Source organism: Coenobita brevimanus, chromosome 28 (assembly GCF_032717465.1).
Source record: "Coenobita brevimanus isolate Jiangsu-jjx chromosome 28, ASM3271746v2, whole genome shotgun sequence".
NCBI lineage: Eukaryota > Metazoa > Arthropoda > Malacostraca > Decapoda > Coenobitidae > Coenobita > Coenobita brevimanus.
Window position 1 is genome coordinate 6525851 of NC_136981.1, and position 144179 is coordinate 6670029.

A 144179-nucleotide genomic window follows, 5' to 3' on the forward strand; every position below is an offset into this window, starting at 1 on the left:
TGTGTTGAGCAGATTATTTTGGGCAGTATGCGGTATTATGTTAGGCAGACTTTGTTGTTTAAAAATGTAAGTTTTCTAGCATCACAGCCAATAGTTCATACATTTTAAGAAATATCATCATGGTAATAAGTTACAGAGTAAGATTCCAAGGCTTTTCATTGCATATGCTGTTGATATTCCTAACACTTTGATGTTTTCTGTTTATTTATGGATCTTTTTAGTTGATGGTGATGGCAATTATTATGCTTATAAGGTGTAGTCAGGATTTCTTAGGCTATTCTTAGGCTGTGCTGTTAATATTTCTCCCACTTTGATGTTTTTTATTTGTCTATGGATCTTTTTAGGTGTTTATGATGGTGCTGGTGTCTATCAGGGTAGGCTGTAGTGGTTTGTGATTCTGTAGGGATACGAGAGAGAGAGAGAGAGAGAGAGAGAGAGAGAGAGAGAGAGAGAGAGAGAGAGAAATGAATACCAGTTAAGGGTATTAGAGAAGTTAGCGTCGGAATTTTAAGCAGATGAACTGAAAAAATTATGGTACGCAATGTATGAGAGAGAGAGAGAGAGAGAATCTAAATAACACTGGTTTAATATCAGTGTTGGAGTAAGAAAGGATTATGTGTGTGTGTGTGTGTGTGTGTGTGTGTAATTCACCGGGTCGGTCAGGATCACTTGATGGTCGTAATCGTCAGCTTTTTACCCTCCCGGAAGGGAGCTGAGAGCTCATATAGTCCGATCTAAGGGCAAGGCTGTGACCTTCACACACGCACACACCCGTCCCCTTGCTCAAGGGGGACAGTAACCACCCACTTCGTCAGTGAAACTTTTCGTAACCTGAGCGAGGCGCGAACTCCCGTCCACCAGTTGGCAAGCGGGAACGTTACCACTGCACCAGCGAGCGGTGTGTGTGTGTGTGTGTGTGTGTGTGTGTGTGTGTGTGTGTGTGCGTGCGTGCGTGCGTGCGTGCGTGCGTGCGCGTGCGTGCGTGTGCGCGCGCGTGCGCGCGCGCTCTATGAAGATTCTGGGATTTGAATGGTAAGTGAATAAGTGTATGAACCATTTTAGTGGGCTTGCAGTTGGTTTATTCCTTGTGTGTCAGTAGTTGATAAACCTAATAGATCAAGATTATATTCAGTTTTGAAAATATCTGCTACATATTAATAAACCTTGGCTTGGTTTGTGGGTCCCCTCTGGGCTCAGGCTCTGGTGTTTGTCACCAGTAATATCCCCCTCTCCCAGGCCCTGGATAAAATAGATATAAATTGGTTGATGGTAGTGGTTGCGACTCCAGGGTCATCTAGGCACCCAGTGGACTGACTACAGAAATCCTGGCAGCCCCAGAGATATTCGTATATGTTGAAGGATTGTCTGTTGTGATAGTGTGGTAAATGTGGTGTGTTGTGGGAGGATGCATTGCACTGTGGTACATATGGTGTGCTATGGTATGGGAGGCATTGCAGTGTGGTACATATGGTGAGTGTGGTGTGGTATAGGTGGAGGCATTACACTGTGGTGCGTGTGGTGAGTGAGGTATGGTGTGGGAGGATGCATTACACCGTGGGCATGGTGGATGGTTTGTGAGTTTTATTTCGTGTTAGCACTGAAGCTAAGAAAGGTGATGGATGTGTTGTAGTCTGGTTATACTCATTTAACACAAACTTGGCGCCGATTTTCATGTTTTGGCTTTTTTTTTTCACATTGCTCAGTGGCAGAAAAAAATATTACAGAGCTGTATTCTTTCCATAGCATTTTTTCTTGACAAGCATCATATTTTAGTGCTTATGTACTCTATTTTTACAACTCGGCATTCATTAGAGAGCGCAAAAGGCATTTTTAGACAAAGTTAGAAAGAGAGACAGACAGACAGACAGACAGACAGACAGACAGACAGACAGACAGAGACAGTCAGACAGAGCATAGGTGAACTCACGTTTCTCTAGGCAGGGTTGTTTCTGAAAGGTGGACGTCTGGTGATTGTTTTTGAAGGCTCCTACTAGGCTGGAAATTTTTTGATGGCTGTAGTGGCCTTGTCTGGGTAGGTAATGGAAATGTAGAGTCTAAAATAAAATAATGAAAAACAAATGGTTGCTGACCACAGTCGATGACGGATGGTCAGAGGCAATGGCCTGTATTGTGAAGTATCATATGCTCTTCAAAGCACAGTTCGTTTTGAATGGGGATCATTTAAGTAGAGTTGTTTATTAGGGGTGACTGTCTGGTGATAAGTTTTTATGGATATTGCTCAGCTGGAAATTTTGGATGGCTTTTATTGGCCATGTACAGGTTATGTCTAGGTAGTGTCTATGTGCAGTCTGAAATAGTAGAAATAAAGTATTAAAAAAAGAAAAAAGAAAAAAAAAGAGAAAAATAGATGGATGATGACCACAGTCATTGGCGGAATGCGGATGGTCGAAGGCAATGACATGTACTGTGAAACATCACATTCTTTTCACAGCACAGTTCCTTTTGAATGGGAGTCGTTTGGGGGGAGGGGAGAAACAAAAATATGTATCTTTGTGAAATTTAGTATTGGGAGCAGGCTGAGGACAGATCTTTTGGAAGTGCTGTGTTGTGTAGGTTTTGAATGGCTGTAGTTGTTGGGTAGTGACTGTACACAGTAACTAAAATAAGTATCTGTGCAGGAGGGTGTCAGTGTTCCCAAAATTCTAATTATAAAAAGTGATACCTCAAGAGGGTAGTAGTAGTTGTTGTTCCCTAGGCAGTCTGGCCAAACAGCCCCTAGTCCGTAAGGAAGGCCAAGGCCGAGACCGGGCTTTCCCACAGAGCTCTCAAAGGTGTATGTTGAGTTGTTGGCGTAGTTGGTTGTGTGCAATGCAGTCTTCCATAATGTGCTTAATAGTATGGGGTGCTGTGTTACATCCTGGACAGGCATCAGGGACGGAGTCATCCAGCCTCTTCTGGTAGCTTAAGAGGGCTGGATGATGCCCACCTCTCAGCCTGGCCAGGTGGACCCTGACCTCACGAGGGAGGTAGGATTCAGAAGGGTGGATATCAGGAGGCCGTGCATGCAGCTGTGTGTTGTCTTTAAGTGACTGAATGAAGCGGCGAGTGATTTGAGTATGGATATGCTTCTAGAAGCTGGTCTGAGGCGGGCGAGGGGGGAGAGATAACAGCATTTGTGTATGATATCGTGTGCTCGGTGTTGTTTTCATGTTCCTTGGTGTGTGTGGATGCGCTGCCATGTAGTGTAGTGGATGGTGTGGGTTTGTGGAGGCTGCAGCAAGAATTTGGGTGCTTCTCATGTCTAGGTGATCCTTGACTTTGAGGACTTTGGTTTCTTGATGTAGGTGGTCTGTGGGTGTAGTAGCTGTGCAGCCTGTGATTATTATTAGCGCCATGTTCTGTATGGTCTGTATAGTGTTGTAGTGTGTTATAGTACGGTTAGAGTCCAAGCATGGCTTGCATAATTCGTCACAACGTATATATTGTTTGTATACTGTGGTGGTGGTTTTTGTTGTGTCCAAATGTTGTATGAGCAAGTGACCTCAAGGCATTATGTCTTGGTGTTATTTTATTTTTAATGTTTGTGATGTGATGTTAAAATGACATTGCTCTATTGTATGTAACACCAAGGATTTTTTTTGTGTTTGTATGTGGTAGGGGAGTGTTGTTTATGGTGAGGTGTGGAATGTGACTGTGTTCTCCTGTCCAGTTTGTGAGAAGTGTCACTGTAGATTTGGCTTGGGCTATTTTGAGCCTGTTTGTAGTGAACCATTCGTGTAGTGTGTTGAGGTAAGGTTGGAGGATTTGTGTAGCTGTGTTTCCGTTTTGGTTTGTGCTATCATCTGCATAGGAAGTGCATAGTGTTATATCATCTGCATAGGAAGCTATGTGTATCAGTGGTGTGTTGGGTGTGGGTATGTCGTGCATGTATAGGTTACAGAATGTAGGGGACAAAACAGATCCTTGGGGGACGCCATTTGTGAAGTTTCTGATGTTCGATGACTGACCGGCAAATGTTACATGTGCACATCTACATGCTAAGTACGAGTAGTTTGCCAACCATCTTTTTGTGTTATTGTGTATGTTTGTGTTGAATATTTTGTTTGTGAGGTTGTGGCGGGGGATGGCATCAAAAGCTTTGCTAATTTCTAGTGTGACAAGGAGTGTTCTGTGTGGTGGCCTAGCTGAATTCATGCCATCAAAAACTGTCTGTGTAAGGTCTGTAAAGTCCCGTCCAGACGATCGAGCAATGCCCGCGGGCACAAGCGAGCAGTTTGCCTGTTGACGGGCTCACCGCTTGTGCCCGCGGGCAAATGCGTAAATTGCCCGTGGCAATTTACACATTTGCCCGCGGGCACAAGCGGTGAGCCCGTCAACAGGCAAACTGCTCGCTTGTGCCCGCGGGCATTGCTCGATCGTCTGGACGGGCCTTAAGAAGAGTGTTTGTGGACTGTAGTGACCTAAAGCCATGTTGTGATTGGGCTAGAGGGGTGTGAGGTGTAACTAGTTGTAGTACCAGTCGTTCAGTGACTTCAGGGGGGGTGCAGAGGAGTGTGATGAGGGTAACGTGGGGTCTTTGTTGTGTTTAGGGATAGTGATGATAATGCCATGAAACCACATGTTGGGTATTATGTTGTGTGAGTAGCTGTAGTTTGATATGTTGGTGAGTGCTTGTTTGCCTTGTGGTCCAAGGTGTTTAAGGTAAATGTTGCTTATGTTGTCTGGTCCACAGGCAGATGAGTGCTTAAGGTTGCTACTGATGTGCTTCATCTGGCTGTAAGTGAAAGGTGCGTAGTCTGGGTCTGTGGGGAACTGTCTTTTACGTCGGATGATAAGTCGGTCGTCGCGATGGGGGTTTAGATGGCTGACATGTGAAAAGTGATTGATGAGAGTGTTTGCTTGTTGTTTGTTTGAAGGTATGGTGTCTTGTTGTTGTGAAGGCAGCATGTGATTGTGTAGTGTTGCTGTTGGAGAGTGTGGTGCTGTTTAGTGTTTTGTAGAGTTTGCTGTTGTTTGTTTTGGAGATTATTCCAGTTTAGTGTTTGCTGTTCTGATATTTTACTTTTTGAGTGTTGAGTTCTTGTATTTGTTGTACTGTGTCTTGTGTATGGGGTGTTGTGGAGTGTCGCAGTGTGTCCCGTTGATTGATGGGACCTTGAATTTCTGGTGTTAAGTTGGGGTTCTCTCTCTTTCTGTTGCCTCTAGGGAGGGTTGATATGCATGATCTCACCCACCTCCGTTTAGTGTTGCCACCTAAGAATAATGCTACACTGTGTGTGATAACTGTCCCTCAGTATAAGGAGATAGTTGTTACCACAGCTGTTATTTGGCTTGTACAGTATAGTAATGGATTTGTGTAGCCATGGATTTAATGCATACATACTGCCATGACACTGAGTGCCACGTAATACTTGAAACATAAGACTAAGTTTGTTATTCAAGAACCTGATTCACAAAACATCCCACTGCAGGTTATGAGCTCTGCCAGGGCTGGTTTGTGGCAGTGTCACATTTGACAGTATTAACAGTTACTTAGGATGCCATATCAGAGACTTATCAATACAAGGAGAAATTATATGCCTGTACTGTTTAATGAGAGTGGTTACCATTTACTGGAAGATATAAGCCACTACTGAAATGGAAGGTCATGCCTGCACGAGTTATTGTCATCATAAAATATATTAGTGTGAATAATATAATACAGCTGTTTACAATAATACAAACTTGATCCTCCAGAAATTATCACCATAAATCTCGTCTTAAACGCAGTGTGTCTAGGCATCTCGAAATGAACGAAACTGAAAATGGCTTCCTGTTTTGCTTTTATTGTTTCTTGGAAGGAACAGTCTTGTGAGCTTCTCATATTTCTTCTCATTTAGTATGCACAGATACTTGTTTTAGCTACTGCACAGTATGAACTACGATTAAAAAAAAAAAATGACAACCGCAGTCAATGGCGATGGTTGGAGCCGATGACCTATGCTGCGAACATCAAATGCTTTTCACAGCACAGTTCCTTTTGGATGGCGGTTGTTTATGTAGTGCTGTTTATGGGAGGTGAATGTCTGGTGATTAATTCTGATGGATATAGTTGGCTGAAACTTTTGGATGGTTGTAGTGGCCATGTATGTCTAGGTCATGGCTATATACTGTCTGAAATAGCAGAAATATGGTAAAAAGAAAAAAAAAAAGAAAGAAAAAGGTTGAAGACCATAGTCACTGGCGGATGGTCGGGGCCCGGGACCTGTGCTGTGAAATAATATCATGTGCTTTTCACAACTTTGTCTCTTTTGAATGGAGGTCATTTAGGTAAGGGGAAAAAATTGTGTGAGATATTGTGTTGGGTACACAAGGAAGCAGAAGGTTTAGTGTTGGGTAGAAGAGGAAGAGGGAAGTGTAGTGTAGGGTAAAGGGGGAAGTGAGAAGTGAAGTGCAGGGTAGAGAAGGAAGTGGGAAGTGTAGTTCATGGTAGGGGAGGAAGAGGGAAAGGTAGTGTTGGGTAGAGGAGGAGGAGGGATGTTGTTGAGGCACTTCATGTTGTGCTGTAGGTTTTGAATGGCTGTAGTGGCTCGGTAGTGAATATGTACAGGATTAAATATTTATAGAAAAGGAAAGGGGAAGGGGCCCAAAAAAAAAAAAAGGACATGATAATTATATGCATTTCATAACGCAGTTCCATTCACATTTCATATGGATGGAGATTGCTTGTTAATTATTTGGGACAGTGGTCAGTGAAAGATCTAGCACTACTTCCATTGTGGTTTGAATGGCCATAATGCATTTATTTTCCTGTGACAAAGTAGATTTAGACTGGTGGGTCAGTTTGATTAGTAACCAAGGAGACTCATTCCTTTCTTGTAACTAAGGTTCACTAAGTTTCCTGCGGGTAGTGGGATTGGTTTAGCTTAGTCATTAAAAAAAAAAATTGAAATAACTTATAGTGAAGAGATACATATTGAGGCTGACGAGCCTGCAGCCTTCTAGGTCTGTGTGGAGGTCTTGTTGGGATGTGGTGGTTGTCTTCCATGTTTACGTGTTCATGTTTTACTAGACTGATGGTCCCTTGGTTGTTCCATGTCTGTGTGTTTAGCCATAAAGGAACTTTTGCATTGACAACACTAGCTGTTGTTGCATTGGTGTTGGTCTTGAATGGGAAAGTCTTGGAGCAGATAATTACGAAGCAGAGTAGAGAAAAAGATGTGCAGATAGTTAGACCTGTGATGTAGTCAGGATTCCAGAGGCTTAAATGTTCAGTGATTGAGTATCTGGCCCTTTTCACTGGACATGGCCTGGTTATATCAGTGCCACCACATGAGGGTGTCTCCCCAGCACCACATTTTTATATCGATTGGGTGTGAGAGGCGAGAAGTGTGATCATCGAGGATAGGGTTGCTAGAGGCAGACCGTAATATACCTGGGGCGAGGTCATAGAGTGGCTGCCAGAGATCGAGCAGCATGGAGAGCCTGGGTGACCAAGGCTGACGCATGCATGTTGGAGCCCTTATAAATGATACGATACGAACAGTATGAAAATACCAAACCGTTTGGAAAGTCCCATGGTCACTCAAAATTTCAAGCTATTGCAGCACCTCAGTATACTGTACAGTATGTGTACATAGGACTGAAATATATTTAAACACATTTATCTGAGATATAATGGCACATTTTCCACACTATTACAATATATTTAAAATTGTGAATTTGATTTGTGTGTAATACCAGCAAACAGTAATTCCTCATTTATTAATTGATAGATATTCCTGTAAATTGTTGATAGGTAAACATTGCTTGAAGTTAGAGTTAGGTCCCAGCAAGAGGGATTTTTTCTCAAGTATTGAAGGATCATATTCAAGACAGCAACTACAGTAGTATAAAGCTATGTATTAATGCTAGATTTAAATAACAGTAGTAATATTTCTAGATTAGATAATCTTCATCTTTCACAGCATGCACTTGAGATTGAAATTACAGTAGTAATATTTTTAGATCAATTAATCTTCATACTTCACGGCACGCACCTGAGATTAAGAAGTATTTTATGTGAAAAGTGATTGTGTTTTGACTGACAGATTAAGAGAAACTGTTTAGTGAACGTATCTTAAATGAGGAATTACTGATACGGGTTTCGCAGTGAGTTGTTGTGGTTCTTATTATTATTAATATTATTATTATTATTTAATTTATTTTACTCTAACAATCAATTTTTGAAGCTAAAACTGATTATACTGCTTGTTGGCATTACACTATATTGAAAATATGTTCTATGTATTTTAGTATTTCATATGTTTATAGTTATGTATTGTCTTAGGCTTCCTCCCTCCTTCCACTTCCTCTTCCTCACCATCCAACCTCCCTACCACCACCACTCTTCCCATCCCTGCCCAGTCTTCTACCCTACCCTGCCATGCATCCCTATCTTGCCATGATCTCCCCGCACTGCCACCCTGCGCCCTGTCCTGCTCTTGTCTGCTCTATTCTTCCCTACCTTGTCGTGCCTTTTGTGTAATTTGTTTTGTTTTACTATATATGTTTCCATCATTATTTTCATAGCTCTTACTGTATAATTATCAAACCACAAGCAGAATTGTATTTTTTCTGTATATATGTGCATACTCAGCTTCTGTATGTTCATAAGTCCTGTTTCATGTGTTCTGAATGCCGATATTTTACGTAGTCCATAAATCGTGTTGCCGATATTATATAAGTTCACAAGTCATGTTTTATGTAAAGTTCAAAAAAAGTTTCTAAGTAATTTTTTCTAAGTCCAAAAAATTTTCTAAGTTCCTAGTAATCCTCCCTCATGTCCATCCATAATCGGCTTCTCTATATGTGGTACGAAGTGATGTCTCCTTTGTACCATTCATATGTCTGTTGGTATTTTTCTTCTAATATTTTCAAAGTCCACATTGAAATATGTAATATGTACAAAAAAGGTATATAATAAAGACATTGTAATATAAGACATGCTTTTATTTCCAGTGTATATACAAGAGTGGCGGAGTTCAAAATGTAATATAAGACATGGTTTTATTTCCACAGTGTACTGTATATACAAGAGTGGCGGAGTTCAAAAAATAACCTATCTCGATAAATCGGCCAAAGAAAGACGGACTGGTAACCCAAGGGGTGAGGGTTGCCAGTCCGTATTTTCGTGGCCGATTTATCGAGATAGGTTCGGTGCCCTACCCCAAGATGCTTCCAAGAGCGTGCCCTTCAAATCACTTTGTAGATGCCATGTCTTGTATTGCTCTGCCCAGCTAATGCCAGGCAGAGCTATACAAGAACACATGGCATACAACACAGTGATCAAAAGGGCTACTTAACGTGCATTGCTAAACACTGTGTGCACCACGCAACGTGTGTTTGCTAATGCATGTTAAACATCAATACAACATAGTTTCGTACACAAACAAAAAAAATCGCACCCTACTCATATGACATGTCACAGTTTCAATACTAAATCCCATATCAAAGTACTGAGTAGGGACAGTAAACCCATTCAGTACTAAGACTTCATTAATGATGACTCCACACAATTTTATTCAGCTTAAGGGGGTGACATACTGGAAGGGTAGGCAAGCCATGGCTGGGTATAGCTAGGGGGGTTACTTATCATACTATAGGGGTAGGCCAGAGCATAGCAGACATGGGAGGGCATGGTTGAGTATAGCAAGCTCGCATGGTAGGTCAAATACACGAGAGGATGGCAGGACAAGGTAGGGATCGTACTAGAAATCATAAGCTGAATAAAACTGTATGGCAGCAGCAACAGTGAACTGGGAAGACATCATGGTACTGAAGAGGGTTAAAAGATACTAACATGCTCTGGTTGTGATGCATGTTAAATAACCAGCAAAATCAATGCACTGAACATCATTTTATACTCTTCACTGTAACTTGGCCCAATTTTTCAGTAGTTTCCAGCTGTGTCACATAATTCGAGGCAGAGAAACGCAATGCTATAGCTCAAAATCCTTTTCAGATTATATTTGTGATTAGCATCATGTTATAAGAATCTACTGTTACAGCTCGTAATTCAAGCTGGAAAGATGAAAATTTTACGCCAAGTTAATGTTCAGAGTACAATAGCAAACCAATTCATCTTCAAATATATAACTCATGCCCATATTAATGTAACAATGCTAAGGTGTGGACACGCTATCTACATCTATAGCCAGACGCCTTAATCTTGTAAGGGGTGACCACAAATAAATCACCTCCATGCTGCCCTGTCCTCTGCCATTTCACTGCCCTCCCCTACTCCTTCCCTCCTCCTCACTCACATGCGTTCTTAGTCTCTCACTCTCCATCCCCCTCCCTCATAGACCTCTCTATTCTATCCCTCCATCTCATCCTCGGTGTCCACCTCACTCACATACACCCTCCTAGTTAGTCACTCCACTCCCCAAACTAACACACCCCTCCCTCATACTGTATACCTCTCCATTCCCTCCCTCCGCTTCGCTCTCACTCTCCTAGTTAATCTCCTGCTCTACATTCCCCCAACATACACCCCTCTCTCTATCATACCTCTCCACTCCATCCCTCCGTCGCATCCTCAGTCTCATTCTTCCCCTGTCTTGCCCCCCCCCCCCACCTCCGCCTCACTCACTCACACTTCTATTTTTTTATAGTTAGTCTCATTCTATCATCCCTCAGCCTAACTTACACCATCGTCTCTCGCATACTGTACCTCTCCATCCCATTCTGTCTCCCCCTTCACCTCCCGCACATACTCTCTCCTAGTTAATTCTCTCATTCTCCATCCTCTCCACTCTCTCTCCATCTCATTCTCGGTCTCCCAGTCCTAATTTTTGGAGCAAAAGGCAACAGAATGACCTATCATTTCTGACTAGACTCATGTGGAATGCTAGCATAACGTATCTAACATTAACAAAGCGTCCTGAAAAAAAAATATGTATATCATTCCAGCGCTAAATAAACAAGGCCACAAGTTATATATTTAAAAAATAACATTTCTTGCCTTTAAGACTTTGTTTCATTGAAAATCCTTGGATAAAAAATTCAGGGTTAGCTATGCCTCTATGGACAGCCTCCCAGTTTACATCAATATGCTCTTCCTGGCCTACCCAGCCATTTCATACCCATGCAACTGGTCTAAGTCAAACAAAATAGATGAACACTAGAGCAACTAATTTTTAGGCAGTATTCCCAGAAATTTAAATTTAAAATGTATATTTTTTATGCAAAGGAAAACAAACCAAATGCTAGAAAGCATGAAAGACTGTTCCCTTAAAAAAAATTAAAAAAAAAATCTAAGAGCCAGTTTCAAGATAAGTTAAATTCAAGACGCCTGGACACCTCGTTTCAAAGACTGGAGGGTCATAGGCAGTGAGATATAATGAGGAAGTTCCAGCGTTGACCTCATGCATACACGAAGGACTGAGTAACGGTTAACTCTTACGTTACAGAGTTTGACAGGAGAGGGACGAGAGTTTGCTGCTAGACGGGTCCTACGCACCCCCCAGAGTGGAGGAAGGATTCAAGCAGACAGTGCAGAGTAGCAGTAACCATTGACGTAGCGATAGAAATGAGATAAGGATGCAACAATTGTAGTCACAGGGAATAAAAACTGGCACATTGCATCGCTATGTGCCACTAAACAAACTGTCGAGAAGTTTCAAACAATTTTTGGTCCGCACCAGGAGCATGGATTTTTTTTTTTTTTTTTTTTAGCTGCAGTCCTTGGGGCTACGTGTTTTGTATTTTGATTATAAGTAAAAAATACTTCACTCATCGGCAAAACAACTAATGTAACATATAAAAAAAAAAAACAGTTAACTTTACTACCTCCAAAATATCGGAAATTCTACTACTGCCTTGTCAGAAAAAAAAAATTTCATATTTCAAAAGGTCTTAAAGGCAAAAAAAATTGTGTACTCCACAAGATAAAATATTAAAACATTTATATAAAACAATCATTTATTGGAATAAAGAAAATATTTCATGGTCAGCACATATAAAAAAAATATATAATGGATGTGGGATCATGAGGGCCGCAATATACTAATATCTACACAAATGAAGAACTGCTGAAAATTCTTGGGGCCTGACTGAATGGCCAAGAGATGCTCCCACATCCACAAATACATACATGGTACATATACAGATGTCCTCATTTAAAGTCAAGTATGGCTTAATATATTCCTTCCATCCAACTGATAATGAAAATTTTGTATTCTGCTTAATAAGCTTTATAGGTACACCTTTCAAGCGACATAACTGGCCAAAAAATAAATAAATAAATGTAACGTTCTTAGTTATTAGATACTAATTAGTTTCACTGGTAACTTATTTTCGTTTTGCTTTTATAGGTCGACGCCTGCTTGCTTCGGCCAAGGTCACCTAATAGCAACTCTCCATGCTACTCGATCTCTATCAGCCTCCCTGTTCAGACTCTTCTCCCTGAGGTCTCACTCTTGACTTTATCTCAAGTCTTTTTTTGGGTCTGCCTCTCAACTCGATCAACATCACACTTCTCACCCTCCACACCCAACTGCCATCTTCCATCCTCTCCACAAGCCCAAACCATCTCGATCTACTTCTCCCCATCACTAAAATACTCTTCAATCGCAATTCTACCCCTTCCCCCCCCCAAAGCCTGTCATTCAAGGATGCACTACACACAAATCTCATCTTTTTCATTTCTATTTGAGCACACGAATATCCTCTTCCTTCATTACCCACTTCTCACTACCATGCAGCATTACACTTCAGACATATGCCACGTACAAAGATCCCTTAGTACGAAGGGAGAGCCCTCCCAGTGTCAGGAGAAGCGAGGCAACAGCTTCCTCCAACCACATACCCTATCCCCATCCCAGCCTAACCTTCAGCACATATGTCCCCCAAGTCACAATCTTCCACACACTCGAGACTCACCAGCAGGATCAGTCCACTCACACCTGCCAGTCTCTACATGCTCTCCCTGACACTGCACACATGAAATAAACATTTTCTCGCAGCCTACCTCTAATACCACAACATCTCTCATGCACCCACTTATCACAAACACTGCACAAGATGAGTTAATTCCAACACCCTTGTGGCAAACTGCACATGGCCACTTTCCCTTTGCTTGGACAGTACCGCCACCAGCCCTAGATATCATCACTTTTGTTAACTAGTCATATCAACTCTCCAGTCTGACTACACACTGCCCTCAACTGAGACAAAATGGAATAGGAATCTGTCAGGTTTGAAAACATGCTATAACAATGAAACTTTATAGGCAATGGAGAGGGTTGCCTTCATGAGGTAGCACAGTCTCCTTAGTTACTAGTCACATCAACGTGGTATAGCACAGGAGAGGGTTGTCTTCTCGAGTCTCCTCTGTTACTAGTCCCTCATGTGTTAAGTGGTGGCAACCATCATCCACTCGATGTAATACTGTCTACTTCTTCCTTGACTAATATTAATTTGTATCTGTCCTCCCTTTCCTTTATCTCGCTTTATTCCTCCTCTTTCCACTTCGGGTGGTTTTACACTAAGTGCCAAGCCTAATATTTTCCTGCAACCCAGTAAACTATTTACAGTGCTGGGTGGTAACCATATAACCAGACACCGGGGTGATGTGGAACCTACTATGGTGCCCCTGTTAACTTGGTGGAGAGATACAAATGCAGCATCCATCCAGGAACCAAACCCCACATTTCTCCGCACCCCACTGTTGCAGGGGACTGTCAGCCACAGGGGAACATTGGTGCACTGCGTGGGGTGGCTTTGCAAAGGGCTCATTTGTCTGTGGTTGATGGGTCTACTTGGCCAAGGAGACTGAGGTTGCTCAACATTTAATGCTTCAATTCGTCAATTCGCAATCCCATTAAACAAAGCATTCCTCAGTTCCTTCCCTATGCTCCATGTTGATAATGGTGGATTACAGGAGTCTCCTTGGTTACTAGTCATTAACCCACTATTCCTCTGAGTCTCCTTGGTTGATAGTCATACCTCCCTATCCTCCCTAAGGATAATGATGCACACAACAGTCTCCTTGGTTACAAGTCATATAAACCCACTTTCTAGGCACTGCAAAAGGTTGCCTTGACGAGTTTCTTTGGTTACTAGTTATATACTCCCCAAACTTCCCTAAGGCTAATGGTGGACTACAGGTTAAGGACAACTTCGGCCTACAGACCACCATGTTCAGGTGCAGATAAGCCAGGGGAAAAAATATTTCAGCACTTCACGAGAAGCATAAAAATGAGTCTGGGGACAATGAGTAAACTACCTGGAATAAAAAAAAAAAGTAGGTAAAATGGGACTTTCTCTATATACAATTATCGTTCTCTCATTGTAACTACACAGCACTTTTTCATGACTAGCACAAACGAGGACTTCTGTATATACAACTATAGGTCTTTCACCTTAACGTGGCCAAGATTTATCCTTTGGCAGCTTACTTCTTAGTAGCAAAAAGACAGCAACAGTTCAACTTGGTGACTAGCACCACTAATTTTAATCTACTGTTATAGCCAAACATTTAAAAATCAAAGATGGTAAGTTTAGGCCAAGTTAAAGCAAAATGGGCTGCAATTTTAACACATTACCAATCTTCTTGGAACATAAGGCCTTTTCTTTTATACATCTGGGGTCATCTCCAACCATCTTGATAAAACTCAACTCGCCTCCTGCAAATATATATTAAAAAAAAAAAGGAAAAAACACATTAGAAAGTTTGTTTTCATCTGATGGAACTGGACCACTCCAAAAACAAATACCAAGCTATGATAGCTGAGGCACCAAGCATCCTAATCCACTAGACCACTAGGCACTCTACCCCACTGGACCACCAAGCACCCCAACCTACTGACCAGGCACCCCAACCCACTGGACCACCAGGTACCCTAACCCACTGGACCACCAGGCACCCTAACCCACTGGACCACCAGGCACCCTAACCCACTGGGCCACCAGGCACCCTAACACACTGGCCCACCAAGCACCTCAATCCATGGAACACGAGGCATCCAATAACTATGTCAGTGCACCCTAAGCCTCTACGTCACCAGGCACCTCAGCCCACTAAACCACAGGACACCTAAACATACTGTCCTAAATACACACTAACACACCTGACATTGAAACACCTGCCAACTGGAGCCCCTAAAGATCAGAAGTTTAAATTCTGTACCTAGAGGAAAAATGACAATATTCCATAGCAGCTCTAGCTGGAGCAAAAATACAGTACCAAACACCCACTTAAATTCCAAATCTCAGCCATGGGAGCACCTTAACCCACTAAATAACGACGACTACGACGATGACCAAATTAAAGGTTGGTTTCATCCTTATAAATTAAGCTCGTCAGAACATTTTCCTTATTGATGTAAAAAACTGCAAACATTGTTAAAACACCTCCAGATAATCCCCTATACTCCGGGTGCTTTATATCTATCAATATCTGCCTATATCTACACTAACTATTGCACTTTATACTTCTAGATGTGTTTAAATACTTCAAAGAAAAAGTAGTCCTTGAGACTGTTTTAATGTCTATTACATGAAGAAAGCTGTAACAGTAAAAAAAAAAAAAAAAAATTGCCAAACAAAAACTGAGCAAAGTCAAGATCCGTTCACTGAAAAATGCCTGGACACTCATTTAAAAGACTGCCATTGGCAGAAGGAAACAATTATTTACAGTCACTGGCAGAAGAAAAAGTATTCAGTCACTGGCAGAGGGGATCAGTTATTGTCACTGGTAAAAGGAAACAGTCAAAAGTACCCTTCCACTCTGACTGCATTTTGCCATCAAGTTACTGAAATGGGGCTGGTGATTGTCAGGTGAGAAACTCACTATACCAAATGATTTTTTGCATATAACGTTGAAAGTTAATATGTCTAACCCCATTAGAAAAGCCTCTCAAGCTATATAAACCCTAATAGATAGTAAAAAAAAAAAAATCGGACAAATGTTCATGGCATACTCACCAAATCTGAAATGCACCGTTTAACGATAACAGTGGCAAAGGGATGGATGAGTATGGTTGTGCAAGGTGAGATTGTAGTAGGCTGGTAGCTGTGATGGTGGAAGCCCTCTTCAGCCTTGAAACCAAAGAGGGCGGCTCCCATGTCATTCTCCTCCTCGTCATCATGCAGCCCTCCAACTCACACCCATGAAAGAAAATCCTTGTAAGTAAATGCAAAAACAAAAACAAAAATCCATAATAATAATGAAAATAAATTCCACACCCAAAACTTGAGCTCTACACCAACCCCAAAATCCACACACACACACACCTCCCGAAACTTTACACTAGGACCCCACCCCAAACTGCACATACGGACCTCTTACCAAACTCCACACACACATCGAAGCACGCACGCACACACACACACACACACACGCACACACACGCACACACACGCACACACACGCACGCACACACGCACACACACGCACACACACGCACGCACACACGCACACACACACACTCTCTCCACACACGTACACCCCAGTCACACATACACCCCAATTTCCACACACACACACCCCAATCTCCACACATACACCCCAATCACACACACACTTCAATCTCCACACACCTACACCCCAATCTCCACACACCTACACCCCGAATTCCACACACCCCAATCACACCCCCGAATTCCACACACATACACCCCGAATTCCACACACACACCCCGAATTCCACACACACACACCCCAATCTCCACGCACACACACCCCAATCTCCACACACACACACCCCAATCTCCACACACACACACCCCAATCACACACACACCCCAATCTCCACACACACACACCCCAATCTCCACACACACACACACCCCAATCTCCACACACACACACACCCCAATCTCCACACACACACACACCCCAATCTCCACACACACACACACCCCAATCACACATTATCCCCAATCTCCACACACATACACCCCGAATTCCACACACACACACACACACACACACCGAATTCCACACACATACACCCCAATCTCCACACACACCCCAATCTTCACCCCCCCCCCCAATCTCCACACATTCACCCCAATCTCCACACACATACACCCCAATCTCCACATACATACACCCCAATCTCCACATACATACACCCACACACACCTCAATCACACACATACACCCCGATCTCCACACATATACACCCCAATCTTCACACACATACATCCCAATCACACACATACACTCCAGTCACACACATACACCCCAATCTCCACACACATACACCTCAGTCTCCACACACACCCCAATCTCCACACACATACACCTCAGTCTCCACACACACCCCAATCTCCACAAACACACACCCCGATCTCCACAAGCACACGGCTGTTATCTTTCTATTTGCAGTTATTACCATTTCAAATATCTGAGCAAGCTTTAGAAATACTTAGGAGTGTTTCTGTTACAAACTAAAATCGGTAACATCATAAAAGCAAGTAGAGAGAGGAAACAGGAAAAACAGCTTACCAAAAGAGCAGACATCCTTCTCCAGGCACAGCTCAAGCCAGTCTGCCTAAAGCCGGAGAATTCCCCCTCCCCTCCAAATTCCTTCCTGCCACTTGTTCACTCCCCCTCCCTCCCTCCATCCATCCATCCTCTCACTAGTTTCCTCCCCCTCCACTAACTTGCCTGTTTCCTCTCCCTTCACATCCCTTCTTCCTCCCCCCCTCCTTTTCTCCATCCTCCCCTCTCTTTCGCCTTTCTTCCCTTTCTTCTTTTCCTTTCCCACTTTGTTTTCCTCCTGTTGTCATCCTTCCCTCCACCTCTTCCTTCTCCCTGAAAATCTCGCTTCCATCCTCCCCCCCCCACCATTCCCCCCTCCCCTTCACCTCGTCCTTGCTCCTCCCCCCCCCCTCTCTTTTGTCTCTCTCCCCTTTCTACCTTTTCCTCCTTTACTTTCGTTCCTCTCTCTCCTTGTCTTACCACCTCATGTCATCATTCTTCCCTCCACCTCTTCCTCCTCCCTAAAAATCTCGTTTCCTCCATCCCCCTCCATCCCCCTCTCCCTCATTACCTCCTTCCTCCCTTCCAACCTCTCCTTTCATCTCTCTCCCCTCCTTTTTCCTCCCTCCCCTCTACCCCCTCCTTCTTTTTACCCTTCAATCCCTCCTTCCCCCCCCCCCTCCATGGCTGGGGGTAAATATATCAACCCAGAAATTAAATAATATTTCTGAAATATTTACTAAATAAGTAAACTGGTTGAGACACTGCAGCAGCAGTGTTTCTGCTTTTAGTGTTTCTGGCTTTTTTTTTTTTTTTCATTCTGACTGACATGAGTGAAAGGTATTTTTTATTCCTTTATCAGAACTATTTTTTCTACAGTACCGTGATTCGTTTTCGTTTTCGTTTTTGAAGGCTCCAACATGCTTGCATGCGTCGGTCTTGATCCCCTAATGGAGGCGCTCCATGCTGCTCGATCTCTGGTAGCTTCCCTATTTAATTCCTTAACCTTGAGGTCATGCTCAGTGACCTTGTCCCAGGTCTAATTCGGTCTACCTCTTGCAACACTACCCCCAACATTAACACTTCTCACTTTCTGCACCCACTCATCATCCCCCGTCCTGTCCACATGTCCAAGCCATCTCAATATTCCTCTCTTCAACACAACACCAATACACTCCAGTCCCATCCTATCTCTCAACTCTTCCATAGTAAACCTAGCCCACCCAGGCCTTGCACACGGGGAAGCACTGCACATATCAGAGGTGTATATTGTCTTCGTATTTTATGCCATTATGCACTTTATTGTGTGGGGGTACGTGGAAGGGAGGGGGGTAAAAAGCTGGTTATATCAAGCCTTGACGGTAATTGACAGAAATAAGGCTGAGAATCACTGCTCTACAACTTTCGAAATTTTAGGGCCATATATAATTACACACACACACACACACACACACACACACACACACACAATGTGCTAGGCCATAAAAATAAGGCAAAAATAATATTACACACACACACACACACACACACACACACACACACACACACACACACACACACTCCTCTATGTAATCTTATTGGACATTTCTGTTTCCATAAAACTGCCACTCTACCCACGTTTGCTTGGTCCAGTTTTTCCTTTTTGCAGCTTATTCCACATAGCTCAATGGCAATAAGATAATACAGTACTATGGCTCTACATCCTTTCCATAACACCTCTTTGTGACTAGCACCATATCCTAATGCTAATCTACTGCTACAGCTCAGAACAGAAGACGGAGAGATGCAATTTTTGGCCAAGTTAAAGTAAAATGAGTATAGATCCAGGCTTTGATGCATATACAAATTAAACAGACTAGAATGGAGACACATGGATACCACAATCACCTCACTCCTTCAGCCTTCCCCAATTTGTCATTTTGATTGGAGAGAAAATGTGTGCTCCTCCTCCTAGTTGGTGTGTTTCTTCTCAAGATTAGACATCCCTTAACTGTGTAAGATCACAAGACCATGGAGGAGGATTTTGACTCAACTGCTACCAGCTAATTTAGAGACTTATCTGATATCCAATCAAAAGCCTTCATTGCATGAATCCCCACCAACCCTTCCCCTTACGATGCTTCACACACAGTCCTTGTCACCTCTTCCTCCATGATTTATTTTGTTCCATTCTCTGCATTATCTTTCATTCTTACCTCCTCCATTCCTACCAGACCCTTACGCCACCCCTAAGCTCTCAGATTAACCCAGTCTTGCAGTTTTTACTCCAGTACTTCTTACCCTACCAACCACTCCCCCCCTATCATGCTTCAATCTATCACTGGCTGTCACCACCTTCTACAACAACCCTCAACCCCCTCAATGTACATCAAAGTGAAGTGCTACTTTGGTACGTGGTGAGATCAAAATCCTCGCAGTTGTATTAGTTCCATAGACTTTTAGAAGCTGATGGGTACCACCTGGAGATCATTAAAAATGCAGATACCCAACCTTTCACCGTGAGTATCAGTGTCAGTGACATTAATGTCATATTACTGTTAGGCACTGGAACTATCAGATATTGCCACACAGCACTAGCAAATTTCTGCTTCATCCAAACCAGTTCCATTTCTACACATCTCATTCTTAAGTTCTCACAACCATGCCACACTAAAGTCTCATACCCACACATTAGTGTGGGCACCAACATATCTTCATGACTCAGTCCTCTGTTTTGTATCAAAGGCTTCATCTAGCACACATAACTTACCTTTCTTGAGCCACTTGTTTTTTTTTTTACTTCTTTTGTACATTTAAGTGTTTTCTGTTATTACACCAAGGTAGTTAGACTCTTCCAAGAATTCAAGTCTCCATTCGCCAGCACATCAACTGTGAATCATCTCTCTCAACAATCATCAATTTTTACTTTTATCTACAATTACAGTATCATCCATTCAAACCACATTGCTTAAAGGCTACACAGAAATAACAGACATAAATGTACCATAGGCAAAGCTAAATAAGTAAGGAAGAGGTGCTACAGAGGCTCTTAAGCTGATAACAAAATGGCTCTATCTCACACTAATCATGGAGAATGAAACAAACCATCACACAGTTTTGAATTTATTGACTGAAAATGTTACTGCCAGGTACTGTAAGTTACCCTGTACAGTACATTTCTTAATATTTACACTGGCTATTCTCTCCTCATAATTAAATTCCCAAGTATCTGTAATGGAAATAGGAATAGATATCTTTTTATACAAAACTGTACAGTACTAAATAGGGAATAACATTCTTTAAGTTCATTTTTTCTCACTGGCACCTGGAAATATTCTGGTCATAATCATAGTGAAAGATAAAAAAGACATATTTAATACTACCAGTAGAAAATTCAGAACAGCACAGAATTCATCATATAAGGGTAAAATCATGGAACTCAAGACATGCCTGAATTAACAGAAAATCTTACTTAATGGAATGGCTCCTTATGCATTATCCCACTGTAAAAATAATATACTGTAAGATATAAAAATCATTCTCAAAAAGCATAAACTCTGATAGCTTCTCAACAATAGACTGGCTGTGGGTCACAGTACAGTACATCATAATATTTTACCTTCATAAATTCTGATAGGCTATGAACAATAAACTCTGAATACAGATCACATAACAAAGCATTTCAGTTCATAAACTACTGTATAACCTCAACAAAATTCATATGATACACCAAGTGTTAATCAGACACATGCAATGAATTGGTCTGAAGTAATACAGCTTCACTTCATATGTTAAAAAATATGGAAGTACAATACAGTATGTACTTCTCCAAGTTTTTTTCATTTATTTATTTCTTGATGAATTTACTCCTATTTACCTTCAAAGTTCCCCAGACTCATAATGTTGCTTTAAAAGCAGAAGCATGGTCAGAAATTCAACAATAAGTTGTTCATTTAAAACAGAGGTTCACCAGTGCACATCCTACACACTGAGGAATGCCTGTAGATTCATACGTGTATACATCCACACCAAACATTCCCGAAGAACATCATAATCAGTGCTACACTGCATCTGTAAAAGATATGGATTATATAATGAAACAGATTTAAGTGATACACATGCTTTTCATACTCTGTTTAGGGGTCCGAAAAATGTAACACTCCTGTCTGAATTCATAACAACATTTTAAAGTATTGCGAGCAAAATCAAATGTGAAATTAAGGAGTGAATTCATTAACAATTTTATAAAGAAACAACTTTGACTAGGTAACACCCTTGTCACTATATTTTCAATCATACCAAACTGTTCCTTAGAATTTTTATATGGTAAAAAAAAATAGAAAAAAAAAAAAAAATTGTAAACATGAGAACAAGAAGCAAGACAGATACAAATGCTTTAGCATGAACTGGAAAAAATAAAATGCATCAAACTAAGAATAGTTGTCAACATCCGAAACAAACTTACTAAAACTGGATGTACAAGAAAAAGACAGGGGTAAATGGTCAGAACCTGTTGGCATGTAGTCTCCTCAGTTCAAGAGGCTTTCTGTCACTTCCTACCTTAACAGTTTATTTTGTTATCTATCTATCCATCTAGCAATCTATCTACCTGCCTACATGTAGTCTGTTGCCCTAATCCTGGAAAGGGTAGCCACAAATGAACTACAGTACCTCCGTGGTACTCTTTCCTCTGCCATAAGCCTGCTCTCTCTCCAGCTCACACCACCCTCACTCATATACCTCTCCATACCATTCCTCCATCTCATCCTTGGTCTCCCCCTTCCCTCTCTCTCATTTCACCTCATTTACACACCAGTAACATTGCAGCACACTCTCACAGCCAGTCACTCATTCTCCACCTTGGCACAGGTATTCTCTCGTACGGCATTCATGTCTTTTTAATATTAACATGGGTAGCATTAGTAACATACAAGAAAATACAGAACAGAAAGGTGCCATATGCAGAAATATGCTTACTCCATGTTAATGGTACATTCCAGAAAAAGTGTAAATAAACTGAAATAGTCCCAAAATACTATAATGAATTAAAAAATATGCATACTTCTACAGTTTCCCTATGTGTCAACAAGTGAACTGACAGATGGTTAGTGCCCCTCCTCATAAAATAACTAACTCAAAGTCAAACTGCCACCCCTTACATGATTATGGCATCTGGCTATAGATAGATAGATAGACTTTTACAGTAGCTAACAGGAATTAAATAATACTGTGCTATACTGACACCCCAACTCAATTTCTATTCAGATAATAAGGTTTGTTACTTCTCAATCATGTAAGGTGATTAAAACTTCTCAGAGACCTACAGAAGGGGCCATGACAAACTAATGTGAATGCCACAATAATAAAACCAAACTATGCTGTATGTATGGTAAAAGATAGCAAGTACAGACACACTTCAATACACCATATCAATAATATCATAATCGCAGTTCATAAATAAAATCAAGCACTTCACCCTCCAAACTTTCATCTTTACTCATCACACTACGCAAGTACTTAAACGTACTCATATTTTCCATTCCCTCACCATCCAACCTCACTGTACATTTACTGACTTCACCTCTCTCAAAGACCATCACTTTACTCTTCCTTACATTCATCTTTAGATTCCATTTCTTACACACTCTCCCAAACTCATCCACCAAGCCTTGCAGCTCCCCTTCATCTTCACTCAACAACACCGTATCATCTGCAAACAACAGTACAGGGAGTTTCCAAACACCACCCTCTCACACCAGGGCCACTCCAACATCCACTGCCCTACCTTGTACCTCTTTTATTACCCCATCCATGTACAGATTGAACAACCATGGAGACATGACACATCCCTGTTTCAACCCAACCTTCAAAGAGAAAAATTCACTCAGTTCACCATCCACACACACTGCAGCCTTAGGCCATCATACATAATTTTCACAACATTCAACAACTTTCCATCTACTCCATATATTCTTAATACTTTCCACAATCCTTGTCTATCCACCCTGTCATATGCTTTCTTCCATTAAATTAAAAAGCAAAGTTATTTTTTCTTGCCTATACTTTTGGTAAAATAAGCACTTAGGGCAACAAAACAACTACAGAAATGTACAGTAATGACTTTATTATGATGATACTATTTTCATTTCATTCTGGCTGTTTCTAAAAAGTTGTATCTGTTGCAAGGAGGACCTGTGCACCTAAATAATTGTATGCATCACATGAGACAGCTAGCAATCAAACAGCTAAGTTAGGATGCAACTGGCATTTCTGCATCAAAGCAGCAGTAACTGACCCCATGCTCATGTGGACAAGAACCCAGTGAACCACAGGAGACTAGCATCCCCTCTGCACTGTAGAGAATACTGAGAAAGCAGTATGGAGTTGTTTATTGCACTGAATGATACTATACAGTATGTAAAAGGTAGGGTATATCTGATACTGTATATAAGAGGTAAGGTATATCTTTGTTTAAGCTGTCATGAAAAACAGAGGTAAACATAGATGAAATTTAGAGAAGCCTCTCATGCCAGACACACCATCTACTGGTAAGTAATAATTATACACACTGGTAGCTTAAATAATTGGTAACTATCGAAACAGAGTTGTGGGATGGTGATGTCAATGTCACCTCACCCTAAGATACTTGTGACTGAGCTGGATGAAGTGATCATGTAGTCATGTTACAAGTGACTGACTCAACCAACTGAAGTGACAGGGGTCTTGAAACTCAGGGGTAATTCAAGATTGCATTCTCAAATTTTATAGTCATAACATAATAAATTTTACCAGAGAACATTTTACCACACAAAATAATTGTCAAACAAAATTTTCTCCTAGTATGGAAAGGTATGTATGTTCTTGTACATACTCAGAAAAAACATGGAATTGTAAGACAATACTTGGGTGGATAAAAGACTTCCTTAAAACTTCACTGGGAGTGTCATGCTTCCATACGATATTCTGGACAATGCCTAATAAAATCTAACTTAGCAATGGGAAATCCCGGTCATTCAAGTGTAAAAGAATGAGCCTCAAAACTTACTGTCACACACAATGAATCAACAATTTCACTACTAAAATTTGGTGACTAAGGGCCATTTGTTTAAAACTGAGAGTGCAAAAGTGTTGAAGCCCCCAATAACAGATGGTCATTAAGGGAATACCTTTGGTAATAAGATTTCACCAGCCTGCATGTCACATTAAAGAGTGTAATAAGCAACAATAAAGAGAGGCCAGAATTTGTACCAAGTGCTTCAGAAAATCCAGCACTGTATCATCGAACGCTAGGGAAATGCCTTCCACTTTACCAAATAGTGTTTGAGCATACAGCTGTGAGTTCCTAAACCTTATGTCACCATCCAATGTGTGTGGGCTGGGCATGGTGTGGTAGTGAAAGTATCCCTGGCCTCAGCACATCTGCCCTCGTTATGATGAAACAAGCTCAGCAGGTGCCACAGCTGCAATACGAGGGACAACTCCGAGGTCCAGTGGGATTCCTCGCTTTGGAAGGTATGGACCATCTCGATCCACCATTCTAGAGGCAAGGAAATAGTATGGATGAGTTAAATGTGATTCTTAATATAAGACCTCTGATTCTTAATATAAGACCTTAAAACTATTCTTACCATATGATCCAAATGTAATATGTATTTTTGAATGTAAAACAGAAATACAATATACTTCCTAGGCCAATATAAACACTGGCAGTTTTCAAATAAGAAAATCTAGCTACCGTTAGCTTAACAGTAAGACATGTCAATCAATAAACTAGCTACTGACTCCACCAACAGTAAGAGCTAGTCCCAGTTAATCCCTTTTGAGGTTTCACTGGTATAGCTTTATTCATACAAGCTCTCTGGTATATCTGCAACAAACATTTAATTCTGTTCTATTAGCTGCATCATTTTATACTTGTGTAATCCCCATTCGTGGTAGGTGGAGGAGCTCACCATCCATTCATTCGATGTACTGCTGCTCTTGGGTGCTTGCCATTTCCTCTCCTCCTTCCTTCTTTCCATCCTTCCTCTTCTGTCTTTCTATCCTTCATTCTTCCCATCCTTCCTCTTCTGTCTTTCTCTCCTTCATTCTTTCCATCCTTCCCTTTTCTGTTTTTCTCTCCCTCATTCTCTCCTCTTCCTTCTGTCTACAGGTGACTCTACACTGAGTGACAGGCCAAATGGTTTCCTGTACTCCAGGAAACCATTTACTATGCTGGGTGGTAACCATATACTGTAACCGAATTATGGCAACTAGTGGTTTATGGGTAATTAAGGTGTTCCAATCAGACTGAGCCGGTGCAAGTTTATATCCAAGGGGCAACTGGGGTTTATTGCTCACATTATGCCACTCAGGGATGAGTGAAGCTGGTCACTCTCATCTTAAATGTCAAGACCAACTTGCCTTGCCCCAGGCTCTTATGCACCTCATGGGGCAACACGGGATTAGATAACAAATGAATGAATGAATGCAATCCTCATCATCTCTTCCCTTCCCACTCTTCATCCTCATCATTAACAAATCTTCGCTTCTGGTCCATTCCTTTTCAGTACACACCAATGTCAAACCTGTTTATGACTGCTGCACTCATTACTTCCATTCATCACTGTTTCAAAATAATGTAGTCTTTTCATCTGCTCTTAGGAGTATTCTTCCATTCTCATCCCTTACGTTTTCACACTATTTTTCCCATTTTCATTCTATCTTCTAGCACCTCTTTCTGTAGTTTCTTTTCTTCAGAGTACAGAAGTTAGCAATTATATTCTTCCAAGAACAACATCAAGAAGAGAGGCAAGATAAGGCAGTGAATGGAGCAGGAAAGACACACCTGATACAGTCAATGATGGGACAGACAGAGACACACAGAGTACAGCCAGTGCAGTCATCAGATACATGGGGCAAGTGTGTCTCTGGATCAAAGGTAATGGCCTGGTACCCGGAATCATTACACGTCATGTAGCACTTGCCACAGTTGATGCACATTGCCTGCAAGATGATAATACATTAGTTTTTGTCATAAGTTGACTTTGACATTCTTTTTGGCTACTAAGCCCATAGTAAACCATGGAATTTTTACAGTACTACAAATAAGAGAAACACAACATTAACACTCTGTAAGCTGCCTGACCTAACAACAGAGAAAGACAAATGTCTCCACTCACCTCATCAATAAGTGCCACTTTTTGCTGCTTGTTGTCAAGCTCACCATATGTGCCGACCATGGGCAAGGCTCGGCCAATCACTTCACTCAGTGATGGAACACCAAACCTGGGGCTTTCGGCTGCCTTGCTCTCCTCTGCAGTCCACCCAGCTAAAAGGTCTGCTTCTTGCTTGTGTGATGTGATGAGTGCTTCCTTCTCAGCCTTGTAAGGTCCAAAGTTGGGCAGTGTCTGTGATGGCCAAGGTGAGGGTGGAGAAACAGATGGAATAAGAGCTTGGGAGAGGCAGAGTGTTAAAAATAAAAAGTTTACTTTATAATAGACAATCACATATTACTTGTACTGGGACACAGAGGGGGCCTGAGACTTGGCTACCATGTCTAAATCATTTAAGAGTAGGAAACCTGTCTCACCCTGCCCAGCCCTGTCTCATCATACTCTGTTCTGTCTTGTGACACTCTGACCTGCCCTACTTCTCCCACTCCATCCTACCTACTTTTCCCTAGTATGCCCTCCAGCTCGTCTCACACTGTCCTACCCCTGTCCTATCCATAGTGCTGTCATGCAATATATGTGACAAAAGTCCTATTGTGTCTCTTGCTTTTCCCCTCCCCAAGCTCTGAAATCATTCTGGCGAATCTGCAGCAACTGACATTCATGACTTTATCTGGCCAGTGACCAGTCATCAGTGTGAGCTGCTTTGAATCATGAGCCTGACTTTCAAAGACCCAAGGAGGGGGCAGCACAGTGGTGATGTGATTTTGTTTGTTGATACTTCAAGGCAGCTAGGGACATTGGTGCAAGGCAAGGAAGGCAGGGTATGTGGGGTATGGATGTAAAGCATGCCGGGAAAGGTGGGTAGAAAGGAGTGGGAGAGGTATAGTAGGATATAATGTTATAGGGAAAGATGGGAAAGGGCCAGGCAAGGTCAGACAGGGCAGGACTGGGAATGAGGTGGTGTGGGCAGGATTAAGTAAGGTGGGGTGAAGCAAGGCTGTACAGAGCAGGATAGAGTAAAGCTGGACATGGCAGAGGAGACTAAGGTGGAAAAAGGCAGAGTAGGCCATAAATGGGTGAGACAGGGTATGGCAGGGCAAGGCACAATAGGGCAGGGCAGTACAGAGCAGAGCAAGGCACAGAAGTACCTAACAAAGTGAGAAAGGGTTGTGTAGGGATGGTATAACAGGGTAAGACATGGCTGGTCAGGGAATGGAGTGCAGTGAAGCAGTGTGGCTCAGGGTGGGGTGTGGCAGGGTGGTGTAGGACAGTGCTCACCTTGCCACTGATGTCACGGGGCAGTGTGACGGGCTTGCCCAACTGGTGCACTGGTGTCGGGGGGGATTGTCCTTCCCAGTTCTTGGTAGTCTCCCGTGCCCCCAGGTACAGAAGCGCCTTCAGACCCATCAGGTAGTCCTCGATTACTGTGAAGTCCTGGTTCTGGATGGAGCTGCATACCTAACAAACCAATGAAAAAAGGAAATGTGAAAGTGTGTGGCATAGAAGACTGCTGGGCTGTAGGGAACAGACTATCAAATCTATGCCCAACATCAAGAAATCCTGGTTCTGGACAAAGTTACACACCCAATAAACTGGAAAAAGGACATAGGAATGAGTGTGGCCATAGATGGACTGTTAAGCCTCAGGGAATGAAATGCCAAGTCCATGCCCAGAGCTGCATATAGAGTAATATATATATTGTTTATATACTGTAGTTAAATACATAAATATATTAACAGTGTGAAAATACTAGTGAAAACTGTTCCTCCCTTTCACATTGATCAGGCAGGTAACAGCATCATTTATGCATGTTTTGTGACTTCTAGATCAAAGAATGCTTGTAGAATATTTGAGAAGAGCACATCATATATAGAGATGCATGATTATTTATGTGGAAGATCTATATTAAGTAAAGAAAAGTAAATGTGGGAAAAAAGGTTTACCTGACTCAGGAGGCCAGAACCATTACAGAGTATGGCTATTCACAATTATCGATATAGTGTGACATCCATAATTTACCACTTTCACAGGTGGCAAGTGATGGCACTAATCATCCATTCACTTGATGCATTGCTGCCTACTTCTTCCTTCACTTTTATCATTTCATTTCTTTGTCTGCCCTCCTTGCTTCCTATTTCTACTTTTCCCTCCTTCAGAATTCTAAACATAAGCAAAAGACCCAATCCTACCGCACCTGGAGTGCAGATGCACCACCCATGAGGAACTGAAGACCTGCATCTGCTGAATCTATTCCCCCTGTGGCGAGGATTGGAAAGTCTGGCAGGGCACGAGCAATGGCAGTAACGGCACGCAGGGCAATTGGTCGGATGGCATTGCCTGTGGCCATTAAATTGCAGGGTATGAATGGGGAATACAACAGGCACTGTAGAATGGAAGAAACTAGCATATCAGCTTTTCAGTTAACAACAGAGTTTTTATAGAGGTGGTCCTAATTTAAAACTGTTTCATTTAGTCATTGCAAAATTAAACTGGTCATAAATCAATACCTATTTTTCATTCAAAGCTTTGTATGGCTCATTAAAAAAATAAGTTGATGTTTGACATGAATGTTTCTGTGCCCTTGACCCTTCAAAGCAATTGTGTGCAGTAATTTTAATGGTGTTCTTGCTATGTTCAGATTATTTTATTTTATCTGAGGGACACATCAAGATATGAGGAGGAAAAATGATGCTATTGTATCTAACCCTCTTATTTCAGCAAGTCACTCTTAAGCTAAATAAAACTATCTGTAAAGTAGTATGGATAAAAAACATGTAACGTCATACAGCTGAAAGGGATAACTCTCTGTCTAGATCCAGAGGTATATACTGTATCACTTAAAGTACTGTGATTGCACTTAAAGTAGAATTTTGCCTGTACATATCCTAGACTTTAAGAAATGACTGACAATAGGTAGTTTTCTGTAATTTATGACAGACTTAACACTTTGGATGAAAATTACCTACAAGTATTCTCCTTTTTTTTACCTAATGTCAGACAAACTTAATATGCTCAAGAACATAGGAAACTGAAACTAGTAAAAGCTATCATGAATAAGTCCTTATCAGATAATAAAGAACTTCTTATAGAGTTCAAGGTTATGACACATGAGAATATTCAGCTCATACAAACTCACTACAGCCAAAGGGCTAATGATAAAACAACCAAATGACTTACAGTAAGGGAGGACTGTACAGTAAATATATGCACAGTAATTCAACATGCCCCCAGATGTGGTTCACTTCTCCTTGCCAACAAAATGTTATAGCAATAACAAAGCAAATGTCAAAAACAGATGATTTATAACAGAGATTATCTATTATGCATGCGAACCTAACATGACCCTCTATGTGTTCTCTTTTTCTTGCTTACAGTGGATTAATAGCAATGCAAATGTCAAAGACAGACACATACAACAAGGACTATCTACACTTGCACACTAACCTGACACGCCCCCATACGTGGTCCTCTTTTCCTTGCCAACTGAAGGCCAGGCTGACCCATCTAGACGGAGTCCCATCAGCCCTGACACAGTGTTTGTGGCAGTCACACCATCAGCACCACCTGCAGGTCACATAACATCACAGTGCATCCCACTTGGTCACATAACATCACAGTGCATCATACTAGGTCACATAACATCACAATATTCATATGGTTACATTGCATCACATTAGGTCACACAACAGCACAGAATTCTTCCTCCACTATCCCTCCAGTCATACATGATCACAAGGTTTCACGTAAGGTCACATAACATCACAGAATTCATATGGTCAGGATGGTTAACAGTAAGTCAAATAACCATCCATCCATCCATCATCCAATCCCACATTGCCCCATGAGGAGCATAGGAGCCCGGAGCTAGGCAGTTGGTCTCGATATTTAAGATGAGAGTGACTAGCCTCACTCATCCCTGTGTGGCATTACATGAGCAATCAACCCCAACCACCCCTTGGATATAAATCTTCACCAGCTCAATCCAACTGGAGCACAATAATTACCCACTAAACCACCGGTTGCCAAAATGTGGCTATATGGTTACCACCCAGCAAGTCAAATAACATTAAAGAATTTGCAAAATGACAAAGAAAAATCACACTAGGTCATGTAACATCAAAGGATTACTACAGACACAATGGATCAAATTAGGCTGCATAATATTACAAAAACTATATGAACAAAATCCCTCACACTAGGTTCCTTAACATTACAGAACTCTTCATCCACTATCCTGTACCTTAATCTCGTTTAGCCAGTTAATCAAATTGGACATCATCTTAATTCAGTCATCATCATCATCATCATCATCATCATCATCACCACCATCATCATCATCATCATCATCATCATCATCATCATCATCATCATCATCATCATCATCATCATCATCATCATCATCATCATCATCATCATCATCATCATCATCATCATCTCATGATCCTTATTTTCACAGATGGGGTGAAACAGAATGTTGGAACTAAGAAAGAGAAAAGAGTGGGGGAACTAAGAGCAACATACCTATTGATATTACCCACAGAATCATTCACACATCATTCAATCCTCAGGAATCCAGATTCTGCCTTATAGTCATGACCATATACATTATGTGCTCCACATACCCTTCCTGGATGGTCATTTCTTGAAATACAGTATAAAGTTAAAATAGGAGCATCAAACCCTTGTGTGTGTTTCTCCATATATTTTTCATCTAACAAGCTCAGTTCCATGTTGGTTCCCTCCTCTCAACATCTTTCTGCCTTCTTACACACTCATATACCAAATTCATCCATCTTGGCCTACTGTGCCTCCTCCAACCTTCAAATTCACAGGCTCACATACCCATTTAACAACCCTGTCTCCATCCAGTCTCCCATATGACTACATCACCTAAGTGCTCTCTCCTCTCTATTATCAACATATTTTCTTACTATACTTACATTTCTTATCCTATCCACTCTAAACACTTCACACACATTCATCAACAGCACCATTTCCACATCTCTTACTCTTGATTATTTACACTCATGCCCTACCAATCTCTTACCATACCCATACATTAATGTGGACACTAACACATCATGGAATCTTCTTACAGCTTCTATAACCTAATGATATATATCGTACTTAACCTAATGAAAGCAGACCTTAATAAATCAGGCATTTCCCACCTCAACCCATTCCACTTTACCCTACCCAACCTTAACCTGACCTAGGTTAACCTTCTACCCTACCCAGTCTTCCTTTACCCTGCTCTGACCTATGGTATCATAACTCACCCTCATAAGCAGCTCTAGCAATAGCAACAATATTGGTGACATTGGGTGTAAGTTTGGCAAAGAATGGGATTTTGATAGCTGCGCGAACCCACCGGCAGATGTTGCGTACTAATTCAGGGTCCTGAAATGAAGAGATGAATCAGTGTTGTTAGCAATATGGTACGAAGTGGATGGTTACCAATGTCCCTCAGAAGTCCTATGAATGGAGTGATGCAGAGCTAACAGCCTAGGAACTGGATTTACTAAACAATCCCACGTAAGACATTCAGCCATATTTACACAAAGCTTGGGCTAAGACTACTACATCCACATATTTCTTCTACACAACTACAGTCTATTTCCTGGAGTAAGCTGGGCCAGTTAGCCCTGTATGTCAACTGGGCTAGGAGAAAAAAAACTCTGATTTCAAATTCAAGGTCACCAGTAAGAGCTGGCAACAGTAAAGGCATTAACAAAGGCCATTAACAAAGATTTTCCCAAGCAACTTGCTGAAGATACAGTGGCAATACTGGAGCTAAATGACACCCAATATTCCTATTAATTTCCATCAACACACCTAATACTGCTGTTAATTTCCATCAACAGGTGAAGAAAGGTATATGCACTGCATGAATGGCTAAGAACTTAAAAAACTGTAATCTGTAAACCTAGTTTATAGAAAGTATCCAAAGGCTTTAAATCATTTCACTCAGCTGACATATTACTAATTTTAACCTTGTTAATTTCAAACAATTTAACAGAGTACACCATTTTAAATGTTTCATGACCCACTTGTGAAAATGGAACAGCCTTTAATCATGGCTATTTCTTTATAGTTATGTGAGAAGCTTTAATGCATTAATGTTGTTACAGTATATCCAAGGAACTCTCCTCAGGCTGTATTTCACTTCCTACTGAACTTCCCTTATTTTTAATCCTTTTTGTATGATGGCATTTTTCATATTTAATGCCTGTTACCGCCAGGCAATTCTATTTAACTTGGGAAGCATCACTATCAACAAGGGGGCTAATGAAGGCTATACTCACTTCTTTCTGACCACCAACTCTCTCCAAAACAGAACAGTAGCACACAGTAGTAAAAAGAATAAAATAAACTACATATCATCAGACTGAAGGGGTTAAAGAACCTAAGAAAACACGATAACTGTTGGACAAACACTGGCTTGAAGGCTTTGGAGAATTTCTAGCAACTTTCTAGCACCTTTTTTTTTTTTCCAGTTTATTTTTACATATGGCACAATGATATTCCCTCTTCTTGTACATCATCTATGTGCTCTTAGTTGGTAAAAAAAAAGGATATGAATAACATCAAAGAGAATATTTTGTTGAATTGCTAAGAAAGATGTTTTAGAAATCTTCCTAAGTACTGTATATGGGAATACAGGTTAGACACACACCTGTCCACACGCCAGTCCCATGCCACGCTCCCCCATGCCATGAGGACAGGACAGGTTGAGCTCCAATGCATCAGAACCAGCAGCCTCTGCCTTCTTAGCCAGTTCTGTCCAGTCCTCAGCATTGTAGCTACACATGATACTGCCAATCAACACCTGTCACCCATCACATGAAAGAAATACAAGTTAATGGAAGACAGTTACAGTTCATGTAGGGAACCTCAGTTTTACTTGTGAGATAATAACCAGCATATAGTGGAACATAATACAGTACTGTATATATATCTACACAAATGGTCTTGAGAGTACACTCTATAATGCAGTACATGTACAGTAATACAGGGCAACTTCCCCCATTATGATATGGTGTGATATAACATGATTTATATGGATAGTTTAAAGTACATGATGTGCTGGAGAAGGATGTCTTAACATGGTGGTACCAAAACAACTGGACAGCTCTGCTGTCTGATTATAAAAATATCCCTCATTCCTTCACTACTGTATTCCCTGACAGGCAAGCAGTGGATTGTAGGAGAAAGGCAACTTCAGTCTACAGTCCACTGAATTCACATTCTGATGAGCCTGGGCCCACACCAACAATGACAGAAATAATACACATAATGTCTTATTAATGCCTGGGATCAGTCACCCAACTTATCAAAACAACATTAAGCTAACAGAGTTTACAAGGGCCAAGCAGGTAACATAAGAACCAACACAGCTGAAGTAGCCTAGTCTCCTTATCCAAAGGGGTGAATTCTTTTTTCTAAATACCTTGACTCTTAAAAAATCATACACTACATGACAATTTTAATCATTACAGAACATTGTATACTCTTACCTAAGAGTTAAAGTGAGCTACAGTTGTTGTTGTTGTTGTTGTTGCTCAGCCCCAGCCCATTTAATCAAGCAGACCTGTCAACCAAAGGTAAGCAACTGCTCCTATGAACTTGTCCCATGGGCTCCCTACACCACTGAGCAACAATATATCAAAGGAATGGAAAAACTGACTTGTTTCAAACTAAAGCTGAAAACTGGAGAATGTTTGCGGGTCATCAGATCATGAATAAACCTTTATGACCACTCCAAATCTATGATGAGTAAAAGACTAATGTTATAAAGAGACTTTGCATGCTGTTCTGGCTCATAGCTGAGAGATTAAAGCTTGAACAACACCATTTGCTACTGTATATTCATAAATCTAAGCCATCAAACAGATGCCTGAGTACAGTACTGTAAATGTATAGAGTGCAGGAAACTAATTTCCTATGTGTCAACAAGTGGGTTGGTCGAGGGTTAATGCCCTTCTCCATAAAACAGCTAACTCAAAGACAAACAGCCACCCTTTATGGGATTCTGGCATCTGACTATGATTGATAAATAGGAAACTTTTACTTATGTCCGAAAGCATGCTATCCAATATTCTGCCATATTTGATAAGCTGACATACCCCTGGCCCTTGGGTGCCTGATGATAAGACTCACTGTAAAGAATACTGAATTCTGCACAACCCCTTCCCCCCCCCAGTCACCCCACATGTATGCACCCATCCACCCCTTCACCCCACAAAAGTACTGTACCTTGTCCGGAAAATCTCGTTTGAGTTCAGTGATGCTCTGGAGCCAGTAGGCACAGGTCTTTTCAGAAATGAGCTCAATGTTGAGGAAGGAGCCCTGGCCAGGTCCATACAGGTGGCCTGAAGTGGTGCCACGTACGATGCGAGGGGACACATTTGTCACTATGTCCTGTGGGATCACATAAACAATAACATGGGAATAAAGATCTATCACTTTTCATTTAAATGTATTTACAACTCATATATTTATAGATAATACTATTAACTCAGGTCAAGATATATCAACATCCCATTGACATAAATTCATTTGTCAGCTGTTCAAATGGTGGCAACCTTATCAAGAGCAAAGGTCTTGGTGACACAGAAGCCCCATCCAGCCTCATATGCTCGCCTCATCATGGGTGCTGCAGTGGTGGGTGGAGCTGAAGCCAAACCAAATGGATTGGGGAACCTGCAACACAACACAGTCCCATATTCTAGGTGACACAGGAGGCTTTGTACCATTTCATCCCCAGCAAACTATAGTCCATCTTGCACTTTGCTTTCTCCTGCATATTACAGTCCCAGAATTAAAAACATGGGTGAGGAATAAACAAGTCTCCATAACACCTTATTTCATCCAAAGATCATTTTATTACCATATTTTGCATTTCATTATTAATTCTAATATGAGAGTTATTAAGTGTTTCAAGTTTGTATGAGTGGAGATAAATGTTTCCAATTCAATGTTGAACATAATATGGGTGTACATGAGCTTATGAAATATGACTCCTTCAGAGAACCTACTTGATGCCGCAGATGGTGAGAGAAAGATCCACCTGGTCTATGGCAGTGTAGAAGCGAGGCAACTGAGGAGTCTCCGGTACATACAATCCATGCAAGGACTAAGAAGAGGGGAGGAGGGAAAGAAGTTTGAGGTCACTGAGAGGATACACACACTCCTAATATCTATCTACAGCCAGACTCCATAAGCCCAGGAAGTGATGGCCACAAATAAATACCCTCTGTGTCACCCTTCCTCCATTATAAAGCTGCCCTCCTCCAGCTCACACCACCCTCACTCATAAATCTCTCCACTCAAACCTTCCAGTTCATTACCTAGTTCATCAGGTGTAAAAAAATAAAGCAAGAATAAAAAATTAGTCCCCCCAAAAAAAAGAAGAGAACTTACACCATACATCTATATTCTGTCATTATTTTCTGATTCATCTGCTATATCTTCTTGATTATACCTTTCCTCTAACCACCAATAAAAAATGAAGGAAAATACATGCAGTTGTCTTACTTTGAAATGCATCCCAGGCTTATAATGAGGACAGCCTGTATTCCTCATGTAACATATCATTTTGCAATTCCCCCATATACTGTTCTTCCTCAGCTTATCCCCTGAACTTGCTCTTGGAAATCCTTGTGAATCCCCCTCCCATGACAAACCACCCTCCTTCATATGCTCCCATTACCTTCATTTTCATCTTTGCTCTCAAAAACTCAAGATGGATTCATAAAGAGGACAACCAAGATGACACATAATAAATCACACAACTCTCTCTCTCTCTCTCTCTCTCTCTCTCCTACCTGCAGATATTTATGTATACTCCAAGCAGCTGTCTTTCCATCATTGACACTCTCCACAGTCGTCTCGGCAACACCCGCAATGTCACCGCCACAGAACACTCCCTCCTCACTGCTGGCCATGGTAGTTTTGTCAACCTCAGGCTGACCCCATCGGTTGAGTTTGACGGGAGAGAGGGCTGCCTGGACTGTAGGAGGAGTAGGCAGGGTAAAGAGAAAGACCGGAAGATGTTTGGACTGATGAAGAAATATACAGATTTAGATAGGCTAAACAGATGGAGATACTGACAGGCAGATAAATGAGAGAGGCAGGTTTCTTAGACTATAGGTGAATGAAAAAAAGATGAGTGGATACATGGATAGCCAAAGAGTCAAAAAAGAAAGACAGAGGAGGTTGTATGTACTAAAGGATGAGGTAAACTGAGGAAAAATAAGGGCAAATGGATGGATAAATATAATTAGCTGTGCCTACATCAGGAACCATAAGCATATTATTAATGATATTTATTTCCTATCTAGGCTATAGTCTTTGCCAATCTACCCAAACCATATGTGATCAAGAGGATGCAATCACATCTGAATATGTCAACATGTGTACTGTACTAATATGTTAAGAAATTTTTTAAGTACTGTACCATGCATTCACTGTGTCAGAAAATGTCAGTGAAAATGGAATCCCATTCACAAGTTCAATAAAATACACAAAAATGCATTCATGAAGATACACACACACACACACACACACACACACACACACACACATGATTGCCGTGTTCAGGACCATGATGGGAGTAGATAAAATTGACAAAGAAGATCTGTTTTTATGGGATAAGAGAGTAACAAGAGGACACGGAATGAAACTGAAGAAGCCAAGCTGCTTGAAGGATATCAAGACATATAGTTTTCCTTATAGATGTATAGTCCTGTGGAATAGCCTAGACAAAGAGATCGTCCAGTCCAAAAACTTAAATGAGTTTAAAGCTAAATTTGACTTATTAAGAAACAGAGACGGGACCCAACGAGCGTAGCTCATTTCCTGTATATCACAATTAGGTAAAGACACACACACACACACACACACACACACACACCGCTTGCTGGCTCAGTGGTAGCGTTCTCGCTTGCCATTTGGCAGACGGGAGTTCGCGCCCCGCTCAGGTTGCGAAAAGTTTCACTGACGAAGTGGGTGGTTACTGTCCCCCTTGAGCAAGGGGACGGGTGTGTGCATGTGTGAAGGTCACAGCCTTGCCCTTAGATCGGACTATATGAGCTCTCAGCTCCCTTCCGGGAGGGTAAAAGCTGACGATCACGACCATCAAGTGATCCTGACCGACCCGGTGAATTACACACACACGCGCGCACGTGCACACACACACACACACACACACACACACACACACACACACTCACACACACACACACACACACATGCCACCACCTTCTTACCCTCTTCCCATCAACATACCATCCTCATCTGACAGTCCAGAGCCAAAGGCAGAAATGATGTAGTCGCATTTGAGCTTGACAGTCTGCTCCTCATCCTCAGCCCAGCTCCCATCCTCCTGCTGGAAGGTCCTTGCAAATTCCATCCCTTTCACCCGCCCCTCTTGCACCATCACCTTACGAGGACTCAGGAATGGCAGGAACTCACACATCTCCTCTCGTGCCAGTTCCATCTGTGAGTATGATTTGGAGTGAGAGGATGTTACTGTTGTTATTATTGCTGTTGTTTTTATGGTCATTGACTCATCTGGACTTGAACCCTGTAAAATGCAGGCTGAAGGCATGTATCTAGTATAACTTACTATGTAGAAACCACAGCCAGCAGATCAAGCATTTTGTAAAAAGGGGAATTCCATTATTTTTTTGCCCACTGAAGGCAATCATAAATTTGATAATTATAGTAAAACACTGTACAAATATTCAGCAACATTAAACTACAAAACCTCACTGATAGGATCAAATCCATCTGAAAAAAATTTTTTTGTTGAATATTCCTTTCAATTATTCTGCATATAGTACTTACAGTATTCTGGGATGAGTGTTAGCAGTATATATCTATTAAGAGAAGACAGATTTGTTTACTCTTCTGATGGTCTTGAAAATATAATGGCACAGCTGAAAAAAGGGAGGTTTGCATCCCAGGGACCCCCTCTGGATATAGCAGTGATAAGGATGAGGTAGTAACATAACTTGAGATCATATGTGAGGAATATACATAACTAAAGGAGTGCAGTGATTAGGCAGGAACATAGCCGGTGACAAAGAGTAAGAATGAGGCAGGAAAGTAACTGACATAGAGTGAGAAGAGGAAGCAGAAACATAGCAAAAGATGGAATGTGAAGACAATCCAAGCCATAAACAAAATATCAAGTGTGACACTGAAGATGACACACACCCATATGAAGAAACTTTGCAAGTGGAAGCCAAGAAACCAGTATACATATGAAGTAAACAGACAGATCAATTGGAGCGAGAGAAGAAAGGACTGAGTAGTGACCCAGAGATGGAGTATGAGGATGATGCTACATGTGAAAGTAAAGAGAGATCTGATTTCAATTCACAGTGCTAATTATTCTATCAAGGATGATTATCTGAATTAACAGAAAGGTTGTTTGTTGTTACTGAAAGGATACAGAGGGCACATTGTTTCGGTAGTAGTTCTCATGCTATTAGGCTTCCGTTTTCCCATTCAAGATCCTACCCACCCCATTAATTTTTTTTTTTTTTTTTCATTCATTGCCAGACGCCATGTATCCCAAATGGGGTGGTCAAGGGCTTAGAGTTAATTGTTTTACAGGGAGGGGCACTAATCCTCCACCAACCCCACTTGACACGTAGGGATGCCAACAGCATCTGGTGTTCCCAGGCGGTCACCCATCCAAGTACTAACCAGACCCAACACCCCATTCATAAATGAGTAAATAGGGTTAACATGATAATGATGATGATAATGATTATGATGATAATGATGATGATAATGATTATGATGATGATGATGATGACAATGATGTTTATTATCATCATAATACTGAAAATGATAATGATAACAACACTTATTATGAACATGATGATGAGTGACAAGTAAAATGATAATGATAACATCAGTAGTCATGAATACTAGCACTCCAAGTGCAGCATGCATCTCACCTCCTCTGGCACGGCTCGGATGTTGGTGAAGCCCTTGCGAAAGACAACAAATACCCGGCGCGCGCCACAACGGAGAGCAGACGTGGCACAGTCAAACGCAGTGTCGCCTGCCCCAAGCACCAACACCACACCCCCGTGCAAGTTCGGCAGCTCAGGCTTATGGCACCCGCACATCCCTGAAGTCAAGAGGGAACTAAGGATAGACAATGAGGTGCCAGTATCAAGGCTATCACATTCAGCATCTCTTCATCACCATCTGGGAGGATGGTGAAAGTGAAGAAAGTTGGGTGAAAGGGAATATGAAACAGGCTGTGTTGGTGGTAGAGATGGAGGAGGTGTTGGCAGTGGGGGATATATAAACATGCATATATATATAAATATATATATATATATATATATATATATATATATATATATATATATATATATATATATATACAGTATATAGAGACAGACAGACTGACAGACAGATCAGCAGTCAAAGCCTGCATATGCATATGTGTGTGTGTGTGTGTGTAGCATTACCTGGCTTGCTAGCTGCTGAGACAAGGGGAAGGAAATCTTTGCTGGTATAGAAGCCCATGTCCAGTGTCAGGTCAGCAAATATTCCTATCTTCTTTGGCTGTGGGAGTCCGATGCCAACAAAAATTGCCTCAAATCCATCTTCCTTCAAGCCCTGGTGAGGTGAGAAAAGTATAGATGATTTTAGAAGCTTTTGGTAGAGAAGCTTCAGCTATCAGGTTTTGTAGATGCAGATGGAATGCTTAACTTACACCATTATCTCATCACCGATGGACATTGTTTATGGTCATTGAACTAAATGTCTGAATGACTTTGCTATGGAAACTCATTACTGTTGTCATATTGTAATAGCTGAAATGAAACCTAACAAATTAATCGCTGGTTTGGTTGGGTTTTGAACACAGGCCCTCGCGCCTCATCTGCTTGCACGTTACCACTGAGCCAAAGAGAGGATCCCCACATTGCCTCTAAGCAACGCGGGCTTTTATACACCCCATTACATCTCTCTTTTCTCCCCTTGGTGATTAATTTGGTGAGTTTCGAACACACAAGGTAGTGTAAGCATCGGAGGCCACCATGAGGAGGCTGTGGACCACACGGAAACAGCCTATCCCTGGGATGTACGGACAGGGACGCTGTCAGCTAACCAAGGACCAACATCAAATTGCCAACCAAGCCCCGCCTCACATCCCACACCGCTGCCAACCAGTGTAATAGCCGAAATGAAACTTAACAAATTACGGTAATCACTGGTCTGGTCGGGCTCTGAACCCAGGCCCTCATGCATCATACGTGCGCATGTTACCACTGAGCCAAAGAGAGGATCCCCACATTGCCTCTAAGCAATGCGGGCTTTTATACCCCCCATTAGAATATCCTACATAAAATCCCACTACAGTACTGTACCATACACTTGTACATGGTGGAGGGAGGCTTGTACTGGCAGGAGATAGGAGAAATAGCTTGCAGATTTTATTTTTTCTATATGGAAGAATGCCTGAGGAAGGGAGGAAGACCTGATGTACAGCAGGAGGAGGAAGAAGAGAGAGGACTTACTCCAACACTTTTCTTTAAGGGAGAGAGGATGGAGAAAACAGGAAATCAGTTCTAATACCTTTTCTTGAGGGGGAGGCTTGGAATAGCAGAAGTATGAAGAGACTAATTCTACATATATATATATATATATATATATATATATATATATATATACAGTACCATATATATATATATATACAGTACCATATATATATATATATATATATATATTTTTAACGTGGTAGGAGTGGGTTAAAAAGGAACTAATTCTAATACTCTTCCTTGAGGGATGGAGAAGGGCTTGATGTGCCAGGAGAAAGAAAAGAGGAACTAATTCTGATGCTCTTCCTTGGGAGGTGGAGGGAAGCTTGCAGTGGCAGGAGGTGGGAAGAGAAAGAACTAATTTTAATCATTTTCTTAGAGGGATGGAGAAAGAAGACTTGGAGTTTTCTCAGAGGGAAGGAAGCTTGCAGTGGCAGGAGGGAGAAGAGAGATTTCTAATCCTACTGACTTTAAATGAGGGAGGGAGAACTGGAGTGTCAGCAGACTTGGAGTGAGAGAACTGATTCTAAATCTTTTCTACGAGGGAGGGAAAGAAACTTTGAAATGGTAGAAAGGGAAAGCAAGATGACTAGAGTAATGCTGATCCTTTTTCCTGAGGAATATAAGGAGACTTGGCATGGCAGGAGAGAGGGATGAGAGGATTAATTCTAGAATTTTTCCTTTCCAGCCACCAACCTTAACAGTGAGATCAGACATGGAGAGTTTGCGGCCATGGTGAACCTGCACCCCAAGGTCCTTCATTTGCTGGACCTCAAAGTGTACCACCTCAAAGGGAAGGCGGTACTGTGGGATCTCCGAGCTGCTAAGGCCGCCTACGTACCCATTCTTCTCATACACGTGGATGTTGGTATAGCCCAACCTAGCTAGGAAGGTCCCGCATGATATGGATGCAGGACCACACCCTGGGGACACAATAAAGTATCATATAATGACTTGTGGGGCCATAATATTGTTCCCTTATGCTTTAGCCCTTCAGTCTAAAGAGGTGATTAATGTTTTATTGTTAATTTTTCCAAAAGATATTATTCAGCTTCAGGGAGACATCTCATGGTCAAGGGACTACCAATTTTGTATCTAACCTTTCTAATTCAAAATGTCACTCCTAAGCTCAATACAACTGTCCTAAGATGGGAAAAATAACATTAATAATAAGTAACTGGACTGTAGGAGTTAAGAAACTGCTTACAAACATATCTATCTATCTATAGCCCGACGCCCTAATCCCGCAAAGGGTGGCTGCAGACAAAACGCCTCAGTTGCTCTGTCACCCACCATTTGACTACCCTCCCTCCAACTCACCTCCCCCTCCCTCATATACCTCTCAACTCCATCCCTCCACCTCATCCTCGGTCTACCTCTCCCTTTCCCTCCCTCCACCTCCCCTACATACACCCTCTTAGTCAGTCTTTCATTCTCCATTCTCTTCACATGTCCAAACCACCTCAGTGTATTTCTCTTAATCTTCTCAACCACATCCACATCCACCCCACAGCGTTCCTTCTCTTCTTCATTCGTCAACCTGTCCCTCCAAGTCACTCCACATGCTCCTCTCAAGTAACTCATTTCCACTGCTCTCACTCTTGACTTGTTCCCCTCTTGCAAGGTCCATGCTATTCATGTTACTACTTAATTTTTTAAAATATTTTAATCAGTTTTTCATCATAACACCAGGAACTGTGGTCAGTCTTTTGTGGAAACCCAGTGAATCTTTTCCTATAAAAATAACAAGGAAACGTGCCATAAACAGAATTAAACTGTCACAGAGGAGGTGTTAATGAGACTCCTAAGCCAATCAGAACACAGCCCATGGTAGTGTATTATGAAAGTTAGGTAGCAATAAAAAGGGTCACAGCAGCAAGACAATGGGTAATGCAACTCTCTCTCTCTCTCTCTCTCTCTCTCTCTCTCTCAGTACCTACCTAAGAGAGCAATCTTGGCTTGGAAGCTCTCGGGTAGATCAGTAGGCAGATTTGGGTCGCGAATCTGTGGCACCTTCATTTGCCGGAATACCTGAGGGTGGTAGGAAACTCTCAGTAAACTATTTGGCAGAGATTTTTGTCATTTTGTTGTTAATTTCTGCAGCTCAGTGGTACATCCTTTCCACAACACGTTTTCAATACAAGTACCTTATTCTAGACTCAAGTCTTGTAGTTACAACTTGGCATTCAGGATGGAGAGATGACAATTTTAGGTCTTGGTATGGAAAGATAGCAATTTTAGATCTTCACAATGAACAGGACATAGGGACCAACAGTTAAGTTGGTCAGAATAAAGAAAGCAGTCCCTCAAAATCTTGACATCAGGAAAATGCCAAAATGAGAGCTGTCACCGTCACTGTACATGTGATGTCTACTCAAATGTCACCTTACCCAGACCTAATGTCAATGACCTGTGGAATACTTCAGTGGTTGTTGGTGGACCATCTCAGTGCCATGATCGCTTGATATTCTTCAAGGAGAGTGATGACAATCTTCCCTCATATTTCTGGGTGCAGCATGATACAGTGCTTCAATATATGTAAATGTGGATCACAAAATTCTCAAAAGAAGTAAAGGATGTACTTTTCAAAATTTTCAACACACAGTTTTTCTTTTTGTTTTTTCAATGATTAGTTATGAAATCTGAAGAGTTTGGGAAAAAATTCAATGCCAAAATAAATTATCATTATAAAACTGTTCTGTAGTTACTCTGAACTAAAATAAAGACACTATTAATAAAAAGATATTACTGTACCATTATCTACCCAACAATGAATCTAACTTCATTATCATTCACATGTCCATGGTAAAAGGAAAGAAATATCAATACACATGTTTGGTAAGTCCTCAGACAATAATGTAACCTTCTTACGTTTTTTTTTTTTTTTTTATATCTAGAAGAAATACCAATTAATGATTCAGTGATATCTGAAAACAGATCCCCCAATTTACAGCACCAAATGTATGGAAAACTGTAATATTTTGGAAACATCCTTGATATGTAACGAGGACTTGGTGCATTACATGATTTATTTGACAATGAAAAGGAGTGTGAGTAGAGATCTCGCACTCCCTGTCTTATTTATATCTCTATTAAAGGTCTACCAGTGTATGTGAAATGCATTTAAAAGCAAAAATGGAGTTCGCTAAAGTTGATGAGTCGCTCCTCACTAGCCTGGACGTTGGGATGATGATGATTATGATGTGCGATAATAATATACCAAGAAATTTCAAATTTTCAAAACCACTTTATAGGAAGTGTGTCTTTCTCCTCCGATTTACATCCCACACACAGACCTCGGTGGCAAAGTGCTGGAGCCCTCCAATGTTGATGGGTCCCTCTTCACTGGCGTAGAGGTTGCAGCCACCCATACAGAGGTCACTTGTCGGGCACACCATTCCGCAAGAGAGGCCAAGGGGGTTGTCCGAGAAGATCATTTTAGCTGCACCATAGTAGTTCTGGCAGGGAAAGGATGGCTGTTAGTTGTGTGATAGCCTGACAGACAGATAGATAGATAGATAGAGAGAGAGATAGACTGATTGATTGGTTGATAGACAGAGATAGATAGATAGATAGAATGATTGACTGACTGGTACAGATTGATAGGCTGAGACAAAGACAGACAGACTGACAGAAAGGTTGCAGCCGCCCATACAGAGGTCACTCGTCAGGCGCACCATTCTGGAAGAGAGGCCATGGGGGTTGTCTGAGAATATCATCTCGGCCACAACATAATACTGTAGTTCTGTCGGGGAGGAGATGTGGTTAATTCTGTCATATCTATCTATTCGTCTATTGAGCTCCATCTATTTGTCCATACAGATAGTACAGGCCCACAATTTTCAACAGATCTGGGGGGGGGGGGCGGGGCTAGACAAAACGTATATGCCTCCATACTACAAACTTAAAATTAAATCGAAAAGCTTAAGTTTGCAGACCATCAGGTATTTTTCAGTTTGATTTTACCCAAAAGTTTATGTTTAATGATGCATGTAAGTTTAGTGATGGAATTGGGTGTTTAAATAAAAGGCTTCACTTTCTGCCAGTGTGAATTTTCACCTCAGACTAAGACTAACAATTTGGCAATTTAACATTTTTGTTGCACAATGCTGCACCCTTATCGAGATTGTTCCTACACCCCTGCGGTAGGATTCAGGTTAGTTGAAGTTTTGGCAAATTAATATGCAGAAAACACTGGGGGAGGGGGGGGATATAGCCCCCTAACTCCTCTCAGAAATTACCAAGTCTGATCAGCTAGTCAGGTCAGGTGCGGGTAAGGGGATGGGTCTGTTATGATGTGGCAGGGGTAAACCAGTTCTGCTGTCGGGCCCTGCTGTGGATGTCACTGCTTGCATTGCGCAGTTGACCCTTGTGCGGTGTGATGCAGTGAGGATCTGTCCGTTCTCCCCTTTGGGGCTAAGATGAGAATGAATGTGTTTGAATGGATGAGTAAATGGAGAGTGAGTCGTCCTGTCTCGGCTACCTCCCTTTCCTTGGGGGAAGCAGCCTTGGTATATAGATAGATATATATAGATACATGGACAGATATGTAGATAGAGAGGCAAACAGAGAATCCCAGCAGGCTGACAGAGGATATCATCTTGGTCGCACCGTAGCAGTTCTGTTGAGGAGGTGAAGGGGGTTGGTTCTGTGAGAGAGAGAAAGATACACAAAACATACCGATATGTACTGACAGACAAACAGCTATACAGGCAGTCAGGCAAGAAGAGGAGCTCTAGTGGTTTGTTAGAAAATATAACCTCGGGCCGCGCAATATTAATGTAGTTCTGCTGGTGGAGAAGTGAACGTTATGTGATAGAAAGATGAACAAACAGAGATATAGTTAAGTAGACAGATAGACAGAGACAGGTATGCAGCTAGTTAGGTAGCAGGTAGGTAGAGACAGTGACATATATAGACAGATACGATAGACAGACAGGTAGGCTTCTCTGGACCTTGGGCAGATAGATATACACAAGTAGGTAGGTAGGTAGGTCAACAGACAAAAATAGATAGACAGATACATAGACAATACGACTGACATACACAGATAGCGATATAGATAGACAGATACAGACACAGACACAGATAGATAAACAGATAGATAGAGACAGATAGACAGAAAGAGAGAGGGTGTAGCCGCCCACTCGCACGACAGGCCAAGCGGGTTGCATGAGGTATAATTTTGGAGGCAACGTAGTGGTTCTGTGTGCGTGAGAGAGAGAGAGAGAGAGAGAGAGGGGGGGGGGGACTGATAAGATTAACACAAACCAGCTAATCTCTGTCTCACGGCCCTGACACATGAGTACAAAATAACATCCAGGAAAATGCTGACGACATTTCACCTTTTTCACCTTATATGGAGTATTTTCTGTTTTACCTTTTTTTTTATCATTTTTTCCTGCTATATTCTATCTCAGCTATGGCAAGACGATTTTATTTAGCTACATCCCATCACAGCTAATGCAAGACGATTTTGTTCAGCTGAGAGTGAGTCATGGGAACCAGCAAGAGCTAATTCTATAAATATAACTCCTTTCATAACTCGAATTTCTCTTCAGGTGGATCCATTTTCTTTCCCACCTTACACATTTTAACTCAGCAGAATTTTGGACCTGGATGTAAACGGACTGCTGCAGATTGTGTTTTAAGGGAAGGTTGTAAACTAACTCTTTTATAATTTTCCTCTTCTTCTTCCTCCTCCTCTTCTGATTTTTCTTCCTCCGTTTCTTCTTGTTCTTCCTCTTCTTCTCCTCCTCATATTCTTCTTCTTCCTCCTCCTCCTTCTCCTCCTCTTCCTCCTGTCATTGGTAAATCTCACTGACTGGATCAATCACCTAATCTTGAAGGATATAACCGTGATTAAAAGCTGTGCCAGACATTCAGTGACTCGTGTGTGTGTGTGTGTGTGTGTGTGTGTGTGTGTGTGTGTGTGTGTGTGTGTGTGTGTGTGTGTGTAAATTTTTTCGCACCAACACATTAAATAATCATGAACTGCATTATAAATTCATAAGTACGCCTATTTACTAACCCAGACTACCAACCAACACCTTTCTGTCTACGAGTAAGCAGTCCCAAGGCACGTATTCTCGTTGGTTAAGGAAGTTCCCTAACACTTTTCTCTATGCGATTTATTTTGCCTCTTACACCCTGCCGTCCTCTGCTGTGTTACATAAATCCTTGTAATATCACCATACTCTACATAAATAACGTAAACACTAACCACACTAACCCGCTATGTCCAAAAATAAATCACTAAGGTAGAGGTGTTAGGGATCTTCCTTAACCATCTCATGCAATTAATCATCTCTCATCACGTCATCACTCTCTTCTCGACATCGCAATCCCCACTACCTTGTTGGCGATGCACGAGATGAACTGCTTAATGTCGATCTGGGTAGGGCATGACTTTTGGCAGGGGGCGTCCGCACACTTGAGGCATCGGGCGGCCTCTCTCAACGCTCCTCGCTCACTCAGGGTCGTGTGTTTGATGTCGTCGAAGTTGCGTTCCAGACTGCAGTGGCTCTGGGGACGAATGTGGGTATTAGAGAGGTGATATATAACGTACTGTCATCGCTATTATTCATTAACTTACTTCACCTATCCATTCATCCACCCACCCAACCATCCATTATTCAGTAGTAACTTACTCCATCCATCCATCCATCAGTCCTTCATTCAGTCCTTTATTGCACCAGCGGAAGCATATGTACCCGGGGATAAGCTGCTTAGTCTAAAATGCTACGATAAAGGTGACCTGTTTCTTACTTCTAAGTAGCATTTTGAGATCAGTAAACCCCAACTAACCTTCGCACTTATATCCTTTGAAGCCACATCCAGTTGGAGAGCCAACCTTCTAGATTACCAGGTGTCCATTTGTAGTACATAAGAATAAACCAATCCCATTTTATCCCTTTTGGAAAGTAGTGGAGACTTAAGCTAGTCTACTGTACTCAATATCGGTTCAGGGATGAAGCCAAACCTACTTCCCTGGTATGTTTTACATGACAGACAAACCCACAATTGCCATCTCAGGGATTGAATCAATGAGCATATGAAACGGCCTTCACCTCAGTGTGAATGCCCTGCCATTGGACAACCAGATATCTGCTTAAAGAGAATTACACAATCCTGAATAAATAAGATATAGGTACAGCAAGCGTAAAAAAGGCCCATCCTTGAAGTGCAGTCGTCCATCTACGACACACCAACAGAGGGCGGATCCCACGCAGCCCTCACACGTAACCTTACCCTTTAGCTCAAATGTCCACCAGCTGCACTGTAATGTGCTAGGGATACCACAGTCACATCTGACACTGAATCTCTTGAAGCAGGCGACGTACTACATATCCAGACGATTTCATTCACTTCAGATGAGACAGCGTAAAACGAATGAGTCGCTGAAACCTGTATCTAACCATCTCTAGTCCCATAAGTATTTCCCAAACTGAATTTAATAGTGTCAAAGTAAACTGAATGAAATTAAGAATACGTCATCTGATGGAAGAAGGTAATAAAAAAATGTCACTGCACGGAGGGGTTACTGAAATAAGAAATAGGTGTTTTGCACTGGACAGAACTAGGGCATGAAATAAAAACAACAGTAGCTCATAGGTGCTTCCTGTCTCTGTCTCTGTCTCTGTCTCTGTCTCTCTCTCTCTCTCTCTCTCTCTCTCAGACGCCAGATGGGGGCCTAGGTAACGTACTATGAGATAAGAGTAACCCATTCTGTCTTTATCTTATCTATCTCACCGTCCCTCATCCTTTTTCTCTCTCTGTCTGTCTGTCTGTCTGTCTCTCTCTCTCTCTCTCTCTCTCTCAGAACAGTCACCAGAGCCAGGACAGAGCCACACAAGCAAGGGCAGACCAAAGAGCCAACTGACCCAAGATAGAGCCATTAGAACCAACACAGAGCCATAAGAACCAAGATGGAGCCATAAGAGCCGATACAGAGCAAAGGTAGAGCCCTAAGAACCAAGACAGAGCCAAGGTAGTGCCATAAGAACCAAGACAGAGCCAAGGTAGAGCCATAAGAACCAAGACAGAGCCAAGCTAGAGCCATAAGAACCAAGACAGAGCCAAGCTAGAGCCATAAGAACCAAGACAGAGCCAAGCTAGAGCCATAATAACCAAGACAGAGCCAAGCTAGAGCCATAAGAACCAAGACAGAGCCAAGCTAGAGCCATAAGAACCAAGACAGAGCCAAGGTAGAGCCATAAGAACCAAGATAGGGCCAAGGTAGAGCCATAAGAACCAAGACAGAGCCAAGGTAGAGCCATAAGAACCAAGACAGAGCAAAAGTAGAGCCATAAGAACCAAGACAGAGCCAAGGTAGAGCCATAAGAATCAAGATAGAGCCATAAGAACCAAGACAGAGCCAAGGTAGAGCCGTAAGAACCAAGACAGAGCCAAGGTAGAGCCCTAAGAACCAAGACAGAGCCAAGGTAGAGCCTAAGAACCAAGATAGAGCCGTAAGAACCAAGATAGAGCCGTAAGAACCAAGATACAGCCATAAGAACCAAGGCAGATTGAAGATAGAGCCAGGGTATAAACACACAATAACTACTCACGGAACAGTTCTTGGCCTTGTTCCTCTTCCAATGGGCCTTATTGACCTTCGTGGCGGCGGAGGGCATGTGCGTGGCCGTGGTGCGTATTCGGGGGTTCAGCGCCAGGATGTTCTGTAAAGGAAGAGGTTCAGTTAGGTTCAGTCCGGTTATATTCAGTTTATTTGGGTTAGGTTCAGTTTGGCTTGGCTTGTTTTGATCAGGTTAAGCCCGGGTTCAGTTAGGTTCAGTTCACTTTTGCGCCAGGATGTTGTGGGAAGAAAGGTTCAATTCAGTTCAAATTTAGAGTTCACTTCAGGCTGGTTCAGTCTAAGGATGCCAAGTAGGGTTCAGCTCAGCTTGTTATGTTCAGTAGACAGGATTTCAGCTCATGGTTATTAAGGTGAGCAAGTGAGAGGGATGCACGCACGCACCTCTCTCTCTCTCTCTCTCTCTCTCTCTCTCTCTCTCTCTCTCTCACACACACACACACACACACACACACACACACACACACACACACACACACACACACACACACACACAAGCTTCCTTATAATGCTCCACTCACTAATCCCAGAGTTCGTCTCGTAGACACACACACACACACACACACACACACACACACACACACACAGTGGTACAGTGGTAACGTTCTCGCTTGCCAACTGGTAGACGGGAGTTCGCGCCTCGCTCAGGTTGCGAAAAGTTTCACTGACTAAGTGGGTGGTTACTGTCCCCCTTGAGCAAGGGGACGGGTGTGTGCGTGTGTGAAGGTCACAGCCTTGCCCTTAGATCGGACTATATGAGCTCTCAGCTCCCTTCCGGGAGGGTAAAAGCTGACGATCACGACCATCAAGTGATCCTGACCGACCCGGTGAACACACACACACACACATCCTTCAACTCGACCTCTCAGTACCAATCTCAGGCTACAAAATAATTATATGACTGAATAACGTGATGATATATTAAATTTGACATTATTATTATTCATCACACACGCACACCATCTCCTCCCCTCATTCCTTCCCCATCACTCGCCTACCCACCCTCAACTCGGCCTTCCACCCCACACCCACACCCCCACCACCCACGCCCCCTTCAACTCGGCCCCCTAACCCACACCCCCACTCCTCTTACACTTCCCAAGAGGGACATGAGTAGGATTAGAAATGAATAAAATCAGACAACTAGCCGACCAGATTTGGCTCGTATTCTCGCCGGTTAACGAAGCTCCCTAACACCTCTTCGTCGGCGAATTATTTTTGTATAGGGCTGGTTGATATCTTTTTGTACGATATTTATCTAGAGTATGACGGAACACACTGAGGTGGTTTGGCCATGTGGAGAGGATGGAGGGTGAAAGACTGACGAAGAGAGTGAATGCGAGTGAGGTGGAGGGGGGAAGAGGGAGGGGGAGGCCGAGGATGAGATGGAGGGATGGGGTGGAGAGGTATATGAGAGAGGGGGGGTGTGAGTTGGGAGCAGGGCAGTGAAATGGCGGGGGACAGGGCGGCGTGGAGGCGATTTGTTTGTGGCCACCCCAAACGGGATTTAGGCGTATGGCAATAGATGACGGAACTGGAAGGATTTGTGCAGCACAAAAGAGCACAGTAAGGTGCAATAACCAGAAGAAATCGAATAGGGAAAAGTGTTACGGTCAACCAACGAGAATACCAGCCTTAGAAAATGAGTAGCCCGTTGAGATTTTGGGTAGACTAAGTATTTTACCTATTATCTGAATTTCTGCTGGATCTAATAATTACAACCAGGGTATTATATTAACCTTCCAAATGGTGATTATTCAGGAATAAAGAATGCCTCACATGCACTACTAAATGCAAGGGACGTAAATAATCATAAGCTCATAATTAAGGCGTATATTTCAGCCTGGGCCCAGCATGTATTGTTGTGGTGGTACAGACAGACACATGAATCTCCCAAAAGTTTGCGAGTATAAGGGTTAGATACGGCCTTCATCAGCCTCGTCACTACGAGAAATCATTCCCAAATAAAAAATAATCATGTGGAGAAAGCAGGAATGAATCAAACAAATATGTGATATGAATGAGTGAGTTACATTCCCCTTTACGCCCTCATGCACTGTAACCAAGGCAACCCCTCGAGGCGGCACAAATGATAACCAAAAGACATCTGGTAGAGGATATATATATATATATATATATATATATATATATATATATATATATATATATATATATGTATGTATGTATGTGTGTGTGTGTGTGTGTGTGTGTGTGTGTGTGTGTGTGTGTGTGTGTGTGTGTGTGTGTGTAACTTCTTTACCCTTACATGACGCTATACGAGCCATGACACTCAACTGAGGACTGCTAAATCATCTAACCACACTTGTGCACTTCCTCTGACCAACTCTTTTTCTTTTTCCTCTCTTAGGCCGAGAAATTTAATTTTTATTTAATTCTTGCTGGTAACAGACGATTTTATTCAACTTACGAGACCGCCATGGTAATGAGGGGGTTAAGGAAGACTATACTGTACCTAACCACCTCCAGGTCGAGAAGTCTGCCCTAAGATGAATAAAATCGTCTGGAGGCAGCAAGATAGAACTGAAATACGTTGTCGTGGCTAGGAGATTAATCGGAGAGCAAGCAGTGATCAGATAAACGTTCGCCACTGCACTACGTTAGCCACAAGCCCATGTAGGCTGTGTACCGTATATACTTATGCTGGTTCTTGTGCTCCAGTCATTCTCTTCGCGATCTCAAACTTCATCATGATCCACAAGTGTCCCATTTAACCAACTATCGGTGCTTGAATGGGGTGCCTTCACGTGGTGGCACTGCTATAACCGCGCCGCTCAACTGCCTCCCTTAACCCTGTCCTTATCCCCCCATGGGTAATAAAAAAATAAATAAGTACAGGACGAGTTAGCTACCCCAGGGCGCGGGTTAAGTGGCCGCGCTAGTGGCAGCATGTGACCTAAATCCACTACTAAATTCAGGAACATTACGATGGCAGTTTATTCATGGCACTTATACACATTAGTTCACTTATTAGCCTGACACTTATTTTATTCTTGATGGTTCTAGGTGAATTATTATTATTATTATTATTATTATTATTATTATTATCCGAGTGAGTAAAATATCATACTTGCATTCTCCACCCCTTTTGTCCTACGAGTGACTCATAGGAGCCTTAGTGTTAGATAAAGCATTTTTTGTGACCGACTCAGATTCTTTTCCACATAAACTCTTATCAGCGCGAGATTGTGGTTTTATTTTTGCCGTCTCTGTGTTATCAAATTTTTCCTTTGCTAAGTGAGTCATAGGAGCCTGGATGCAAATAATAAAAATACATCATCATCACCATCGTCGTCATTATCGTCATCATCACCATCGTCCACATAATCTCCTAATATCCTGAGAATTTTGTTTTTCTTGTCTCCCGGCGAGTTTATTCATCCGAGAGTGAGTCACAGGAGGCTGCATTAGGTAGTGGTAATATTATTATTATTAGTGGTTGTAGTAGTAGTAGTAGTAGTAGTAGTAGTGGTGGTGGTGGTGGTGGTGATGGTGGTGGTGGTGGTGGTGGTGGTGTGGTGGTGGTGGTGATGGCAGTAGTAGTAGTAGTAGTAGTAGTAGTAGGAGGAGGAGGAGGAGGAGGAGGAGGAAGAGGAGGAGGAGAAACAATAGCAACAGCAGCAGCAGCAGTAGTAGTAGTGTTCGTGGTAGTATTATTATTATCATTATTATTATTATTATTAGTAGTAGTAGTAGTAGTAGTAGTAGTAGTAGTAATAGTAGTAGTAGTAGTAGTAGTAGTAATAGTAGTAGTAGTAGTAGTAGTAGTAATAGTAGTAGTAGTAGTAGTAGTAGTAGTAGTAATAGTAGTAGTAGTAGTAGTAGTAGTAGTAGTAGTAGTATTTTTAATATAATATCTGTATAATAGGACTAACGTAAACTCCATAAAATTACACACTAGAACTACTTACTCAACCCTCTCAAAATTCTCTTTTATACTCAAAAGAAATACTAAACAAACCTTGTTAATGCCAATGTGCCTTAGTAAACCAAGGTGCCTCTATCTTACCACACCACAACCACACATCACACATCACATGTCACAACACCAACACACACACACGCACACACACTGTCCCAGCGCCACACACCACACCACACTCACCCCTATACCATAGCGTCCGAAGACCCAATATCACTAAACTACACACACACACACACACACACACACACACACACACACACACACACACCTACACCTTAACACCTGAAGACCCATTACCAATAAACAAGGCTCCACATTATTGCACCACACCAATTGGCCACCTACTTAACCCTTGAACAAAGAAGCGTTGTTTTACTTCATATCAAACTTTAAATACATATCGTTTTCAGTTCAGTCGATTATTAGTATAAAACAGAACAATTAAATATTAACTGATATGCAAAACTAGAGAAAAACGAGCAAACTGCTTCATAACTTAATCATATTATCTACAAACACAGAAGTAAAACAAGCACATTGTTCACTTATATCAAACCTTAATTTAAAATTCGTATAGTAAAATAGTAGTTCTAGTAACATTATATTTAATTCTCATTTTAAAGTACTACAAAAAGTAACCATAATTATTATTATTAATACTGTACCATAGTATAAAAACTTTAACACCATGGCCACCCCACAGTATTGTTGTCAGTGCTCCAGTAGGCAGCATAAGTGTATCAGGTGCTCATGTGCAACAAATAGATCACCGTATACATACTGTAGGATGGGACCTTTCTGTATGAATGTGTTAGGGAATCACAGCCCACCAGAAGCGGCACTTGACCGCTTCCAACATGGCGGGCGACAGATTGTTAACATGGAAATTGATGGGGCGATCACTGACAATATGCACGATCACACGGACATGCGTGGTGGTGAAAGACTACGTGGTGAAGCGAGGGGTAGGGATGGACGCCAAGATGCGAGAGATATGGAAGCGCTGGGTGGGTTAAATCACCATGGGGAAGTGAATAGTAGTGAAGTTGGGGGTGAGGAACATCAGGAGGTTTATAATAGAAATGAAATTCAGGATGAAGACCACCATAGAGGAGTGCATGAAAGAGGGAATCATCCAGGTATTATACGTCCCAAAACGGTAGTGACACAAACAACGAGGAAGCAGAACAGCCTCAAAGGTCTGTGCGAGAAGGTCGTCCCACATACTGGATGGGCAAATCCCGAGAAAATGCAGTAACCTGGGTGAACACCACATATAATGAAATAGTTGGATGGTCCTCAAGTAACCTTTTTGAACCTCCCAAATGCAATGCTACAACTGACATGATCAAGGAAATCACTCGCCTGATAGCCAACTACAACAATAACTCACCCATTGCCTCAGTCTCTCTTATGGTCCTTGCACTAATACCACATCTCTCAACAAGACCCGCCCGAGACCTCAACAAGACCCGCCCGAGAGCTAGCTTTGCAGAAAATGTTAAGGCCATCCAAAGGCGGGTTGAAACATGGAAAAGAGGTGAAATCGACAACCTACTTGAGGAAGCAAGGGCCTTGCAGAAGAGAATAAACAACCGAGGCAGAAGAAATCAGAATACCAACGACGTGGCAAGGATTTTTCGCAGCAAGAAGAGACAGGGGAAGGTCTCGATGGCAACAAGATCCCTGTCAGCTGAATCACCAAACGGAGTACTTGACCTGACAGATGAAACAATGCTACAACTAAAAGAAAAACATCCGACTGCACGACAAGCAAGTGCCCAGTCAAAGCTTGACGGCAACTACACTCCTCCCAATCCCATCATATATGACAGGATGACTGGAGATATGGTGTGGCGGAAGGCAATGCACACACAGGGAGGGGCAGGACCGTCAAGCCTGGATGCAAAATCTTGGCGAGTAATCCTCAGTAACATCAAGTTTGGGGAGGCAGCAACAGACCTATGTAACACCATTGCCTCACTTGCGAGGAAGCTGGCTTCAAGTCAGTGCAGTAACATCGAAGCACTGACGGCTTGCAGACTAATCCCCCTTGATAAGAATCCTGGATGCAGGCCCATCGGGGTGGGTGAAGTCTTAAGACGGATTATAGGAAAATGCATCATGGAGGTGGTGAAAGATGATGTGAAGCAGGCAGTTGGCAACCTCCAGGTGTGTGCAGGCCAGCCGGCAGGAGGTGAGGCAGCAGTTCACTCCATGAGGAAAATATTTGAGGAAGAGGACTGTGAGGCAGTATTATTAGTTGATGCCTCAAATGCATTTAATTCCATCAACCGGGAGGCAATGCTGCACAATATCAAGGTTAAATGCCCAGCATTTGCCCAATATGTGGAAAACACCTACAAAGAACCAGCAGAACCTCTACATTGTGGGTAAGACAGCGGCTCACGACGTCGGTGTAATCCAGTCCACAGAAGGAACTACCCAGGGGGACCCCGTTGCCATGGCTATGTACGCCCTGGCGATGACAGTGCTGCAACAACAGATCAAATACGAGGCCACCAATGTAAAACAGGTAGCCTATGCAGATGATCTCACGGGTGCTGGCAAGGTTGAGGATGTGAGGAAATGGTGGGACCTTGTAACATCTCATGGCCCTGAAATAGGTTACTACCCTAATGCCAATAAGTCCATCTTGATCGTGAAACCAGCTTACTATCAAGATGCACAAGAAGCATTTAGAGGCACAAACTTGATAGTGACTAAGGAAGGTCAGAGGCATCTAGGGGCTGTGATTGGAACCAAGGAATTCAAAGACAAATATGTGAGTGACAAGGTAAAGAACCCCATGCAGCATACAGTGCATTTACCTATGGTGTAAAGCACAAGTGGACCTTCGTGATGAGGACCATACCAGACATCGAGTTGCTGCTACAACCACTGGAGGATGCAATCAGGGATTCAGTCCTCCCATCTCTAACCAATGGCCACATCCCCACACCAGAAGAGAGGGACCTTCTAGCACTACCTCCCAGGATGGGAGGCCTTGGCATTATAAATCCAGTAGCCGTGGCAAGCTATCAACACAGAAATTCACTCAGGCTCAACGAATCCTTGTCACAGAAGATCTGCGCCCAGGTTGAGACGAGTGAAATCGACCACCAAAGGCAGAAAGACATAAAGACACAGATAAGCAAGGAGCGTGAAGCAAGACAAAAAGACCAACTGCAGCACATAATCGAACATCTAACACCGGACCAGTGCAGAAGAGATGAAATTGCACAGGAGGTTGGGGCATCGAACTGGCTCACAACCCTGCCTCTCAAGGCAAAGGGCTTCCACTTCAACAAACAAGAATTTATTGACGCCATAGCCTTGAGATATGGGTGGCCAATAGAGAACCTACCTCAACACTGTGCTTGTGGCACTGCCTTTGATGCAAACCATGCAATGGTATGCAAGAAGGGAGGCTTTGTTTGCATCCGACACGATGAAGTACGCGACCTCACTGCCAAAATGCTGCAGGAAATATGCCATGATGTCACGATTGAGCCAGCTCTGCTACCCCTGGACGGCGAGCACTTCACCCACAGAACAGCAAACACATCAAATGATGCAAGAGTGGATGTCAGTGCTCGAGGTTTCTGGACACGTGGGCAGAGGGCGCTCTTCGACATCAGGATATTCGATCCCATGGCAGCATGTCATCGTGAACTGTCTCTCGAAGCTGCACACAAGAGGAATGAGCAAGAAAAAATAGAAATTATCAAGAAAGGATCCAACATGTGGACCACGGTCGATTCACTCCCCTTGTGTTCACGACATCAGGTGGGATGGGTCCAGAGGCAGTGAGATTCTATTCGAGACTGGCAGAGGTTCTTTCTGAGAAGAAACGTCAACCGCAGAGTTCTGTTATGGCCTGGATGAGATGTCGACTCTCATTCTCCCTCGTGAGGTCTGCTCTGCTATGTCTCAGAGGCACAAGATCATCAGCCCTCAGGCCTGTCTCTCTGGCGGGTATGGATTACGAAGCTACAGTGGTCGATGGTCGAGAGTCGCATAGACCAGCGACTCCAATAGTTTAATGTCTTTATTTACACTGTAATATCAATAAAAAAATAATAATAATAATAGTAATAGTACTGTAGATGGTTGGTAACCACAGCCGTTGGCGTGCTTGGGGCCAACGGATTGTAATATGAGGGTTAGTGTTAACCTTCACATTACAACTTCAAATGGTGAACTGTATTAGCAAGGTTGGTTTTGATCTTCACAATATAATTCACCAATGGATGGTAGTAGTAGTAGTAGTAGTAGTAGTAGTAGTAGTAGTAGTAGTAGTAGTAGTGGTGGTGGTGGTGGTGATGGCAGTAGTAGTAGTAGTAGTAGTAGTAGTAGGAGGAGGAGGAGGAGGAGGAGGAGAAACAAAAGCAACAGCAGCAGCAGCAGCAGTAGTAGTAGTAGTAGTAGTAGTAGTAGTAGTAGTAGTAGTAGTGGTGGTGGTGGTGGTGGTATTGGTAGTAGTAACAGGAGGAGGAGAAACAGCAGCAGCAGCAGCAGCATTAGTAGTAGTAGTAGTAGTAGTAGTAGTAGTAGTAGCAGCAGCAACCAATGGCTCATCTGGATATGAACCCCGTCTCCAGCAGTCCACCATCCTCTTTTCGGGGGTTGGGGATGGAACTGAGGGACGTTTATACAACCGGGCAGTGGAGCCGCCCATTTATATCGGTGCTACCACGTGAAGGCGTCCCTCTCCAGTGCCATATTAGAGAGAAGAGACTATATTAATCAACCCTTATCCATAACCTAGATACGGTACATCCTGTGGAGAGAGAGAGAGAGAGAGAGAGAGAGAGAGAGAGAGAACGTAATACATGTAATAAGAAGGCAATTATTAAAGCATCCACTTGCGGGTAATTGCCAGTGATGATGGTGATTACAATTGTGGTAGTGGTGGTGGTGCCTAATGAATATGATGATGGTGGTGGTGGTGGTAGGTAATGAACGTGATGGTGGTGGTGGTGGTGGTGGTGGTAGCTGTGGGAGTGTTGATGTTGGTGGTAGGCTGTGAAAGTGATGGTGGTGGTGGCAGTGGTGGTGGTGTTGGTCGTAGTGGAGGTAGTTGTAGATGTGGTAGGGATATTGGGGGTAGTTTTGGTAGATAAGGAGAGACTTTGGAACTAGGGGACCTATTTCCATTCTTCATTAATCCATACTAAACATCTTTCCTAAACTTTAAATACATCATCATCATCATCATCATATCATAATTATCATTATCATTATTATTACTATCATCATCATCATCGTCATCATCATCATCATCATATTCATCATCATCACGTTCACCATCATCATCATCATCATCATCATCATCATCATCATCATCATCGTCATCATCATCATCATCATCATCATCATCATCACCATATCATCATTATCATTATCATTATCATTATTATTACTATCATCATCATCATCATCATCATCATATTGATCATCATCACGTTCACCATCATCATCATCATCATTATCATCTATACTTCTTTTCCTAGTCTAGAATGGGTCGAGAATCAAATATGGGTTGGATAAAATCTCTCTCTCTCTCTCTCTCTCTCTCTCTCACGCCGCATCAGAGGGATTAACCGCGTCATTCTTGCTGCCTCAGACGATTTTACTCAGCTTAGGAGAGTACGCTATTAGTAAAGGGATTATATACTGAAAAAAAGACCCCCTCTAGCTCGAAAAGTTGCCCATTCGTTAAAAAAAAATCTGGAGATGGCTATCAATAAGTAAACAAATAAATAAATAAATAAATGTATGAATAAATAAATAATAAAATAAATCAATAAAAACATGCGCATAAATATAGAAATGCATAAATAAATGCAAAAATAAATAAACAAATGGATGCATAGTAAATGAATTAATGAATAAATAATTAAATAACTAAGAATAAAAAATGACTGCCTCGCAGTGAAGGGGTTAAGCACTTCTTGCAACATTTCGTCATTTTGGGTCAGATCTGAACATCCAAATATTAACACATTTGTGGCATCCATCTTCGAGTGCCCACATACTTCTAATATATCCAAAATCAGAGGGAAGCAACATCTGACCTCGTTCCAACTGGCAACCCACTCCCATTACCCCACACCCACTCCCATTATCCCACTCCCATTGCCCCACTCCCACACCCTGCCTTGCTTTCCTGCTGCGTGATTGCGTCAAACAAATGTGGGGCACTGATAAATAGCTGATGCCCCTCACCACTGGATTACCACCCACACACAAAACCACCGTGACAAGGAACATACGACACACTTGTACCTTGTGCACTATGCTGCTTAAACCTGCAACGAATTTACCGTTTACATAAATACGTGTACACATACATACATACATACATATATACAAACACTATGTATATATATATGGATAGTGGGCCAGACTAAACACAGTATTACGTAATGCCTAGGGTCGTCTCCAGCACCATGGATATACTGTACAGTGCACATACCCTACACATCACCACTTAATAGACAACTCTGATGCTACAACATGCCAGGGATACCACACCCTACCAGTATGAGCTAGGGTGTAATTAGAATATGTCTCTGGATCAGTGAAGGTCCTCAGCCCAAAGCAACAGTCCGCAAATTACCCTATCCTACCCTGACCCGATCTAACCTAGTTTAAACCATCAACTTTATCTATTGAAGCCTTAGCTGCCACAAGAGCGAATGGTACAAGATTTTCCATTGTAGCTGTGGTAATTATGGTTATGGTATTGTTAGAAGAGGTAGTAGTTGTGGTTATGGGAGTATTAGTAGTGGTGGTAGTAGTATGAAGTGAAATAACCTTGGTCTAACCCTCAACTTCCTCTCTCTCTCTCTCTCTCTCTCTCTCTCTCTCTCTCTCTCTCTCTCTCTCAGGCTTGCATAACAAACACTTAATAATGTATCCCAAGATAGCCGCAGTTACCACCATTCTACCTACCTCAACTACCAACATTCTACCTACCACAACTACCAACATTCTACCAACCACAATTAGCAACATTCTACCTACCACAGCTAACAACATACTACCTACCACAAGTACCAATATTCTACCTGCCACAACTACCAACATTCTACCTACCACAACTACCAACATTCTACCTACCACAACTACCAACATTCTACCTACCACAACTACCAACATTCTACCTACCACATCTACCAACATGCTACCTACCACAACTAACCTACTAACATTTAGGGAGATCGAAGCTTTACTACAAGATACAGAGTGAATGACCTTTCGAGTAGCGGGCAGAATCAATTAAAGAGAGAGAGAGAGAGAGAGAGAGAAATTCATGGTTCCTCTCTCTCTCTCTCTCTCTCTCTCTCTCTCGCTCAAGCGAACTCCCTGGCAAGACCGTATTGTATTTTGAAGTCTGTTGTGTCAGCTCATCAATACCAGAGAGTGAGAGTGAGAGAGAGAGAGAGAGAGAGAGAGAGAGAGAGAGAGAGAGAGAGAGAGAGAGAGAGAGAGAGCAGCGCAGAGTAAGGTGGCATAAGGATCAAGAAACCTGATAAAAAGAAAGAAAGAAAAAAAAAAAAGCCACATCATCCTTCCCCGGGCTGTGTGCTGAGTGACTTTGGAGATCACGTAACATCTCTCTCTCTCTCTCTCTCTCTCTCTCTCTCTCTCTCTCTCTCTCGTTTTTAAAATCCCATTATTCACTTTTGCTTCATGATTTGCGTGGTAGCTGTACGGACAAAGAAAAGAGGGGAAAAAAATATATTAACCTCTCTAATTCATGACAGTTTACAAGAGTGGAACAAGACACCGTAATATTCCCTCAAGTCTAGCTGTGAAGTGTTTAGCAGGTGTTTGAGCTAAGATAAGGAGCAATAACAAACAGATCTTATACCCAACTTAGGGTTAAATAAGCTTTAAAACATCAGGAATTATACTGTCTTATTTCTCCCGATAATCTTCATTCTGGGTAAGTGTCTGGTAGCCGTTTGAGGACAGAAAAGGCAGAAGCAAGCAGATCTCATGTATAATTTACGCGATGGAATGTGAAAAGGGAGCCAGGCAGTGCAATATTCACTCATGCCTGGGCTGTGATGTGTCTGGTCGCTGTTTGAGTGCAGATGAAAGTACACACAGGCAGATCCTATGTCCAGCATCTCATCACGTCACGTATATCACCAAAGCATAACCATCGTGACTTGATCTTAAATATACAACAGCCATGTGTGTGTGTGTGTATGTGTGTGTGTGTGTGTGTGTGTGTGTGTGTGTGTGTGTGTGTGTGTGTGTGTGTGTGTGTGTGTGTGTGTGTGTGTGTGTGTGTGTGTGTGTGTGTGTGTGTTCTTACCTAATTGTTCTTACCTAATTGTATCTTTACAGGAATGAGTCAAGCTCGTACTGTCCCGTGTCTTAAACCATATTTATCGTACATATCCTTAAATTTGTGAATTGTTTTGGCACACACTATTTCATTCGGTAGTGCATTCCATTGATCAATTGCTCTGTTTGGGAAACTGAATTTCCTTACGTCTTTATCACCTCTCTTCTTATGCAGTTTTTTGCAGTGTCCTCTTGCTGATGCTTCTCCATATGTTAAGTAATCATTTATGTCTATTTTCTTCTTCCCTGATATGCACTTATATATCATAATCATGTCACCTCTTTTCCTTCTTTCCTGTAGTGTTGGTAGATTCAGTTTATTTAGTCTTTCTTCGTAGCTTAGGTCCCTTAAGCTTGGTATCCATCTTGTTGCGGCCCTTTGAACTTTTTCAATCTTGTCTATGTGCTTTTTGAGATGAGGACTCCAGACTACTGATGCATATTCCAGGGTTGGTCTAATGAATGATGTTATTATCCTTCTTAGCATGTCTTCATTTATGTATGTGAATGCTATTCTCATATTTGCAAGCAGTGTATACATGTTCCGTACCTTCTCACTGATGTGGTCAGCCAGAGATAGTCTGTTATTGATAATCACACCTAGGTCTTTCTCTCTTTCTAATGTGTATAGGGTTTTATTTCCTAACTTATAATCCCAATCAGGTCTTTTTCCACTTTTACCAAACTTGATTACATGACACTTGTCCACATTGAATTCCATTTGCCATGTACTACTCCATTCATGAAGTTTATTTAATTCTTCTTGTAGCTCTTTACAAGAGTCTGTGTTAGTAATTCTCCTTTGTATTTTTGCATCATCTGCAAACATATTCAGATAGCTCTCATTTCCAGTGTTACTGTTTATATCATTTATATACACTAAAAACATGATTGGTGCCAGCACTGAACCCTGTGGTACTCCACTAGTCACTTCTTTCCGTAATGAGTAGTTTCCTCTTAGTACTGTTCTCATTTCTCTTTCTATGAGAAAGTCTTGCATCCAACAAAACAGTTTGCCTCGAATTCCTCCTTGATGGTACAGTTTCCATAAAAGTCTTTGGTGTGGTACTGTGTCAAAAGCTTTCTTGAAATCTAAATAGATACTGTCCACCCATCCTTCCCTTTCCTGTATTGTGTTTGTTACTCTGTCATAGTAGCTCAACAGATTAGTAACACATGATTTTCTGAAACCAAACTGTCTTTCTGTTATCATACTGTGTTCTTCTAGATGATTTACCCAAGCTTTTCTTATAAGCTTTTCTAATACCTTGCTTACAACACTGGTCAGTGATACTGGTCGGTAGTTGAGTGGATTTTGTCTATTTCCTTTCTTGAATAAGGGGACAATATTTGCTTTTTTCCAAATATCAGGTAGTTTACCTTGACTCAAGGATTTCTTGAAAATTAAAAATAATGGTTTACTTAACTCCTTTGCACATTTTCGTAGTACCCAACATGAAATTTCATCAGGACCACTTGCTTTTCCTCTGTCTAATCTACTTAACTCCTCCTGTATTACTTTTTCTGCTATTTGTATATCTGGTAGTGTGTGTGTGTGTGTGTGTGTGTGTGTGTGTGTGTGTGTGTGTGTGTGTGTGTGTGTGTGTGTGTGTGTGTGTGTGTGTGTGTGTGTGTGCTTTAACCTTGACATAAATACATACAGAGTTCAACTAGTTTTTACTTCATTTACTCCCATTCTAGAGAGGTTTGCTGGTAGTTGTGGTACTGGAGGTAAAGTAGCGATATTAGCAGCTGTGGTAATGCTGGTAGTTGTGGTAATAGTGGTTGTTGTGGTAATACTGGCAGTTGTGATAATACTCTACTGTAATGTCAGTGGTAATAATATCGTTACTTTGATTGCACCAGACCAGTCATGTCTTATCTCTAACTTGGCCAAGATTTTCGTCCATTTGCAACTTATGTCATATACCTCAGTGCCAGGAAAAGACAATATTACAGTTCTACTTCTGCTACTACTACTACTACTACTACTACTATTATTACTACTACTACTACTACTACTACTACTACTACTACTATTACCTTTAATTTTGTCTTAAGGGCGATCAGTGACTTAACTATATTCCAGTCAAGAACCGTTAAAGAAGGACGAATGAGCGTCGGGCTACAGTTCTGTGTGGCACTATAGACTACCTAGCACCTTTTACTCACCGATTTATTCCTCACCTTGCACCTCCTCTTGTATGTCACTAATGCAAAGTACGTTAATATAAAAAAGCGGTGTAAGTAGAACAGGGGAGCCTATTCAGGAGTAATATGCAGAATAAATCGCTTAGGGAGACGTGTTACGATCCCTTGCTACTTAAATACGATCCTAAATGTGACTCAAGATGAAGGACGAGGAGCACAAAAACCAGACGATCCGGTCCACTAAGTCCACTCCAGGTCCACCCGCATCCACTTACATCCACCAACATCTATTCACATCCATTAAGATCCATTCACATCCACCAACGTTCATTCACATCCATTCAAATCTACTCACCTCTCCCAACATTCATTCCCATCCGCCAGCATTCATACACATCCATTCAAATCCACTCACATCCACTCAAATCCACTCACATCCATTCAAGGCCATTCACATCCACCAACATCCACGCTCCTCCACTCACATCCAGTCACACAGAAATTCAGCCATATTTTCGTTGTTCTAGAAATTCAGGGGAGAGAGAGAGAGAGAGAGAGAGAGAGAGAGAGAGAGAGAGAGAGAGAGAGAGAGAGAGAGAGATTCTACAGTAGTTTCAAAAGTGAGACAGGTAAAAAAAGAAAAAGAAAAAGAGAAGCAGAGGAAAGAGCATGAAAAGAGAACGGAATATGTTGTCATAAGGGCAGAACGGAATAAATACACCCTGTTAAGTGGTGTATTGTATTTGTATATTGGCGTTGAGAAGTTAAAGGTACACTTCTCCGTAATACTTGACAGAAAAAGTGAGAGAGAGAGAGAGAGAGAGAGAGAGAGAGAGTAGGTCCAGAGAAGTGAAGTAGGAGGGATGGAATATGATGAGGAAGAAGGGGGTGACGATGGTAACGGTATTATCCTTGGGTTTGGTAGCATAGGCGAGACGCAGATATAAAAGACTCTCGCTACGAAGAATAAGAGGAAATGGGTGGAAAGGAGCGGGACTGGGTGAATTAGTGAGCAGGGGCGGGATGAGGATGTAGATGTAAATGTTTCTCGGTAGAACAAAAAGTATAGAGTAAGGATGGACTGGGTGAGCAGGAGTGGGCGGGATGGGATGGAGGGGAAAGGCGAGGTGATATTGCGAACTGCCAAGGGTGACTCGAGACGACACTCCTCTTCTACTCCACTGGGTGATTTCTTGTGTGATGTGGGGATGGTTCAGTCAGCTGGTGTCTATCCTGCATCTTTTATTTCCTACTCCCACTGCGACACTCACGCCCACATCAGCAGACTTAGCCACACCCAAAACAAGCAAGATACCACCAAGAGTTTCCAGTGCAGCGCTGTTTACGTAAGACCCTGTATAAAAGTAGACCAGTATGGGCGTAAAGATAGCCTATACCGATAAAGACTTTCTCCAGGATAAATAAGTAAATAAAGTAAGTATGTAAGCAAGAGGAGATCTCATACAACTTTCTCACGTCTTACATCACAGATAAAAGAACCAGGGTAATCTTATATCACCAGTGACCTAACCAACGTCAGGGCTATTCAAGTACTTTAGGAACAGGGACGGATTATGAAACTCAGACTAATAGAGAGGCCATACATTTATTTTAGCCCCATTTCTTCCTCTAAACACTTATACATCGAACGAAACGAAAAATTCATATACAATTTGCTGTTACATTTTAGGCGACGCAAATAAATATAAGAAAAATGTCAGTTGATAGTCCTGTCCTACGTGATACTTAAAAGAGTGGAGATTAGATAAGAGTGAAGTCATCTGTTTACTTCACTTTGGGTCAGAGAGATAAAGGGTTGGGCTACAGAGGAGGCTTAGTAACATCTCTTATAGCGATTTATTCTGCCCATTATATCTTTTTTTTTTCCCTAAGACTTCGCAGCTCCTCTGCCGTGGCGACTTGGTTTCCCTATGACACCGTAGCGTTTTCCTCCAAGGCTTCCTAAAACCTCTTACCTAGCGATTTAATTAGTCACCTTCTCTCTCTCTCTCTCTCTCTCTCTCTCTCTCTCTCTCTCTCTCTCTCTCTCTCTACTACTACTAATACTAATACTACTACTGCTGCTGTAATAACAAAAATAATAATAATTACTCATTATTATTATTATTTTTATTATTATTATTATTAATTTAAACCTAACCAGACCTTTTGGACACCCTGTATAATCCCATGTCAACGACCCTTTTTTATTATAATCCGTCTTCCACTGAGAGAGAGAGAGAGAGAGAGAGAGAGAGAGAATGACCCCTTCAGTCTCATGACGTACATTATTTTTACTAATTTCAGCCTTGTTTTCGCCATTAAACTTAGAAACCAGAAAAACGACACCTATAAAATTAAGTAAGTAGATAACGAGAATAAGACAAGGTTAGCAACGTGGAAAATAAATCGCTAAGGAGGAGACGTTAAGAAGATCGGATGAGAGGACGGTACAATCACCTGCCAAGTTTCTGGTCCTCTTCCTCTTTATCTTCTATAATCCATACCATCATTTTTGTCGATGTAAAGTTGTACGCAGCTATTATGACGTGTTAGGGTTGGTGAATTGTTACTTATAAATGTTGTTGTTATTATTATTATTATTATTATTATTATTATTATTATCATTATTATAATAATAATAATAATTATTATTATTATTATTATTGTTATTATTCTTTTTATTATTATTATTATTATTATTATTATTATTATTGTTATTATTATTATTATTTATTATTACCATTATTATTATTATTATTATTATTATTATTATTATTACCATTATTATTATTATTATTATTATTATTATTATTACCATTATTATTATTATTACTATTATTATTGTTATTGTTATTATTATTATCTAGATACAGCTTTCATTAACCACCAAGATAAATAAAATCGTCAATACATCTTTCATTGATCTCTGGGATGAATAAAATCGTCCGAAAATATCAAGGTTAAAAAAGTCACCTGTTGGAAGAGGTTTGGGGAATAATAGGTCGTATTCTAAGACCCCTTGGAAGCATCATTGCGCTTCTTACTAAGCGATTTATTTTGTACATTGCACCTTAACACTCTCTTGTAATGTTTATATCATTTTATTGTTGCTATAATTTGCGTAAGTAGTATATAAGGTGATACTGAGAAGCAATTTGTAGAATTAATCGCCGAGGGAGAAGTGTTACGTCCCAGGTCATTCAAAATACGACCCTCTGGTGTTACGATATCGCCAAAGCCACTCAAAATACGACCCTTCTGGTGTTTCGAAATCGTCAATGCCGCCTTAAAGTACGACCCTCTGGTGTTACGAAATATCCAAAGCCACTCAAAATACGTCCTACTGGTGTTACGAAATTTAGGCCACTCAAAATACAACCCTTCTGGTGTTACGAAGTCGCCAAAGCCACCTTATAGGACGACCAATAACCCATCAATCGCCTCACTCACCTCAATATCCGGCGTATCCCTGCTCAAATCGCCTCGCTGTCCAGGAGCCATCGCTAACTGAGAAGCACTGTCCACGAGTTAGGCTTTTAAACTCCAATTCCCGGATGCACACACAATAAACCTGGAAATTAAGTTATTCTCCGCACAGAGAGAAAATCAGTACACCCTCCCTCCACGGTGGCTTAACTCCCACTACAGGCTACAGATACAGAGGGCCACTGGAAATCATGGCTCTGGCTCAGACAGCCTGAATCAGGTAAGTCCTAGAGGTTGCCGACTAGCAATTGTGAATTGTATGCTAAGTTACGCAACTCCTTCTCTCACTCAAAGTTTTTAGAGATTATGGTGATTTACGTTATTCATTTCGTTCTGGTCTCTATTTTTCTTTTTTTATTTTATATTAGGTAAAAAGACAGCAGCCAAAAGCAGGTACACAAGAATTTACCAGACATGGTTATTTTTTCATACTACGTCTTAATACTCCTCTGTTTTTTACTTATGTCTGTTAAATATAAACCTACAGTACATTCAGAGCAAATAAAAGCACTATATTAGGGACATACAAAATAAATTGCTAGGGAGGAGGTGCTAATCCTCCTCTCTCAGCATTCCCATTGCTCTCAGCCAAACCAATGTTGTTCCCTGACTTCGAGTAGTATAATCAGACTTTGAAAATATCCGCCTTGGTATTTTACATCATATAACACCCGGCAAATACGTCAAAAAATGCGTAAAAAAGCAAAACCAAACGTGACGCCTACTCTAGATCTGCTGTGTTGCCTCTTCATCATTTTCGCTAAACCGCAAGGCGTATCGTGTTGCGGAGCCATCCCTTGCTTTATCCCCTCAGACTGTAGTTACTAATCCTGAAATTCATATGATATTAAGTGAATTTTGAGTGATTTACCAGGGAGAGGTAAAATAAATGCAAGATCACAATTTACTTTAGTGGAGTGCCTTGCATCTTCACTGGGTTAATCTGTGACCTTGATATGACTATGCTACAACCACAAGTACCACCACTGCCACCACCACAACTACCAGCATTACTTCTACCACAGCTACCACTACTACAACTGCCACAACTACCACCAACACAACAACTATTACGCTGGTACTACTACTACCATTACAACCATCACAACTACCACAAATACCTGAGATCATTATTCTGATGGGATGAATGTAAATGGGTGATGAAAGGTGTGGACTGCATCTGTGATTCTTTGGGAGATGTGAGGGAGAATGAGGAGGGGTGTTATGCTAGGTAAGAAGACTCTCTCTCTCTCTCTCTCTCTCTCTCTCACACACACACACACATACATAATTTTCCCTCTTTTTTTCATTCTCTCCTTCTCTCACTTTCTCCTTGGATCCCCTCTCCTCCCCTCCCTTTCCCTCACCTCTTCCACGCAGACTCCCTCCTACGGGAAGGGAGTCTTTAATTATTTTCATAGAGTTAATGGACATAAAAATATTCCACCTATTTTCAGCTTTATTTTACCTGATAGAATTTGGCCACTTCCATAAACTGAATTCTAAGTTGAGGTTGCATGAAATTTGGATCTCCTTGGTTACTGTTCAAATCATCTGAGCCGAAAGATGTAAGGGATCATCCAGGTCAGAACAAATAAGCTATAACTAAAGCTCTCATTCTTCCCTTTAATACATCCACAGACGTAGGAATAGTGTACTTACTAAATATTCCCTCTCATCTTTTATTGTTTCGATGACGGGACAGTCTCTCTCTCTCTCTCTCTCTCTCTCTCTCTCTCTCTCTCTCTCTCTCTCTCTCGTGTGTGTGTGTGTGTGTGTGTGTGTGTGTGTGTGTAATCAAAGACTCGCCTATAAAATGACCACTGTTAAAGAACTTTCCATATTTATCCCTCAATAAAGACAATTCTCTGCGTTAGGGAAGAAAGCTGCTGAGTAAAAATCTTGTATCTTTAGTTAACAGCATTTCAATCAAGTGAATGTCATATTGCACTAAAGTACCCCCCCTATTTAGTCTAGGCGTATGCTACAGAAAATGGTGAACCAAACTCCAGTGACGTGAGCTGGACCTGTGAGTTTGTGGTCTGCAAGGTTAGTGCACAATATCTTGCCTATGTTTACCACGAGGAGCGTCAGAAATTACGGTAGCCAGTGTATTCCAGTAGTTAAAGTACATGAATATCAGGGAACAACTGTGTAGCTATAGAATCATCGTGGAGGGTGCTAGTATGTCCAGAAGCCCTGTTTGACCCTGAGTAGTTGGGTTGGTCTCGTCTATGTCGGCCGTTTAAGGCATTTTATTTTCTTGCACCATACTTCACTTGCCTCCTAAATGCTCGGTTTGTGTTTTGAACTCAAAACCAAATTTAAGAGACGAGATTGTGGTTATGTTTCTCCACTGTAAATTAGGAAAACATGTTTTGTAGGTTGACGCTTTGCTCTACGCCTACAGTACACTGCATAGAATTTGGAACTTCCTTAGAAGCAGAATTTCCTGAGCTTTCCAGTGGTAGTTTCGGATTTTTTTTTTACAACAAATGTTTTTTAAGAAAATAACTGTTATGCTGAGTGTTTTTAGGCCGACTCCTCGTACTAAAGACACTAGCTACTGAACGGGGTCCTTTTTCCGGACCGGAAGTAATGCACTAACAAGGGAACAGGACATAAAAACTGGGCAGTCCACCTTTAACACATCTATTACCTTAATTACAACACCTTAACAATATCACATAGGATGGTATTATAAACAGAGGATGCAGATATACAGAGTTACGTTAGTGTAATATGGGATATTCACACACTCCTTAATTATGCTTTATAATAGGTTAAGAGTCCGTAAGTGGATGGGATTCACTTGTATCAAAGTACAAAAGGTCTTAGCGTGTCGGGGCAATAGAGATGTCTGGGCTTGATGAGCCGAGGAGGGATTATTACTATAAATTAACAAGGGAGGTAGAGCACTAGAGTTCACTGTTTAGGCTCGGCGCGGCAACTCTCGCTCGCGCGTACACTGACAAGGGGGGAGACTACTCTAGATTGGACTTTGGGATAGCACTGCTCGGATGAACCCGGAACTTATAGTCTTTGTTAGGGGAAAGTATTTACGGACACTTTTTGGTGTAATCCCGCTGGTTCACTCTGTCACTGTATCACTACAGGAAAGGGAAAGTCACTATTCTTGCCCGAGTTTCTGGGGCGATATCACTTTGTCACTGTAAGGTGTAGGTCCTCACTCTGGTCACGGTGCAGGGAGACCCTCTTGCCTGGGGTCTCGACCTGTTGTAGGCCCTCCTCTGGTCACTGTGAAGGGAGGCCTGTCTGTGTTGGCCCTAGGGACTGGGGCCAAACAGGTGTAGCAGACGGGCCTGACGTCGTAGGGTCTGCGGCAGGGGGAGGTCGGCGTCGACGGGTTGCCGGGCTCGCCTAGGGGTCCGAGGACTGCGGGGGTCTACTGGGGGACGCGCCGTCAGGTGTGGGCTGCGGCCTCGTCTCCCGCTGGTACCTGGGGAAGACAAGAATTTCCCGGGGGTAGGAGGTAGGTCCCGACTGGGACCAGGCCTCTGTTCAGGTGACACTTTAGAGGTAACTCCCCCGGGTGGTGTCCGGCTACTCCTGCAGGAGTTAGCTGGCTCTAGAGGACACACGGAGGCCGTGGTCTCTCTTGCACTTATGGAGGGTAGCACAGAGGCGACTCTCTCTCTTGTCTTTACAATTGCCGTGGCACCAGGTTGATCGGTCCTGGGACCCACTTGTGGCGGTGTGTGAGGGTCTCTTACCCTTAGAGTGGCTAGGGGCGTGAGCCCTGTACAATCCACTATTGGGCCTCCTGCCCTATTTGTTATAGAGGGCTCTCTTCCCTCGTCAAAGGACCTCCTGTCCTGATTGTGGCAGAGGGTATTACGCCCTCGTGGCTCACTGTGGCAGAGGATACAAGCCCCTCGTGGCTCACCTGGGTTACTGCGGCAGAGGAAGGTACTTCCCCGTGGCTCGCGGTGGCAGTAGGTGTAAACACCCCGTGGCTCACCTAGGGACCTCCTGTCCCGTTGGGGTGAAGTTGTGGTCGTTACCACAAGACTACGAGGGACTGACGTATCAGTCACACCCCACTGCTGTCGATGGTCAACCCGCCGTGTAAGTTGTTGCGGATCTAGGCTCACCTGGTGCTGGGGCAGTTGCGGGAAGAAGGGGCACAGGTTAGTGGTGGTTGGATGACCCTCTTGTCCCAGGTCATTAACCTGACCGTTATCTCCTCCTCGGGTGGTGGGGTGGTGGTGGCCCGGTGGTGGTGTGGGGGGTGGCGGGGCGGAAGGTCCGGTCGCGGGCATTTTAATAACTAAAGAAAAAAATAATACAGATCTGGCAATGCATGATGACAGTCAGCACCTACCGTGTCCTTGTCCTCGAAGAGTTAACGAGCATAGGGCTGCCAACTGTAATATTTTGTACTTGTGTCTCACTATGCAGGCCTAAAGTTCGAATATGACGCGAATTATTGCAAAACTTTTATGTTAAGAATCATTTATATGAATCTGACACGACACACGTCAATAAAAGTCAGACCTCTAAAATATTTGGCGCGACCCTAGCGTCAAACTGTAGGTACAGAGCTCAGGGTTGGCAGTGAAGGTGCGTTCCGTTCCCCGGGTGTGGTAATGATAAGGCACCAAGATTTAAGGGCACGCCCGCGCGCGGACATAATTAGCCCAGATTATTGTCGCATGTGAAATTAATGCCTTCTGATGGTTCACGCATATTAAGGGTGTTTTGTGAATACGACTTATGTGAAAAACTGTCTTGCATACCATATCGAACAATGTAATAAGTAATGTATAAAGAGAACTATCTATGTATCTATCTATCTATCTATTGCCAGATGCCTTAATCCCGTAAGGGGTGGCCACAAACAAATCGCCTCCATGTCGCTTGTCCCCCGCCATTACACTGCCCTGCTCCCAGCTCACACCCCCTTCTCTCATATACCTCTCCACTCCATCCCTCCATCTCATCCTTGGCCCCCCCCTTCCTCTCCTCCCCTCCTCCTCACTCACATACACTCTCCTCGTCAGTTTCTCACTCTCCATCCTCTCCACATGGCCAAGGTGGCGTACCTGAGGGGGGCGGGGGGGGGGGCTGTTTGAAACTGCCCCCCGGGCCCCCAATTGAGGGGGACCCCAAAAAAGCCTTAAAAATTTATAAGATTTTTTATTAATATTTAAATATATATATATATATATATATATATATTTATCAACCCGACAATCCCGGCTGAGATAGTAGATAACTTCCGAGAATGAGGGGGGGCTAGGTTCTTTGCGGGGCCCCCCTCCAGCAGGGGGGCCCCGCAAAGAACCTAGCCCCCCGGGCCCCCAAATCTCTAGGTACGCCCCCGTACAGTGGAATTTGTAACATGTACTTCTAGGTTATTATTTTCACGGACCAATGGAGCTTGTACTGAACTTCATGACTAAACTTCTTGATAATTATTGAGAAGATTCTGATTCCTTTACGTATATCGCATTATAAGGTTATCTCTCAATCTTCCCAAGTTACTACACATTATAACTACATGTGCCGTACCCCAAAGCTTTACAGTTTGGATGAGAAACAGCCCCTCTCCCACACACACAGGCACATACCACCATTCCATAACCACATACCTCACACCACTACCTCATACTGTGAAACCACACACTGCCAGCACACACAATCACACACCACAACCACATACAACCGCGCACCACTACCACATACATCCACACACCACATCCACGTACGCCGAAGGATTGAGGATCTGCGAAGGGGATGGCCTATAACTTTTGAAAACAATAGGTCAAAGGTCACAGTCACATGGCAAGGTCAACTCAAACAGTTTTCATACGATTTAAACCAAACATGGCGGATGAGTTCAGACTAGGGAAAGAATAAAATTATACGATTTTGGGAAGAGTCAAAGGTCTAGGTCACTAAGTTCGGTCAAAGGTCAAGATCACATAAGAAGGTCAACTTGAATAGTTTTGATCTTATTTGGACCAGATGTGGTGGAAGTGATGAGGGTCACTTCGATTTTGAGAGTAATCTGTTGAAAAGGCCAAGGCTACAAACACCGCAAAAATGGGCAACACCTCTCTCCTCAAGTTGTCTTTTCGGGAGTTATATATTTTACCATGTTGTGTGGCAAAACAGGCAGGATGGTGAGATAAATAAAATGCACCTTTATCTTATCTGTTTTTTCACAAGATAAATCAATGCTGTCTCCGGTGAGTAGATACGTCATACCCTCACAACCATCGGGACGACACATTTGCATTACTATATCCTGTGTAGAGTGGCCGTATTTTATTACTCAGTAACAAACTCTCTTCCTCACGAGACACCAATCACCATAATTATAGTCCCTCACCTAATTTTACACAGTTAAGAAATACGAGTGGCTCTTCCTTAAGTTCTTGTGTAGTAACTAAACGGTGGTCTGTGTTATAAGGTACAGTATCCAGGGTAATTAACAAATTTAAAATATTCAAAGTATTACATTATGTGTTTTTGATAAGTACAGGCGAGTTGTGTGGACGATTTTGGGGGGTACAGGATGGAGGAACGGATTTTTTTTAAAACCATAAAATTATATAAAGTTTGCCCTTTTGCAATCAAAGATAACAGATATGCCTGTGTGTGACATATCCTTGAATAAGTTTCTGAAATACTACTTATGCTGCTGTGCGATATGTGGTATTCCTAAGAGAGGAAAAACTATTCAGTGAGTAGAAAGGTAAATTGAGAAGTGACAGGCCATTATGTTGTTGCAGATTGTGCCCAAGTTTTTGTAAGTGAAGATACATCTCACACTTTCCCATCGACCCTCGGAGGTGCTACCATCAGAGTGAATAGTGGCTACAAGCTAGGTAACTAGACACACAGTCATCTCTCTGTGGCAGGAAATGTTCAGTCACAAGTACCCTAGTCACACGATGTTTTTCAAAGTGACTACGAAGCATCAAGTCCATTCTCCGACTTTCACATTTACAAACCTTATTACACACCCCAAATTTCTACTTCCTCAACAGCTTCCAATAACTGCTGTGCTGTAATCTGCTAGTTTACTTGGTTTAGCTTCCAGTCCAGAGAAAACATCACCTGTACCATGGCCAACCCCGATACTGGGATTCCTTGAGAAGAAAAATGACATCATTTTTATGTACGATATGTATGTATAACACGACTTTCAATTACAGGTATCCACCATGGAGTTGGCATGTGAGGTGTGCTTCTTGCCGTTTAACAGGGTGCATCACCAGCCACGAGTGTTGCCATGTGGTCACACACTCTGCCACATATGTGTCAAGGACACCATCCACAACGGCTGCCTCACTTGCCCCTTCTGTCGTGCTGTCCATAGAGTGGCTGCACCTGAGAACCTGCCCATCAGCTACACAGTACTTCAGCTGGCTACTTTGCGCCCTCAGGATGACTCTACAGCCCCCAAGAAAAAAACAGTGAATTCCTCAACTAGTTCCCATCCAACAACAGAGCCACAAGTCTATGCCGGGGTGTGTGAGCAGCATGGCTCATACAAGGTGTTCAAGTGTGAGCGGTGTAATGTGTGGGTGTGCCGGGACTGCACAGTACTGGATCACCCCACCTCCACCTGCACCATTGTGGCAGCAGAGACTGCATTAAAGAGAGTGAAGGAAACACATCAAGTGAAAACTGAGAAAGTGAAAAAAGATTTTAAAGAACATCTCAATATCCTGCATAGTTCCATCAGCCAACTGGCAGAGCATCAAAAGCAACACCAGACTAACATCTGTGACTTACAAGAACTAAACAGTGGTCTTGAAACATGTCTCAATGCACTCAAGAAAGAGCAGGAGCGAGTAAATAGGCAAATTTCAGATGGCCAGAGACTTCATAATGAAATGGAGACCTCAGTGAAGGAACTCTTGAGTCAGAAAAGCTTGAATGGTATCACCACCTGCAGTCAGCTATCACAGGAGAAGAGAGAGGTCCTGCAGGAGTGGCTTTCCACCTCACAAGAGTTACAGCAGAAAGTCTGTGTCCTTGCCCTGTCTAGCCAGGTAAGTGAGCTTGTTTGCATTCATGTTTTCACGGAAGTGTAATATACTCGTATAATGTCATATCTTTCTTCGTAGTTGTAAGTCCTGTGACTTTCAGCCATACCACAGTGAATATGACATTAGTTTTCCTTAACACATTTTTTAAAGCCAAATCAAAGTGAGTATGATATTAGTTTTCCTTACACAATCTATCTATCTTTCGCCAGACGCCTCAATCCCGTTTAGGGTGGCCACAAACAAATCGCCTCCACGTCACCCTGTCCCCCGCCATTTCACTGCCCTGCTTCCAACTCACACCCCCCTCTCTCATATACCTCTCCACCCCATCCCTCCACCTCATCCTCGGCCTCCCCCTTCCTCTTCCCCCCTCCACCTCACTCACATACACTCTCTTCGTCAGTCTTTCACCCTTTATCCTCTCCACATGGACCAAACCACCTCAGCGTGTTCCTCATAACGCTTCCTAACATCCACATCTACACCACAACGCTCCTTTATATCCTCATTCGTCAGCTTGTCTCTCTATGTGACTCCACAGGCTCCTCTTAAGTAACTCATTTCCAATGCTCTCACTCTTGACTTGTGTCCTTCCAACAACGTCCAAGCTTCACTTCCATACGTTAGAGTTGGTATCACAATACTGTCATGTAGCAACTTTTTCACTTCCATGCTCACTTCCCTGTTTCTTATCACTGCTTTCAAGGAACCAGCAACCTTTCTTCCCTGCTGTACCCTTTCAAGCACTTCACCCTCCAAACCTCCATCCTTACTCAACACACTACCCAAGTACTTAAACATACTCACATTTTCCAATTCCTCACCATCCAAGCTCGCTGTACATTCAATGACTTCACCTCTCTCAAAGACCATCACTTTACTCCTCCCTACATTCACCTTTAGATTCCGTTTCTTACACACTCTCCCAAACTCATCCACCACGCCTTGCAGCTCCCCTTTGTCTTCACTCAACAACACAGTATCATCTGCAAACAACAGTACAGGGAGTTTCCAAACACTATCATCTCTCACCAGGGCCACTCCAACATCCACTACCCTACCTTGTACCTCTTTTATAACCCCATCCATGTACAGATTGAACAACCATGGAGACATGACACATCCCTGTTTCAACCCAACCTTCAAAGAGAAAAATTCACTTAGTTCACCATCCACATGCACTGCAGCCTTAGCACCATCATACATACTCTTCACAGCATTCAACAACTTCCCATCTACTCCATAATTATTCTTAATACTTTCCACAATCCTTGTCTATCCACCCTGTCATATGCTTTCTCCAAATCCATGAAAGCCGCATACAACTTCTTTCCCTTCTCTAGAAACTTTTCCACTAAAGATCTAAGAATGAATATCTGATCTACACAACCTCTTCCCTTCCTAAAGCCTCCTTGTTCTTCTCCAACTAATTCCTCTGTTCTTTCTCTAACTCTGTCAATAAGTATCCTACCATACACTTTCCCTATTACACAATGCTTGATATTTATTTGTACTCAGGAGCTGGAGAAAGCTGAGCTGATTCTAGCTATGGTGAAGGGATCAGGCAACCAGCCCCTTGGACCAGCTGCATCCCTTCTCCTCCACATTCATAAGGTCAGTAACACCCATCAACATTATAATTAACCTACAGCAGTTTGTGACTGAGTGGACAAATGAATGGACTACAAATCACAGTAAACAGTTCAGTTCATGGTTGTTATGGAATCAGAATACTGTACTGTACTTTAACTGTACACTTAAATCTTTTTAAAACCACTTCCTTCTACAACTTTTACATGCACAGTAATTAGCATCCTCAGTTTTAGTTCCAGGCTAACTCTCATATCCACAATCCTCTCTCAATCATCCTAATTATTCCATTCATATACTGTACATGTTCCATTCACATTATGAGGGCACACATCCCAAAGTTAAACCCATCCTCATGACTGGATGTACTGAACAGGATGCTAAGCAATTGCCCATGAGCTTCCACCAGCTGCAAAGAAATGACAGTCCCTGGAATGTTCTAAATACAACTGAATACATGTTTGCTTATTAATAAGCTCATTGATTATACCTCGCACAAACAAACTACCACATGGCCAATATGTGGTCATGTCAACTGTAGTTCATACACTCTATCATTTATGTAATGAAGTACAAGAGAGGCCCATTATAAGCTGCTGTTGTGGTACCACACTAATCTGAAAGTGAACTCAACAAGCTGTAGGTTGAAGCTGTCCTGCAGTCCGTCATCCTCCTTTCACAGGATAGGAGAGAAGGACATTTGTATAACCAGGGAGCAGAGCTGCCAGGCAATATCAGTGTAACCATGTGAAGGCATCTCTATCCAGCACCAAGACAGTGTGTGCATACACAGTTGCAACACTTATTAACTCAAGAACAAAACATTGATAGAAAGGTTTGCCACCAAGTGTCTGCCCAGGTCAAAACAACTATGAACCAGATCTCCACTCCCACCACGCTTTTGCTTGATGTTGAGCATTTTAATTATTTATTTAGGCCTATTTATTTTTTGCAGTATCTGTCTATACTGTACTATCTTTTTTCAGTTTCATAAATGTTGCATATGAAATATAAACAATATGGGAAGAAATGCTTGTGCTGAATTTCAAGCTAATTGCTTACTTGTTTTTTTTAAACTCCTTGCCTATGAATGCACAATGTGGCCATACATCATTATCACAAAGGTAGTATACTATAGTTTTAGAAATCCACGGAAAACAATAATTCAGATAATGTTAATTCAGACTAAGACTGTCCAGTCTCATTATCACAATGGTAATGAACTGCATTGTTTAGAAAGCCATGGAAAAAGAATAATTCAATCACTCATTCATTCATCGTCTAATCCAGTGTTTTCCCACAAAGATCGTAGAAGCCCGGGCCTAGGCAAGTTGGTCCTGACATTTAAGATGAGAGTGACCAACCTAACTCGTCCCTGAGTGGCATTACATGAGCAATAAACCCCAACCATTCCTTGGATATAAACCTCCACCAGTTCTATCCGAATGGAGCACCCTAATTACCTACTAAACCACCAGGTGCCATAATTTGGTTATATGGTTACCACCCAGCAATGCAAGTGGCTTCCTGGTGTACAGGGAACTATTATGCTTGTCACTCAGTGTAGAATCACCTGTAGACAGAGGGATGAGGAAAGAATGGAGGAAAGAAAGAAAGAGGAGGAAGGAAGGAAAAAAGGAAGGAAGAGAGGAAAGTGCAGGCACCTGAGAGCAGCCTACATTAAGTGATTGGATGGTCAGCATCCCCATTCCTGCAAGAGTAATTCAAATACTATGAATTCAAACTAAGACTGTCCAACCTTGCTGCAACTACCAATCCAAACTGCTAAAAACACCCCAGGCTGGGAGGATGTAATGACTGTACTGTACATTGCAGTTGGAACTGGCAAGATGAACAAAAACTGACTTACAAGAGCCTTGAAGAAAAAATTGTACTGTATTGAGTAAAAATAGTTGAAGAAGAAGATATATTCTTTCAAAAAGATACAGACAAAATGGTGATCAGTCTGTTCCACCCTACACGTTTTAAAAGTAGCCATGATGGGTGGGTTTTACTCATTACGAGTGACTCCAGAGATCTGAATAATGTGGAAAGTTTTCAGGTATTGCATGGGAAGGTGAATACAGAAAGTCTGAAGGCCACTGTAGGACGAGGGCAGGGACGAGGACAAGTGTGGGCAATGCGGGATGGAGAGGATGCCGCCCCACTCACTCTACAAAATGGGAGACTTCACCTTCATGCCATCAGGGGCATTAAGGCCATACCACCCAACACAACCATACTCCCAGTGAGTTTAACAGAAGCAAGATGTGTGTACTGTACCTCATGCAGGCATGGTAATTTACAGATGAAAATACAGTACTGTATACACATTGTTTATAAATTAAATCACACTTACTGACACACCCACAAGCATGCATACACCTACACACAAATCTTTTTTTCTTTTTGAAAGGCCTTGAATACATGCACCTTGTTCATCTGATGCCAACTGTCAATGCCGTATGACCTCTGTTGAGTCCCCCCATGTTCACCTGTAGGCCCTCATTAAGATTTTCTTAGCTCTGCCGCTTGGTGTTCTACTTTCTGCGTACATAATCCTAGATGTCTTCACCAAATATTCTTTCTCATTTTCTCACTACCTGTCCACACCACCTCAAAAGATTCTTATGCATCATATCACCAATGCATTCAAGTTGTACTCAACTAATTCACAACCAAAGTGAAAGATCCAAATTCAGAAAATCTCCCAGTGGCATTCCACAGGGCCTAGTTCTCTCAGCCTTACTCTTCAACCTTTTCCTTCATTAATCAGCCACCTTGCCCTTTCTGTAACAGCTCTACCCTAATCCAACACATAGCTTTAACATTACAACAAATCAGAACTAACCATGCAGGAAACCAGTTCGAACATTACTCATTAGAACTGTGGCTAAGACGGAAAAAAATAACTGTCACAAACAAAATCAACCTCCCTCTCTTTACTCCTGACAGGCATAGATCTCAAACATCCTCAAGTCATCCACTTTAAGTAATCACTTCCTCTAAACAGGCACTTAAAGATTATTTGAAACACACTGGATACCATGCAAACATGGTATGTAAACACTCAAACAACATCAGCTCACAGGCTTCTTGTAAACTCGTTGTGAGGAAAACACTCACAGGCAGTACCTCTGGAGTATACTGTATATATATATATAGATAGATAGATAGACAGATAGATAGATAACTATATAGATAGATAGATGGATAGATAGATAGATAAACAGATAGACAGATATATACAGTATAATTATATATAAAGAGATAGATAGATATATAGATAGATAAAGATATAGATATATAACAGTTGGTTCATACAATATTAAACAAGTGGTGCCAGGCACAACAAACCTCGACTGAAAGCAGTTACTGTATTTAATTTTCAACTGTTTTCAAGCTATAGCCCTTTGAAAATCTGTGCTTTTGTATTTGATCTTTCAAGGTCACTCAGGGTCATAGGTCATGGTACCAAATGAAAGCCCATATAAGACTTCCAGTATCTTGATAATAGTAAATATCCCTATATTCAACCAGTTTCGAGTTATAGCCCCATGAATATCCATGATCTTGAGTTTGACCTTTCAGGGTCACTAAAGATCAAAGGTCAGGGTATCAATTAAAAACCCACATGGGCCTTCCTATATGCCGATAATAGTAAATATCAATCTTCACCCAGTTTCGAGATGAGGCTTCCTGAGTGGCCGTGACCTTGAGTTTGACCTTTCAAGGTTACTTAATGTCAAAGGTCATGGTACTAATTAAAAGCCAATCTGGGACTTCCTTTATGTTGATAATAGTAAATATCCATCTGCAACCAGTTTCGAGTTATTGCCTCCTGAATATCCGTGACCTTGAGTTTGACCTTTCAAGGTCACTCAAGGTCTAAGGTCTTGGTGCTAAATGAAAGCCCATATGGGAGTTCCACTATTTTGACCATAGTAAATATCTCTATCTTCAACCGCTTTCAAGTTATAGCCCTCTGAAAATGCATGACCTTGATTCTGACCGTTCAGGGTCACTCGATTGCCTCCAAAATTTAAACACTTTCTTTTGGGACTAGTGCCAGCATATCCTTAAAGTTTCATGTAATTGCAATCTACCATTTTTCCATAATGTTGCTCTCAAAGAAACACAAAAACAAAGAAACTCGACCAAACACAATACCTCACCGGACTCCGTCTGGGCGAGGTAATAATGCTGTTCCAAGCTGAGACCCACTATGCCAGTCATAAACATAGCTATAACAAAGCCTTAATAATAACTGTCTGTCTATCTATATCCAGATGTCTTACTCCTGTAAGGGGTGACCACAAACAAACCGCCTCCATGTGACCCTGTCCCCTGCCATTTCACTGCCCTCCCTCCAACTTTCACCTCCCCTCCCTCTCTCATATGCCTCTCCACTCGATCCTTCCATCTTATTCTCAGACTCCCCCTCCCTCTCTCCCCCCTCCCCCTCACTCACATACACTCTCCTAGTTAGTCTTTCACTCTCCATCCTCTTCATATGGCCAAACCACCTCAATGTATTTCTCTTAACATTTTCTATTACATCCACTTCCACACCACAGCACTCCTTCACTTCCTCATTTATCTATCTGTTTCTCCATGCAACTCCACATGCTCCTCTCAAGTACCACATTTCCACTGCTCTCACTCTTGACTTGTTGTCCTTCCAACAAGGTCCAGGATTCGCTTCCATACATTAGAGTGGGAATCACAGTGCTGTCGTGGTGTGACTTTTTTACTTCCATGCTCACTTGCCTCACAATACTGTCATGAGACTATTTTACTTTCATATTCACTTCCCTATTTCTTATCACAACAACCTTTCTTTCCTGCTGTACCCATTCAAGCACTTCCTTCTCAAAACTTTCATCCTTACTTATCACAAAACCCAAGTATTTAAATGCACTCACATTTTCCATTTCCTCAGCCTCACTGTGTATTCAGTGACTTAAATTCTCTCAAAAACCACAACTTTACTCATCCCTACACTCACCTTTAGATTCTGTTTCTTAAATATTTTCTCAAACTCATTCAGCAAGCCTTGCAGTTCCCCTTTGTCTTCACTTAACAATACACTATCATCTGCAAACAACAGAACATGAAGTTTGCAAATGCTGCCCCCTCTCATTAGGGTCACCACTCCAACATCCATTGTCCTACCATGTATCAATTTTATAACTCCATCCATATACAAACTGAACAACCATGGGGACATGACACATCCCTGCATGACATGACGCACTGCATACAAAATAACAACCGGACATGCTGCATGAGAAACAGGGCAGTGGTGGATGAACATGAACAAAAGTTAGTGGAGGACTTAGGGTCAAAGAACTGCAAGCAAACTGATTTGGAAATTTTGTGCAGTAGGCATGAAAGTGTTTAATTCAGAATGTTAAAACTAAGTTCCTTATTGCAAGGGTATTGATTTGTAACAAAGGTAAAGCTTGGTGGGTTGTGGAGATTGAATGAGCAGTGAAAGAAAAAAGAAAGAATGTGGCTGAAGAGAGTAAATGAAGTTATGAAAGGAAGGCATACAGTATACTGAAATAAACGTCTAAACATATTCTGTATACAGTAAGTCATTTAAAACTGTCTTAAGGAAAAGTAGTATCTTCTGGGTCATGGTAATGCACTGAGCTACAAACAAAATTTTGGCAGTCTAATTTCACTTTTTCTAACGACAAACTGTGTACATTCATACACTGTTTTCTACATTCATAGCAAAAATCTCCACCTGATATTGCATCAAAAAGCAGTAACTTATCATCTGTGAACAAAATCTTTTTGGTCACACTGAAAATTAACCCTAAAACAGGAATGATACAAAAAGGACAAACTGAAAGAAAGAGCATTAAATGTTTTTGTCAAGGATTAAACTTATGCCTCTGTGTCCATCAGTATGAGTGTGTCAGTCAACTGATGAAGCAAGAGGGAGGCAGCGGAGGACAGAGAATCACCTTCCTGGAGCTGAGCCTTGAGGGGAGGGTGTTGGGGGTAGTCTATGTTACCATCATGGAGGACCCAGAACTAAGTGTGACTTCTGAGAAACACATGAATTTAGCCAGCAAGTGGATGAGTAAAACATATGTAAAGAGATGTATTGGCAAAGGTATGGAGTCTTATATTCACACTGAATTACACAGAATAACAGAGGTTTTTGACTCAAGGGCACGTTTACTGGGATGGAGTGATTCTCCAGATATTAATGTAAAGGCTCATAAAAGTGGTTCTCACAGGAGCTGTGACATTGAGCCAGGTATGGTGACTATGGAGATGGTGAATGGATCCCCAGTAATACTCCTATGGTGCTGCAGTCATGACAATGTTAATAATAAGTTCATAGTGGTAGGCAAGATGACGCAAGGACTGGAGGTGTTAAGACAAGCAGCAAGACAGGCACAGAAGGGTGTCATGGTCAATGAGTGCGGCCTTGTACTCGCAAATTAACTTCTCCAAGGCTAAATTAATCAGTCCAGACAATTGAGGCAAGAGTAACCAGTCACTTGCCTTTTAGCAGTTAGGTGAGTAATTTACCTGCACCATTTCTTGGATGCACACCCTTAAAGCTAACATCAGGCTGGACTGCCTTAACCCATTAGTGTCCATCTCTTGGTCATATGCTTATCACTTGACTGAGTTCTGTAAATAGTTTCCTTCACTAGCTATAAGAAACCACATGGCAGTGTTGAATCACCTTAGCATTACATCAGTGATTGGTGGGTGTCCTTATATACCACCTACAGCATTTTCAAAATAGGATATATGCATGATTTTGTTAAGTTAGTATTTTGTGTCTTAATGAAGCAGCTCTGCAATATACCCAATAGTTAGTCACCCTGATTCTCATCAGTCAATATCAGTCCACAGCAGGGCAATTGGCTCACTCCAATTTTTTCCACTAAGATCTATTGGTTTTCATAGACTACATCCCATCCTAACTTTTCATATAAATACATATTTTGTTCCACTACTTCTCTCTTGCTGCCAACCTCTGACCCTTATTACATCTCTCTGTTACTGTTCTGTTAACTTGAGTGCTGATTTTTACTTTTTTATTTCATTTTTTACCAATAATATGAGATTTACCTATGACATCCCTAATAAGCCTGTAAAATACAGTACCAAGTTTTATTTAATAACTGAACCATGTTATATATTTCTGATCATAGCACCAAGGTTGAGTGTGCCAAGTGCTGTAAATTTCTGTGGCTCTAAACTCCAGTGACATTTACCGTGTTCATCCTACCTCCAGACTAAAGTATTCAGTTTATGAGACATACTTTTAATGCTGTGGGTTACATAGTGGGTTCTCCCTGACTTGAATAACATTATCTAGCAGTACCCTGACTAAGCTGATTTCACAAACTCTTCCATTATTTGAGATCATTCTTAAGCTGGATAAAACTGTGTACTGTATATGAGGAATTTTAAAAACTAATTTCATTACAGCCAACAGGTTAAACCTTTAGTGCGGAGGGGTTTCCTTCAGCTGATTAACAGATGTTGGTAACCAACTGAAAATTTATATGTAAATTTATATATATATATATATATATATAAAGAGAATAAAATACCAGTATAGTACCTATGTGAGACCCCACCCCCTCACCACTTCTTTCTGATGATGTATGACAGTATGTATTCTATTATTAATATCACTAGATACTTTATTCAGCAATGGAAACTTTTTGAACTGGAGTAGTTAAATATAGCTTTCATTAACCTCTTTACTATAGGTCTTTATAAAAAAAAAAAAATAGCAACAACAAACTTCAAAAAGACATCACTGGAGAGAAGGGTTTATCTGAAACAGGCTTCAATATATAGAGTGTAATTTCAGGTCACTTTTTTCTTCATTAGTATACACAAGCTGATCTTGATTCATACAGTATACTGCACAATTTATCTACAGTAATTTACATTTTTTTTTTTTTTTTTTAATCCTACCTCACCCCATCTTAAGGTAGGAACAGAGGTCTGGATGATGATGTTGATGTTGATGATGATGATGATGATGATGATGATGATGATAATGATGATGATGATGATGATGATGATGATGATGATGATGATGATGATTGATGATGATGATGATAATAATGATGATGATGATGATGATCTTAACTGTCAAGGGAAAAATAATATATGCCGTTAAGTTTAATATTTACTCACTCTGTACTCATCATCATTATCATCCTCATCTGGACCTTCTTTCCCACCCTAGGGCAGGGTGAGGAGCAGCAATGTCCAGACAGCCCAAGTTTGCCCAATCCAATGGGCCATGCTTCCATTCACTCATTATTCAAGCCCCCGGAATCATGGCTCTACCTGATACGCCAAAACTTTCACCACATTCCATACAACGTGAATTGTATACAAGTATAAAAATAAGTAACTGTCATACCTACAAAATACTTCCTTACAGCATGAACTCCAATGTAAATTAACTCACAACTGAAACAACCTATTACTTCTGATTAACACCACAGCCAAATGAATACTGACTGACTTTAGACCAGATTTTGAAGACAGAATGACATAAAATCTGGTATTTTGTCCAGCATCATCACAATGGCAATAAGAGTAAACAAAATCTAAAGATGGCATATAAACAAAAGCATAACCGCCATTTTGCAACTTTTAATCCATTCAAGGTCCTGGAGAGGGATGCCTTTATGTAGTCGCATCAACATACTGTAACAAACTTTATGCTGCCTGGTTATACAGACGACCCTCCACTACTTCCCTCTCTCCTGAATGGAGGATGGTGGACTGTTGGAAAAGGGCAATGTCAACCTGCAGTCCACCAGGTTCATGTTACAGATGAACCTGGAGCTACAACTACTAACATCTTTGACCCATAGACATTTTCACATTATTCTTACCAGCTGCCTAATGATTTTATTCAACTTTGGAGAGACTTTTCAAACCATAGAGGCTGGATAAAGCCTAAATAAACCCCTTGAACACAAGAGACCTTTCCAAATTATAAGAAATTCATATGATAGCAGTATAAAAGAATTACAAATAATGTTACCTGAATTCTGAAAGTTACAGCAAGGGTGAATCAAGTCATTATATAGCAGGTTCCTGCTATGTCAGTTACATTCTGAATCATAGGATGAAGACTTCCAAGAGATTTTCCTATTTCAATAGCTCCAATGTTTATTCTTTTATGCAACTCCATAAGTTCTAGTCATACCTTAACAATTTTATTTTTGCAGCTGGCTGTTCTATTCTTTGGAGGAACATGTCACAGCAAAGCATTAAGTCTTCCACTTGATGATGCTTTTAAAAATATAACTCTTGCCATCACCACAGAATTCTACACAACTCTGAGGAATGCCTTGCTGTGATGTGGCTAGAAACGGTCTTAATTACCTCTTCCACACATTTTAACTCTTGCTGCCATCATACTCTTATGCTTTGGATAAATGTCTCAAGCATGAAGGAATTAACAGTGTACTGCACATGACTCACTTCCTCACAGTGCACAATGTAGTCACAGTATTTACAACAGCATCATTTCACATACTGGTAGTTTATGCTGATAAATGTACAACACAATACAAATATACATACAACTACAATAAGAAAAACTACAGTAAGAAATCAGTTAATTCTCAACTTCTGAATTACTAAAGTACTGCTGGAGACTTAATAGCTAAAAGGTGTTTAAGATCAGGGAAATTCTTTAATACAGAATGTACAATTTTACTTTACAATTTGTAGTCCTCATTACAAGTCTAGGATGTGTTCCAAAGCACAAAATTTTTCCACATATACTTTACCTGGTATCATACATTGGCTGAAACAGGCTGATCAGATTAATAAGCAACTGAAAAATAAGTCGCTATTTCTGCAACTTACTGTGGAGGAAAAAAAAAAAAGGCTTATAATGAGGACTTGCTAAATACCCTTAAAACCTTCAGATTAGAGTGTAGATACGGCTTTCACTGTATTACTACTTATTTTGTACTGTGTCTATGCATTTACACATAATCTAACATCTGTTTTTACTGTTATAAGGAAGGAAGAGAACTTTTAGGCTGCTATTTTCTAAGCTGAGTACAAGGTAAGGACTGCAGGTGAATTATATATGGAAAACAGTTAGGTTCACAAGGAGTATTTCTGGTTTTGCGTAAATGTGAGTTCTGAGGGAACATAACCTCCTCACATTGCATGGGTACAGAATACAGGCAATTCTGGTTATAAGTCAGGATTGTGTACTAAAATATCACATTTTTTTTTTTTTTTAATACACTGCGTATGTGTATTCAGGGCAACTGAAAAATGACAAGCACTCTTTCTGTATTTTATCGTGGTTAAAAGAAACAAAGGAAATGGGAGGGAAGGAGGGAGGGAAGGAGACTATGGTAGTAATAGCAAGGACTCCCTATATTGTACCATCACATATAGCTATCACTACATACTAAATACCCACTCACATTCAGAAGCAACTGCAAAATAAGGAAGCACTAGGTCCAGAGTATCACAGGGTCCATAAGGAGCTGCTGACTGTGATGTGTGGTACAATATGCATCATCGCCACTGGCAACCTGTCAAAAATACTATATACATTATGACTCATAATTTCAGTACACTCAATCAGTAAATCATCTTCAACCAGGTGATCAATGATTTAATGATAAGCATTGTTGGAGTTCATATTTTTCATTATCATCATCCATACCCCTTTTCCCATCTAAGGATGAGATGAGAAAGTAAATCATGATCCTGCATTTCACATGCAGTATAAAGGTCCTCTGTGCTGTATTGATATAAACAGCAGGCATACACAATACTGTACTTGTCTGACTGACTTATATCTCTAAGTGCTCCATTAACCCCTTCTCTTTGATGACATACTGGTATTTCACATTTTATCCTTGCTATCACCAGACAATTATGTTCAGCTTTGGAGAAATTTAACAGTCCGCAGGAGCTAGACATGGGTATAGCTCTAATCACTTCATTCAGTACAGTAGCTACTAGAAGTCTGTTCTAATCTGAATAAAATCATTTGATAGTAGCTAGAACAAATTAGAAAAATGTAACTGAATTAAAGGATCAAACAAGAAAAACTGGACCAGAAAATATGCAGTGGAGTTCTGAGCTAATGTGTACCCTAAACATTTCAATGACACATATACAAACTGTTTGGCTGCAGTCATGCAATACTGTACTTATGAAAATTAACTAGGAAATAGGACACATATTACCTACGTAATACTGGATTTCAAACATTTAAGAAAATGAGATGCATCATTAATATTCTCCCCCCTAAAAAAAATAATACATATAAATAAAATGTATGTGTAACATGCCAACATCTGTTATGCTTAAACACATTTAAAGACTATTACCGATAACCGAGAAAACCATGACGACACTCATCATCTCCATTGTCATCTACTCCTGTGTTGCCTCATGAGCAGCGTAGGAGCCTGGGGCTTGGCAAGTTGGTCCTGATATTTAAGATAAGAGTGACCAGCCTCACACATCCCTGAGTGGCATTACGTGAGCAATAAACCCCAACCACCCATTGGATATAAACTTACACAAGCTCATTCTGGTTGGAGTGCCTTAATTACCCACTAAACCACCAGGTGCCATAATTTGGTCATATGGTTACCACCCAGCATAGCAGATGGTGTCCGGGTGTACAGGAAACTATTTGGCCTGTCACAGAGTATACAGTCACCCATAGACAGAAGAGGAAAGAATGAAGGACAGAAAGACAGAAGTGGAAGGAGGGAAGGAAAGAAGGAAGAGAGGAATGGGCAGTCAACCAATAACAGCACTGCATCAAGTGTGTGGATGGTGAGTGCCCACACCTACCACTATGTTTATTATATTCCAATCCAGTCATGCATGGACAACAATTTTTTTTTTTTTTTTTGGGGGGGTGCAATAAGTCTCTTCCTTGTCTCACAAGCTGTAATACTGCTCAGTATCTTAAAGGACAGTTATTGCACAAGGTAATAAAAAATGTGCAAAAATTACCACTAGCATGTACTGTACAGCAATGGTATCTGTATAATGAAGAAAACTAAAAAGGTACTGTATTAATGCATTTGAAGTACCTCCACAAATATTCAGCACTACACATATGTACTGTTCAGTCTATACCAGATAATTCTGTACAACTTACTTTTCTAAAACTCTGATGGTAATATAATCTCCTGGGATATTTCACAAGAATCTGAGGTCTTGTGTTTGGAGTTGTGTTTGTGCCTCTTGCTGAGCAGCCGGCGGGGGTCCTGGTTCTCCCATGTGTCCTGAGAACAATAAAATGCCAGGGAATAAATATGAATGGAAACAGTGACAGTCGAATATATATACTACAGTGTCTATTAATTTGTCTATAACCAGCTGCACTAAACAAATAGTTGCTGATGCTGCTGCTGTTGTGGATTCAGGCTAACATCTGGGCTTGAACCTTGTAGACTGCAGACTGAAGTTGTCCTTTTTCTGCAGTCTGTTGAGGTGTTTTTTGTCTATGTTCATACTAGGTTGTATGTGTTATTTTTTGTCAGCCTGGCATGTTTTATATATTTTGGGACAATTTTTTGACATTTTCATTATCTGGAGACTGGCTGTCCATGTGGTAGCTATGTATCATAAACACTGTGTTATGTCATTTAGCTTGCAGCTGCAGAGTTATAGTAAAACCTACATTGCATCCAACATATCTCTGTGGTTGGTCTGCCAACATATGATGTTTTTGGCCACCTACAAACTGTGTTAGCCTCTACTATGTAGCTCTGCTGCCCCACTGGGTACATTACACTGTGTTTACTCACTTCACTCCCATTTTAATTATTTTCAATACTCTGTGGCTTATAGCATGTTAATGGTCAAGATAATTTCATCAGTAAGAGTCTGAACACTGTACACCCAAAGGGTTAGTCTCCAAACTTGGCTACATTATATTACACAGAGATTTGTGGCACCTCCAGTGCTGCTGGGAACTAGAGGCTATGGCTTGATAGAACATACTATAGTGGTTTAGAAAGAGGTATAAGCCAGTAACTCACAGCCCTGGCTCAAAATATTACTGACAGGGAAAAATTTTTTTGTCCAATAACTACCCATCAACTTACCACGAATGACTGCACTTGACTTGTAACTATTGCTCAGCTTATTTTAGTATGATTCTTTTCCGTAGTGTCATAGATGGTAAGAATCTTAAAACAGAAAAAAAAAACAGAGAACTATTTCTCACTTGCTGAGCAAATTCCTTTGGTGCTTGTGAGCTGGTAACTGATGATGGAGAAGAGGGCACAGAGGAGGGGATGGATGACAGATTGTCTTGGGTACAATCTACTCTCTCTCCCTCCCCTTCCCCCTCCTGGTACTCCCCTTCCCCTCCATCACCTGTGCCATGCGTGGATTCAATACTTTCATAGCGGACTGTTTGCAGGCGGTAGAAGCCATCTTCATCTTGCTTGTATCTGTTTGGGGAAATACTGTCTATTAAACCATCATTACCATCTGACTGTAACTGACCATAAAATAAATTTTATCAGTAACTACCAGATTTACTGACCACATTAAGTATACTGCTGTAACTAAATAAATAAAATGAAAAAGCTTCACTATTATAAAATTAATGGGCACGCTTAATAACATATTACAAAAAATATCAATACAGTATACTGTCATATAACCACTGGATACTCTAAATAAAAATGAAACCTATGGCAAAAAGATCTAGGTCAAGGATTCAATCCCTCTTGCTGCATGAAACTGATAAAATATATTCCCAATAAGTACAATCCTCCCCACGAAACACACACTCTTCTGTGTCAAAGTGTTACAAATCTGCACTGGATCATATATGTTGGGCAGCTGGGTCATAATCTCTACCTAAACTGCATCCATTGTACTGTAATCACACCTGTCGAAACCTTTACTAGAAAGACCACAGTAGCTGTTTTTCATCATCATCATCATCATCATCATCATCCGGACCTCCTTGGCCACCCAAGGGCAGGGTAAGAAGTAGCAATGTCCAGAAGCTGCAGAATGTGGTGAATGTTTTTGGCGTATCTGGTAGAGCCAGGATTCTCGGGGGCTTGAATAATAAGTAGCTATTTTTCTTCCTATAAAATCAATCTCTCAGGAGTTAGGTGTGCTTGTGTAAGAAATGCATCATTTCTGTAAGTTATAGCAGTAGCAACCCCAGGCTTGTCTGAATGTGAACCAGGTGGGCTGCAGGCCAAAGCTACCTTTCTTCTGCAATTCCCCATCCTCCTTTCAAGAGATAGGAAGCAGACTGAGGGACATTAGTATAAATGGGCACCTCATTCCTCATTTATATCAGTGCCATATCAAGGTGCCTTCTCTGCTACTACTATTACCACAGTACTACTATGATCTCCATAAGGGTCATTTGGCACCCTTTATTCACAGTTAACAGTATTTGCCTAAATACAACATATTCTATCTAAAATACAGCAAGTCATCATTATATTTCACCTTTTTTTACATTATTTTTCGCTATCAAGTCCCAGCAGTTCACAAAAAAATTCCACCCTTAAATTCCACTGCTACTTATAAATGTGCCTGATCCCTCAGTTACAACACCACATGTAGGGAACAAATTATATCTTGGAATGCAACCTTGACTTACAATGAGACTATATGTACCCATATCTTGCATGTCTGAACTGTGCAATGATCTGATATGGGTACAGTAAACTGCTCCTTGACTCACCAGAAACTTGCATTACTCTAATCAAATTTGCATCTCTCTTAAAATAAAAAAATGTCAGAACTAAAAAGCAAATTCAACCCCTTCTGTTCAATGATGTTTTAATTCTTGCAACCACCACATAATTTTCTTCAGATTAAAGCCAACCTTTCACAGTGAAAAAGTTACAAGGAATCTCTGTAAACTTTCTCATAACTATGGAACCTTCCTGATTCAATTATTGTTCAAGTAAAACAACTTTTCTTACCTAGATGAGAATTATTGTAGTAAAGGGTTGAAGTACATAACACCAAAATAATATTAATAAATCATGAAGTAAATAAAATTAGACCAAATACTTCCTGTAATAAAGTGCAAGGTAAATAAAGCTCTGATGATATGAAGACTTTTTGTAACAAAGGGATGAAGAATAAAAATCTAAGCAAATGTAGACATCTCATGATTATGGAGTGAAGTAATTAGATGAAAAATACCCCTAGTAGTAAAGAGCTGAAATAAATTAGATCATATAAAAAATGATGTTTTGCCTCTGCCACAAACCTGAAACGAGTATGGCCAACAGGGGAGAGGAAGTTGTGTTCTTTGACTAGGTGCTTTGTAAGGCCACCTCCAGAACTGAACTTGGCATCACATATGTGGCACATGTAGTGGTACTTGCTTAGCCCACTGTGTTCCTGCAATATATTTCAAACAATTCAGTTTGATGACAGAATCTGCTAAATACTATATACATTATGTGTTCAAAAGCACTTCATTCAGTTATTCAATGATGTGTGCAGTGCATAATCTGGCAATATTCCAAACATTCAATTCTACGCTATCCAAACTACCATCATATACCCTTTTCTTTTCTTTCTTTTCTTTTTTAACTAACCTAATACCCTCTTTGATATACCAGCTTCCATTCACTGTGTTTACATACTTATTAATTTGGTCACTCATCTCCCATTTAATAGTGCTTTGACTTTTTTGCCCTTCAAACACAAACTCTGCATTTTATTTAATTCTGTAGTACAGAAACAGGATATAGGTTTCCTAGGTTCATACTTAAAGGCAATCCCTGTTGTAAGCAAGGGATGAATACTAAAATACCACAACTTAATTTAACAACAACTGCGTCTGTAAAATGGGGGAGACTGCCAATGCAGCTTCACGTGCAATAATGAATCATTAATGGGTGCACTTTTTCCTAATTTACTCAGGACTTATTATTTAAAAAAAAAAATGTACTTTGTCCCTCACCTTGGTTCTGGCTTTTACCTTTCTGATGTGCCTATTGAGGGTTGAGCTTGAGCGACATTTATACTGACACAACTGGAAGGGACACTGATATGCTGGCTCCTCTGAATGGCTGGTTAAATGCCGGCTCAAGTCAGTGATTGATGTGAACCTGAAAAAGTCAACAAAAGTCATTGTGTTACTGTACATTTTTATGATACCGGTGTAAGAAAAAGGTTAGTTACTGGGACTATGACCATAGAGATTTCTTCCAGCAGAGAACTTCAAAGACAATTTATTTATCATCTTTTTGTACAATAACTCAAAGCAATCACTTAATTTCTTTAGTAGGATGATAGCTCCCTATACTCTTGCTGTAACTTAGTGTTTATATCCAGCTTCAGGATCATTTCTCATAAAGAAGGGTTTAAAAACAATCTCCATATTTCCAATCATCATCACAATCATCATCTCAATGTAAGTGATGGTGTGAGCACAACTGTACAACTATCAAAGAGCATTCCTGAGGAAGTGGGTCACACAATAATTCAAACACATTCAAGTCTTTGGAAACCTGGTTCCACTGGAGAAGCAAAGCCTTTAGCAAACAGTTATCAACTGTCTATTTTTCTTTACAGACGAACTTCACATTCAGCCATCAGATACTGAATTGACTAACCAAGTTAAAGAAAGGGTGTCAACCCTAGTCATATACACCTCCATACATACGTTATCCACATATTTTCTTACCCCATCCAAATAGGCTACTTAAGAGAGAAATACCACACCTTCACACAACCTTCTTTAAAATATTGCACCAGTACTCATATTGCTGTATGGGTGTAAGATTCTGCTATAGTACGCCATGTCTGAGAGAAGTCTTGGGCTACAGGAGAGCATTCAGCACTGTGCGACAGTTCAATTCCAAGAGGTGACCAGCAGTTTTTCAATCAAATAAGTGCTACCAGAGACACAGGGTGATTACCTACAGCTCAAATAGTCTGGACTATAGAATCCTGGCCTCCAACCCTCTAATGTTTTCATCTCATCAGGGCACCCTGAGGAGTAATAAAGGATGGGTGGTTACTGCTTTATGAATGTGAAAAATTATAAAAGGACTCGAAACAGACAGTTAAAGGGATGTGTAGAGGTTGTACACACTGAAATGAAGAAGATATACAAAAGCTCATGAAGGATTCAGATTTGGTCTTCTGATTAACCGCTACACACCAGTTGACGTGTACAGCCGTCACGATTTTGGGAGCGGAGCAACGCCGGTTGACGTGTAAAGCCGCAAGCATCTTCCCGCCAACCTTTGAACTTTAACCCATCACATCCGGGGGTTGTTTTCACCACCCAAACCACCAGCATGCGCTTTTCTTAAAAATCACCATTATTCAAACCATAATTTCTCAGTTAAACCTATAATATAAAATTATAGTATATTATGCTATTATAATGATGCAATAATCATAATAATAATACAATAACAATAATACAGTACTACAAAACACTAGATCATGTATACATGTCACCCAGATGTCCCCAGGTCGTCGTGCATACATGCCACCCGGATGGGAGGGGTTAACTTATCGTTACTCATCAACGGAACCACCAGGTGACGTGAGGATACTTTCATTTGAAAGAGGAAGAGTTGGTGAGTCCTATGTATCTTTAATTTTTTCTTTAGCTGTTATAATTTGGCAGATATTAGGGTCTGAAGTAGGGGTATTTTTTCCAAAATCACAGAAATCCCCCATAGGGAGGCGCGTGCGACATTGGAAAACCCCCAGCATGTAGGGGTTAAAGAGAAGACGAGGTGCACTTAGATGATAGGTTAGACTGCAGTACTGTACCAGTAACACATAAATGCAGATAGTGCAGCGAAAAAGGCAATAGTGAGTTGGATGGACTGACATGCCATATCAGCTAGTGAGAAAGTGAAGTAGTGGAACGGAAGGTGATGAAGACACAAAATGGACAAATCCTGGCATCCCATTTTTTTTTTTTAACTTAGATGTTAACTGAACATGGCAATTCTATTTGACAGGTGTATGTAAGATGCATCTATAGAGAAATATACAAAAGATGATGGACAAAGGATTCTTGAGGATCTAATTAAATGACTGGTTCATTTTCATCTTTCACATCACAAAAATTTACTATTATTATTATTATTATTATTACTATTATGTCTGGACACTGCTACTCCTCACCCTGCCCTAGGGTGGGAAAGGAGGTCTGGATGATGATGATGATGATTTTTATTATTATTATCATTATTATTATTAGCACCATCCACTCACTCTATGTAGTGCTGCTCTTTCGTGGCTGCCCTTTCCTCTCTTCCTTCCTCTTATGTCCTTGTTTCTTTCTTTCTTTCTTTCCTCTTCCTTCTGTCTATGAGCAACTCTACACTGAGTGACATGCCAAATGGTTTCATGTACACCAGAAAACCATTTACTGCGCTGGATGGTAACCATAATACTAAACTATGGCACCTGGTGATTCAGTGGGTAATTAAGGAGCTCCAGCTGGACTGGGCCTGTGGTGGTTTATATCCAAGGGGTGGTTGGGGTTTATTGCTCATGTAATGCCACTCATGGAGAGTGAAACTGGTCACTCTCATCTTAAATGTCAGGACTAACTTGCCTAGCCCCGGGCTCCTACGTTCCTCATGGGGCGAAATAGGATTGGATGATGGATGGATGGATAGACAGCTCACACACTGGTGTCAGTAACAGCTGCATACAAAACATAATACAGCAGCTCTCACAGTGGCATACCAAACATAATTCAACTCACCCACGGCCACACTGGGGACACTTATGAGGGCGGTGTGAAGAGTGGCGGTATCGGATGTGGGCAGCCAGGGTGGACTTGTTAGGGACAGTCATGTCACACTGGTTGCACTTGTAATGGTTTATGTGGTGGCGCACATGGTCTCGAAGCAGACGCTCATTGGCATACCGTCGTGAGCAATGCGAACATTGGAACTGTTGGGCTGTAGGAGGTAAGAAAATATCTGCGTGTAAAATATTTCTAGAAATATCAATATTGGCATTCATATACCCTTCACCAACACCATCCTAACTCTATAATGGGTGAGAAAGGTCCAAAAATATAGAAACAAAACACAACAGCATTGAACATTCCCAAGAGCATCCAATGAAAAAGGTCATATAACTACCAGCATTCCTTACCATAAAAGTTTTCAAAATTCTTGGCTCTACCCAACAGACATACATCTTCCACACTATATACAGTACTTACCTTCATTAGGTTGCTCTTACAGTGTCTGTGGGACAAAGGCCATTGACTGTCAAGTAAAAAAACATAATTCATAGGACACTTTCTCACATCCATACACCATATTAATGCTGCCCTAAAAACAAACCCTTATGCAGTCTTCTTGCCGCCTTTACACACACTTTTCTATTTCATATCGAGGCACTCATTATACAGGACATTTTTCTTCCTTCTGCCACTCTACTCTCCACCTCCTGTGACATTTATACCATATTATTCTTTTTTACCAGTGCTGCACAGTAGTAAATTTTCAAAAAAATGATATCTCTCACCATTTACCAACACAAACTGTGCTAGTGTGTGGTTATTTAGAAGCTATGTAATTGTATGGCAATGGAAATGGACTTCAGCCTGGATGTCTTCTGTTTCAGTCTGACTATTGTTAAACATACATACAAGGCATTCCACACTATACAGTACTCGTCAGAAGTATTCAGCGTTGTCCGCCGGGCGCGCAACACTTATGGCCCAAAAAGAATCACTCATTTTTGGGTGTAAGAATTGAGCCACAAGTTTGAGCTCCGAGCATGACGTCATGGTAGCCTGAGGCCTTCCGACACGCTGGTTGGTTCCCGCCTCAGTCGCCCACGGGCTGCCTGAGAGAGAGGAACTCCGCCAAGTGTCCCTCTCAAATTGCGCCATTTTTTACCGAGTGTCCCGCAGTGTTTTGGCCTTTAAAACTTTGTTATGGCACCTACCCGTGAACTATCGAGTGAAATCATATCCCAGATCATTGCTCTAAAGGAGGCAGGCCACCAGACAAAGGAAATTAGTGAATTGGTTGGTGTGGCACGATCGACAGTGCGTCGTTGGTGTGCGCGGTTTCGGGAGGAAAACAGTGGTGAAGTTCCCACAAAGAAACCGAGGTCTGGTAGGCCTAGGAAAACTTCCCCAAGGTCTGTTAATGTTTTAAAACGTGCAGTGGAGTTTAATCCTCGTGTGAGTGCAAGGAAAATTAAGGAGAGCAACCCAGAAGTGTTTGGTGAGGTGTCAGTGAGAACAGTGTCTCGTAGGGTGCATGAGCTTGGTTACACAAGTCACAGGCCTGTAAAAAAGCCTCTTCTCTCTAGCAGCCAGAGAATTCGTAGGCTTGCCTTTGCTAATAAATATCTAAACTGGGGTGAGGAGCAATGGTTGTCAGTGTTGTGGTCTGATGAGGCAACGTTTAGTGTTACCTGTAACAGAGGAGCACGCAAAGGTAGTGACCCACTTGACCCACGGTATGTAGAAAGCACAGTTAAACATCCTGATTCACTCATGGTATGGGGTTGTTTCTCAGGGAAGGGTTTGGGGAAGCTTGTTGTACTTCCCAAGAACCTCAGAGTGAATCAGGATGTTTACCTGGAGCTTCTGTGTGATCATTTACCAGACTCCTTCGAGCTAACAGGTGCACGAGTGTTTCAGCAGGACGGTGCACCTGCTCACAAGGCCAAATCGGTCACCAATTGGCTTCGTGACTGTGAGGTATCATTCATGACAGACTGGCCAGGAAATAGCCCAGACCTCAACCCGATTGAAAACCTCTGGTACCTCGTAAAGAAGAGTCTCCAAGGGAAGGACGTGAGCTCTCTGCCTAAGCTGGAAGCCGCCATTCGTGACTCCTGGGACAAAATACCGCTCCAGCACCTCAGGAGCCTCGCCCTTTCACTTCCAAGACATCTCAGGTCCGTGAAGAAACGTAAAGGCTACCCTACGAAGCTCTAAAGGTAAATAAAATGTATTATTTATATGTTTTTTCAATGTTGAAAGGTTTGTTTCTCAGGAGGGATGCAGGGCGCTCCATACTTCTGACGAGCACTGTACAATACCCCTACATGCAATACCATGCCTTAGCGACGTAAAAAAATTAACACCCTTCCCTGCCTATCAATGGCCAGTCCCTGGTTATCCGATGGGTTGTTTTGAATCGCGCACACCAGGCAGGCAGCTGTGCCCCGCAAGATGGCCGACTTTGCTTATATGCGTATTTCGGATTGCGAATTGCTCCAGAGGCACACCCATTGCTGTCGTCTTGTGACATGGGGTCCCACACTCACCATCGTTCTTTCTCCTAGTGTCAGTTGTCAAGTGAACACCTCCCTAACACTTGCCTGTGCTACATCATGTTAAATCACCAAGTTGCATTGCAACGTATCACTGTTGATCGTAACCGCATTCCTGCAGTGCTAATATCACTGGAGTGTGATTTACTGTTATTTTGAGTGATTTATTGTGTTATTTTTTTGGCTAAATAAGGTGATCATCTCTGATGAGGGTGCTGCTAGTGGTGCTAAGTGAGGTTCAAAGTGTGCATCTGAAGGAGCCGGTGGTGATGAGATGGCTAAGAGGCAACATAAAAGCGTATCCATGGAAATGAAGTTGGATATTCTGAGGCATCATGATCAAGACCAGGGCACTTGTGCTATCGCCTTTACGGTACCCTCCACCTTAGATTTTACTGTTGGGTTTAGGTTAGTTATACACTGCTTCTAGGCTTAGTTTAGCTAGTTTTAGAGCTACCTGGGGGTTTAGGTAAGCTAGCAACTTGTTTTTGGAATCACTTGGGTGGGTTTTGGACTTAGTTGGGGAGGGGAATCCCAAACGCATCCCTATAGCTACTATCTAACATCCCCATTTAACAATACCCCGACTCAATGATGGGTTTTCCCAAACATATCTTATCGTTACAACAGGGTCGGGCTGTATTTAGCTTTATGAGGCTGCCTTAAGATAAAGGGGTGACAAACAATCATCATCTATCCTCTCACCAATATATATCCATCCATCCATCCATCATCTACTCCTACGTTGCCCCAGGAGGAGCGTAGGAGCCCGGGGCTAGGAAAGTTGGTCCTGGCATTTAAGATGAGAGTGACCAGCCTCACTCATCCCTGAGTGGCATTACAGGAACAATAAACCCCAACCACCCCTTGGATATAAACCTTCACCGGCTCAATCCGACTGGAGCACCTTTATAAACCACTAAACCACCAGGAGCCAAAATTTGGTTACATGGTTACCACCCAGCATAGTAAATGGTTTCCTGGTGTACAGGAAACCATCTGGCTTGTCACTCAGTGTAGAGTCACCCACAGGCAAATGGAAGAGGAAAGAATGAAGGAAAGAAAGACACAAGAGAGAGTGTAAAGTCACCCGCAGGCAGAAGAAAAAGGAAAAAATGAAGGGAAGAAAGACAGAAGAGGATGGATGGAAAGAAGGATGGAGGAGAGGAAAGGGCAGACACCCGAGAGCAGCACTACATCAAGTGAGTGGATGGTGAGTGCCTCCACCTACCACTATTTATTCTCTTCTTTTCTGGCTGCCTGGTAGTCTAGTGGCAGAATTACACTACTTAGAGTGCTGGCCTTGCCTGTATCATAGCTTCAGATCTCCCAGAGCTTATTGAGGCTATTCAATCACGCAATTTGGTCATTCTACTGATCTTTAAGGTCGTGCATTAGCTACAGCAGCCTTGGTTCAGAACATTATTACTTGCAGGAAATAATACAGAACTGGTGGTAACAGTTTCTGTTCTTTTCTCACTACTCAGATGACTGCATTAAGACTAACAGAGACCCTTCTGGATGTAAGGATTAAGCAAGATACATTCTGTCTTATCTTCCATATAAAAATACATTAAAAGACTTACTGAACAAAAACACTAACTCTCTCATTAAAACTCACAGTCAAGGGGAATTTGTCTGACACAGTGGTCGATGAACTTGGTATTAGAAGCATAAATACCACCACAGTTTGGACACCCCACCAGCTTCTCCTGTGTGTGGCTTCTTGTGTGGTCCCCAAGGCGCACTTTCTGAGTGAAAGTTGATGTGCACCCTGCAATACAAACACTATCATTATCATCATCCCACTCTGCCCAGTGCAACATATATAGAGGAATCAGAAACAAGAAAAGGATAATTGAAATACTGTATAGAAGTTAATATCACAAACAATGACATGGGCCATACAATTGCATCTTTATGTCTTTTCTATCACTACTTCAATGGTCACTGCTCCTCTGAACTGACTGCTTGCATCCCTCCACCTCTACGACGGGAGCGTAGCACCCGTCTAGCAGCAAACTCTCATCCCTTTTCTGTCCAACTCTCTAATGCAAGAGTAAACCGTTACTCCCAGTCCTTCATTTATGCAACAGGTCAACTCTGAAACTGTCTCCCTCTGTCTGTGTTTCCTGCTAGCTATAATCTCCAGTCTTTCAAAAGCAGTGTGTCCAGGCATCTCAAAATGATCGGATCTTGAATTTGGCTCTCTCTTGTATTTTGTCTTTCTCTTGGAAGGAACAGTATTGCAGGCTTGTGGCCTTTGGTTCCTTCTTCCTAGCATAGAAAAAAACAAAACATGAATTCACTCATCAGTGAGTTATATCATCTGGTGGATGCAAGACTGATATATAAAAACAATACTGTAGTGAAGAAGTTAATCCCTCCCACAATACCATCTACACTAAACATGCAGTGTCAAATTAATCGCTGTTGTAGAATTAATACTAAATTCTCATCACCACCATTATCATCCTAACTTCTTCCCACCTAAGGATGGACTATGGTCTGGTAAAAAATAAACATATAAATACATAAATAAATAATTATTCCTCCATTCCAAGAGCACTACATACAGATAATGCTACAAATTTCACTAATGGAATATATTTTTACTTTTCCAAGGTATATCTCACCTTCCCAACCACAACGGAAGAGGCTGGGATCTCCGGTAGGGTCAGTGCTTCTTACGTGGTTCTGAACATGCCAGTAGAAATCCTGTGCAGAGGGAAATTGGACACTACAATCTTCCCACATGCACTGGAATGGCTCAGGGATCTCTGGTATCATGTTGCGCCCAGAGGAATCCAGGATGCACTGGTCAAAACATATTAAGAAAGAATCACAATACTGATACAATACAGTCTTCCTCAGCTATCAAAAATAATTACGATAACATTAATATCTACTACTGTATATTATATAACAATGAACTACAGCACTTACATCTAAATTTAAAAATAATGCTGTAGTATTCTTCATCCAACTATTAAACCTGGTCCTCCTTCCCCCCAGTGGGGAGATAGGATCCAGAAAAAACTAAAATACAACTACCACAGTGTTAAAATTATGGTATATTTCTAAATGACAACAATAAGAAGCACACAACAAGAATATGAGAATGAAGGATACAGTACACATGTTGGTAGGTGACTGTCGGTGAAATTTTGCACACAAGTACAATATAAATTTTAGCCTACACAAATCATGTTGTCGCACAAAAATGTCAAATTATGATACCATCTCTTGGGATTCCTCCATGAGCAGGCTGCCAATGCTCTTGGTCTTGGTGTGGAAGGCATGAAAGAAGACATGACGGTCAAGTTCATCCTTTGTGCTACACAAGTATCCACACTCACGCCAATAACACAGGTAACCATCACCAGAGGGTGGACCTGGAGAGAAAGGAATTTCATTGTTCTGTGGTCCAACAACCAGAGGGTACTTACTGTTGCAATTACATGTACTTAACCCCTTCACTACTAGCACTCAAAGGGAGAGAGTCCTAGATTCCTTAGCACAGACAGAGAGCCCTCTCAATGTCAGGAGAGGCAACAGCTCCCTGAACTTCCTCCAACAACTCCTCACCCTAGCCACAAAGCTAGTTCCTGCTCTATCTCCCTTCAATCTGAAGATGCATTTTTTATTATTTTCTTCCTACAGTACTACCACCAGATAATTTTATCCAGTTTAGACGATATATATCTATATATATAAAATCTTCACAAACTTATTCACTATTGGAGATCCTTCCTACATTAAATACAACTGCTCAGTAGTGATCTGAGTATTTTAAAAAATACGTCATCAGGCTGACAGATTTAACTCAAAACTTAAGGGTCATTCCTACGTTCAATAATAACACATGGTAGTGGTATGTATACACTGGAAACTTTATTGGACTGCAGGGGTTAAATGTGGTGCATACTGTCAGCTTCGGCAGCTAGATGGTCAGCAGTGTGTAGGATGAAGCGCTCCATCTTGTTAAAGACAGATGTGCACATGTTCCACTCACACGCCAGAGAGATCTGCTTCAGTCGTGTTGCTATTGTCACTTTCTTCCTCTTGTTCACCTTCTCTGTCCCTGATGACTGATGGGTAGAAGAGTCTGTGTTATTCCTCATAGACTGCTTCCCCTGACACATATCACAAGTAAATTAACTGACATTTGTTTATTTATCAGTGCCATTATTCCTTCATTTTTACATACAGTATACAGTACAGTGCTGCCCACTTGATGACCACAGAAAATTCACCATGATTTTCGATATCCAATGATGTTCATTATGGAAGAAACTACAGTACATAAGAATTTTCATACGGTAAGAAAAAACCCTACAACTATGAAGAGCTGCTTGTGCAGAAAATATCCAAAACCTACAGCCCTGAACACGCAGGCAAGAGCTATTACCCTTGGCTTAAAAAATGCTCAGCAAAGACGTCTTAATCCTTCAGCCGTGAAACGCTACCATATCTTCGTATTTTATTCCAGATAATATCAGGAAATACCATTCAATTCAAAGAAACTCACTGGGCAAAATTTCAAGAACTCTGCATTCTATTCCAGTTAACAAGAAGTGGTTCTATTCAGCAGAAAGAAATCCATCACATACAAAGGATTAAGGTCCAGTACTCATGGGGATGGAGAATAAATGACTGACTAGAAAAATGCATGTGTGAGTGAGGTGGAAGGAGAGGAGGAGGGGGGGTAGTAAAATAAGAATGAGATGAAGGGATGGGGCACAGAGACATATGAGACAGAGGGGTGTAAGTATGAGGGAAAGCAGCCAACTGGCAAAGGACAGGGCAATATGGAGGCAATTTGCTTGTGTTTATGGGACTGAGGGATCTGGCAATGGATCGAGAGACCCATAAACACAGCAAAATGATTCCTTGTACACACCACTGAGCTTGCTCCTGGATCAAGTCCTTGGTTTTCCACTGCTTCCTCCTCTTGCCTTGTGCTGTGTACAGAACTTTGAAGAGTGGTGAGGCTGGGACTGTGCTCGTGCTGCTCGCCACCTGCATCACTTGGCCCACTCTCATACGAATTCTCAGTCAATTCTTGTGCTTTTCTTTTGCGTGTCATGGTGAAATCTGTAGGATACTGATGACTGTCAGAGTGTTATAGAAAGAAAAAGTCTTTGTACAGTGATATCTACCTTTAGAACAACTCCTAAATATCAATGTGATTAGGGACTATAAAAAAAAAATAAAAAAAAAAAAAGGCAATTTTTTCAGCAGGAAAAGGTAATTTACCACCATGACTATATTCAAGGTGGTAAATTACCTTTTCCTGCAGAAAAACTTCCACTGTTTTTATCATCACATTCCTTAAGGCTTACCTACGATTCTCTGTCTCACTCAACGTACTCAAAGGCGGTTTTCACTTCCCAACTGGATGCAAGGTTGGGCTAGGCTTGGTTAGGTAAGGTTAGATTATAATTATTAGGTCAGTTAAACTATGTTAGGTTAGGTTTTTGTTAACACTTACTTCAGGACAGACCTTCTGTCATTATCCTGATAAATCACCTAGCTGACATAGCGTAACGTAGCTAAAAACAACAGGAAAACAGATTTTGCATGACATTTATTTACGGGACCACCCCAGAAATAATCAGAAAAATATATCAGACTAATAGGATGAACTGATTTGGAACGGTGCTTCTACTGCTTCAAATGAAGTGTACCTTTACCAACGTTTTTAAAAACTAAATAAAATAAAAACCTACATATGCTATAACACAGACTCCTGTCAACACTTCATTCCAATGGGAAATTTAGAAATGACTCCTCGTATTTTAATTGCTGAATTATGCATTTAACCTTTTTGCCTCATCATACCCTGAAAAAGGCCAATATGTACACGTACAGAGTCTGGGATTTATAAAGCATTATAAATCAACACAGGGCCCTAAATAACCACCTTAACCTCTACGGTAGTCGACTACTACTAAATAACCACAAGTAGGAATATTAATATCAAAAGTCCTACCTACAGAAGTACTGCTAATTACGTACAGAGAGTCCTCAGAAGTTGAAGAATTATCTGTATAAATATAAATGTATATATTCAAAGCTTTGCTTCTGCTGATGTTACTGCACCGCCAACAACTTTAGGTTACGAAGTCGAATCTCGGTTTTGGGATGATAAAAACATCAGCGTCACCTATTATACATTAGTCCAAAATCCATAATTATTTCATATTTCGAGGAAATTATTTTACAATGCCTTTCATCATTGACTGTAGGGTAATGACATATAGATTGTATTAACTTTTCACACCAAAACCTAGATCTTAAAAAGAGTGTGTCTTTCACTGAGATTGCATTTCCTTGTATCATAGGTCTGCTATATACAGTACTTCTCATCGACCTCTCTTGCATTTAAAATGTAATAAAAATAAACATTTATCTGGAAGATGACAAAAATTTCTCATTCCACAGCAAAAAAAAAAAAAAAAAAAAAAAAAAAAAAATCATTCTGAGATGCATGGAATTCCTGCATACGAGTATGTCGGCCCGTTTGAAGACCTGAGGAGAGAAATGGGGTATCCTTGTATCGTTTTTAGATGTGGCTGGAGGCAAAATGTTGAAAATAATTCATTAGTGCTCAAAGGGTTCCCCTGTAAGCTGTGTGACCGATAGGCGCCATCTGCCGAAATCTATTGGTTTTTCTAACAATACGTCAAAGGGTAAGGTCAGAGTTCAGCCCGTTCTTACTTCTTTACAGGAATGAGTCAAGCACGCACTGTATCGTGTACGAAACCATTTTTATTATACATATCCTTAAATTTATTAACTGTTTTGGCACACACTATTCCATTTGGTAGTGCATTCCAGTGATCAATTGTCCTATTTGGGAAACTAAATTTCCTTACGTCTTTATCATCTCTCTTTTTATGTAGTTTTTTTTGCAGTGTCCTCTTGCTGATGTTTCCCCATAGGTCATATACTCATTTATGTCTATTTTCTCCTTACTTGTTATGCATTTATATAGCACATCATGTCTCCTCTTTTCCTTCTCTCCTGTAGTGTGTGTGTGTGTGTGTGTGTGTGTGTTAACAAAATAATATGTTTTAGCACCGGTCATGGTGACAGTTCGTGCATACAGACCGCAGTAATTCCACAATTCTTTAATCATTGACGCTTTACGCGGGGACATATATAATCGTCCACCACTTCCCCCCTCCTCCCCCCCGTTGTATGTGCGTGACAGCATCCTTCATCTTCCTCCCAGTCCCTCAAAAGAAAGAAAGAAAGAAAAGAAAGAAAAAATGGATTGCGGATCGCAGAATAAGACCAAGTTCAGCCCGCAGTTCACCAGCTTTACGTCCACATAAGCCTGGGGTCACAACAATAATATTATCCTTGTAAGGGCTGTCACTGTCTTCGAAGGCTCGAGTGATTCCTTCAAGCAATGGCAGATCGTACTGAAAGACAAAATCAGGCATTAAATGTATCGCCATGTTACGAAGACTGAAGATATTCATGCGTTAGAGGTGTAAGCAAGAGCAAGTGGATGGAAGTTTGGACCCACTGCCAACAGAATATAACACCATAGTTCAATGATCCGAGTTTTTATGAGTGTTTCGTTATTCCCAGCGTCTTTTCAGAACCAATACATCTTTTGAGAGAGAGAGAGAGAGAGAGAGAGAGAGAGAGAGAGAGAGAGAGAGAGAGAGAGAGAGAGAACAGCAGATTGTTTTCGTCTCACGGAGTTTTGGCTACTTCCACATCTGGAGTACTTTGGTCGTGCTTGCATGAGAAGCTGCGAGCCTTTATGATGTATAGAAACGGGTCTCCTCAGTTTCTATTTAAAACTGTCCTTCAGTCTGTCTACACTTGGTCACCAATTTAGCTGAGAGAGGAATCCAGGTCTTTAATAGTCAGTTTAAAACAAATGAGCAATACTTAACATACACAGAAGGATTCAGTTCAATGTATTATTTTCATCATGTTCCAGTCATTCCCACATTATTTTCTCCATAAAGATAAACTTCTCAAATTGGTAAAGTTTGATGTATCCCTGTATTTACTTATTTATTTTTTTTTTACTACAAGGTTGCTTCCTTGCGTATACAGTAGGAAGAATGATAAAAAACCATCCTTGGGGTGAAAATTTAAAAATTATAATTTTACAGACGCCATGTACTGCATACATAAATTCACACACTGGAGCTTTCAAGGCCCCGATTAAAAAATAATAAATTATTTATATATTTTTTTTGCAGGAACAAAAAAAAAGAAAAAAGAAAAAAAACTCGTCCTTCTTAAAACAAAAACAAAAAAAAGTTACCATAGGGGACAAACTGAAAGCTTTTGTGAATCAGAGCCAAGAGTAAAAATGACATGATCCCTAAAACTGGTGTTTCACATAATCATGGCAAAATATTAGTAACATACTTTTCTTAACCAATGCAGTCTTATGACGTAGATCTTCAGTTTAATTTTGATGCCGTCAGGCGCTTTCATTCCGCCTATAGGAAGATCTTTTGTGCTGAAGAATATAGCCCACTGACCTGGGACATTATTTATTTAGTTTTATTAATGCCATCTGACAATTTTCTTCACCTCAGGACATTGCAAACTAGAGGGATTAAATATAGTCTTCATATACTCAGTCATCCCTTTTGCTCCTACGTAATTTCCAGAGCTCACTAAAATAATCTGTCGTAGCCAAAATCACGTTTAAAGATTAGCAGCATAAGTCAAAGTTTAAATGCAGTCTAACACACTTTCCTCAGCTGAATTTCCTGAGCCAGATGAAATTCTCTGGGAAGAGAATAAAATACAGTAGTAGGCTCGTATGTCGCAGAGAGAGGGTCCAATACGAGAGACTATTATTGAGTAAAATTGTTTGGAATTAGCAAGAATAAACAGTACGTCACATGGAGTCAAGGGATTAATAGGGCTACATGGAATCAGCCGAGTTTGAGGAGTATCGAAGTTGAATAAATTAGTCTAAAGGTAGAAAAACATAGAACTGCATTCTCTGATTGAGTTACGGGCGATGGATTCAGTTTTGATGCAGCAAGTACAGTATAAAAAAAAAAAAAAAAAAAAAGAGGGGGGGAGGCTAATGAGAAAAACAAATGCCAAAAAGTAAGATGATTCATTGGTGACTAAAATATACATTCTACACACAGTGATGGTTAAAAGAGACTTATTAAATATTAAAAAGCAGTACAAACTATAGAACACAAATTACCCATCTCTTTACTGCGATAACGTCTTATATATTACTGATTTCTTTAATAATTTGCTTTCTTTAGATTTTTTATTTCTTTAATAATTTGCTTTCTTCGGATTTTTAAAATTGTGCACAGTTGAGTTTTTTTTTCTTAGGTGGAGGAGTGAAAATAGCCTTCCTTACCCCATAAATTACAAAAATACTTCCTAAAATAAATGCAGTTATGTGGAAGTAGTGACAATGAAATTTTTAAAAGTCATCGCTGTGAAGAGATTGTAATAAAAAATAATGTAGTAAGTTATTAAAAAAAAAAAAAGTCTTGTTCCTCATTACATTATCCAAACAACCACTCCCAGAATCCTACACACTCTGTTGTGGTGGGTGGTGGTGGTGGTGTAGTGATGTCAATCGTAGGTGCTTGTGGTGGCAGTGTGGTGGTAGTTGGTGGAAGTGTAGTGTTGCGAAGATGCTGAGGCAGTGTGGTGTTGCCTGGATGTGGCGGCAGTGTGGTGTTGGATTTGATCTGTGGTGAAAGGGTAGTGTTATGTGGGGCTGGTAGTAGTGAGATATTGATGGTTGGTAACTGTGATGTGGTGGCGTTGGAAAGTGGTGGTAATGTGGTGACAGGTGGCGGAGGAGGCTGTGTGGTGGTGGTACTAGGCGGTGGTGGCAGTGTGGTGTTGGCAGCAGATGGTGGTGGCAGTGTGGTGTTGGCAGTAGATGGTGGTGGCAGTGTGGTGTTGGCAGTAGATGGTGGTGGCAGTGTGGTGTTAGCAGTAGATGGTGGAAGAGTGGCGTTGGGTGGCAGCAAGGTGACGACTGGAGGCTTCACAGGTCTCCCATCTATAGGGTGCGTTAAAATTTGGTCGCTTTTCTGGTGAGCCGCAGAAGATCGATCAGAAGAACCTATCGTGCTGGTTTTATTTGCCAGAGGGGCGTTGCTGACAGTTGTGGGAAATCCTGCACTTTCTTCTTCAGACAGGTGGGTTATGAACGTGTGTGTGGGAGTTTGAGTACTGTTGGACTCTGGTAATGGGCTTAGAGATACTACTGTTTGATCCGACACTCCTGGCACTTCATCCACGCTGGGAGTGTTGCAAAGGGCGAAGGAACAGTTGGTTAGATATTCAGAGACCGGGAGAATAGTACTGCTGACTTCAGAGGAGAGTGAAACTGCTGCTTCTGTTACTTCAAAGTCCTGGAAAAATAGGGCGGTAGAGTTGTATCCGGCATTCATTCCTGGAGTGGTGGACTGGAGGGAAGGTTGGTCACTCTCCACTTCTGGTAGGGGTGGTTGAGACTGCAATTGATGTCTGTGTTTCTTCTCCTCACCTTCACGAAATTCTAGCATAAATGAAGTAACATTGGGTTGAAATTGCTCCTCTTGAATCGTCACAACCGCTCGCTGTTCCGTACTTTCGTCCAGTGTGGGGGTCGCTACGGTGGCCGCCTCCCTGAGCAACTTCAAGATAAAACTCCCTTGTGTGTCTGTCGAGCCTCGAGTTGTTGACGTAGGCGAGGAGGAAGCTTGAATTAGTGTACCGTTCTCACTGTATACTTTGTCTGCTTCTCCTAGTCCTGACAGCGTGGTAGATGGCAGTTTAGCATCGCCTGTGGTGAGGAAGAAAGTTTGCTTGATAAATATTTGAGATGAGAAAAGTAATACTCGTAGGTTCCTATGGCTCATTCTCAGTTAAATAAAAACGTTTGGAGTCGGCTGGGATAGGTAAGAGTTGCTCCGTACATGTGACACTCCCAGCAGAATGAAAATGCTTGAAATTAACTAACAGAACAGGAGAGCATCTCAAATGATAGAGGATTAATCACCTACATGACTATGAGTAGTACTAAATTCCATGTAACACAATGGTCGAAATACTGTCTCCAAGGACTTATAGACCAAAAATATAAGATTTCCTGCGGTATATATAAAAAAGCTGACCCGAACATTGAAAAAAAAAAAAAACGCTAAACTTGAATGCAACAGAGCTACAGTAACTCAAGCACAACTGCCTATATTAATAGAAATGTGTGATTACCTGGTGATATACCGGGAGTGTGACCGTCAACGTTGTGGCTTGAAATTGACTGGGGACTTTTTCTCTTTCCTTCTTTTCCTCCAAGCCTCTCTTCTTCCTCCTCCGTCTGGTTGTTTGTAATCGTCAGAGAGTGAATGTAAGTCAAACTGTGTGCGTCTGTTAAGTTCTGCGTCAAGTTGTGGAGGGTCGTCGAGTTTTGCGTCAAGTTCCGCGCCAATTGGTCGAGATTAATTAAATTTTGCGCCGAGTTGTCAAGATCCCGTAGGTTTTGTGTCAGGTTGTCAGGATCAGTTGAGTTTGGTGTCAGGTTAAAATCAGTGAAATTTCGTGTCAAGTAAAAATCAGTTAAATTTCGTGTCAAATTGTCAAAATCAGTAGAGTTTTTCCTGAAGCTGTGTGTTTCAGTCAGATTTTGCATATAAGTCAAATTTCGTGTCAGATTCTGGGTAAAGTTGTGGGAATGATTCAAGTATTGTGTCAAGTTTGACATTAAATTTCGCACACCAGTCAAGTTTCTCAGATCAGTCAAGTTTCTCAGACCAATCCAGTTTCGCACATCAGTCACGTTTGGCACATCGGTCACGTTTGGCACATCAGTCACGTTTGGCACATCGGTCAAGGTTCGCACATCTGTCACGTTTCGCACATCAGTCACGTTTCGCACATCAGTCAAGTTTTGCATGGAGTTGTGAGAATCAATCAAGGTTTGCGTCTCAAGCCCAGCATCATCTTCAGTAGAGTCTTCCATCCTTGGACTGAATCTTCTCCTTCCTTTAAAATACGTAAAAAAAAAAATTGCGTGAGAGAACAGGGTGACAAGGAGGTGATTGCTTATATTGCTTTTCTCATATTTTCAATCTTTTGCTGCTTATAAGATGATGCTATGCTTCTGTATCGTTTCCAGTCAGCCTTAAACTGGTACAGGTACTAATCTATTACAGCAAATGAACATTCAAGGAGGGATGACAATTTTAGGCAAAGTTGAGATGTATAGAGCGAGATGGCAATATTCCGTGAAGTGAAAGTGAAAGAATAGAGCGAGATGGCAATATTCCGTGAAGTGAAAGTGAAAGAATAGAGCGAGATGGCAATTTTAGGCCAAGTTAAAGAGAAAGGAGTATAAAGAGAGATGGCATTATTAGGCTAAGTTGAAGTGGGTGGAGTTTAGGACAGGTTAAAGTGAAAGTATTGAGCGAGGTGGCAATTTTAGGCCAATTTAAAATGATAGGAGTATAGAGCTGCTGGTATACCTGGAGCGTAGAGCCTCTGCTGCCTCCTGTAGCGACTGGTGGAGGGCGAGAGGACGAGGAGAGACGAGCGGCGGGCGAGGGGGTTGGCTTGTGGTGCCTCGCCTTCACCACAGCATAGTCTTGTCTCCGCCACGCATGTAAAGGACTGTAAGTAGAGCAGGTAAGTAGGTAGGTAGGCAGCAGGTAAGCAGGTAGGTAGGCTGGAATGTAGATGGGCTGGTAGATAAGAAGCTAGGTAGGTAGGTAAGGAGGTAAGGAGGGAGGGAGGGAGGTAGAGTTGAGTAATAACAATGAGGCTGGAGCTCTCACGGCAGAAAAATAAAACACAAATAGATGACAGAAAAGGTAAGAGTCTGAGAATGTAGAAGACTGGGCTTTTTAAAATTTTTTGTTAGTGTTCTTCCAGTTCAACAGGAAACAATAAAAAAAAAAAATAGTAATATATAAAGGAATATGTTTCTCTCCAAGTCGGCCAGAGTTGGACATTAAGACGTAAATTATTCGATCGTATTGGTCGGAGTAGAATAAATAAATAAAGAAAGAAAGAAAGAATGCGAGAGAGAGAGAGAGAGAGAGAGAGAAAACGCACTCTAATACTAACATGATGAGAGAAGGAGGTGACGAAGGAGATGGGGACCACTTCGTTGACACAAGGGCGGGAGAACGGTACGCAGGTGCAGTCGTCGTGTGAGCCTCCGTACAGCTGCAGGGGCGTGTTGGTAGGCTCCTGTTGCTGCTGCTGTTTCTCCTGGAGGCCTTGCACTCCAACCCATGCCCACACCACCCTGGAAGAACATATATCATCATCAGCAGCATCAGCATAAGCATCAGCATCAGCATCAGCATCACTGATCATTTTAAGTAACAATCATCAATATCTTTAGCAGCAGCATCAACACTATCAACAAACACCAACAATCGTCATCAACATTAGTTTCATCATCATCATCTTCTCCACCGACCCGCAAAATCCAATCCCATCTTCTCTGATCCCGACACAACCTCCATCAAAACAATCTAATCTTACCAATTTAATCAGGCTTTTTACACCTGATAAAACGTATCTTAACACTTTGTCTCACGATATAACAAGGAAGCAGTATGTTGAAATTGCCTCCCAAAATCAAATGTGTGAAATTATTGTTTTTTCTTAGAGAGAAATATACAAGTACCACAAGGACGAGCTACTTATTACATAACTAGTTAGAGCTGCACCATGCCACCAGATACACCAACTCTGATAAACCATAAACCATTGTCACGTGTGGAAAGGCCTTATTTCAGAAACTGAAAAAAAAAGGAATAAAAACGGTACAAAGAACGAGAAATAGAAACATAGTCAAACCATACAAACATCACTTCCGAAACAGCAGAAAACTGTGATGCAGCGTTAAGTTCCCTCCATAAACATCTAAAGCATAGTTAATCCTAATATTTAATGGCATCAAGCACCATAAACTTACCACAGTGCTGCATAAATCACAATGGGCCTCATCCTAATTAATTACTTCTCTCCCTCGTGTGTGTGTGAGAGAGAAAAAGAAGAGAGATGGCAGTTCCGACGCCCGCAGCGAGGACCAGTAATGACAACGTTCACTATCCCTATCAAAATGTACGGAAGATCCAGGCAGTTTGGGTTAATCAGCTCAGGATAACCAGGGAACTTCGGCTTCATGCGTGTGCTAGCCTGTTAGGTTCCTCGGTCCACAACAAAGACTACAGAACCTGGCAAGTGTGTGGAGTGCCCTGACATCTGGCGGGCATTGGTTTTGGTGTCATTCTGCCTCTTGAGACTGGATGACGTCATTTCTAACTTATTCTTGCTGCTACCAGACGAACCTATTCACGTTAGATAAGGCCTCTCGTACTGAAGAGAATTATTTTGGCTATATCTATCACCTCTAGTTGGAAAAGTCTATGCTGAGCTTAATAAAATGGTCACTCAAAAGATGGTAAAAGACATTCTGGAGCTCGGTGAGTTTCGAACACGTGGAGTCGATTCAAAAAATAAGCTGAAAACAAATATATGTATATATATTCTATATATATTCCTCACCTTCTCCAGCATTTGTTTTAATTTAGTCCGCCACGCGATTTGCTTTGTATTTTATTCTTATTATCAGACTGGTGATGGTTTGTGGCGAAGGGATGTAAATGAAGGCTGTATCTAACCCCTCCATTTCGATAAATCTCTCCAAAGCGGAACAAACTCAGACATTGTGGTAAAAATAAAGCAGAAAATATGTCATCGGACTCAAGTAGTTAATTATTCTACAAAACTGCAACCAGTTACTCTAAATTTTCTTTATTTATATACATCTCCCTCTGTAAAGAATGATTCCCTAATTGGAGATACGATTCTGTGTCTCGCTTTACGATTCCCTGTCTCGGTGATCTGGAAAACGAAGATCCGCTGGTGCTTCGATATCTGCGTGGCTTATTTTCGGGGAAGAGTGTAACTTCGAAAAATTTGTTTACCTTCCTTAACGACCTTCATGTAGTGAATAAAACCTTCCAACCGTTTTTCACAGTAGTAATATTAGTAGTATTAGTAGTAGTAGTAGTAGTAGTATTAGTAGTAGTAATAGTAGTAGTAGTAGTAGTAATAGTAGTAGTAGTAGTACGAGTAGTAGTAGTAGTAGCAGCAGTAGTGGTAGTGGTGGTGGTGGTGGTAGTCCCAGGAGCATCTGAAACGTGACCCCAGTGGACTGCAGGCTGTCGGTACCTTCTGCAGCCAACCATCCTTCTTTTAAAGGGGATAGGGGGGGAACAGAGGGGCCAGGCAACAGGACTACTCTGTCATATCAATGCCACCGCGTGAAGGCTCCCCTCTCCATCACCACGGCCGTGAACAAGAGCGCTAGTAAGGTGAGAGAGGAGAAGAAACGATCAGCACTAGGGTGGGACGAAAGGAACAATAGATTTTCTCTTCGGGAAATCTTAAAATGAAAAAGTTAGCCAGACTAGGAAGAGGTGTGCGTGTGTGTGTGTGTGTGTGTGTGTGTGTGTGTGTGTGTGTGTGTGTGTGTGTGTGTGTGTGTGTGTGTGTGTGTGTGTGTGTGTGAACGAGTTTCTGTGACCCTGCGACAATTAAAAAGGAAAAAAAATCAAGGGTGCAATTATGCTTCTTCCTCCTAACGGATTCACGTGCAGACTGTGCCTCTCTCTCTCTCTCTCTCTCTCTCTCTCTCTCTCTCTCTCTCTCTCTCTCTCTCTCTCTCTCTCTCTCTCTCACCAATTTATTAGCAGTTCATTCATAAATTCCATCAATGCCCCTGTTCACCCAGTAGTACGATATTGGACCTGGACGAGCCTTTGACTGCTGCGGGTTGTGTTCTAGAGGAAGACTGGAACCTTGCAACACACTGACTGCCTTAATAAACCTCGTGCAACCAATTTACATAAGTCTAAGCCTCTTTTTTTTTTTCCTCTCCAGTTTCTTCTTCTTCTTCTTTTTTCTTCTTCTTCTTCTTTTTCTTCTTTTGGCATTCAGTAGGGCTCGTGATCATCGGGGAAAACGAGGTCACGACCTTTTGTGTGTGATTGTACAGTCGTGAACCATAGTTTTTGACCACCTTCTCCAGCTACCACCTGGCCGGAGGGAATCTGTAGCCAAGAATTTCACAGTAAACGAAGGCCTGTTGTCCAGTGTTAATGTTGTGGTTCGTAGGATAGTTCGTGATGACACTGTAGGGCGTTCTTTAGGTGGCATAGGACTCTTCGTGGCACCTCTACATAAGCGATATGGTTTGCTTATTACACCTTCTTTATCCCGTTGTACTGCACGTTACCGAAGGAGTCTCACGTTGATACTTAAAGATATCTAAACATGTACTCATTAATCGCTAAGAAAAGGAGTACTGTGAAGCCTCCAGTGCATCTTGGAATTCGGCAATGTTAGTCGTGTACTGTGGAAAAGCTTCGGACACAAATGCTACAAATATCAAAGCCTCCTGTGAATACCTAGCTAATCTTACTTTCTGCCAGGAATAGCACTGTATAAGCTTCGTAGTATGTTTCTCTTGCCGATATATTTTGATTACTAAACCTCGATATTCTCTCATGATATTTATACACTTCTAGCATCACTATAGTTTGCCTTACTAGAGATGTAATATGCAAAACAAGTCGCTGAGAGAGAGGCACTACAATCTCTCCTGTTCCACCCATAATACGTCCTTTCCTACCATCCAAGGACGAGGGAAGGGAGAAGGTGATCAGTAACTGCAGGTTCACCTTTGTACTCTCGCCCAATACAAGGTCAGGTGTAGTGGCAAATTGACGGGGTAGCATCTAGGAAGGCTCGCAGTCCCTTCAACGTGATGACCCATTTTTACACCCGTGCTCGCGATGCTAGAGCGGGTGTTATGTGTTGTAGTGATGCGTAACTCCCGCCCACACCCGCCCGCGCCAGCATGCTTCTGGAGTGGACGCGAACTTTTGTATATATTAAGGTTAAAATAAAAGTCTCTGAATACGGTAACAAAGACGACGGAATATTTAAGTTAGGTATGTCCTTGAGCCATACTCTTTTTTATTCTAACTTGGCGTAAACCTTTCTGTCTGTCTGTCTGTCTGTCTATCTGTCTCTGTCTCTGTCTCTGTCTGTCTGTCTGTCTGTCTGTCTGTCTCTCTCTCTCTCTCTCTCTCTCTCTCTCTCTCTCTCACACACACACACACACACACACACACACACACACACACACACAAAAGGTTGCCTACACTCATATACCCATCCTCTCACCCATTCACTTTTTCTTTCAGTCTTTGTCACGCAGGCATAGGCACACACACACACACACACACACACACACACACACACACACACACACACACACACACACACACAGCATCCCCATCCCACGAAAAATATATGTAAAAAATCATGAACGCACATTGCACACACCAAATTACATATCCTTTTAAAGCTGAATGCAATTTGCATGGCCTGAAATAGGAGCTGGCGATTTTGTGTGTGTGTGTGTGTGTGTGTGTGTGTGTGTGTGTGTGTGTGTGTGTGTGTGTGGACAAGTGGTGAGTCTGTGTGTGTATGGGGGAACGGTGTAGGGAAGGGTTGGAAGGTCAAAAAGGTGTGTTGTATTCCCCATTTCACACATAATATTATTCAGGTGGGAGAACCAGCCGTCAGTGGGTTAACTCTCTCTCTCTCTCTCTCTCTCTCTCTCTCTCTCTGGTAAGCGGATCAGTTGCAAGAACAATAATGATGATGATGTCGGTTGTGATGTTGATGATGCTAATTGCGATAATGATGATGATGATGATGATAATGATGATGATGACACCAACTGAACTCACTTTCACTCTCTCTAATTCTGGGAGTAGGAAACAAGGGGGGGTGGAGGGGGGAGGAGGAAGGGGGTTGCATAATAGGGGTAAGAGCAGGAAGTGAGTGTGAGGGGAGGGGGGAGGGGAAGGAAGGAGGGGGAGGGAAGAGTAGGGGAGACGTGAGAGGGGAGAGGTCGCCCCTTTACCCTACTTGTGAGAGAGAGAGAGAGAGAGAGAGAGAGAGAGAGAGAGAGAGAGGAGGGGGGATTGGTTACGTGAAGGGTGGAGAGGGAGAGAGAAAAACACAGCCATATAGACAGACAGACAGACATGCAGACTATTACACAGAAAAACAGACTAATATTTGATTACACAAAAAATAGGGAGACAGGGATAGAGACAGAACTAGACAGACACAGACAGACAAACGAGAAAGAAAAGAAGGCAGAGATAGAAAGTCATGATGATAGAGAAAAATGGATAGACAGGTAGATAGATGGAAACAGGAACTGGACAGGCAGGAAGACAGACAGACAGAGAAGAAAGTGAAGTAACTATTTCAAATGCAAGAGGAAATAAAGATAATTGATCCGCTTACGAGAGAGAGAGAGAGAGAGAGAGAGAGAGAGAGAGAGAGAGAGAGAGAACAGGTGGAAACACATAGGCAACCTGAATTGTAACCTTTAACCCCTACAAACCCCCATACCCTTCCCTGACTATGAAATCGTGACCTCACTCACTCTCACTCTCTCTCTCTCTCTCTCTCTCTCTCTCTCTCTCTCTCTCTCCCAGCCCTTTTTTTTCCCTTTCCCCCGACCTCCGTTCCTCCCACTCTCTCAATCATTTTCTTTGTCTGTCTGCTTGTCTGCCTGTGTGCCTGTCTGTGTGTCTGTCTGTCTTAGCCTTTTTGATTGTTTCCACCGTTCTTTCGTTGCCAACTTTCTTTCACTCTCATTTTCTTTTCTAAGCTGTCTATCCGCCCGTCTGTCTGTCTGTCTGTCTGTGCATCAGTGTTTTTTTCTTTCACATGTCCGCCTTCCCACTCCGTTATTCTCTCTCTCTCTCTCTCTCTCTCTCTCTCTCTCTCTCTCTCTCTCTCTCTCTCTCTCTCTCTTCCACCGCCCTCCTTTCCCCCCTCACCTCTGCCCCGCCCCCAGAGCAAGGTTACACCCTAGCAACGTTGAGTATATAAGAGGTGGCACTGCGAGGCGATGGCACTGTTCACTCAGAGGTACTCCACACCACACAACCATGAAAATCGTGAGTATATCGTGTATTTCAAAGTACTTTCCTATGTATTTCTTTTTTCCCAGCCGCCCAGTTCCAGAGTTCACCCAGGGAAGAGTTGTGTACATTAAGAGGGAGTTGCGCTTTTTTCTGAAAAACACTGAAATAGCAAAAGTTTCTCTTCCAAGGAAAAAATGAACGAAATAAAGATTCTTTTTTTGTCAGTCCTTAGAGAACATTGCGTCAAAAAGACTGGAGATCATAGGCAGAGGGAAATACAGACTAAGGAAAACAATCTCCAAACTGGTCTGATACATAAACCTTATTTCCAAACTTTATCTCCCCACCTTATATCTTCGCCTTATTATCAGCCTCCTCCTCCTCCTCTTTCTTCTTCTTCTTCCTTCAGTCACTCTAGTCTCACACGCCCTTCCACACATATCCCATTTTCATCTTAATCTAATCTCTTGATGCCCGCCTTCTCTCTTCATGCTTCTTTCTTGGTCTCCCTTTCCAGGTCATAAGAAAACAAATTTAAAACGCTATTAACTCAGCCTTTAATTTGGACACATTTTCCAAGTATTTAGTCAGAACTGCATTTTTACTCCTGTTACATAGAGCTAGGTGAAGTTTGGTTGAATTAGGTTTGATCTAGGGGAAGTTAGGGTAGCTTTTGTAGGAATGGTTGGCTTATGCATGAGTTTCCTAAATTTATGCAGATTTGAGACACAGGATCGTCCGTAAATAGCGCTACAGTAGAAAATTCACGTGGCAGAATCTTGTGTGCTGCAGGAACGGCTCACTTGGCTAGCGTGGGCGTGGGTATGGAAGCAGGAATAGGAAGTGAATGAATAATGCAGGTAGAAACTGATAACACTGGGCTGTCCCCGCAACACATCAGAATCGCCCAGTGGATATCTATGGGCCATCTTGTAATAAATTTGGCGAGTCCATCTCTCATCGCGTCACCATGGGCTTCAGAGGGTTCCTTACATGTCAAAATATTAGTACACTTTGTTCCGTTCATTCTTTCTAGTACAAAAAGTGTATCTGTTTCATGTGCTAAGAATATTAACTTTCTTACGATCGTCAAAGGACAGTGAGAATAGTTGCGCTGTGATTTTGGAAATTTAACATACACACTCCTTTTTCCAGGCACTTCTCGTCTGCCTGGCCTCCGTCGCCGCCGCCGCTCCCCAGTTCCAGTCCCAGCAGTTCCAGACCTCCCAGCAATTCCAGTCCCAGCCCCAACAGCAGCAGTTCCAGACCTCCCAGCAATTCCAGTCCCAGCCCCAACAGCAGCAGTTCCAGGACCGTGGGCGGCCTGTCGTTCAGCTCCTCCGCGACGAACGACAGAACGACGGCCTGGGCACGTTCAACTACGCCCTCGAGGCTGACAACGGCGTCTACCTCGAGAACTCGGGCTTCCAGGGCTCCCAGGGCCAGGTTAACATGCAGGGAGGCTACAGGTGAGGATGAGGGACCTAGGTACTGATTTACCAGACATCTTGTACTGATTTGCATAACATCTTGAACCACTTGTGTAGAGGGGAAAAAAAGATATGGCAAGATCTTAGTTACTGATTTAAGTAGCATTTAACATGGAGGAAGGCTACTGGTAGGGCTGGAACATCTTGTCTACTGGTTTGTACAACATGTAAGGCTGCGAGGTGTTACAGATTCATGTAATATTTTCTCACAACAGGGGGGCAACTGGGAAGGGTGTTTTTTTTTTTTTTTTTTTTTTTTTACCAATTTACATATAATTTTTATATAAAGGAGAGGCAACTAGCAATGGTGGATTTTTTTTTTTTTTTACGATTTATATAGCACAATAGGTAAGGCTTACTTTGTAAGGTTGGAAGAGTTTGAAGCTATCCTTTTTTTTTTTTTTTTTTTTTTTTTTTTTATTAATAGCCGGATAACATAGGTAAAAGTGCTAAATCCTATTTTCCTGGCTCTCGTGCAGTCGTTATTTACCTAAGTCTTCTTACTCTTTTCCCACCTATTAGACTTCTGGGCAATTTTTTTTTTTTTAACCCAAACCTATTCGTGCCTTTAACTGAAATAGGGACAATTAGCTGGTGCAGTATGGGAAAAGACTAGCTACCGTAATAAATAATTCTCATGCAGTCAAGATAGGCATAAAGCTAAAAATATTTCCTCTTTTCCTTCCCATTTTTTCACTTCCTGTGCTGTTGGATTTTTCTTTTTCTTTTTCTTTCTTTTTCTTTTACTGACCTCAACCAATTTGTATCTTGACCTGAAATAGGGACCTGGCTTGCAAATTCGACAACCTCTTGCAGTTGATAGGCATAACTCTATTTATTTTATTTTATTTTATTTTTATTTATTTATTTATCTTTACTCCTCAGGCTGCCCCAAGCCGATGGCACTTTCGTCGAGGTCCGTTTCATCTCTGACGAATTCGGCACCCGTGTGGAGTCTCCCCTTCTCCCCACCCCCCCTCCCCTCCCCGCCCACGCCCTCGAGCAGCTGCGCATCGCCGAGGAACAGAGGGCGGCCGGGATCACCTTCGAGTAGGACCCTCGAGTGGAACCTCCCTCCCTCCCTTCAAGTAGGAGCTTCGAGTGAGACCTCCCTTCTTGAATGGGAGATGAATGGGATGTTACTGAGTGGGATGCGTGGGATCATCTGACTGGGACCTTGGAGTATTAAGCTTCGAGTATTAGATTAGAGTGTTACATTCGAGAATCATCTTCGAGTATTACCTCTGAGTATCATTTTCGAGTACTACCTTCGAGTATCATTCAGTAGCATCTTCGACCATCATAAAGTAGCACCTTCGAATAGCGCCCTCAAGTAGCATCTTCGAGTAGCATCTTCGAGTGTGACCTTCGAGTAGTATCTTCGAGTGTGACCGAGTAGTTTCTTCAAGTATGACCTTCGAGTAGTATCTCCGTGAATCATCTTCAGTATCATCGAGTAGAATCTTTCAATAGCATTTTCGAATAGTACCCTCGAGTAGCACCTTCAAGTAGGATGAGTGGGACTTTCTGACCAAGATCTTCGAGTATCATCTCTTATATATCACCTTCGAGTAGGATCTTTTGAGTGGGACATTGTAAGTTTAACCTTCCGAGAGGGCTCTTGGGAGTGGCATCTTCTGAGTGGGACCTTTAAGAGTGACCTTTTGAATGGGACCTTTAAGAGTGACCTTTTGAGTGGGACCTTTAAGAGTGACTTCTGAGTGGGACCTTTAAGAGTGACTTCTGAGTGGGACCTTTAAGAGTGACCTTCTGAGTGGGACCTTCTGAGTGGAACCTTTGAATGCGATCTTCTGAAAGGGACATTTGAGAGTGACTTTCCGAGTGGGACCTTTTGAGTGGACCTGAGTGACATAATCTGAGCGTGATCTTACTGGGATCTTCTGACTTGGACCTTCAGAGTGAAAGCTTTTGAGTGGGAACTGAATGACCCTTTGTGTTAGAGGTGAGAGGGAGCCGAGTGGGGGTTTGAGTGTGACCTGCGTGAGACCTTTGACTGGGACTTGAGTGTGACCCGATAAAGAGGCTCTTCAAGTTGAACCATCGAGTTGGACCTTAAGGTTGGATCTTCAAGCTGGACCTTCAAGTTGGACCTTCGTTAGACTTTCAAGTTGGACCTTCAAGGTAGGCCTTTGAGTTGGACCTTCAAGTTAAACCTCCAAATTAGACCTTCGAGTTGGACCTTCAAGTTAGATCTTTGAGTTGGATCTGCAAGTTAGAACTTCAAGTTAGATCTTCAAGTTGGACTCACGTTGGACCTTCAAGCTGGAGATTCAAGTTGGGCCTTCAAGTTGGACCCTTCAAGTAATCCTTCAAATTAAAAATAGAAGCTGAACATTCATATTAAGCCTACGATTCAGGCTAGATTTCTAAGATAATCCTTCAGTTAGACCTTCAAGTTGGACCTTCAAGTTAAGTCTTTAAGTTGGACCTTCTAGCTGAACCTTGAAAATGGACCCTCAAGTTGGACCTCGATTTCAAGAATTAGTCCGCTTCTTGTCAGGTCGAGAATGGGCAGACTGACGTACCCTGTAGTGACTCAACCTCTCCACCACGATATCGTATTCTTTATAATATTCCTTCCATCTCCAGACGATTTCACTCAGACTTGGAGAGATTTTTTCAGCCTGGAGGGGTTAGACACAGCCTTCATTAACCCCTTCACCTCTAGGCTGGCCTCCTAAGCTTGACTGAATCGTCTGGTTGAAGCAAAAATTTAAAAGAGAATGGATGAAACCGTCCTCTGAAGAAGGTCTGAATTAATTTCCCTACCACACTGATTTGTGTTTTGTGTGATGAAATGTTTTGAGAGATTTAATCTGTGGACGCGTTATGATGTTCCTCTCTTTATGTGGGTTATTTTTTTGTCAATTTAGCTGTTTATCTGTCTGTTTATTTCTCTCTCTCTCTTTTTAATTATTTAAGTGTTTGTGTATGCACTCTTGTTTTGGTCTCTATGTATTTATCGACCAGTTACGTATCTATCTATCTACCTACTTACCTACCTACCTAACTACCTATCTATCTATTTATCTATCTGTCTATAAACCAGTCGATCAGTCAATCATTCTGTCATTCTACCTACCCATCTATCTGTCTACCACTTTCTGTTTGTATCTGTCTATCGAGCTAAGAGTCACTTAATCGCACTATCATTCTACATCTCTAGCTCTCTTTCAGTCACTCTATCTATCAGTCTACCTATCTGTCTATCTATCTATCTATCTCCACACGTCCTTCTGTCCATAAACAGTACAATACATCATGTCCCCACCACAATAACAAGAGTCGACGTTCAGTAATAAAGCTTTAGTCTCAGTAAATGTCCTACTATTAATAAAGTCTACCCTTAACATTTGCTTTACTTCTCCTTTATTGTGTCTGTTTTAAGGAGCTATTGATAACATACAGGAGAAAACAGGGCCTGGGGTGGAGAATTAATCGCTTAGAACTAGGCATTACGAAGCTTCCTGTACCCTTAAGGTCACGCAAACGGTATTGGGTTTAAGTACGAGTATAGATAATGTACAGGAGAAGGAGAGTTGTAAGTTAGAAAATAAATCGCTTAGAAAGAGGCACTAAGAAACCGCCTTGACGGTGACTGTGACTGCGAAAGATGGAAAATTTTTAACAGCATCCGTCTCCAACTAATTCCATTCTCATATACTCATCTCCACCTCACACGCCGAAGCTTTCTACACTGCCCCTTGCTAGATTAAGTAGCTCTCGTGGTGCCTGTGATGTGGAGCCAGAGTTAGCATCTTCATACACACTTCACACGTTCTTATCAATCCTTCATCGGTGTTATTATTTTGTATTTTATCTTCTAACTTCACACATCCATATCTATCCTTCGCCATTGTCCCGTAATTCTTATGTCCCAACCTCGCTTCCTCACACATTCCCTTATCTTATCAATTTTGTCAACCACTCCTGAGGTAATTTCATAAAAAGGCAGTTTGTTCTTAAAACTTTATTGTCTCGTGTCTGTGGAATTGCAAATAAACACGCAAGCCAAGCCAGAAGAACCATAACGCTCCAGCAAAGACAGCAATGATGGCTTAGATTTAAAAAAAAGCTCCCATCTAAGTGGCTTTGGAGAGCTTGTAACGCTTTTTTCTTAGCGATTTATTCTGCACATTGCACCTAAAAATTCTCTTGTATGTTGTTGATGGAACCTGTATCGATACTGGAAAAAAAGGCGCACTATATCATTTTAAAACGTAAATAACCAAAATAAACAGCCAAGGAGACGGTGCAATATGCCTCCTACGCTCCAGAATGCAGTCCCAAGCTACAGCAAACCACAAGCGGCTCAAAACCCCAAGAAGCAACGAAATAAATCCGCAGTGAAGAGTGACAAGGCCTTCCCAGGATAGTTTTATGACCTTTGAGGGACTTGTGCATCGCCGAACAGTATATTCCTCTATAGTTTTGCATGTTACACTTGAATGTTCTCCTGCTTGTTCTCCGTATCAGTGTTCTGTGTTATGCCTGAACGTTCTGTGGTATTGTCGTCTATGTCATGTACTCGCGTATTTATTTTGAACGCTACATCTGAATTTTCACTTCCATGTTACCTATATTTTTCTCCCACTGGCATACTTCTTTATTTCTGACTCACTACGTTATCTTCATCATTTTTCCTTATTATATCTTGGTATTTGTTTGTATGTTACTTTTATTTTCCATTGACACAGTTCTTAATTTCTCTCACGTTTCGGACTACACCAAACCCACCCTCAGTTACACAAATAACATCTGTTTCCTATGTTTTCCCTCCTTCTGATTTACCCACTTGTTTCTGTGGATCAATTGTACTCAAGTAAAAATCCAAGTCACATTCAGAAATAAACTATCGCCCGTATACTAAAAAACAAAAAAACAAAAAAAAACATTCTTTTCAGTTCGGTTGATGGCGTAGTGTAATCAAAATGACGGATATTTTTAACTAGTAACCATGGAGACTTACTACACCCTCATAGCTAATGGTCGTATGCTTAAACCTTACATCGCGAAGTGGAATTCAAACCTCTAATTTATGACAGTCATTTATGGAACGACTGTGGTTAATGCGTATGGTTAGCCTGCATCCCAACAAAAGCCACTCAGCAGCCTTAGAGGAGAGCCAGGAGTGTCCCATCTTCATCATGTCCGTCAGAAATTAGAGCCATAAATTAAGAGTGTACGTTTCACTTTGAGATTTTAAAGTCTAAGCTTACGGACACAAGGCTCGTCCAACTTCATGCAACCTCGACTGCGTAGTTATGTTGTGAAGTAGCCCAGTGTCGTCAGATGAAAACAAAATGGCTAGAGTGAGGAAGCTATGCCGGAGGTCGATTTAAACTGATAACCTGGTAAGGAAACAAACTCTGGGAGCCTCATAGTAAGATAACCTGGTAAAATAAAGATACCAGTGAGCCACCAATAATCACACCACTTAAGGATGTCAAGCAATCCCTAAATGATCTAGAAAGGTGGGGAAGTGAAGTCAGGGAGTCTCCAAATAAGCCCAAGCGGTGAAGTAGTGATGTCAAAGAGTCTCCGTGTAAACTAACATTCCGAAGTAGTGATGTCAGCGAGCCACCCGGTTTTCCAAAGAGTTCCCATTACTTCCTTTCCTCGAAATTAATGCCTCTTGCTCTGGCCTCCTCTGCCATTCTGATCAAGGCCTGGGCATGTGAGGGCATCTGGGGAATGTGGGCGCCCTGGGGTCTATAGCCGTTCTCGTCAGCCTCGAAGGAGAAGGTGATGGGCTGGCCGTCGACTGTCCTATACCTAGTGGGAGCAGAGATGAAATGTTCTAACGCCTTGAATCCAAAGACATTTTAAATTTAATGTTGCAGTTGCCTTCTCCAGCCAAATACGTTCAGTTTTAAGGCAGACTTTTTGAACTGGAACGGTTGAAATATTAAATCGGAACGGTTAACTGTTTAAACTGGAACGGTTGACTTTTTAAACTGGAATGGTTGACTATTTAAATTGGAATTGATGACTTTTTAAATCGGAACGGTTAACTGCTTAAATTGGAACTGGAACGGTTAGACAGAGCTTTCATTGACCCCTTCGCTACAAGAGGATTCCCCTAAGGTTAAATAAACTAATCTAGATGTGGCAGGCAGGAAATAGTAAACTCTGAGCCAAGTTAAGATGAAAGAACTATGGGAGCCAGAATGTTAAAATGGTGCACGACTTACTCCACGTTCCCCTGCATGCGCACTCCGCCGTTTACGTCAACAGAGCCCACGGTCTCCACCACAGTGCCGTCCTCGCTTTGGTAGTAGCTTTGGAAGTTCTGACCGTCAAACTCCTTGCGTTCCTCAGCTACGATGGCGACGTGGGGCCTGGGGAAAGGGTTTATGAAGGATCTGTGGTCTGAAGAAAGATCTCAAAGAAGGAGGTACTGTATGTGTTAATTAAGATATAAGTATTAGAATAGCAATGTATATACAATTGAGATCAGAGAAAGTCTACGCACCTTGACTCCACAAGAGGAGAGGAGCTGAACGTAGGGGCGGACCTGACTTCCTTTGGTGACTGGGAGAGTGGGGCTGGCTGGCGCAGGGGCTGGCGGGCTGGTTGGGTCTGGGTGGCTGGCTGGGGCTTAGGGAGTGATGAGAGCTGTGGGACTGGGGCACGTGGGAGTTCATTGGCTACTTGGGACTGCTGAAAGACTGGGGTAGGCTGGAGTGGGCGAACTAACTGAGGCTGCTGGAAGGCTGGAGCTGGCTGTTGGAGTGGGCGGGCTTCCTGGTGTTGCTGGTGGTGTGGTTGGACTACCAGAGAATTCTGGAAGCCTAAAGCTTGCTGGGGGAGTGTCTGGGCTACCTGGGGCTGCTGGAAAACTGGAGCCGGCTGGAAGGGTTGGGCTACCTGAGGAAAGTGGAGTACTGGAGTCTTTTGGGGTAGTGACTGGAAGTTTGAACCCTGATTTGTCTGGAACTGTGAACCCTGATGGACCTGGAAGGGTGAACCCTGCTGCTGATGGTGCACCGGGGCTGCTGTGGCCATGGCGACCAGGCAAGCAAGCAGAATCTGGAACAACGGGATATATAAAAGAAAACATTATATTGTGTTTTTTTTTTCTTTTTTTTGAAAAGCAAACAGGATCTGGGACAACAAGATATTTAAAAGGAATTAATATTCTCTCTTATGTATGCACACAGAATCTGGGACAACGAGATCTTAAAAGATGACAGAATGCTGACATTTCCAAGGAGACAAGCAGGATCTGGAACACCATGTATGGGAGGAGGGATTTTAGTGACAGGAGAGAACCCTGAGGAACACAATGGATAGGAGGAAGATAGGCTGGTGACACTGCAGAACCCTGAGGAACACCATGGATAGGAGGAAGGAGGAAGATAGCTTGGTGACAGAAAAGAACCCTGAGGAACACCACTGTTGATCTATTTTAAAAGTAGTACCGTGGCCGTCTATATCAACTGTCTTAAAAAAAAAAAAGGGGGAGGGGGAGAGGAACTTTGAGATGGTCACAGAAAAAGGGAAGGAGAGAAACTATAGAAGGACAGTTTGGAAAATGAAGATTTGTGACAGATTCTAGAGACAAACCAACAGAATCTGGACAAGAGAGTCAACACAGACAAGAAGAATCAGGAAAAAAAAAAGCTGAAATAAGAGACCGAATAGAAAAGCAAATTGGTTGCAGTAAGAAGAAATTGTCAACGATGCTATGAGAAATATGATAATGAACGAAGAAATACGACAATGTGAAATGCACTGAGATATGGAGGGAAGATCGATAACATGAGGCGATATGAGGTAATGTGGTGATAAATTCGGCATGAGGATAAATACAAAACACGTGAGAAGTGCCACAAAATTTTAGATAACACCATAATAAAAAAAATCGATATTACGAGAAATACAATAACAGGATGTACGATAATCTAAGGAGAAATACGATAATATGAACATAATTCGATAATATATGGAGAGGTACGATAATATAGAGAGAAGTACGAATGTTTTGAAGGCAAGCAAATCTTTCTAAGTCTCAGTCTTCCGGTAGAATAAAAACAGTTCCTCGAGAATACAGGAGGGTTGGTGCTGAAGAGGGACGCCTTCATGTGGTGGCACCTATATAACTGGGTGGTGGAGCTATTTGGTTGTACAAACATCCTTCAACTCCCTTCTTATCCCCCGAAAGGAAGATGGTGGACAACAACAACAATAACAACAACAACTACTACTACTACTTCTACTACTACTACTACTACTGCTACAAATACCACACTGGAGCCACTAACGCATGCAATCAATTCATTTCTAAGTCCCAGTCATCTCCCAGAATACGGCTTATGTTACGGGAATACACGAGAACTATTGAGAAAGACAATACATAATTGTCTAAGACCAACTCGTTCCCTAGAAGTCCGCACTACAAGGAGACATTAACTTCTTTCTCAAATTTTAGTCTTCATCTGGAACGACTTGTGCGACAACTAAACACGAGGTCTGTTGAGGTAGATAGTTCCTTTCTAAGTCCAAACCTTCCCCTAGTATACGAAGCACACTGGGAGAAGGTGATCCCCTCTCGGTATGACCAGTATACTCACGGTCTTCATGGCTGTGGTCTGATATATCCTGGTGAAGAGAGTGAGAGATGGTGTAGGAGAGAGCTGGATGGGGTGAGTGGTGGCTAGTGTGTGATTTGTAGAGGTTTATATACTGTTGGTGGACGCTGGGGGAAAGGACAGAGGGGAGAGGAAAGAGCTGGGGAGGAAAGGGGAGGGGAGGAATGGAAGATGGGTGTATTATGAGTGGAGAGGGAAAAAGGAAGGGAAGGGATGGGAAGGAGAATTTGGAGGATGCTTCGTATGGGGAGGAGGAAGAGGAGGAGGAGGATAATAATAATAATGATTAATTAATTAATAATAATAATAATAATAATAATAATAATAATAATAATAATAGTAGTAGTAGTAGTAGTAGTAGTAGTAGTAATAATAATAATAATAATAACAACAATAATGAGAGAGAGAGAGAGAGAGAGAGAGAGAGAGAGAGAGAGAGAGAGAGAGAGAGAGAGAGAGAGAGTACAACTACTACTACGAACCGGTCAGTCGAAGCAGGTTCAGAATAGCGGTAAGAGTTGTATGCTAAGCGATTCGTGGTATTTCTGTCTAAGCAATTTATTCTGAGAATACACACTTAAGCATCTACGGAATATTAGTGATGTAAACTCCGACGGTGTAAAAGTGATGCATGAGAGAATGCCAAGGTGAAGGATGCAAAATAAATCGCTGATAAGAATATGCTTGGAATATGATAAAAAGAACATAAAAAAGAATGACAGGGTGCAGTATACAAAATAAACCGCTTGGGAGAAAGTGCTAAAAATATGATAAAAATAACTTACAAGGGAATTCATGGGTTAATATAGAAAATAAATCGCTTAGGAGGAAGTGTTTAGAAGCCTTCCACGCCATCTAGAGCGCGGCATCGAGTCTGGTTTTGTTGTCATGGTTTCCGCTTTGCCAGTTTCGAATCAGAGTTGTGATGTGCAGGACGAACTACTCCAGCAAGTGTTGTCTGTACTGGGAAGAATAACTAGCACCCTTTTTTTTTTTACTTTAACTTGGCCTAAAATCACCATCTCTCCATCTTCATTACTGAGTTGTAGCAAAAGATTAACGGTATAACATGGTGCTAGTCACGAAGAAGTGCTATGGAAAGGATTTGAAGCCGTGGCACTGTCCTTTTTTGCCACTGAGCTACGTGAAATAATCTGCAAAAAGATGAAAATCTGAGCCAAGTTAAAGGGAAAAGAGTATAGTTCCATTTTTACTCTAATCTGGCCTAAAACTACTATCTTGTAACCTTGAATACTGAGTTGTATATATTAACACTAGAATATAATGCTAGTCACGATGAAGTGCCGTGAAAAAGGACGTAGAACATAGTATCGTCTTTTTGTGGCAATGAACTACGTGAAATAAGCTGCAAAAGGACAAAAATCTGGACCAGGTTAAGGTAAAAGGACTATAGGAAATACCAGCTAAGGTCGCGCCGTCCACACCAGTTGCTTGCTGGAGTGGAAAGTGAATTAATGAATCACTGTAAACTATTAAAAATTCTCTCCTGCACCCGCCCGCGTCCAGTAGGGTCACTTGTATGGGTTATAATGATGACAAACTCCCGTCCACACCTTCCCACATCTGCCCACACCCACCCACACCGGCCTACACCCACCCACACCCGCCCACACCTACCCCCACCCGCCCACACTAGCAAACATTTGGTGAAGAAGCTACCTTAGTCTTGTGGATAATGTGATGGTGTTGATTATGACACGAAACTGCAGTAGTGGTTTGAATTGTGACACGAAAAGAGTGATGCTTTGAAATGTGACACTAAAATGCAGTGATGGTTCGAAATATGACACGAAAAAAATGTGATGTTATAAAATATGACACGAAAACACAATGATGCTTCCACATGTGACTAGAAAGTGCAGTGATGGTTTAAGATGTGAATCGAAAAGAGAGATGCTTTGAAATGTGATGGGAAATAAAAAAGATGCTTTGATATGTGATAGGAAATGAGTGATGCTTTGAAAAATGACACGAAAAGTGATGCTTTGAAATGTGACACGAATATTCAGTGATGGTTTTGAAATGTGACATAAAAATGCAGTGAAGCTTTGAAATATGACACGAAAATCCATGCGGGCCTTAAATACAGAGTGATAATGTGAATTGTAACACGAAAATGCAGTAATATTTTGACATTTGAAACGAAAATTTAGTAAACTCTTGAATACATTGAGGGTAGTACACGAAATTCCAATGCTAGATTGCAATGTGGCGGGAAAATTCAGTGGATGTGGTTTGATATGAGACACGAATTGCAGTGATGGTGTGAAACATTACACGAAAATTTATGTGCAGTCCAGGCATGACACGGAAATGCAGTGATAGTATGACCTGTGAAATATGACACGAAAACAATAATAGTTAGAAGTATGAGACGAAAATGGAGGAATTATTTGATGTGGCGCGAAAATTCAGGCAAAACCACACGCATTTGCAGCCAACCGTTCGTGCACGGTGATGGTGTGTAGCAGAATACGAAACCGCTGTGATGGTTAGACTGACACGAATATGCAGTGATGATTCGATGTGACACGAAAAGCACGGCTATAGTACGTCACGTGATTCAGTAGAAGTAGCAAAGAGAGACTAGAAAATGTCTGTCTGTCTATCTATCTATCTATCTATCTATAGCCAGATGCCTTAATCTCGTCAGGGGTAGCCATACACAAATTACCTACATGTTGCCTGTATCCACTGTCATTTGGCTACCCTCCCTCCAACTCCTACCCCTTTCTCTCACCGAATTAAATGAAAGTGGTAAAGATGAACTAGAAAATGTGTGAATTCAGTGATGTATCAAAGACGATCTAGGAAATGTTACCTGATTTAGAGGACGTAGCAAGGGAGATCTAGGGAATATAAGTTACCTGAATCAAGGGACAGTGCAAGGACGCTGCTCTGGCAATGTGGAAAGACGGGACCTGCAGATGGTGAGTACAAATGTTGCATTTTATCTCCTTTGACCTTGCTTTTGTGTGTGGACATGGCATTACTCGTGTTTATTTCGTCCCGTGTGTGTGTGTGTGTGTGTGTGTGTGTGTGTGTGTGTGTGTGTGTGTGTGTGTGTGTGTGTGTGCGTGTGTGTGTGTGTGAGGGGTAGGGATCGTCACATATAGCTCATCTAAACAGGGTGGAATCAGAGGATTTTCATCTCATCAACTTCCCTCTTGTTACTGGCTACTCTCAACCCCCCCCTCTCTCTCTCTCTCTCTCTCTCTCTCCCTTCGCCGCAGTGTTGCATCTCTATCCCTCTGCTGTCACTATATCAATGATCCCAGCTCCTCAAAAATGTCAGCTTGCATCCCATCCTCATTACGGGAAAGGAGGGGGAGCAGCACCCGTCTAACATCGCACTCTCACCCCTTTTCCTATCTCTTTTAATGTAAGGGTTAACCGATACTCTCAGTCTTTCGTGTCTGCAACTAGCCATCTCTGAAACCGTCTTCCTCAGTCTATATTTCCCTCCGCCTCTGACCTCTAGAATTTTAAACGCATGTCTTGAAGTGTCTTGCTCTGAACGCATCTTGACTCTGGATCTCTTTTAATCATTTATTCGTAGACGGGACACATTTCTTTATCAAATCCTGCAGCCAACGACTATGCAAATGCAACTAGGTGAATACACACAAGTACAAACACACACACAGACACACACACACACACACACACACCAGTAGTGAAGCAGGTTGCGTCACCAACAATAAAGGAACTGGGACACAGGCAGACACAGGTAAAGCGAATAACGTTAGACTAACCGACCCTACCATTAACAATAGATGGAAAAAAAGGCATCCAGCGCAATACTACCCCTCATTATTCCCCCTGTCATTATATCTGGATGCACTATGATTGTTGGATTGATATTAGCCTTCCGAACAACCGCCAGGACGAGTAATGGAAACGAAAGGGAAGATTGACCATTAGAGAGAGCGTTTGTTGTGCCCGCTTGGAGTGCAACCGACGCTGACCGCAATTCTGAATGGGGGTGGATATATTTTAAAGCTTTCACTGAGAGGGTGAAGTTTTTGTTTTTATTCTGGCTATGATTTCTTAGAGGGCACACACACACACACACACACACACACACACACACACACACACACACACACACACAGTAATTATTGTCAATATTAACTTATTTCTAGTTTCGTCTACTCGTATTGTGCCTTCATCTTGCGTAATCTCACCATCTGTCTGAGCCATCACACACACACACACACACACACACACACACACACACACACACACACACACACACACACACACACACACACACAAGCAATCAATCAATCAAACAGTAAAAGAGACGAACGAATCAACAAATACCCAGAGAATCATATACACTTACGGCCAGACAAAAACACTCACGCAAACAAACAAGCAAACAATCAGTCAAGCACACAAATAATTATCAGGACAAACAAACACAATCTCACAAGCAAACATCACATAGAAACAAAAGAAAACAAAGAAACTCTCAAACAATCAGACAGAGAAGCACACAAACATACGAACAAACAGGCACACACACACACACAAACACACACACACACCATCAGCTGGACATACAAACAAAAACATAATCACCCAAGCATACACTCAAAGGAACATCACCCGGACAGTCACCCAAACACCTGGCCACACACACACACACACACACACACACACACACACACACCTAGCCAGTCTTGGTCAGTTCAGGGTGCGACCGCTCACAGAGAAGACAGGCAAAATCCTCTACTATAGTGCTTCCATCTTAACTTGGCCCAGATTTTCTTCCTGCAGTTTATTTCACGTAGCCCAATGACAAAAAAAGACGATACTGCGGGTTCACATCATAGCACTTCTTCGTGACTGGCATCATCTTCAGAGGGTTAATTTCTTGTTTCGACTCAACATTCAAGACAGACAGATCACAATTTTAGGCCAAGTTAGAGTAAAATGAGTATAATCAAGTGGGTGATGCAAAGTTTTCTCCAAGAAGAATAATAATATTAACTTACCATAGCAAACTGTCAAATCCCGGCTGAGGCAGAGAACAGTTTAAAGGATCTGAAATACACTTAAGAAAATTGTACTGTTCTACTAAATAATCAGCTGACATGACGTAAAACAGCCACCCTATAATATCACACACACACACACACACACACACACACACACACACACACACACACACACACACACAAAAGTCCTGTATGAGGCAGCCTTAGTAAGAGTATGTATTCAGTATTGACGGTGGATGTTTGTGCCGAAGTGGTGAAATGTGAAGGTGTATGGTGCTTAGGAGGACGGTTGGGCATCAGGGAATGAGCGGTTAAGCAAATGTCCACAGTCAGACGCATAAAAAGCTAAGGTTAATAAAAAAAAAATAGCCATGAACGGGAACAAGAACATGGAGATAAGCACGCGTTACTCTCACAGTTCAAGCAGTGTCGTCCGTCACAGAGAAACACGAGGGAGGGTGTGTAGCTACGAGTTGCATGAATAATTAACCTGTGTATCTTGGCCACACGGCATTGACTGGCAAGGACAAACACCTGTGACATTACTACATTAGCACCACTATCACCATCACTATCACCACCAAGCATCGCTGTCACCACCACTGTCACCACCAAGCACCACTCTCACTATCACCATCACCACCAAAACTTTCACCAACACGAGCATCACAATCCTCCCCACCACCACTGTCACCACCACACTAACACCACCACCAATGCCATCACTAACACCAACAACACAGCTACTACTGCTACTACTACTACTACTACTATTACTACTACTACTACTACTACTACTACCACCACCACCACCACCACCACCATGTCTACATATAGAAGGTGGGATGGGTCACCGGGGGTCATGATGCAGAACCTAGAGGAAGTGAATATATCAACGTGTGTGTGTGTGTGTGTGTGTGTGTGTGTGTGTGTGTGTGTGTGAGGATAAATAGGGAAACACAAGGCCGCTGCACCTTTCATATGATCATTGAAGTAGGTAAAGCTTGTAATAGAAGAGAGAAAATGCTTGAAAAATGCAAACCTTCGATTTTCTGTTTAATATTACAGGTAAATACATGCATCTCATTGTAGCGTTTGGCTGGGTGGTATCTGGCTACCTGGGTCTGCAAGATGTAGGATTTGTAAATGAACTCTTTACTAATGATGTTTATGTTATTTATGGTTGTACGTACTAATGAATGAATCTCCTATAAAATAATGAATGGTTAATATTTACCTGTCTGTATTTACCAACAGAAAATGAGGGTGAAGTTAAAAAATACTCCCCAGGTAATTCTGAGTGTGATGAGGATAATTAACACTCCTGAATAATTAACATTTTTGAGTTACTTCAACTTAGTTAAATATAATCATCGGGGGTCAGTTAGAAAATATTATACTTCCACCTTATCGTGCCCCATATTTTCGTCCCTTTGCGGCCTATTTCCTGAAGCTCATGGCACAATAAGACAATAGTACTGTTCAACATTTTTTCCGTAGCACTTCTTCATGACTAGCATCATTTTTTCGAGTTAATCCGTTGCTAATCTCAGCATTCAAGATGGACAGAAGGCAATTTTACGCCTATTTAAAGTGAGTAGAGTATAACTGTCTCCCATGAAAGGGTTATTGTTGACATTCCTATACTTCTTTCACACCAAACTGGCTCAGATTTTCATACTTTTCCCGCTTATTTCACGTAACTCAGTGCCAGAAAAAGACAATGCTATGACGTTACATCCTTTCCATGGGACTTCTTCGTGACTAGCATCGTATTCTCGTATTAATCTGTCTCTGTAACTCAGTATTCAAGGTAGAGAGATGGCAGGTTTAGGCCAGGTTCAAGTGAAAAAGGTATAACATCTTCAGGCTCAAACGAATTGCTCTCTGATGAATAAAATCTTTTGGCGTTCACTGAAAAAGGACGCTAGAGTTTTTCCGATCATAGGAAAGTTAACATGGAATTTCTTAAGGCTTATTTGAGAGACGGTGAGGATGGGCGATGACCTTTCAGATGCAACCCCGCAGTCCAACCTAGGTCAAGGCTCCTACTAAGCTTTCATACGTGTACGGCTTTGACCTACACTCCCATCACCACCATCCCACCACTTCTATGCATTCACCACCACCACTACCACCACCAATACCACATCTTCGTGTATGCATTCACCTTCACCACTACCACCACCTCTACGTGCATGTATTCATCACCAACAACAACATCACCACCATCACCACCACTTCTATGCATTCACCGCCACCACCAACACCAACACCACCACCACCACTTCAGTGCATTCACCACCACCACCACCACCACTACCTCTACGTGCATACATTCACCACCACCATCAACACCAATACCATCACCACCACTTCTATGAATGCACGATCACCGCCAGCTTCACCACCAGTGACAAGAAAGGAAGGTTTGAGAACTTTCTAGCTAAAGAGAAAAAAAAGGAAAGGTTCCTCTAATTTAACTTGACTTTCTCTAACCTATCATAACCCAACCTAGCATGACATACTCAGATCAACTTGAACCTAACTAATTCCATCACAACCTAACCTAACCTAACCAAACATACCTACCCTAACCTAACCTAAATCTAATCTAACTTAGCTTATGCAAGCCTCACCTAGCCTTTAGCCTATCCCAATTTAACCCAGCCTAAACTGACCTAATGTAACATATCAACTTAACTCAGCCTCCCTTAACCTTATTCAACGCCTCCCATTCTAGCCAAACCTGACCACACCTGTCCTAACCGCGCCTAACTTAGCTAATGTACAGGTTGGTCCTTAAATTGTGCTTCAGTAGAACTCACCTGGCGATACCTAATGTGCTGCAGCAGAGGCTCAATCTACAGGTGTGGGCGTGGGTGTGGCACTGGGAGTAGGAAATGAACAGAAGAGGACACTGATAATTGTGAATGACCCGTCCTTGAAACACACGTGAAATCTCCCTGTGATAAGGAAGGGGAATAGAAGTAAAAATAAAAATAATAATTGTAATAATATTATGATAATAATAATAATAGTAATAATAATCATCATCATCATCATCATCATCATCATCATCATCATGAAAATCTCCATCTTTTTTTGGTCAAGGTGAGGACGGCCATCTTTGTCTATATATAAAAAGACCTTGTGTACGTAGCATATGCCATTCCTTACCCGTCTCCCCCGCCACCAAGAACAACATGAAGGAGGTAAGCTGCATCTCTCTCTCTCTCTCTCTCTCTCTCTCTCTCTCTCTCTCTCTCTCTCCTGTGTGTTAGTCGTGGTGTGTGTTGAAGATGGTTTAATTTGCAGATGGTTTAAGTTTTTACATATGATATACTGTTTACTGAAGATTGGAGCCTCTGTGGTACAGTGGTAGAGTGTGCGTTTCGTACACCGGTAAACCAGGGTTCGCGCCCCGCCAGGGTAAGAAACTTTGGGAGTGTTCACCCGGCCACGTACTGCATTGGCGGACACAAGGGGTGCTGTGGTTGAACCAGTGTCGCGTGTCGCTTACTGTAAAGTATGCTTGCACCCAGTCGGCTTGCGCGGGCCGATTACACTTGGTTCACAGACTACACACACATCCAAAGCCACTCCAACACAATAATTACACATACAAGCACTTCTCACCCTACATACAATCTCTACCAGACAGCCTAAGCCACTTGGTCGAGATACATTGGCTGTATCGTCCCGACTTCGGTCGGGATAGGCCGGTCCTGCAGTGAACACTCAAACGGCTGATGATGATGATGATACTGAAGATTATTTGTATTGGAGAAGATTTGTGTTGGAGGCGATTTGTGTTGGACATGATCTGTGTTGGATATGATTGTGCTGGAGATGATGAATGTTGGAGATGATCAGTGCTGGAGATGATCAGTGCTGGAGACTATCAGTGTTGGAGATGATCAGTGTTGGAGAAGACGACGTGTGCGAGGTTTCTATGGCCCAGAGGATGCCGCGTTTGCCCCCCAATCCGTAATTTCCCGAGTGCGTTTTTCAACCCAGCGTCACTGTAACTTGGCCCAAATTCTTTTCTTTCTGTAGCTTATTCCACGTTGCTCAGTGGCAGAAAAAAAGACAATGCTACGGATCCACATCCTTTCCATTGCTCTTCTTCGTGACTAGTGCTGAGCTATTGAGGGATGTTTATTTATATAATTTTGTAACTGGGCGGCTCCACCACCCGGATGTATCAGTGCCACCACGTGAAGGCGTCCCTCTCCATCGCTCACTTTTGAGTATAAAGACTAGGGTATGACCTGGAGAGGGACGCCTTCACGTGGTGGCACCGATATACCCCGGGTGGTAGAGCTTGTCCGGTTATAGAGAAATCTCTCAACTCTCCCCCTCCTTGTTCCCGGAAAGGAGGATGGGGGACTGCAGAAGGAGGGTAAATTTTGCCTGCAGTCCACCGGGTTCACATTTCAGATAACAACAACAACAACAACAACAACAACAACTTATTTTCATTCTCTGACACGTATAAATACATCTAATAGAACATTTATTATTATTATTATTATTATTATTTTATTATTATTATTATTATTATTATTATTATTATTATTATTATTATTATTATTATTATTATTATTTTATTCTTATTCTTAATCTTATTCTTATTAATAATTATTGTTGTTGTTGCCGTCATTGCTGTTGCTGATTATGCTGTTATTAAGAACTCCACATTCTGTGGAGATCCTATTGATTTTGTAGATTTTTTCTTTTTTTTTTGGGGGGGAGGGGGGAAGATCTGGAACGCTGGCATTCCAAGAGCGTACGAGATAGCGACTTAAAATTTTCAAGAGTGATGCATCTTGGTTGCAGGCTTCTTTTGGCACTGTTTTTTTTTTTCCTAGCACTAGCGCCGAGCTGGTGGCCACTATGTTATTTTTTCAAAGTTTGCTCTCATGCGCAGCAAAAACTACAGAATCAGTTGCTTTGCAAATGTTCCAGTGTGTAGTGGTCAACATATACTAGTGCACCTGGGTATTGATATTGAAATCCAACAAATGCTTTATAAGATTTTGAGGAAAATCAAAATGGCCGCCTCATGACTGAAAGTGTTAAATCGGAATGTATTTGGCCAGTTTTGACCCAACTGTGTGGAAATGTAGTGGGTCATGAGTGAACATGATTTCATTGTATGAATGACCTTGACCTTGATCTCAAGGTCACAGCTCAAAATCCGTAATTTTTTTTTAGTCATACCAACAAGTCCGTTAATATTAGGTCTACAATGGTAACAAAAGTATTTTCATCTAGAACGAGGAGTTCTTTGAATATTGCTTCAGTAATTTCAGAGTTCTAGTTTTTGTTGTTATTATTATTATTACTGTTATTGTTATTCTTTTTATCATTATTCTTACTACTACTGCAACAAGTACTAGCACTACTACTACTACTACTACTACTACTACTATTATTTCTACTACTACTACTACTACTTCTAATACTACTATTGCTACTATTGCTAACAACAACAAGAACAACAATAATAATAATAATAATAATAATGATAATAATAATAATAATAATAATGATGATGATGATGATTATTGTTATTATTATTATCATCATTATTATTATCATTATTCGTACCAGACCAGCATGGTTAAGCAACTATTTTGTTCTCCTTCCATGTTATGATACACGAAAAAAAAAAAAAATCTACACAGAATCAGACTTAGAATTTAAAGCCTTTCGACTGTATAAACGCTGTTAAGATTCAGCCTTTTCCTGGAATAAAACATGCAACAATCTAATTCCTATGCAGGTCCCTAATTACATAGCTGGGTGCTGGGGAGGGACGCCTTCAGGTGATTGCATTGATAAAACCGGGCAAATCCACTCCCTGTTACTGTATACAAACTCTCCCTATCTCCTTCTCAATCCCCCGAAAGGAGGATGGTGGGCTGCCGATGGACAACTTTAGTACGCACCCCAGGGGGTTTGTGCTTCAGGTGGACTTGGGGCTACTTTATACCTACATACATACAGTCATACACTTTACGTACATACATACATTCATACATCAGGCAAACATACATACAAGAGCCAAATAAAAAAGAGAGGCAGAAGTCACAGAACCCCAACCCCTACCCTGTCATTAGCCCATTGTGGTTATCTGTCTTAAATACCCTCACACAATCAATAGGTGTAAATCAATAGGTGTAAATATCCTTGCACGATCAACAGGTGTAAATCCGTGTACATGAAAGCCTAAAATAAGGTGTTGTCATTGCTGTCAGACTGTCCTCGGCTGTCTCATCCTGGCCGTCTCTGCTGCTGCTGCTCCACGATGCCCTGAAATCAACCCAAAATTTTGTCTCGCTATGGATTACCCTCCTTCTACTCCTCGTCCTCCTCGTCCTACTCTTCCTCCTCCTCGTCCTCCTACTCCTCCTCGTCCTCTTACTATTCCTCCTCGTCCTACTTTTCCTCCTCGTCCTACTCCTCCTCCTCCTCCTACTCGTCCTCCTCCTCCTACTCTTCCTCCTCCTCCTACTCGTCCTCCTCCTCCACCTGTTTCTCCACCTGCAATTGGGGTGGTGAGCGAAGGGCGTGAGGAACATGTTGGCGACGGCTTCTTCAGGTATCACTACGAGCTTCAAGACGGTACCCGAGTGGAGGCTGAAGGGCGACCAGGCTCCCAGGGTCAGACCAATATTGTGGGGTCATACAGGTTCGTCACACACACACACACACACTCTCTCTCTCTCTCTCTCTCTCTCTCTCTCACCCACACACACACCTGTATCGTATGGAGTATATTGAAGTATTGGGCCATTACCTTATCAATCAATCAATTAATGAAAGACCTATTATTTAATCCACTGTCTCTTATCTATATATCAGTTGACCAAATTCATATATCCTATCTCTCTGTCTCTCTATTAATTTCCTGCCTAATTACCTGCCCTCCTACCTACCTACATATCTATCAGTCAAGCTGGCTCTTATCTATTACCTGATTTGCCTACCTACATACCTGTCTGCCTATGTATTTTTCTTTGTATCCCTTCATCTATCTATCTATATGTTTGTCTATCTGTCTGTCTGTCTATCTATCCATCAATCTATCTCTCACTGAATCTGGCTATCTATCAGTCAGCTGAATATCCTACTTACCTACCTGTCTGTTTACCTGTCTATTTATATTTCAGTTATATTTGTATAGCTATCTATCTACCCACTTACCTCCCTACCTACCTACTTATATGCCTACTTGGAAAATCTACCTATTATCAGTAACTGGGCTTCCTATCTATCAGTTAAAATGTATCTTTCTTCACATCCGTCTACCTATTTATCTATCAATATATCTGTCTGTCTGTGTCTGTCTATATCTATCTATCCATTCATCTATCAATCAGTTTATTCATCCATTATCTGCTTATATTCCCTTCCCCCCTCGCTCTCTCCCTCTATCTATCTATCTATCTATCTATCTCAGGTACACCCTCGATGATGGACGTATCGTAGAGGTCCGCTACATCGCCGACGAGAACGGCTTCCAACCTCACGTCACCATTTTGTCCCCATTCCACACCGGGTAGTGGATCTGCACAGGAGTGGATCCGCACAGGAGTGGATCTGCACAGGAGTGGATCTGCACAGGAGTGGATCCATACATTAGACCCATGTAGTAGTCATAGATTCGTACAGGAGCAATAGATCTGTGATGCTGTGCTTTACAAACACACCTTCGATCAAGCCCTTGTTGCAACGATGATGATGATGATGATGATGATGATGATGATTGTTCTCATTATTACCCTATTATTATTATTATTATTATTATTATTATTATCATCATCTCATGTTTTATACAGGTCTGGCATAAACACACCATTGAGCGTTTTGTGGTAGTAGTAGTAGTAGTAGTAGTAGTAGTAGATGAAGTAGTAGTAGTAAGTAGTAGTAGTACTAGTAGTAGTAATAGCAGTAGTAGTTGTTGTTGTCAATCAGTCATTCAGTCATTCCTTTATTTCATAGTACAGTACCTTACATGGACAACTAATAAAACAAGATGTTGTAAAATGACTTTATTTGAGCTTAATTACAATAAATAATTCAAACAATCTTTCCTGAGCATGGTGCTAATGGGGAAATGGGGCTACTTTTTCAAACACACTGGGCTATTCCTCAAACACACTGGGCTATTCCTCAAACACTGGGCTATTTCTCAAACACACTGGGCGATTCCTCAAACGCTGGGCTATTTCTCAAACACCTCGAGGCAACTGGTACTTCTCAAGCACCACTCCCGGACCGCGCTGCTCCTCCGCGAATCGCACTTGCTCCTGTGCGTGCGCGGGAAGGGGACGTGGGGTGGGGAAATTCAGCCACTATACCGTCTTCCAGTGTGTACATGAAGGGAGGGAGGGGGTGAGGAATGGAGAGGGACACGAGCCAGCTTTCTTTCTTAGCTGTCTCTCCCAGCTTTCTTTCTTAGCTGTCTCTCCCAGCTTTCTTTCTTAGCTGTCTCTCCTAGCTTTCTGTCTTAGCTGTCTCTCCCAGCTTTCTTTCTTAGCTGTCTCTCCTAGCTTTCTTTCTTAGCTGTCTCTCCCAACTTTCTTTCTTAGCTGTCTCTCCTAGCTTTCTTTCTTAGCTGTCTCTCCTAGCTTTCTTTCTTAGTTGTCTCTCGTAGCTTAAGGGGGGGAAGGATGGAAAGGGACACGAGTTAAAGATCTTAGCTGTCTCTCATAGCTTTCTGTCTTAGCTGTCTCTCAAAGCTTTCTGTCTTAGCTGTCTCTCAAACCTTTCTGTCGTTGCTGCCTCTCTAATCTTTTTTTTTTTCGTCGAGTGAGAAAGCTCCCTAACACCTCTTATTTACCGACTTATTTTTTTTTAATATGGCTGGCTTACATCGCTGTATGTGTTATTTATGCAGAGTAAAGAAATATTAGAATGATTTAAGGAACACAGAAGAAGGACGGCAAGGTGAAATAAGCAAAATAAATCCCCTAGGAAGATGTGATAGGGAGCTTCCTTAACCGACGAGAATACGGGGTTAGGTGGCATATAAGGACCTCTTAACACCTTTTTCTAAGAGATTTCTTTTACGTATACCGCCATTCATATCCTCCTTTCTTGCATTAAAAAAAATAGGTTGCATCGGTGGCTTGCAAGAGGATATTGAGGTGTAATATGCAGAATAAATCGCTCAGGGAAAGACGTTCGGGAATCTGCAAAGCCACTCAGAACACGATTCGTCCTGAAGTGGCAGTGTCTGACCTGAAACGTTCTTAGTAAATCGCTAATAATCAGGCGTTACGAATCTCCAAAGAGACTCAGAACACGACTCGTCCGAAATTGGCACTGACTGACTTGTGATGTGCAAAATAAATCGCTAAGGAAGAGGCGTTACGAATCTACATGACCCACCCACCTGTAGCAGCCTTGCATGTTGGTCTTTCCCGCCACTCCCGGAGACCCGATCCCTTCCACGGATATCCCATTCTCGGTCTCCATGGCGAAGGTGAAGTAGCCGTTTCTGTCGTTCTGCGGGTCGTTGAGAAGGATAAGAACGACTGGGCGGACTTCAGACTGTACTTCAGGCTGGATTTCAGACTGGATTTCAGGGAGCTGGGGAGAGTGGAGGCTAGGACAGCGATGAAGGCGAAAAGTACCTGGCTGGAAAAGACGGGGTTTGGCGTGGAGTGATCTATGCTTCTTTTTTCTCTAACTTGGCCTAAAATTGCCATCTCTCCACCTTGAATGCTGAGTTGCAACGATAGATTAGCACTAGAAAATTGTACTGTGCTCATTTTACTCTAACTTGGCCTAAAACTGCCATCTCTCCACCTTGAATGCTGAGTTGTAACAATAGATTAACGCTAGGATATGTTAGGAAGCCCTTTTCATTCTAACTTGGCCTAAAATTGCCATCTCTCTACACCAGAAGTTTATGGTTATCAGGGACCTATTGTTTTCCCCTCGTGTGTGTGTGTGTGTGTGTGTGTGTGTGTGTGTGTGTGTGTGAGAGAGAGAGAGAGAGAGAGAGAGAGAGAGAGAGAGAGAACCACAACATGAAAATATGCCAATGAGCTAAGTAATGGCAGAGAGAGAGAGAGAGAGAGAGAGAGAGAGAGAGAGAGAGAGAGAGAGAGAGAGAGAGAGAGAGAGAGAGAGAGAGAGAGAGAGAGAGAGAGAGAGAGAGAGAGAGAGAGAGAGAGAGAGTGTGTGTGTGTGTGTGTCGGATTACTTTCACCGTATCGCATGGCCCAGCAGGTAAAATGATAGGGGAGATAGGACTGCCACAGGTGTAGTCAGAGTTACCTTTTTTAATTAGGCAGGTGGTGTTTGTGGTTTACCTATTCACCACCACTACGACTTAATGTAATTGCCTCATAAGTTTCCATAACTGAGATAATAATAGTGAGATAAAAATAATAAAGTCATATAATGTGATGTTTAGCATTTATGTATAGTAGGGCAAGTGTTAAAAATATACAGTAAAGGTTATATTTATTACGTTACTATGTATATATGCCATACATGAAATAATTTGACTTTGTTATTAGAATACCATCATATTTTAGGTCACTGAGGATGATTTGAAAAGATTGTGACACGTCGGGCAACAAGGATTATTTTTACGTCTGTGGATAATTTGGAAGGCGTTAATGATGAGGGAGGGCAGGTGCAACCCAATTACTGAAGGTAGCTCTAATATTAGGTGTTTTATTTTTCCTTTTTCTCAGTTTTGTTTCTGGACCTTTCCCACCTCGTTAAGATTGAGGGAAAAGGGTAATGATGATGATGATGATGATGATGATGATGGCAATTCTCCTGCTAGATGATGATGATGATGATGATACTCTTGCGTTTTTGTTATTGTTTATTTCTGTTTATTTCAACTACCTCATTCATAATAGTGGGAATAAATTGTTACTGTTAATGATGATGATGATGATGACTGTTCCTGGAAGCACTATTTGATCAAGGCTAATAAATAAAATGTAAGGTTGCAGATAACAGAATTTTATTACAAACATTACATCAACACACACACACACATACACACGTAATCAGCCTTCTCGTACAATCCTGCATGTTATTCGTTATACCCCCATCAGCAGACTCCAAGAACAAAGTCTTAAACAGCAGAACAAAGAACGAAGGACGATTACTGAAAGGAGTATTTGGAGAACAAGGTGGGAGAACAGACAAGAACGTTTAATGGAATATCCCGAATGAAACTAAGAAAAAAAAAAGTTATACCTGAAAGACTAAAAAAAGAACATTTGTCTTGATTTTTTCTTGCTCTGAATAAGTCAAATGGAGGATCTTTATCTCCATGTGAAGTTATTTTTTTCAGAAGCTACCCCTGTTTTTCAATATTTTCTTTATAACCTTCAATAAGCGATTCATTCTTAAAAAAACAACCCTTGTACTGTAGGTGACACGGGAAATAGCGTAACACCTCTTCCTTATCGA

At 41.7% G+C, this 144179-nt stretch overlaps 4 protein-coding genes across 4 annotated transcripts; 2 read left to right on the forward strand and 2 right to left on the reverse strand.

The window, feature by feature from the left end:
- Positions 1-24777: 24777 nt before the first annotated feature.
- Positions 24778-67760, reverse strand: su(r) (dihydropyrimidine dehydrogenase su(r)). Its single transcript, XM_080268574.1, has 21 exons — positions 67631-67760; positions 49691-49801; positions 47475-47645; positions 44417-44578; positions 43061-43151; positions 41817-42043; positions 40047-40197; positions 39522-39697; positions 37837-38047; positions 36375-36559; positions 35586-35683; positions 35133-35250; positions 34804-34968; positions 33224-33376; positions 31827-31947; positions 29992-30111; positions 28742-28884; positions 27826-28005; positions 26554-26781; positions 26220-26377; positions 24778-24929 (listed from the first exon to the last, which is right to left on the reverse strand). Exons 1-21 carry the CDS (start codon positions 67679-67681, stop codon positions 24821-24823), a joined length of 3129 nt encoding a protein of 1042 aa, XP_080124700.1. The 5' UTR covers positions 67682-67760; the 3' UTR covers positions 24778-24820.
- Positions 67761-69700: 1940 nt separating this feature from the next.
- LOC145394787 (uncharacterized) lies at positions 69701-84231 on the forward strand. The gene is made up of 5 exons (XM_080268570.1): positions 69701-69715; positions 74854-75696; positions 77212-77307; positions 79346-79531; positions 83203-84231. Exons 2-5 carry the CDS (start codon positions 74863-74865, stop codon positions 83749-83751), a joined length of 1665 nt encoding a protein of 554 aa, XP_080124696.1. The 5' UTR covers positions 69701-69715; positions 74854-74862; the 3' UTR covers positions 83752-84231.
- Positions 84232-87818: 3587 nt separating this feature from the next.
- On the reverse strand, positions 87819-104671 carry LOC145394699 (histone H4 transcription factor-like). The gene is made up of 12 exons (XM_080268479.1): positions 104588-104671; positions 103496-103689; positions 102521-102683; positions 101833-101987; positions 101229-101409; positions 100214-100366; positions 96047-96245; positions 93284-93413; positions 92564-92697; positions 90533-90761; positions 89459-89585; positions 87819-87863 (listed from the first exon to the last, which is right to left on the reverse strand). The coding sequence occupies exons 2-11, from the start codon at positions 103679-103681 to the stop codon at positions 89463-89465; spliced, it is 1653 nt and encodes a 550-aa protein (XP_080124605.1). The 5' UTR covers positions 103682-103689; positions 104588-104671; the 3' UTR covers positions 87819-87863; positions 89459-89462.
- A 12940-nt stretch (positions 104672-117611) lies between these two features.
- LOC145394700 (cuticle protein AM1159-like) lies at positions 117612-120131 on the forward strand. The gene is made up of 4 exons (XM_080268480.1): positions 117612-117620; positions 118743-118793; positions 118902-119056; positions 119963-120131. Exons 1-4 carry the CDS (start codon positions 117612-117614, stop codon positions 120129-120131), a joined length of 384 nt encoding a protein of 127 aa, XP_080124606.1.
- The last annotated feature ends 24048 nt before the right edge of the window (positions 120132-144179 follow it).

Bases quoted from the DNA above. Each gene is read 5' to 3' on its own strand.
- LOC145394787 (XM_080268570.1), top strand. From the start codon at position 74,863: ATGGAGTTGGCATGTGAGGTGTGCTTCTTGCCGTTTAACAGGGTGCAT. The intron at 77,308-79,345 runs GTCAGTAACACC...GAAAGTTTTCAG, and splicing joins TTCTCCTCCACATTCATAAG to GTATTGCATGGGAAGGTGAA. The intron at 79,532-83,202 runs GTGAGTTTAACA...TGTGTCCATCAG, and splicing joins CCAACACAACCATACTCCCA to TATGAGTGTGTCAGTCAACT.
- LOC145394699 (XM_080268479.1), bottom strand. From the start codon at position 103,681: ATGACACGCAAAAGAAAAGCACAAGAATTGACTGAGAATTCGTATGAG. The intron at 101,410-101,832 runs GTATCATAATTT...TGTTTTGACCAG, and splicing joins TGGAGGAATCCCAAGAGATG to TGCATCCTGGATTCCTCTGG. The intron at 96,246-100,213 runs GTGAGTTTTAAT...TACCTCCTACAG, and splicing joins CAGACAAATTCCCCTTGACT to CCCAACAGTTCCAATGTTCG.
- LOC145394700 (XM_080268480.1), top strand. The intron at 118,794-118,901 runs TCCCAGCAGTTC...CAGTTCCAGGAC, and splicing joins CCGCCGCTCCCCAGTTCCAG to CGTGGGCGGCCTGTCGTTCA. The intron at 119,057-119,962 runs GTGAGGATGAGG...TTTACTCCTCAG, and splicing joins AACATGCAGGGAGGCTACAG to GCTGCCCCAAGCCGATGGCA.